This window comes from Macrotis lagotis, chromosome X (assembly GCF_037893015.1).
Source record: "Macrotis lagotis isolate mMagLag1 chromosome X, bilby.v1.9.chrom.fasta, whole genome shotgun sequence".
NCBI lineage: Eukaryota > Metazoa > Chordata > Mammalia > Peramelemorphia > Peramelidae > Macrotis > Macrotis lagotis.
The window spans coordinates 585772538-585877843 of NC_133666.1; the positions used below are offsets into that span (position 1 = coordinate 585772538).

Below are 105306 nucleotides of genomic sequence, written 5' to 3' on the forward strand. Positions count from 1 at the left end.
TATGGCATCTCAAAGCAGCTGTCATAAGCCATGTCCCTTAGTTTTAGTATAAACTCTATCCTTATGGACCACAAATTGCGCCTTTGGAGGAGGGGCAAAAGTGTTTCAAAAAAAGTTGGAAGCTGCATGAACTGATTCTGAGTGAGATGAGCAGAATCAGAAGAATATTGTACACCCTAACAGCAAAATGGGGGTGATGGTCAACCTTGATGGACTTGCTCATTCCAACAGTGAAACAATCAGACACAATTTGGGAGTATCTGCAATGGAGAATGCCATCTGTATCCAAAGAATTGTGGAGTTTGAACAAAGACCAAAGACTATTATCTTTAATTTTTGTTATCTTATTATGTAATTTTGCTGTATCACATATTTTATGTTTCTTCCTTAAGAATATGATTTCTCACTCATCACATTCAACTTAGATCAATGCATACCATGGAAACAATGTAAGGACTAACAGCCTGCCTTCTGGGGAGGGGAAGCAAGATTAAGGCAAAAGTTGTAAAATTCAAAATAAATAAAATTGTTCTAAAAAAAAGTTGAAATATCTTCTCCACCTCTTAGATTTATTTGCTAGTTTTGTGCACGTAGACAAATTACCTAATGTCTCTGTGCCTATTTCCTTTCTGCAAAGTGGGGGTTTTATAATAATGCCAGAAGGTGGTTTTAAAGATGCCATGAGTTGATATATGTATGGTGCGTTGGAAACAATAATTTGCTACATAAATGTCAATTCTTTTTTTAATGTTTTTTCTTTATTTTTTCCAATTACATGTAAAGATAGTTTTCAACATTCATCCTTTTGCAAGCTTTTGAGTTCCACTTTTTTCTACCACCCTCCATTCCCTCCATCCTCCCAATGACAGTGAGTAATCTGACATAAGGTTGTACATGTACAATTGTGTTTAATGTTAAATGACAATTTTTTTTATTGCAAAGACAATGACTATAGTTGTGTTTCTCTCAGCACCTAATACTGTGAGTGCTCTGATGACAACTTTTACTGTTGTTCAGTCCTGTCCAACTCTTCATGACCCCTTTTGAGATTTTCTTGGCAAAGATCCTGGAATGATTTGCCATTTCCTTTTCCAGCTCATTTTACAGACGAGAAAACTGAGGCAAACGGGGTTAAGTGACTTGTTCAAGGTTTCACAGCTTAAAAATATCTGAGGAAGATGTCTTCCTGATTCTAGGACTAGTACTCTATCCATTATAACACCCTGCTGCCCCCTGTCTGTTGTATTATTCCAGAGGTGTCAAATACTTTTGCCTTTAGTTGTATATTTGTTGGCCCACTACAATCCCCAAATAGGCCCAAACTAAATTAAAAGAAAGAAAAATAATAAGTGAAAATACAACAAAACATAGATGATATTACATTTTAAAATTAAATCAATTTGTGGCCCTCAGGGATCCTTAATTCAAATTGAGTTTTATACCACTGGATTACAGAAGAACTGAAACTCAGTCAGGAGAAAGAGGAGAAAACCAGATCCTATATAAAGCAGAGCATTAGAAATTCCTGGTTGAAAGTATCAGGGACTCTAAGCAACCTCATGGTTTATAGAGGCTTCCTGTGCAAGGAGCTAAGAGCTGGGTCTGTGCTGCTGATCTCTCTACCCTTTGGAGAACTGTAGCTGATTGGGAAGCCTGGGAACATGGAGCCTGTTCAATCCCAGCCCCATCTGTAGAGCCTTCACCTCTATGATCTCTCTCTACCTGGGATCTTCTGTGATGCCTATGCATATGTATATCATTCATTTTAGCATTTATCTTCTTGTGGATGAGAATAATCTTTATGCTTTCCTGTCAGACTTAACATTCAAACTTTTTCTTCAGTCGTTAGACTGTTCGACTGTTCTGTTTCTATTGGAAGCACTGATTCCTTCTGGTAGTACATGAACTGCAGCCTTCAGTTGTTTTAATGTATGTTTTATGAGAACACCTAGCCATGAATATTTATTTAACTGGCTAGCAGCACATTTCTTTGATTTCCTTTTTCCCTTTCTTAAACTCACACGGAAAAGAAGGAATCTATTCTGTCACATTTCACCTGCTTAGCTTCCCTCCCCTTTCAAGCTTGAAAAAAGTCAATTCTGTAGTAAATGTGAGAGCTTTGTCTGCTTTTTTATTCATTAGTAGTATTACAAATATTTCTTCTTATTTAAATAAATGCAAGTTTCCTTTACATGGTTGGCTTTCCGACATCAATTAGAATGCTTTTTACTCCCCTGAATGGGATCCCAATTCTGTTCCCTCTTTAAAGGCAGACACAAGTCCCAACCCCTCCATTTTTATGTCAGACTGAAGACAATACTGATAAGAGAAGATGCTATACGCTAGATTCAACAGAGACAAGGCTCAGTAGAATGAATGGATGTTTTGTCCTTCATTTTCGAAGAAGACCATGACATCAAGAAGGTGATGCCATGACAAGCACATGAATTAGGTTTGAGTGAGGGAAGGCTGTGCTCAGTCACCAGCCTCATTTTCTCTTCCAGAGTCATCTGGGTACAGTGGCCAGATACGAATCAGGACAACTGGAGATGGCCCTGGATGTGAGGCAGAGTTAAGTGACTTTCCCAAGGTCACACAGCTAGTAAGAGTCAAGTGTCTGAGGCTGAATTTGAGCTCCCATCCTTCTCACTCCAAGGTCAGTGCTCTAAAGAATTTATTAATGGAGTAGTTGAGGCTTACAAGAGGACATAAGACATATTTTTATCTCTCCTTTGGTACTTGGAGGAGTATCTATCATGTGACAAATACTGGATACAGTCCTGGATTTGGAGTCAGAAAGACCAGAATTCAAATCTAGCCTTAGATATTTACTAGTTGTGTAACCCTAGGTAAATCTTTTCACACACTTCATTCTCCTCATCTGTAAAATGAGTATAATAATAGATAGCACCTTCTCTCCCTCTCCCAGTTGCCCCCCCCACCAGGATTATTGTAGATCAGATGAGATTCTTTTTGTAAATATAAATATATTTATTTTGTAAATATAAAATATAATAAATGTAAAAATAAATATAAATGCTAGTAATTGTTATTATTATGAGTTAATGGATAGATGAAGGAAGTCAATTCAGAGAAGCCTGGAAAGACTTACATGAACTGATACTGAGTGAGATGAGCAGAACCAGAAGAACATTGTACACCCTAACAGCAACATGGGGTGATGATCATCCTTGATGGACTTGTTCATTTCAGCAGCACAATAATCAAAGACAATTCTAAAAGACTTGTGAAGGAAAATAACCATATCCAGAGAGGGAATTGTGGAGTTTAAATGCAGACCAAAGTTTACTATCTTCAGTTTTTAAAAGTTGTCATATATTATTTTTTCTCTCAAATGCTTTTTTCTTCCATTTGGATTTGATACTTCTTTCTCAACATGATTAATATGGATCTATGTTTAGCATAATTACACATGTAAAGCCTATATTAGATTGCTTTCTGTCAGGGGAAGGGGGAGGGAATGGAAGATGGGATAAAAATGTAAAACTCAAAACCTTGTAAAAAAAATGATGATTTGAGTCAAAGTTTTACTACAGTAAAAGGAAAGCATTAAAAGGAAAGCAAGCATTTACTTGCTATGGAATAACTATTATTTTCTCAACTTTTTTTTTTTTCTATTGCTTCTGAAAATTAAGCCCAGTGGCCTGATACCTTGGTAACTTACCCAGGCTACTTTGCAGAGGTTATAGGATCATAAATTTGTGCTAGAAACAAATGAGACATCTGGGTCCAATCCTTTCATTGTAAATAAGAGGAGGAGGCTAGCAATGAACTGTGAGGAAGCCTTGGATGATATGTCAGGGTGGCCTCATTTATAAAGCTTCAAAGAAAAGGAAAGGTGGGAATGCCAACCAAGCATTGGTAGATAATAATTATAACTTTTCCTATTATTCAAGCATTTTAAGTTTCAAAAAACATGACTCATTTCATCTTCATAATAATCCTGGGAGATAGGTGATATTTTAATCCCCATTTACAGATGAGAAAACTGAGACTGAGAACAGTTAAATGATTTGCCCAGAGTTACACAGGAAATATCTCAGGTTGGATTTGAATTTATGTCTTCCTAATTCCTGAACTAGAGCTCTGTACCATCTGGCTGCCTAGTGCCTGCCAAAACAATAAGATAGGGGATAGGGAGCTTGCAATGGGATGGAATAGCTATAAACTAGGATAAAGTCAGTCTGCATATTTGGGAAGAATGAGCAAAAATGGAGGAGAAATAAAGATCATCATACCGGGGCTCCTATGCTTGTTTCACCAAGCTATTGGGAGGGACCAAAGATCAATAATGCCTTTTTTTTTGCTGTCATAAAATACTTGTTCAGACCCATTTTGAAGGTCATGAAATATCTTGAATTATATCTATTATCTATGATAAAGATACTGGAGAGGTTTGCTATTTCCTTTGTAACAGAATTTTTGCTGAGCTGTTTCTTAACTGTCCTGGATGGGGATATGTGAGAGGAGCATTTGTGAAAATTCCTCCTAGGTAGAAGATTCTATCTAGTTCATATAAATTGAAGCTACTTGTTTTGGGGTCAAAGGTTATTTGAATTGGGTTTGAAAACATGAGTAGGAAAGGGAGAATATTTCTTTCTATTCAAAAGCCCCATATCTTTAAAACATTTTCTCCTGATTGGGAAAAAGCAGCATAGGATACAGGATGGACTGTTGGAGTAAGAGTCAGGAAGACTTGGATTCGAATTCTTTTTCACTTACTAGCTGTGTGATCATGGACGAGTTACTTAATATTCATTATCATGCAACTTTCAAAGACTTGCCCAGTAAGTTATAGATTGACAGAAAAGCTATCCCCATATATGATACATTTATTACCTTGAATGCTACTCTATAGGAACTGGGGAATTGAGTCAGATTTCGTTAAAACAGCAACACTTAATTTAATTTTAATATTTCTTGACACATGGAATCATTGCTGTTTATCCTATTCAAATTTTAAGGCATACATTTTTTTGATAAGGTTCTCTACTTTCTATTCTATTAGAATCATTCTTTCTTCCATAGCCTTCATTTCATTTCTTCCAGGTAGTCTTGCAATAAGAGACTCAAATCTAGCCTCATATACAGGCTACTCACTGTGTGACCCTGGGCAAGTCATTTAATTCCTCTTTGATTCAATTTTCTCAACTGTAAAATGAGATGAAGGAATCCAGTAACTCTGCCAGGAAAACCCCAAATGGAGTTACAAAGAGTAGGAAATGACTTAACAATGCCTACTAGTACTTGTGGCCAAGTTATTCTTTCTCTGAGGTGTTATTTCGACCTGTGGAGTTACTTTTTCTCCTAGGTTTCTAGAGCTACACTCAGTTCATAGTATTGCTTCTTTAAATTTATTTTCTTCCAACCTCAATTTTGGATTGGCTTAGTATTATCTTAGGAGTGGGTTGGTCATGGTTATTCTTGGATGTAGTGGCTAAGATCATCCCACCTTCTGCAGGAATTCATGGGTTTTAGCTAAATGAATTTTGAACTAAATGACTATAGTAATCTGCTGTTTGATGAACCCAAAGAATCCAGCTATTGGGGCTATTGGTTTGATTTAGGTTTTTGCTTCACCCCTTCTCCCATCTTCTTCTCCTAGCACATTCCTGACCCTAAATTTGGATAATCCCCTCGTCATGACTCTGACAGGCCCTAATCAGATGTTCATATTTGGGTTGGTAGCATGTTTCCTGAAAGACCCCAAGGGTTTTGCATCTCAGGGATTATAAGGCTTTTTAGATAGAAGCTTCCCAGATGCTGGTCTGCCCAGCTATTGGTGAGTTCCTGCCTGTTCATATCCTTTGATTATCAGTTGGGGAATGACATCTATTTTTATAAATTTGACTCAGTTCTATTTTTGAGAAATGAGGTCTTTTATCAGAAATATTTACTATAAAATTTCCCCCCCCAATTTTCTTCTGATTTTGATTGCATTTGTATTATTTGTGCAAAAACTTTAAAATTTTACATAATCAAAATTATCCATTTTATATTTTGTAATGCTTTCTATATTTAGTTTGGTCCTAAATTCTTTCCTTATCCATATCTCCTAATTTGATTATGGTATCATCCCCTATAAGTAATTCATGTAACCATTTTGACCTTATCTTGGTATACAATGTGAGATGTTGGTCTAGTCTGTTTTTCTTGAGTTGTGTCAAATGTCAAATGTCAAAATGTCAAATTTTCTATTCAGTTCTGGTCTTTTCATCAGAAATGCTTCAAAGTCCTCTATTTCATTAAATATCCATTTCCCCCCTAAGGATTATTCTCAGTTTTACTGGGTAGGTGATTCTTGGTTGTAATGCTAGTTCCTTTGCCTTCCGGAATATCATATTCTAAGTCCTCTACTCCTCTCCTATGAAAGCTGCTAAATCTTGTGCTAACTTTTTGAAAACAATTATAAAATACTTCTCACACAAATAAAATCATATTTAAATAACTAGACAAACATCAACTGCTCATGGATAGGCAGAGCTAATATAATACAAATTACAATTCTACCCAAACTAAATTACCTGTTTAGTGCCCTACCATCAAAATTCCAAAAAATTACTTTAATGATTTAGAAAAAGTTGCAAGTAAATTCATATGGAGAAATAAAAAGTCAAGAATTTCCAGAGATTCAATGAAAAAGAGTGCAAAAGAAGGTGGCTTAGCCTTACAAAATCTAAAATTATATTATTAAGTATCAGTCATCAAAACTGTCTGGTATTGGCTAAGAAATAGAGTGGTAGATCAGTGGAATAGATTAGGTACAATACCAGGAAATGATTATTGTAATCTGCTGTTTGATAAACCCAAAGAGTCCAGTTATTGGGATAAAAACTCTCCAATAAAAACTGTTGGGAAAATTGGAAGATAGTATGGAAGAAACTTAGATTAGACCAATGCCTCACACCCCATGACAAGATAAGATCAAAATGGACAGGATTTAGACATAAAAAACAATATTATAAGCACAGTAGGAAAACAAGGAATAGTTTACCTGACAGATCTATGGAAAGGGAAGCAGTTTATGACCAAGGAAGAGATGGAGAACATCACCAAAAACAAACTAGATAATTGTGATTACATTAAATTAAAAAGCTTTTGCATAGACAAAACCACTGTAACAAGATTAAAAAAAATGTAGTAAATTGGGAAACAATTTTTACAACTAGTGTTTCTGTCAAAGGACTCATTTCTAAAATATACAGAGAACTGAGTCAAATTTTCAAAAAAAAAGCCATTCCCCAATTGACAAATGATCAAAGGATATGCAAAGGCAATTTACAGATGAGGAAATCAAAGCGATCCATAATCATATGAAAAATTGCTCTAAATGATTACTTATTAGAGAAATGCAAATTAAAACATTTCTGAGATACTACCTCACACCTGTCAGACTCTGGTCAATATGACCAGAGAGGATAATGATCAATGTTGGAAGAGATGTGGGAAATCTTGGACATTAATGCATTGTTGGTAGAGCTGTGAACTCATCCAACCTTTCTAGAGAGAAATTTGTAATTACTCCCAAAGGGCAACAAAAATATGAATACCCTTTGATCCAGCAATACCACTACTGGCTCTATACCCTGAAGAGATGATGGGAAAAAGGTTAAAAAAAATTCACTTGTACAAAAATATTCACAGCAACCCTGTTTGTGGTGGCAAAGAATTGGAAATTAAGTAAATGTCTTTCAATTGGGGAATGGCTTAACAAACTGTGGTATATGTATGTCATGGAACACTGTTGTTCTATTAGAAACCAGGAGGGATGGGATTTCAGGGAAGCCTGGAGGGATTTGCATGAACTGATGCATATCCATGAAATGTGAAAGTTAGATTAAATAACCTTTAGGGTCTTTTTGCAATTTAGGAGTTAGTCAGCCCCAAACTTTGCTTCATTCCCTTTTCAGCCTTCTATGAAGGCTAACAACACAACTTATCATTTAACCTGTGGTTGCTCTTCCCTTGTTCTCTATTCCCTTCCCCACTGGATTCCCTCCAGGGAGATACTCTCCTTGGAAGTGAACTCTGGATTAAGGAATTGTGTGGGATAAGAATCCACCCAAAAAAAATAGAGACTACTTTGAGCAAAAAAGGAAAGTTTATTTTGGCTTTTCTTGAGAAGAGGGCACACTGCAAGTCTCACAAAGGTAGTGAAGATCAAGGAGTTGCCCTGAGGTGACAGTCAAGCAAGATTATATGGCCTAGCTGATTTCCCCCCTCCCTAGCCCCCTCTTTTTCAACCTGATTTGTTAGGGTTTTCACAGTTACAGTCATAATTTAAAAAATCTACCCAGCAACGAAGAGAAGAATAGAAGGTTTTCATAAAATATTACCTCACCATCCAGATAGCAAGGGTATCAGAAGATTTCTAATGACCTTCTGTTAAATGAATTGTCTGAATATGCAAGGTCTTCTTAGTTTAGCACTTATCAAACAAGAAAAGGCTACTGTCCTCACAGTCCATTATCAAACAGGTGGCTAACTAAGACTGCAAGGTCTCTTCTCTGGAAGTATTCCACTATTTCCTTCCCTAACAGAATCAATACGAGGTCTTTCTGCAAATAGTCCACTGTTTTCCTCCCTAACAGAATCGGGAGGGTGTCTGACTGGGAATGCAAGGCCTCTCTGCTTCTTCTAAGAATAGTCTAAGAGTAATAGTCTGTCTTTGTTTTAATGATTTTTAACCCTGAGAGGACTTCACTAAGAATATTAACTCTTAAGAGGGAATATTCCACTCAGAATGAATGAAAATTGAAACATACTATATCTGGCACAGCCCAGGTCATGGTTCCCTTCCTTCCACTCCTCCCCCAGGCTTTTGCCATCTGCCCCTGCCTCCATCTGCATAACTCCTCTCTCCACCCACCGTCACCTTCTTTGACACCTCTCATTTTCACTGGGAGAATCATCTGATCAATATGAGTTATTGGTGTCTAAACTTCCTGCCCTGAGCTCCCTGTTTTGAATCTGTTCCATGTCCCTTTTAGACCATAAGCTCCCAGAGAGAGCTTGTATTTGCATTGTTTTTTATCTGGTTGTTTGCAATAGACTGTGAAACTCTTGGAGATCACAGTGCCTGGAATACAGTATGGGATTAATGCATGATTGCTTATCCCCAAGGCCTGGAATACAGTAGGAGATTAATGCATGATTGTTTATCCCCAAGGCCTGGAATACAGTATGGGATTAATGCACGCTTCCTTATCCCCAACGCCTGGAATACAGTACGGGATTATGCATGATTGCTTATCCCCAAGGCCTGGAATACAGTACGGGATTATGCATGATTGCTTATCCCCAAGGCCTGGAATACAGTAGGAGATTATGCATGATTGCTTATCCCCAAGGCCTGGAATACAGTACAGGATTAATGCATGATTGCTTGTCCCCAAGGCCTGGAATACAGTAAGGGATTAATGCATGATTGCTTATCCCCAAGGCCTGGAATACAGTATGCGATTATGCATGATTGCTTATCCCCAAGGCCTGGAATACAGTATGGGATTAATGCACGCTTCCTTATCCCCAACGCCTGGAATACAGTAAGGGATTAATGCATGATTGCTTATCCCCAAGGCCTGGAATACAGTAGGAGATTATGCATGATTGCTTATCCCCAAGGCCTGGAATACAGTACAGGATTAATGCATGATTGCTTATCCCCAAGGCCTGGAACACAGTACGGGATTAATGCACGCTTCCTTATCCCCAAGGCCTGGAATACAGTAAGGGATTAATGCATGATTGCTTATCCCCAAGGCCTGGAATACAGTACAGGATTAATGCATGCTTCCTTATCCCCAAGGCCTGGAATACAGTAGGAGATTAATGCATGATTGTTTATCCCCAAGGCCTGGAATACAGTAGGAGATTATGCATGATTGCTTATCCCCAAGGCCTGGAATACAGTAGGAGATTATGCATGATTGCTTATCCCCAAGGCCTGGAACACAGTAGGAGATTATGCATGATTGCTTATCCCCAAGGCCTGGAATACAGTAGGAGATTATGCATGATTGCTTATCCCCAAGGCCTGGAACACAGTACGGGATTATGCATGATTGCTTATCCCCAAGGCCTGGAACACAGTACGGGATTATGCACGATTGCTTATCCCCAAGGCCTGGAATACAGTAGGAGATTAATGCATGATTGCTTATCCCCAAGGCCTGGAATACAGTAGGAGATTATGCATGATTGCTTATCCCCAAGGCCTGGAACACAGTACGGGATTAATGCATGATTGCTTATCCCCAAGGCCTGGAATACAGTAGGAGATTATGCATGATTGCTTATCCCCAAGGCCTGGAATATAGTAGGAGATTATGCATGATTGCTTATCCCCAAAGCCTGGAATACAGTAGGAGATTATGCATGATTGCTTATCCCCAAGGCCTGGAACACCGTACGGGATTATGCATGATTGCTTATCCCCAAGGCCTGGAACACAGTACGGGATTATGCATGATTGCTTATCCCCAAAGCCTGGAATACAGTACAGGATTAATGCATGATTGCTTATCCCCAAGGCCTGGAACACAGTACGGGATTAATGCATGCTTCCTTATCCCCAAGGCCTGGAATACAGTAAGGGATAAATGCATGATTGCTTATCCCCAAGGCCTGGAATACAGTACAGGATTAATGCACGCTTCCTTATCCCCAAGGCCTGGAATACAGTAGGAGATTAATGCATGATTGTTTATCCCCAAGGCCTGGAATACAGTATGCGATTATGCATGATTGCTTATCCCCAAGGCCTGGAATACAGTACGGGATTATGCATGATTGCTTATCCCCAAGGCCTGGAACACAGTACGGGATTATGCATGATTGCTTATCCCCAAGGCCTGGAATACAGTAGGAGATTATGCATGATTGCTTATCCCCAAGGCCTGGAATACAGTATGCGATTATGCATGATTGCTTATCCCCAAGGCCTGGAATACAGTAGGAGATTATGCATGATTGCTTATCCCCAAGGCCTGGAATACAGTACGGGATTATGCATGATTGCTTATCCCCAAGGCCTGGAATACAGTAGGAGATTATGCATGATTGCTTATCCCCAAGGCCTGGAACACAGTAGGAGATTATGCATGATTGCTTATCCCCAAAGCCTGGAATACAGTAGGAGATTATGCATGATTGCTTATCCCCAAGGCCTGGAACACAGTACGGGATTATGCATGATTGCTTATCCCCAAGGCCTGGAACACAGTACGGGATTATGCATGATTGCTTATCCCCAAGGCCTGGAATACAGTAGGAGATTAATGCATGATTGCTTATCCCCAAGGCCTGGAATACAGTAGGAGATTATGCATGATTGCTTATCCCCAAGGCCTGGAACACAGTACGGGATTAATGCATGATTGCTTATCCCCAAGGCCTGGAATACAGTAGGAGATTATGCATGATTGCTTATCCCCAAGGCCTGGAATACAGTAGGAGATTATGCATGATTGCTTATCCCCAAGGCCTGGAACACAGTAGGAGATTATGCATGATTGCTTATCCCCAAAGCCTGGAATACAGTAGGAGATTATGCATGATTGCTTATCCCCAAGGCCTGGAACACAGTACGGGATTATGCATGATTGCTTATCCCCAAGGCCTGGAACACAGTAGACAGTACGGGATTATGCATGATTGCTTATCCCCAAGGCCTGGAATACAGTAGGAGATTAATGCATGATTGCTTATCCCCAAGGCCTGGAATACAGTAGGAGATTATGCATGATTGCTTATCCCCAAGGCCTGGAATACAGTAGGAGATTATGCATGATTGCTTATCCCCAAGGCCTGGAATACAGTAGGAGATTATGCATGATTGCTTATCCCCAAGGCCTGGAATACAGTAGGAGATTATGCATGATTGCTTATCCCCAAGGCCTGGAATACAGTATGCGATTATGCATGATTGCTTATCCCCAAGGCCTGGAATACAGTATGCGATTATGCATGATTGCTTATCCCCAAGGCCTGGAACACAGTACGGGATTATGCATGATTGCTTATCCCCAAGGCCTGGAATACAGTAGGAGATTAATGCATGATTGCTTATCCCCAAGGCCTGGAATACAGTAGGAGATTATGCATGATTGCTTATCCCCAAGGCCTGGAACACAGTAGGAGATTATGCATGATTGCTTATCCCCAAGGCCTGGAATACAGTACGGGATTATGCATGATTGCTTATCCCCAAGGCCTGGAATACAGTAGGAGATTAATACCCGCTCCCTCATCCCAGGCTGGGCGGAGCCTGGTAACAAAAGCCGAGGGGGGGGCGCGTCCGGAAGGGGAGGTTGCCACGTGCGGGCACCACACTGTGCCCCCGGGGGGCGGGGCTCCGAGACCGCGAACGGGCCCTTCCAGCCCCGGATGTAAGTGTCTCTGAACCCGGAAGGCCTCTGCTAGCCTAAGAGCCTGAAGGCGCTAGCAAACTACCGTTCCCAGGAGTCTTAGCGTTCTCCCAAAACAATCCCGGGAAGGGGGCGGAGTCCGAGGAGTTCACAATCGGCCTGTTCCATTCTAGAAATCGAGAGGGGGAGGACGTTCGACTTCTGGGCCTCGGCAGTTGTGTGGAAAAGTCGGTTTGGGCCAATTAAAAATCAAGCCTCCGTCGTCTCATATCTATGGATCGGCGCCTCACGGTTCCGGAGCTGCAAGGGCCCGCGGCGACCGTGGAGCCCGGCCCTGAGAGGGCGCCCCCCCCGCATGTTGGTGCGGGCCGAGGCCAGGGCCGCGCGGACTGGAGCCTGGCGCAGCGCGGGCCGCGCGTGGTGGCGGTCGGGAGCAGCGCCGAGGGCGGTTGGCCAGCCGCAGCTCCCGCGCCCCCCGCAGCCCCGCAGGCCGCAGCGGCCGCCGCAGACGCCCCCGCCATGCAGCAATCCGACGTGGGCGCCCGCGAGTCCGGCAAGATCTGGCTCCGGAAGCCGTGCCCGGCGACGCGGGACGGGTAAAGGCGGCGGGGGGCGGCGAGGAGGCTGAGGGGGGCCCGCGGCCGGGCGGCAGGGGCGCGAGCTCCGGCCGGAGCCGGGGGCGGGGGGGGGGGCGGGGCGGCCCGGGGGGGCGGGGCGCTCGTTTACCCTGGGTGACCTCCGCCTCCTCGGATTGACAGCAGTTGTCTTTGGGGGGGGGGGGAAACCAGGGCCTCAGTTTCCCCTTTTGTAGCCCCCCAAAAGCAGGGGCTTGGATTGAACGGCGCCCGCGTCCCCCTGGGCCTCGGTGCCCTCCCGGGATTGAAGAGGGGGATCGGGTTGATGGCGTTCATCGGCCCTCAGCATCCTCCCTTTCCTCCGTCAAAAAGGCGGGCGGCCGGGTCTCCCTAGGTCGGACTAGAGAGCGCTGGCACCTTTTTTATTTTTCACGAATTTTTTTAATTAAAAATTTTATTTATTATGAGTTTTACAATTTCTCCTTAATCTTACCCCACCCCCACAGAAGACGCTTTGCCAGTCTTTATATTGTTTCCATGGTAGACACACTGATCCAAATTGAATGTGATGAGCGAGAAATCATGTCCTTAAGGAAGAAACATAAAGTATAAGAGATAACAAGATCAGACAATAAGATATTAGGGTTTTTCCCTAAATTAAAGGGAACAGACCTTGAACAAACTCCACGGTTCTTTATCTGGATACAGATGCACCTTCTTAAAATTTTTTTATTTGTTTTTTTCAACACGCAACAACAGTTTGCATTTATTTGACCTTGGTTTTGAGTTTTACATTTTTCTCTCTGCCTCCTCTCCCTTCCCTTCCCCTTTCCCCTGACAGAACGCTATCCTAAACATTGATTCATTCTAATCTTTTCGTGGAAGAAGAGAATCCAATCCAAATGGAAGGGCAAAAAAAAATTAGAAAAAAGAAGTAATACATAAGACAACTTTTAAAAATTGAAGGTGGTAAGCTTTGGTCTGCATTTAAATTCCACATTTTCCTCTCTGGATATAGTTGGCATTCTCCATCACAAGTCTTTTAGAATTGTCTTTGATTATTGTACTGCTGGAATGAACAAGTCCGTTGATAGTGAGTTGGTGTTGCTGTTAGCGGGTATTGATTCTTCCACTTGTGCACATTCCACTTCATGCAGCTACTTCAAGGCTTTTCTGAAATCTTGTTCCTCAAGATATCTTAATAAAACAAAAGTGTTCCATCACATTCACATACCAAAATTTGTTCAGCCATTCCCCAAATGATGGGCATTTCTTCAATTTCAAATTCTTTAAAGCAGCTCTACTTTCCATGGATAAACCATTGGCTTATATGCTGTCACATTTTACACACCTGTACCCATTTCACCCTAATCATAGTATAGGGTGTGAGATGTTGATCTATGCCTAGTTTCTGCCAGTTTTTCCAGCAGTTTTTATGGAAGAGTGATTCTTAACCCAGAAGCTGGAATCTTTGGGTTTAGCAAACAGCAGGTTACTTTATTTATTTACTGATTTCTTTTGCTCATCAGTTTCACTAATCCACTACTCTATAATATATTCTTTGGACAAGAACCAACCAGATCTAGTATGAGTAGACCTTTTTCCTTTGCATTTTTTGTCATTAATTGCCTTGATATTCTTGACCTTTTGTTCCTCCATATGATTTGTTCCTCCATATGAATTTAGTTACTATTTTTCCAAGTTCAAAAAAGTTATCTTTTGGAAGTTTGATTGGACAAGAATCAACCAGATCTAGTGTGAGTAGACCTTCTTCCATTGCATTTTTTTTCATTAATTGCCTTTATATTCTTGACCTTTTGTTCCTCCATATGAATTTAGTTACTATTTTTCCTAGCTCAAAAAAGTTATTTTGTGGAACTTTGATTGGTATGGCCCTGAATAAGTTATTTAATTTAGATAGAATTGTCATTTTTATATTAGCTTGGCCTACCCATGAGCAATTGACATTTGTCCAATTGTTTAGATCTATTTTATTTGTGTGAATAGTGTGTTATAGTTGTTTTCATATAATTTCTGAGTCTTCCTTGGCAGATGGACTTCCAAGTATTTTATGTTGTTTACTGTTACTTTGAATGGAATTTCTCTTTCTATCTATTGCTGCTGTTTGATTTCCTTCTTTATGATGGATTAGATAGCATCTGCAGTTCCTTCCAGTTCTAAGTTTAGGACCCTTAGTTTTATTTTAAAAATGGGGAAATTAATAGGTTTGAGTCAAGAATTGAACCCAGGTCCTCCAGCTAGCCCAATTTTCTTTTTAGGGAAACATCTCTTTTTCCAGTTCTGGTTTAGCTTTCCCAGGTTGGTGAACATTATTTCTTCCTCCTGTTGCATAAACACATGCATGCACACTCTTGTATGTTAATCTGTAAATATTTATTAAGGGGCAACTGTGATGGGAAGGAGGTTGTCTTCCTAACCATGTTTCTTCTATTCTATCTGTCCTTCAAAGTAGAGTTCCACATCCTCCTCTCTTGTGTCTTTGAGTAATGATGTGAGAGAAGAAAGAGTTATGAGCTAGTGACCCCAAGAGCAGACCCAGAAGAATGGAACTTAGAAATAGTCTTAGGAAGGTTGGGAACATAATTGTCCATTTTTGTATCCCCCCCCCCAAAAAAAACCTCCCCTCTTCGACATAGTAGCTGGCTATATAAGCATTTGTTCAGTGAATGGACAATTGTTGTTTAGTCCTGTCCAATTCTTCCTTGACCCTGTTCGGGATATTTTCTTGGCAAAGATACTGGAGTGGTTGGCCATTACCTTCTCCAGCTCATTTCAGATGAAAAAACTGAGGCAAAGTGACTTTCTCTGGGGCATATAATTTCTAATTTAAATGTCTGAGGCCATATTTGAACTCGAGGCGTCTTCCAGACTCCAGACCTGGCACTCTTAACTGAGTGTCAACTTAACTGCCCCAAATGGACAATTGACCATAGGGTTGGAAGTGGAAAAAAATAATAGTAATAATTGTAGGTATGACCAGGTGGCACAATGGACGGAGCACCAGCCTTGAAGCCATGAACATCCGAACTCACATCCAGCCCCGTACACCCAACAATCACCCAGCCGTGTGATATGCAAGCCACCCCAACCCCATTGCCCTGCAAAAACCAAAAAAAGAAAAAAAAAGACCCAAAATAAAATAAAATAGTAATAATAGTAGGGGTGGCTGGGTGGCAGACAGAGCATTGGCCCTTGAGCCAGGAGCACCTGGGTCCGATTCTGGCCTCAGACACCCAACGATCACCCTGCTATGTGGCCCCAGGCAGGCCACCCGACCCCATTTGCTCTCCACGCCCCCCAAAATAATAATAATTAAAAAATGTGCTTGAGTCTTTGTTCCAACACCAACAACTCTGTCACGGGTCAATCACATTTTTTATGATAAGGCCATCACAAAAGTTACTTCCATATTTTTCCACTGTTGCCATTGCTGATTGCAACTCCCTCCTTTCCTATTTCTCCACTACCATGTGCTATATTTTCTCTCTCCTTTCACTCTGACTCTGCTGTAGGGTCACTGAGTGGCACAGCAGACAGATCCCTGGTCCTGGGGCCAAGAGGCCCTGAGCCCCCATACCACCCCTTAGGCCCAGAATCTACCTGGCCCTGTGGTCCTGGACAGGCCATCCAATCCCAGCCCCTTGCAAGAAGTAAAAAGGAAAATGTGTTCTATCTGACCACTCTCCCCCCGTGGTCCATCTTCTCCTCCTTTATTCACATCCCCACCTCTTCCCCTGCCCCCCCTTCTTACTCCAGATGTCTATACCCCATTGAGTATATATGCTGTTTCCTCTCCTAGCCACCTCTGATGAGAACAAAGGTTCCCTCATTCCCCTTTGTCTTCCCCTCTTCCATATCATTGCAGTAGCTCATTGTAATAAAGAAAAAATCTTATTATATGACATATCTTGGCCTATTCCCCCCCTCTCCTTTTTCTTTCTCCCATTACATTTCCCTTTTTTTCTATTGACTCCATTTTTACACCATATTTTATCTTCAAATTCAGCTTCCTCCTGTGCTTCATCTATAAAAGCTCCCTCTACCTGCTCTATTAACTGAGAAGGTTCATATGAGTATTATCAGTGTCACTTTTCTATGCAGGAATACATGCAGTTCATCCTCATTAAGTCCCTCATATTTCCCCCCTCTCCTCCAATCTCTATGCTTCATCTGAGTCCTATATCTGAAGATCAAACCTTCTGTTAAGCTCTGGCCATTCCAACAGGAACATTTGAAATTCCCCTGGTTCATTGAAAGTCCATCTTTTTCCCTGGAAGAGGACATTCAGTTTTGCTGGGTAGTTGATTCTTGGTTGCATTCCAACCTCTTTTGCCTTCTGGTATATTCTATTCCAAGCCCTACAACATAGTTGCTGCTAAGTCCTGTGTGATTCTGACTGCAGCTCCACGATATTTGAACTGTGTCTTTCTGGCTGCTTGTAATATTTTCTCTTTGACTTGGGAATTCTGGAACTTGGCTATAATATTCCTAGTGGTTGGTTTTTTGGGATCTCTTTCTCACGGGTATTGGTGGATTCTCTCCATTTCTATTTTGCCCTCTGCTTCTAGGATATCAGGGCAATTTTCCTGTAGTAATTCTTTGAAAATGATGTCAAAGCTCTTTTCCTGATCATGACTTTAAGGTATTCCAATAATTTTTAAATTATCTTTCCTAAATCTATTTTCTATATCAGTTGTTTTTTCAATGAGATGTTTCACATTTTCTTCTAATTTTTCATTTTTTTGGTTTTGAAGTATTGAGTCCTGATTTCTTGTAAATTCATCAGTCTCCCTGAGTTCTATTCTTTGTCTGAAGGATTTGTTTTCCTCAGAGAGCTTTCTTATCTCTTTTTTCCATCTGGCCAATTCTGCTTTTAAAAGCATTCTTCTCCTCAATAACTTTTTGAACTGTTTTATCCATTTGACCTAAGCTGGTTTTTAGCATGCTATTTTCTTCAATGTTTTCTGGATTTCCTTGACTAGGCTGCTGACTTCATTTTCATGTTTTTCTGGCATCTTTCTCCTTTTCCCAGTTTTTCTTCTAACTCCCTCATTTGATTTTCAAAGTCTTTTTTGAGCTCTGTCATAGCCTGAGCCCAATTTCTGTTTTTCTTGGTGTCTTTAGATGCAGGAGCTTGTGCTTCCTCATCTTCAGACTGAATGTTTTGATCCTTCTTGGGTTCACATGCAAAATATTTCTCAATGGTGTTCCTCTTTTTTTCTCTGCTTGCTCATTTTCCCAGCTTAAGCCTGTTTTTGGGGTGCTTCCTGAGCTTTTGGGACACTCCCACAAAAGGATCTCAGTGTGTGAGGCTCTGTCCTCCCTCCTGGTCTGTGAATGACCATATGCGCCCTGCTCTGCCATGGGGCTGAGGTGGGGGGGGTATAGACTGAGATCAGGATCTGAATGTGGTCAGAGCCCCAGCATCCTGTTACAGGGGCAGGGTTCGGCAGTCTCTCTTCACTCCCCTCCCTAGGTTCAATGGGATAATGCCCTGGGGCCTGCTGCTTACCAGCTCTGCCTGCTTCTGGTTCTTGGATCTGGGTTGCCTTGGCCATGCTGCTGGCTGTGTGCCCTGAGGGCTGGGCTTCACAGGCTCCCTCTGGCAGAGGTCCCCCAGCTGTTGCCCCAATTTGTGCCCAGTGCTCCACAGGACGTAGGTCAGGAAACTCACCTGCTTTGAGCTGTGGCTCCCAGTGCCCTGGGACTGCCTCCGGGAGGCTGAAGTTCTTTTGCTCTGGCGGGCCATCCCTCCAACCCTGGGGAGCAGAGCCTTTCTGCCCTTTTACAGGTTACCTTGAGTAGGAGAACTGCCTCACTGGGTCCCTCTGTGGGTTCTGTCTCTCGAAAATTTAGTTAAGAGTCCTTAGTTTCAAAGATTTATGAGAGAGCACCTAAGACACCTATTGTCACCCTAGGTAATCTCTTAAGATTGCTTCTTTTCACAATAAGTTTTTGAACTCTTTATCACCTTGGAGTACTACTTGATCTCCTGCTGCCTGTCCATTGAATATTGCTGAGAAGATTCCATCAGTAGAATAAGGGGTGAAATTAAATTTCTTACTGAACAGAAAACAAATATAAACCAATGAAACTGACCAGCAGAAGTGTTGCTGATGTTCCCAGGTGCTTTCATTGATAGCACTTAAAATTTAAGTAAAGCAATACTAATATAGAACTCTTCAGATTATATAGAGAGTATAATACAAACACTTTCTGTAACTAAGGAACTTACTTGTTTGAGAAGAGAGGAATTTACCCAAATTTATTCCATTCCTAAAAATAATCTTTGATTAGAATGAAGCTGCCTTCTGAGGAGCAAAATATGCTATTCATAAAATTTTACAAATTGTAGTTATATCTTGACAGTCTCTAATGAGATTAATATAAAAATGGAAAGCCTTCAGTGATCAGCTGTGGAAAAGTATTTAAGTAAAGGGCATGTAAATTGATGACTTTTCTTTGGAAAAACTACTGCTGAAGTTCAAAATGATATTCTCTTGGTTCATGGCAGTGAACAATTGGTTATTGGTTTCCATTATGGATTTTGTGGGTGAAAAAACGTATTACCTTGATTTAGAACAGTACTGATGAACCTTTTGGTTGTCCTGGACCCCTTTTGCAGTATGGATATACCTGTGAACCACTTCTCAGTATAAGTTTTTAAATGCATAAAATAAAATTCAAGGTTAAAAAGAAAACCATTTCTTTTCATTTGTTTATTTATTGCAAGTCAATGGGGTTAAGTGGCTTGCCCAAGGCCACATGGTTAGGTAATTATTAAATGTCTTAGGACGTATTTGAACTCAGGTACTCCTGATTCCAGGGCCGGTGCTCTATCCATTGCACCACCCAGTCGCGCGCCCCCCCCCCCCCATTTATTTCTTAATGTTGATTCTGATGTTGTGAGGAATGTAGGTTATTTGGCTTCCACAAAATGTAAGAGGAGATCCTTTAAATTATATACATTATATATACAAAGATTGGGATCTGCCTATGACTGTTGAGCCTAAGTGCAACTAATGTCAGTGTAAGACAAAAGAATTGATTCCAACCTGATTGGACCTGAGATTGGATTAGACCTGCTCCATCTGGTCCTGAATTCACCTAGGGTTCTTGTCCTTTGTAAGTATTTTTTGCTCAATGAAGTTCATGCATATTACTGTTCACTACCCTATGCTCTTTAGTTTAATGACCAGGACAGGGAAAAGAGTGGTAGTATTGGGGTGGTGTGTGTGTGTATTGATTAGATTGTAACCCTAGCCAGTGACAGGCAGGAAGGGGAAGAGCAGGTCTTTCAAATTGCATATAAGACTGGCCATTGTCAGAATTCATTGTCATTTTCCACTAGGGAAATTGGTCCTTTTCTGCAGAAAAGTTATTAATAAAAAGCTATTTTAATCATTCTGGACTAAGTATTAATAATTAAAAGCCATTAATAACATAGTATGTCACATAACTGAAGGCAGCCCAAAGATGTACAATTCCTTATTTTTGAGTAAGCTGTCTGTTCATTTGAAGAAGGCACACAGCTTAGCCTTTTAAATAGTTAACTCCCTCATCCTGAATATGAAATTGTGCCTTCACTTAAAAGAATTAATATACCTCATTCCTCCTAAGATCTTAATTTAACTATTTCTGTAGTCCCCAAGACTGTTTAACCAGGCAAGCCAAAATCATATTGGTGATCGTGAAATGCCCAGAGGCAATGCTTATTCATTCCTCCAGCAAACATTTAAAGGATTTAGAGGATTATATACTAGTGTAGAAGAGAACATTTTGTGAAAAAAAGTTATATTAAGTTTGAGATAAATGTCACTACTAATAGAGGATCAAGAAAGGTATCATGAAAGGGGTGACCTTTGGGCCATAAAAACTTGGGGTAGGGGGTAGCTAGGTGGTGTATTGGATAAAGCACCTGCCCTGGAGTCAGGAGTAACTGGGTTCACATCCGGTCTCAGGCACTTAATAATTACCTAGCCGTGTGGCCTTGGGCAAGCCACTTAACCCCATTTGCCTTGCAAAAAAAAAAAACTGGGGTAGGAGTGGATAGAGCACCAGCCCTGGAGTCAGGAGTACCTGAGTTCAAATCTGGCCTCAGATACTTAATTACCTAGCTGTGTGGCCTTGGGCAAGCCACTTAACCCCATTGCCTAGCAAAAACCAAAAAAACAAAACAAAACACCAAACTGGTGTAGGAATTCATTAGGCAAAGAATGGTAGGAAGATAGTTCATCCTTAGAAAACCCCATATGAACCAAGACATGGAGAGTAGGATAGTTTGTCTGGACACTATGAAATGGGACTAGAAAGGTAAGATTATGGACACTTTTGAATTCTAGGCGAAGGAGTTTGACCAATAGGGAGTCTTAAAGATTTTTCAACTGAGTGATGTGCAGAAGGAAAATTATTCTGGCAGTACTATGGGAAAGTTGCAAAAAGGGGAAGTGGAAATAGTTTTAGGATATCACAATAGGTCAGGTAGATAGTAATGAACAATGGGGAAAGCTGATTCATTTAAAAGGCCCAAATGTAAAATCTTTATATTTGAGTTTTTTAAAGTCAACTTCATAAGCAGAAGACTTAGGAAAAAAATTAAATTTGAAAAAGATCCAGGGTTTTTTAGTGGATCACAAGCTCAATAGGCATTAATGGTGTGATAAGATAGCCAAGAAAAGTATAGCATCCAGGACTATGGGGTGTCCTTCTCTCTCCTGCTGTTAGACAGCGTCACTACTTTTTTAAAAAGAAATTTTAAATTTTAAATTTTTTTCTTTTTGCATCATTACTTGGCAGACTGGGAGCCCATCCAGAGAAAGGTGACAAGGATAGTGAAGGATCTCAAGATCATGCTATATCAAGGTCAGGTGAAAGAACTGGGTGTGTTTTGTTTAAAGAAGAGAAGACTGAGTAGGGCTATGATAGCACGTCTAAAACAAAACTCATTTCACCCTTTCTAAACCCTCCTGTTACTCTACTGATTACCTGGGTTGGTACCTCAGGATGATCTTTTGACTCCACATTCTTATTTAACTCTTGAAGCATAATATTGGCTGCCCTACTTTCCCAGCTACTTTCCACCAAAATTACTTTATATTTATCTTAAATATATTTTTATATATGTACTGAACATCTTGTTTCCCCCAATAGTATATTGTTCTGTAACTTCCAAGACTATTAAATGTTTGGTGCATTTTTTTTAATTCCCAGTTTTTAGCACTGTGCCTGGGATTAGTTCTTGATAAATGCTTATTAATTTACTGATTCAAAATTACTTTATATCCATATTTGTCTACAAGCTTCTTTTCTGAATTTAGCAGTGCCACGTCTTGGCAGACTAAAAATTGGTAGACATTAACAGACATAATCATTTTCTGTTCAAGAAAGTTTTTAAATGAAGCCATGTATCTCAATTATGTATAGTTTGGGGTTTCATGTTAAAAGTATATAATTTCAATTCTAATATTCAATTAATTCTGATACTTTTCTATTTTTGTCTTTTTCTGAACTTCTGCTCTGTTCCCTGTATTTTATCAGTGCTTTGTTAATGCTCTTTTTTAACATCACTATTACTATTTTCCCCACCCTAACCTTCCAACCCCCCCAAAACCCTCCCTTGTGATAAGTATAATCAGACAAAACAGATCTATGCTGTGTCAGATGTCAGAAAATGTTTATCATATTCTTTTTCCCCTAGTCTATTTACCCCTCTGTCAAGAGGTAAAAAGTATGATTCCTCATCTTTCAAAGTTGTTTTCCTCTCTGCACCAGTTTACATTAGTCTTCCCAAGTTTTGAATGAAATAATATTCCATTTCTTTCACATATCATCATTTGCTTAGCCATTCCCTAACTGAAGTATATCCCCTTTCTTTGTTATGATAAAAAGCACTACCATGGATTTTTTTTTTTCAACATTAGGCCTTTCTTTGATCTCTTGGGGTTGAAGCTCAATAGTGGCATTACAAAGTCAAAGGCATAATTTAGTGATTTTTGGAGTAGAGTACCAAATTGTTTTCCAGAATTGTTGAGTCACCGCATAGCTCTACCATGAGTTCATGAATATATATGCCTGTCCTTCCATAACTCCTCAACAATTGTCATTTTCTTTTATTTTTTAGTCTGCTAAAAACAAAACTGCTTTAATTTGCATTCTTCTTTCTTTCTTTAGAATTTTACAATTTTTCCCCATTCTCCTTTCCCTCCCCCCAGCCCCCCATGGAAGGAAGTCTGATAGTCTTTACATTGTTTCCATGCTATATATACATTGATCAAAATTGAGTGTATTGAGAAAGAAATCATATCCTTAAGGAAAAAAATAAAGTATAAGAGATAGCAAAATTATATAACTTTTTTTTTAAAATTAAAGGTAATAGTCTTTGGTCGTTTAAGCGCCACAATTCTTTCTTTGGATACAAGTGGTATTCTCCATCGCAGATTCCCTAAAATTTTCCCTGATTGCTGCACTGATAGATTGAGCAAGTCCATTAAGATTGATCGTCAATCCCATGTTGCTGTTATGGTGCATAATGTTCTGGTTCTGGTTCTGCTCATCTTGGTCAGCATCAGTTCAATTTGCATTCTTCTTATTAGTTATAATTATTGATAACTTACAGTTCTTTTGAGAAGTACCTGTTCATATTTGATCATTTATTCTTTGGAGAATGGATATTTTCTACTTAGATTTCTTAACTTCTTTCTCAGGGCTGTTTCCTGCTTCAAGGCTCTGAGCTCAAAACTAGTTACACCACTTACTATTTCAGTGAACTCAGGCAAATCATACAACTCCTGAGCCTAAGTTTTCTTATCTGCAAATGAGGCTGGCCTACCTGATATCTTTTTTATTTTTGTTATTTTTTTGTTTTTTTTTGCAAGGCAATGGGGTTAAGTAACTTACCCAGGGTCACACAACTAGGAAGTATCAAGCATCAGAGACTGAATTTAAGTACAAGTCCACCTTCCTCCAGGGCTGGTGCTTTATCCACTACCACTGAAACTGTCCTTGCCTACGTGTTATCTGAGGAACCTTCCAACTCCTATATCTGTGATCTGGTTTCCGATCCATATTTGACCTCAGATTTACTTGGCTGTGTATATACTTCATTCCCCACCCTCACCTTCATCCTTTGCTTTGGTGTTTGAAAAATTGTTGGATCGAATGATACACTGCATGTTGGAAACAGGAATGGAAAAGTTGGAACATGACCCTTTCCCATTGATCAGGATTTTCAGTTTAGGGATGGCAGAAGGTCAGAGGCAAGACAGTCTCTGGCTACATGGACACATTCTTTGCCACTTGATAACTACTTGATAAGCTCTTCAAGAGCTGTGGGACGGATACCTTTGTTCAAAATGTGGCTTCCTGGCTCTAACTGCTTGTTTCCCTAGTATTTCTCCAGTCTGCTTTTTTCCTTGAAGTTGTTTGGCTGTAGCATCAGTCTGTACCTCTTCCCAAATCTATTGACATCTCCATTCCATCTCATTGGTTTGAGGAAGTGCTTCACCTGATAAACTGCAGACCACCCTCTGGTTCTTTTCATATTTTTTGGCTACCAGTATGGCCCATCAGCTCTGTCTGTTACTCTTAGGGTAAGCTTCATGGCCTGGCTGATTCATTGTCCATCAGAATTGGTACCATGCTGTTGCCTTCTTACATTCACAATGAAGTTCCCTGTTAACTCTTTGGGTTTCCTGAAACTTTTTACATGGTATTTCATGATTCAAAGCCAATTTCTAGTATCACAGAGAGAATATTGGGGATTTTTTTCCTTTCTTTTTTTTAAACTGTCTTGGCATATTTATCATTTTTACTGTCATTTAGTATATATAGACTTTGTAAAGGGGTTTATCATTTTTGTCATCATAATCCAATGTGATCATAGGTAGCAGAGTGGCTCAGTGGATAGAATGCTGAACTTGGAGTCAGAAAGACCTGACTTCAAATCCAGCCTCAGACATTTATTAGTTGTGACTGTAAGTCACGTCACCTCTATTTGCCTCAGTTTCCTGTCTGTAAATTGATGATCATTATAGCACCTGCCTCCAAAGGTTTTTGTGAGAATGAAATGAGATTGTAATGGTAAAATAGCTGGCACATTGTGGGCGCTCTATAAATGTTGGTTATTATTATTATCATCAGTTCTGAGCTTTCTCATTGTTCATCTGGAGCAATATCACCTATTTCTTGAGCACCTGCTCCACAGAAGGGCAATGTAATGGACTTGTATATGCACTTTTTCTGTAGCTAGCGATAGTCAGCCTGACCCAACACCATCCCAAGCAGTACTCTTTGTCTAATTGTTGTGAAAACACATTTTCCTCCTGAGGTGTGATTGTGCCATCTGGGTATCATAGCCTTCTCCCCCCACCCCCTAGAATATAAAAAGTCGCTTTCTCATTTTAATACAGAATCTCAGAAAGTGGATTACACATGCAAAAGGAGGTGAATAGATTGCTTTGCTGTACCTAGAACCCAGAGTTTGTTCCTGACATCTACAATAGCTCTGAGTTTTCCACAGTCCCTTTGAAATTAACTATCTTATGTAGTAGGTGCTAATAGCAGGAATTGTATAGAGTGCTTACTCTTTTTTTTTTTAAGGTTGCAAGGCAATGGGGTTAAAGTGGCTTGCCCAAGGCCACACAGCTAGGTAATTATTAAGTGTCTGAGACTGGATTTGAACCCAGGTACTCCTGACTCTAGGGCCAGTGCTTTACCCACTGCGCCACCTAGACGCCCCTAAATGTCTGAGGCCAGATTTGAACTCAGGTGCTCCTGACGCCAAGGTCAGTGCTTTATCCACTGGGCCACCTAGCTGTCCCTGAGTGCTTACTCTTAATATAACCATCAAAAACAGATTTTTGATTAATTTATTTGCCATCCCAGGACCTTTGGCTTCAAGTTGTTTTTCTTCTCTTGGGAATCAATATTTATATGAATTTTGCTATTCCTCAAAGTGATCCTGAAAAACCTGATGTTTTTTGCTCTAACTGGATTTAATGTGCATTAGTGAAAAGATGATTTAGAAAGTTGTATGAAAAAACCCAATATAAGTTTCCAAAGCACTTTTCTCACTCTAAGGCTGAGATAAAAACTAACCCCATTTTTCAGATGAGGAAACTGGAGTTTAGAGAAGTTAAATGAACTTAGCTATGGTCATGCACAATAAGTGTCTAAGGCTGTAATCATTTCCAGACTTCCCGATTCCAAGTCCAGAATGCTTTCCTCTATGGCATATTTGCTACATCTCTAAATGGGAAGAGTATTGGATATGAAATCAAGAGAAGCTTAGACTTAACTTTTCTTCTTATATTTAATGTGTGTGACTCAGGGCTAATCTTTCTGAGTCTTCATTTCCTCAATGGAAAATGAGAGTTGATATCAACCACACTGATGGTTGTTAGGATCCAGCACTGTAATGAAAACCTTAAAGCTCTATAGAAATGTTAACTCCCCGGAGCTACTAGGTGGCAGTAGATAGAGCACTGGCCCCTGAAGCAGGAGTTCAAATTAGCCCTCCCCCTTAGACATTTAATAATTACCTAGCTGTGTGGCCTTGGGCAAGCCACTTAACCCTATTGCCTTACAAAAAAAAAAGAAAGAAATGTTAACTGTTATCATTAGATTTTCACCTATGATTTCCTAAGATTATAAGTGTAGAATTAAATGGGACTTTAGAGGCCAATCTAGTCTTATGAGGAAACTGAGAATCAGAAAGGTTAAGTGACCTGCCTAATAGTCAGTTAGAATTTGAACCCTGTTCCTTTCACAGTTAAAACCATTGTTCTTATGCCCAAAGGGCAACAAAAATGTACATACCCTTTGACCCAGCAATACCACTACTGGGTCTATACCCTGAAGAGATGAGGAAAAAGGGTAAAAACATTACTTGTACAAAAATATTTATAGCAGCCCTGTTTGTGGTGGCAAAGAATTGGAAATCCAATAAATGTCCTTCAATTGGGGAATGGCTTAGCAAACTGTGGTATATGTACATCATGGAACACTATTGTTCTATTAGAAACCAGGAGGGACGGGATTTCAGGGAAACCTGGAAGGATTTGCATGAACTGATGCTGAGTGAGATGAGCAGAACCAGAAAAACGCTGTACACCCTAACAGCAACATGGGAGTGATGTTCAACCTTGAAGGACTTGCTCATTCCATCAGTGCAACAGTTGGGAACAATTTTGGGTTGTCTGCAAAGGAGAGTGCCATCTGTATCCAGATAAGGAGCTGTGGGGTTTGAACAAAGTACAAGGACTATTCCCTTTAATTTAGAAAAAAAAACATAGCTTATTGTCTGATCTTGTTACCTCTTAGACTTCTCTTTAAGGATATGATTTCTCTCTCATCACACACAATTTGGATCAAGGTACAACATGGAAACAAAGTAAAGACTGACAGAGTGCATTCTGTGGGGGGGAGGGGGGAGGGAAGCAAGATTGGGGGGGAAATGTAAAACTCAAATAATATCTTTAATAAAACAAATTTAAATTAAAAAAAACATTGTTCTTTTAAACGTCTCTTTGCCTCTCTGTAGCCCTTCCCTAAGACCGATGGGGTTTTTTCGTTTAGCATTTTCAAGGATGAAGATCTCTTTTAACATAGCTATTATAAGATAATAGTAATTATGCTGATAATATCTGAGAAAATGGATGGTAAGAGAAAAAAACCTTACCTTGAGGTCAGTAATAGTTTCAAATGAATTGTGTGAAAAATAGCAAATACATGTGAGACACTAATTCAGACTGGAGAAGACTGAATCACACTGCTCGTTTTTTTTGGCACTAAATAAGGAACAAAAAGACAACTCTTTGCATTGTAGAATTTATGAATTCCTTACTGTCAGGCAGCACAGAACAGTTCTCAGGCCACAGGTTGGAACCAGTATGGTCAGTGCTGAGTCAGCCATTAAATTGTTCCCCTCATGCAGGCTTTTGAACGGATCTTTTGCAGTCCAGAGTTGTTGGAAATTTTAGTAAATAGTGTTTGTTATTCTTGACACAGGAGTAACCTTAGAAAAATATTTTTTAGATATTTGAAGGGTATAATAATATTTGACCTGTCATTGTTTACACTTAGATATTTCTAACCAGTTTATAATGAGAATGAGATAGTTAAATATCAGCTTGACTTTAAAAAATTTAAATAAAAATATGTTAATGATGAGTTTTAAGGGCCTTAAATGATATATCAGTGTCATATTTGATAGGGTAGCTATTAAGAGAAGTCTTTCATAGCTACTATACCTTACAGAATTTAATAACATATCTGTGGAACCTCATTTACCCATCTGAATTTCCATTTAACTGGTGGTTTTCATTCACTGATAATTTTTAATTAGAATCTAGACTTTTCATAAGTTGGTTATTTCTACCAAGTATCAGTATATGTAACTCAGCACTTTTCTCACTCTAAGTTTGAAATAAACAGTGCAAAATTATCCCCATTTTTCAGATGAGGAAACTGGTGTTTAGAGAAGTTAAATGACCTTGCCTATGGTCATGCACAATAAATATGCATTGGTTCCTTCTTTAACAGTGATTGATTGAATGCATGATTGGATAGGGAGCAGGTTTGGAGTCAGGAAGATCTGGGTTCAGGTTTGATCTTGAACTATCCTGGCTTATGACCCTGTGCTACCTCCTCATTGCCCTGGACAAGTTGCAGAAGAGGTCCTGACCTCCACTGATAATGGTAGTGTCTTAGACCTTCCCAAATCAGCAAAACCACAGCTCCAGACAAACACTTCACTTCCCCCAAGTAAACAATCCCTAACCTTATGTTTTTTCTCAGAAATTATTTTAAATTGTTTCTTGAGGTGTAGGGGAATATTGCATTTATTTTGAAAATACCATTTCTCTAGCACTAAAAAAGTGTACTGAAGTCATATTTTTTAATGTCCAGCAATTACTGACATGTACTTTAATTAAAGTTGTTTTTCTTTCAAAACAGACTCATAGTGAATATTGTTCACACTGCTGCAGAATATCAGCCAAAGTCCTTGAGGTTTTTGAACGTGGCTTTTGATTCTACAGGAGATGCCTTCATTGCTGGAGACCACCAAGGAAATATCTATGTTTTTGACCTGAGTGGAAACAGGTAAAGATTCTTCACTTGGCAGCATCAGCTACAAAGAGGTTGGGCATGGTGAGACATACCTGTCATCCTTGCTAAGGGGTAGGTTGCTGAGCTAAGGAGTTCTGAGCTCTTCAGTAAGTTAGGGCAGGGATCCACCAGCCTGCCTAAAGAGGGGCTAACTGTCCAGGTCAGAAACAGCAGGTCAAAACTTTCCTTATGATTAGTGGGTAGGTTCAGGCCTGGAAGTGATCACTATACTTGCAGACTGGGTAAGATAGGGAGACACCTGGGCTATAAAAAATATTCCAACGGGTAATCAACTTCATACTCTAGAGCAGAGATGTCAAAGTGTAGACTGTGATTTCAACCCAGATTAAAATGAAATTGGGGAATATTTAACAAAGTAAATTAAAATACCATAGAACAGAGACAGTGTTAATGTGTGGTTTTTTAAGTATGTGAACTATAGGGGATTTTTATGGTTGATTTTTGTGGCCCTGTTTCTATTTGAGTTTGATACCTTGTAGGATTCAAATATGATTAGGACATGATACCTGCCTGTGCTAAAGAAATTAATGATTGACTTGGAGGAGTTTCTACCTATAACTTAGTTTTCTTTTTAATTTGTGAGTTCTTTCTCTTCATTACCAGTTTCTCATTTACTGTCTGGTGGTTAAGATTAGATTAATTTAGTAAGAGAGTTAATTATCTCAGTGGACCAATGTATCTCAGTGGACCAGTTTTATTCATTATTTACTGTGCATCAGATCCAGGGACATGAGAGAATGAATCTTCTTTCACATAAGGCTGATTTATCTGGTACTTTATCTATTTTAAAAAAGCACTTGTTATATGAAGAAACAAAAAGTCAAGAATATCAAGGGATTTAATGGAAAAAGTGCAAAAGAAGGTGACTTAGCCTTCCCATATCTAAAATTATATTATAAAGCATCAGTCATCAAAACTGGTATTGGCTAAGAAGTAGAATAGTGGATCGATGGAATAGATTAGGTGCGAAAGAGACAGCAGGAAACAATTATAGTAATCTGCTGTTTGATAAACCCAAAGAGTCCAGCCTCTGGGATAAGAACTCTCTCTCTTTGATAAAAACTTTTGGGAAAATTGGAAGTTGGTATGGCAGAAACTTGGATTAGACCAACATCTCACACCCTATACCAAGATAAGATCAAAATGAGTACATGATTTAGATATAAAAGACAATATTATAAGCACACTAGGAAAAACAAGGAATAGTTTACCTGACAGATCTATGGAAAGGGAAGCAGTTTATGACCAAGGAAGAAATGGAGAACATCATAAAAAACAAACTGGATAATTTTGATAATATTAAATTTAAAAGCTTTTGCACAAACAAAACCACTCTAACCAAGATTAAAAGAAGTGTAGTAAATTGGGAAACAATTTTTACAATAGTATTTCTGATACTTGTTTCTAAAATATATAGAGAACAGAATCAAATTTACAAAAACTAAAAGCCATTCCTCAATTGCCAAATGGTCAAAGGATATGCAAAGTCAATTTACAGATGAGGAAATCAAAGCTATCTATAGTCATATGAAAAATTGCTCCAAATCATTACTGATTAGAGAAATGTAAATTAAAGCATCTCTGAGATAACACCTCACACCTCTCAGATTGGCCAATGCAACCAGAAAAGATAATGAGCAATGTTGGAAGGGATGTGGGAAATCTGGGACATTAATACACTGTTGGTGGAGTTTTGAACTCATCCAACCTTTCTGGAGAGCAATTTGGAATTCTACCCAAAGGGCAATAAAAATGTCTATATACCCTGAAGAGATCATGAAAAAGGGTAAAACCATCATTTGTACAAAAATATTCATAGCAGCCCTGTTTGTGGTGGCAAAGAATTAGAAACTGAGTGAAGGTCCATCAACTGGGAAAGGGCTGAACAAGTTGTGGCATGTGTATGTTATGGAACACTATTGTTCTATTAGAAACCAGGAGGAATGGGATTTCAGAGAAGCCTGGAAAGACTTGCATGAAGTGATGCTGAGTGAGATGAGCAGAACCAAAACAACATTGTACACCCTAACAGCAACATGGGGGTTATGATCAACCTTAATGGACTTGCGCATTCCATCAGTGCAATAATCAGGGACAGTTTTAGGTGATGTGACAGAAAGAACTGTGCAGTTTAAACAGATTACTTTTTTTTAAAGTTGTCTTATGTACTACATAATTTTGCTATCTCTAATATTTTTTTTTTGCCTCAAGGATATATGATTTGCCTCTGAACACAGTTCATTTTGATCAGTGTATAGCATGGAAACAATGTAAAGATTATCATAGTGCCTTTTGTGGGGGGAGTAGGGAGAGGGAAGGGAGGGTGGAGAAAAATGTGTAAAATTTAAAACCTTAACAAAAAATGGTAGGTAGAAATTACTATTGTATGTATTGGAAAACAAAAATATTTGCATAATTAAAAAAAACACATGACCAGCCCTTCAGTCCTTTTCAGTTCAGAGTTGATATGCAGAATAACTCTGAGGTCTAGGTGCTAGGTACCTCCTGATTGAGTGATTAAATGGTAAATGCTATTGTTTGTTATACTTTAAGTATATTTTGCTGGTATTCTAACTCCTTGAAAATTTTTCATCTGGCATTATAATCTGAGATGATGCCTTGCTTCATAAGAATATGTAGTCATCAAAAAGAAAGAATTTATCCCCCATCATATTGGCTAGTGGGTTGTTGAATGTTCAATAAGTGAAAATTCATTTTTTAAAAAAACTTTTATTGACATCCTTTCTGTATCACAATAATTCCCATTCCCTATTCCGTATTGAACTCTTCCTTATAAGAAAAGAAATTAAGCAATAATTTTGACTTTCATTGAGAATAAATATCTTCCATTTCTTTGCTGTAATAAAGAAGTATATTTCATTATCTCTTTGCTAGATCTACTTCATTGATCTTTCCATATTTCTTTAGCCCATTTTTTGAAGATAATCCTATTGGTTCTGATTATCTTTATGACTAATATGTATGAAGCCAGTATCCCTTTTTATACTTTAAAAATAAAATATAAGGTGTTTTGGTTCTAAACCACTTAGATTACTGCTTGAATAGCCAAGTTTGACTAAGGTAGGCTCCTTTTGTAGCCCCTTCAGTAGTCAGAGTGGGTGCATGGTGCTTCCTGAATAAGCTCCATAGAAATCCACACTGCTATTCAGCAGTGTCACTGCCTCTTAGGGAGCCAATTGAACAGGGTCCCAAGTCACTTTTGGATACAGGTTTTGAAGGAGTTTTTCCCAAGAAATGAAAATGACTGAGGCATTAGAAAAAATATTTCATTAGCTTCTAGGCTTATTAATTAACAATCATTGAACCTCAAGCATTTATTTGGAGTCCCTGGTATTGTTGAAGATAACAAAGACAACAATAAAACAGTACCTGCCTTCAAGGACTTGCCATTCTTAAAGTGTTGACAATGCTCATGTATAGGTTTATGCAAAATACATAGTGTCTATAAAGTAACCTGCAAGGGGGAGAGGAGAGTTCTGGCCTTTGGAGAGACCAGGAAAAGCTTCTCACTCAAGATGGTGGGTAAACTGGGTTTTAAAGGAAGGTATGGATTCTGAAAGGCATCAGGGAGAAAGGGAGAGCACCTCTTCTAGGAGGAGCTCCAGTTCATAGGCCATTGAGGAAAGGAGGATTGCTTTTTGTGAAGGACAACTTGAAGACCTGTCTGCTGAAACATGGAAAGCATGAAAGAAAGGGATGAATAATAGATTGGGAAGTTAAGATAGGTAGGTTCTGAAGTGCAAACCAAAAAGAAATGAATAGTCTCTTATACTAATTGAATAATTTTTTTTAAAAATAGGTTTACTCTTGTTCAACGAACAAATCAAGCTTCCACAGCTCTGGCCTTTAATCTTCACAGGAAATCTGAATTCCTTGTGGCTTTGGCAGATTATTCTATCAAGTGTTTTGATACAGGTAAAAATCCTTCCTGCTTGTCTTTCTATAATATAGTAAGATATAATTGATTATTCAAAGGCAAGACGTGCAAATACTCTCCTTTGTTCTGCTCTATAAGTTTAGAACTATGCCATACTTGGCAGGAGATTCTAGAGTCTTTCTGAGGTCCTAAACCACTTTTAGTCTTTATCAAAGTAGAAATAAAGGACACGTCTGCATATACTTTAAAAGGATGAAGTATGTAAATTCAGATTTATAAAAAAGATAAACTAAGACATATTTCCATTTACAGAAAATTTATAAGTATTTCTTTGAAGGTTAAACTCTCCTAATAAATTTAAATGCAGTTTGACTTAGTAAAATTTCTTAAACTTATACCATTTCACCAATAGACCCATTGTAAAAATGAAGTATACTAAGGAAATAGTATTCAGTAGACCAAGGCTTCCCTGTGTTTCTGTGAGACATTTAGTTTTTATTTTCTTGAACTGAAAAGATTCTTGAAGGGCCAGCAGACACCATACTTTTTTGGAATGGTCTTTATTTCCCCATCTTCACCAAAAGAAGGCTTGATGGCAGTTGTAGGCCCATGAATAATCAGTGAAGTTGATCATAAAGATGAATAGGGCAGTTGTAATTGACTCATTGAAATCCCCAGATTTCATGATTAGCTTGAAGATTTTTCTTTATGAGATTTAATTGATATTTTTTCTTGTTACATCACATTCATTGGCACTGCTGGCATTGTGGCTAGAATTGGTAATACTGAGATGGGTAGAGGATTAGCTACAGAGTCAGGAAGACCTCAGTTCAAGTCTGGCCTCCAATACTTCCCAGCTGTATGACTTTGGACAAGGCTGTTAGCTTCAGTGTCCTCAATTGTCAAATGAGGATAATGTATATACCTCCTGGGGTTGTTGTGAGGATCAAATGATATAATAATTTTAAAATAAAAGCTGATATATAAGTGCTTATTTCTTTTCTTCCTCTCTTCCACCTCCCCCCCCCCCCCCAGTTACTCAAAAATATTAAACAAGAAATAGGGGGGAAATAGCAGTTCAGCAAAACCAGCCAATATATCAGCTGTGACTAATGGTGTATATTCTACTCTGCACCTGTATCTGCCTACCTCTTCCAAAAGCAGAGAGGGCAGCATGTTTTCTTCACCCTTCTCCCAAGACTAAGCTTGCTCATTATAACCCATAAGCACCTAGCATCATTTTGTGGTCCCATTTCTATGGTGGCAATCATCATATGCATCATTCCCTGGTTCTTATTTCACTCCAGCCCTGGATGGAGTAGTAATTGTTTCAGTCTTGGTCTTTGTGTTACAAACACTGAAGACAGTACCTGATGTATAGTAGGTTTTCAATAAATACTGTTAATATTATTAATGTATCATATACAAAATTATTACTGTTTATTCTGGGATTGATAAATACTGTTAATATTATTAATGTATCATATACAAAATTATTACTGTTTATTCTGGGATTGTGGCTTATAAAAGATTCTTCTTCATCTGTGACATCCAGCTCACTGCTGGTTGAGCAAGTCATACAAAATTTGTACTTATTTCAAATGGCAGACCCAGTGACATTATCTTTAGTACACTTCATAATCAAAAACTGTAAAAATTTTAATTAAATAGATTAAGCAATCCTATATGAGATCAAAATTCTGAGACCACTCTGCATGTTTCATGATTTTTGTAATGTCCCCAGATTGGTCCCAGAACCATTGAGTTAGATGTTAAACTGAAAAAACAGTCCAACAATTTATCATCCCCCTCATCTATGCCATACCATATGTTTTTATTCAATCATCTCTGACTTTTTATGACCCCATTTGGGATTTTTATAACAAAATGGTTTGTCATTTCCTTCTCTAGTACATTCTAGAGATAAAGAAACTGAAGCAAAGAGAATTTTAAATGACTTGCTAGTAACTAGTGTCTGAGGCTGGATTTGAACTCAGAAAAATGAGTCTTCCTGTCTCCAGGCCCAGCACTCTTATCAACTACACCACATAGCTTCCTCATGATATGTGCTGATTTTTCAAATACAAAGATCTTATGTGGTGATCTCATGGATATAATTAAAGAATTTTAGCTCTTAGTATGAGCACTGTTAATCAGGCATTGATTTAGTGATCTAGAATATTGTTTTGGTTACTAAGGATATAAGGTCACTTTTTTGGTCACATTAAGAACACTAAGGATACTTTTTACTGGGCATCCAAGCATATACATGTGAAAAAGACTTACATACATGTTGGTTTGAATTAGAGCTGGCCCAGAAGTGAGGTGGAAGCTTGGTTCTGTGAAAGATGTCAGACTTGGGTGAGTTAAATGATCCTGGGAAATATAGACCTCATTTAGTATAATCACACATTGCCAGATACTGCAAAGTGACTGATGTAAGTGACCTGTTTTTATTCAATGTTGATATATTCTTTTGAGATTATGGATTGGATTGTTTTTCTTTGAAAGTAATTTCTCTTTCAGGAAGGGGAAGACAGCACAGGTCCATGAAATGAATTGAAAGTTACAAACCTACTCTGTCCTTCAGTACCTGTGTGATGAGCAAGTCACTTTTTCTGTACAGTTTCTGGTTTCTCATTTATAAAATGAGAAACTTGGAATCTTTGGACCTTTCAGGTTCCTTCCAGTTCTAAATTGATGATCTTTTAATTTAGATACAAAGTTTTATGGCATTTTATTTAAATTTATTTAATAAAGATACATCCACCTTCCTCACATCCAATTCACATGCTTGTCATGGCATCACCTCCCTGATGTGGTCATCTTCAAAAATGGATAAATATTATTAGCATTTATAAAGTGCTGTAAGATTTGCAAGGTACTTTACAAATATTATCTCATTTGATCCTTTCTACAATCCTAGGAGGTAGGTGCTATTATTATTCCCAATTTAAATTTGGAGATATTGAGGCAAAGGGGATTAAATGACTTGCCTAGAGTCACACAGTTTGTGAGTGTGATGACAGGATTTGAACTCGGGTCTTCCTGATTCCAGTCCTGATCCACTGAGCCACCTAGCTGCCACTGAGCTTTTTGGGGTGACCATTTAAGACTTCTTGGCCATGATTTGATTTAACAATGTATTCAATGAGTTATAATCTAATTTCTAAATTGATAGTTCATATCTAGTAAAACTCAACCCTTTCAAAACTTGTAAAAAAAGAAAGCAGGTTTTTGCCAATTGAAACAGATATTTGAGTCAAGAATAATTTTATTCTTTTCAGACTCAAGAAGGAAGTTTTTTTCTGTCTTTTAAAAAAATTCCCTTATGCATAACTACTGCTGGCATCAAACCTTTTATTTACAAGTAAAGCCAGATACTTGAACTATGTAGTGATTTGAATATTACAGAATAAACCTTTCATACAGTGTTCACAACAGTAGATTGAGAGATTGATCTCAAGACATTTATTTGAACTTTGAACTTCAGTCATCAAAGACAAGCAAAGAAGCAAATTATACAAGATGTCCATTTATGCAGAACTTAGAAATGATATGAAACATTTTTTCAAACTCAAAAACTTTCAACCATAGTTGTGGTTTTAACTTTTAAAAAAATCACATTTCTGCTTTAGCTAGGCTCAGTTTTCCTTTTTAACTGTTGATTCCACTAAGGGAATGAATTGTTCCAGAATCTTTATGCCTTAAGTGCACTCCTGCATTACAATTCTGAGTCTGTTGTAATGTTTCTTTATTATAAAACCTAACCTGATCTACTGAAGAGTCAACAAATTTCAAATAGAGCTGTTGCTGCAATACACTTCGTAAAAATTAAAATTTGTATTACAGTCACCAAGGAGCTAGTTAGTTGGATGAGTGGACATGAATCTTCAATATTTTCCATCTCCGTCCATGCATCAGGGAGGTATGCCATCACCACATCTTCTGATACGGCCCAACTCTGGGACCTGGATACTTTTCAGAGAAAAAGAAAACTGAATATCAGCCAGTCTGTGGGCATACAAAAGGTCAGTAAAGAAGAGGGAGTTCATGCTGAGAAATAATTTGCTTCAGTTCTAGATTTGTTTATGTAATATCTTTGTAATGTGATGAGTTTATGTAATTGTACTTTTTGAGTACAATTTGGTCAGTTTTAGGCTCCACCTTTGTTAAAACTGATTTTTGGCATTGTAGCATTGGATTATCCATTTTCTTCTTAGACAGCCAAGTAAAATAACCAGCAGAATTTCTTGGCCTCAGACTTTGTTTTTAGTGTGCATTTTCTTAATGAAACATTGAATTATAGTATTTTTCAAAGAGTAGCTTATGTATTTTTTTACATTTACCTAACAAAGACAAATTCATATGAGAAATTCATATCTGTACATGATATTATTTTTAACTTTTGTTATCTATGACTATTTCATGATAATCTCAAATTCATTTCAACAGAAATACCAAGGTCCTTTAGTTTTAATAAATAAATAGAGGCAAAAGTTGTAGCAAACTTATTCATTTGAAATTTGAACCAAATACCTAGTAGCATTTTCCTTCTCTAATTGCCTTAGCTTTTAAATTGAATTTTTAAATCCAGAAGAAACCATTCTTTATCTCCACTGGGACTTGATTCTGCCGCAGAACCCACATTATAAAACAAAGTCACAGAAACCAGCTGTTCTCCCTGCCACAGCATTGCCTTTAGTCTCCATGGTAAGGGCGCCAGGCTTATGCACATGTTGCCAGTCCTGGAGAGCTGCCAGTTCTAACCTTTGCGGACGTTTATTTAAATTATAAAAAGATGTGTGTGTCTTAGAACATTCTATATGCCAAGGCTCTGTGGCTTATGTATAAGAATTAGATACAAACACTTCAGGCACCTTTAGTGCTTTTAGTGAATTGGAATCAATATTTTTAAAGAAGCAGAGTTTTGTAAAATAATAATAATAAAATCTAGTGGAAAAAGAGGAAATTGCAATAACCCATCTTAAAATAAAAGTTTGATTCTTTTAAATTTCAGGCTGCTATTTCAAGTATTTTGGCTCTTAGTTGATACTTTGAGTATTACCTTCATGCTTTTTTGTTGGTGAGGATCTTTCTATTAGAGCTTCTCATGGTGACAGTATTCTTGGGGTCTCTTGTTCTGGGACCACTGTATAACAAAGTTTTGTAGTGAATTAATTTCTTCATTTCTCAGTTTCTTGTCTAGAAAATTTGGAGATTGTATTAGATGATTTTTATAGTCCTACTAGAATTGATTTTTATTGAAAACATTTTTATTAATAAGCAATTCTAAAATTGCCTTTGTTTCCAGATGAATCTTTCCTTCATCCTCTCTAGTGGTTTGTGATTTTTTTAAAGGAGTGGGGAAAGCCAGCAGTTCAACAGCATTAACCAACACCTCGCTTGAGTCTGATACTGTTCATTCACCGCCTCTGCCTTGTGTCCTCTCAGGCTTGTTACAGTGACTATGGGTTGACTTTGGTTTTATTGTTGCTCTTTCTCTTTGCATCGTTGTAGTCTCTGTCTATAGATAGTGTTTTCCTAGTTCTACTGACTTCCATTGCTTGGGCTTGGTTCCTCCAGTTTTCTGCACTTTGAATCAATGAGTTAACTTGTGCTGGGCTGTCTGCTGAGTCGGGGGGGTGTCCCAGAAAGAGGCACAAAACAGCCCCTGCTTAAATCTGACATGTCAATAAATCTATCCAGACAAGAGGTATACAGGATAACTAGAGAGGGCAGCTACTGGAACTCCAAGGCTTGTGGAAATCTTCCAGTACTAGATGGGATTTTAGTTAGGACTTAAGGGAAGCCAGAGAGGTCATTGGTCAGAGGAAAGAAGGAAGAGTATTTCAGGAATGAGGAAACCCAGAGAAAACACCAAGAGCCAATAGTCAGGAGGCCAGTCTGTGTTGGGGAATAAAGTGTAAGAAGACTGAAAGGATAGAAGGCCATGGACTCTGAATGCCAAACAGAGCATTTGGGGTTTGCTCCTAGAGGCAATAGGGATCCAACTACAGTCAGTCGAGTAGGGGAGTGACATGGTCAGACCTGTGTTTCAGGAAAATTATTTTGACAACTGAATGGAGGATGGATTGGAGTAGGGGGAGACTTGAGGTAGGCAGACCCACTGGTAGCTATGGCAGTAGTCTGTGAGGTGATGGGGCCTTCACCAGGGTGAAAGCAGTGTCAAAGCAGAGAAAGGATATATTCAAGAGATGTTATTGAAAGTAAAAACCAGGGCAGCTAGGTGGCTTAGTGAATAGAGCACCGGCCCTGGAGTTAGGAGGACCTGAGTTCAAATGGCCTCAGACACTTAATAATTACCTAGCTGTGTGGCCTTGGGCAAGCCACTTAACCTCATTGCCTTGCAAAAAAGCTAAAAAAAAAAAAGAAGAAAGTAAAAACCAACAGCTCTTGACAATAACTTAAATATGGAAGGTAAGAGAGTGAGGAGTCTAGGAGTCTTCATACCCTGGAGAATAAAGGGGTTCACTTTGATGTTTTGGTTCAGTTCTCTAATCTCTTTTATCAGTAATTCTCATATGTATTGAATTGGCTTGCTTTATGCAATTGCATGTTTTCCTGAAAAAATGGTTAGTTAGCTAAATCATCTTTCCTTTGAATTACATTATAATTTCAATAATAGCTTCACCAGGACAAATCCTTCACCAGTTCAAATCCCAGAATTGTCAGAGGTTATTGTGTCCAACAGCACTAGAGGCAGTGACTAACTTCTGTAGAGGCAGAGATTTCATTTTAACTCTGTCTCTTGGCAGTTTCAGTGAGAGCTTGATAAAAGGCAATGAGATATTGTGCAGAGATCAACAGAAGTACAGTTAAGAGTCTGAGTTCAAATCCTCCCTATTCACAAACTAATACAAACATGAAGAAGTCACTTAACCTGTCGCAGCCTTGCTTTCCTCCTCCTTAAAATGAGAATAATACCTCTTGCACTTGCCTCTCAGGAATTTGGTAAAGAATGAATGAGATAATGTATGTTAAGTACTTAGGAAACCAAGTGCCAGATAAATGTTTGTAGTTAGAGTTATTATTGTTACTCCAGCTAGTCTCTGTAGAGAGCAATTCTGGCGTTGCTATCTCTACTCTTCTAATGATTGAATCCCTAGGAAATCACTCTCATATTCTGAAAAGTATTGTAATGCATGTGAAAGAATATATTTCACCACAGGGATTCTGAAAGAAGTGCCACTATGCAGGTCTCTGCTCTTAGCAGGTGTTCAGTAAACAGTTCTTGAATTGAACAGATTCCCTTAACTTGCCAGTGTTAGCAATGGGAATTCCAGAGTCCTGAAAGAGCTAAGGCAAGGCCAACTTCCCCCAAAGACCAATCTGTTCTTCCCTTTCTATTGTTGTTTATAAAGAAGTTGTCACTCAGAAATGAACTTGATTGAGGATTCCTTAAGCTATTAAATCAAGTGCTAATGGTTTCCATTGACAATAATCTCTATTAAAATTTAATCCTACACTTAACCCCATCATTTGCCTTGCAAAAACCTAAAAAAAAAATTAATCCTAGTAGTGAACATTCATCTAGTACCTAATGTATCAAAGCTAACCCTGTACTATAGTTTCTGCTCATTTATTTAGAAGGCTTTGGTTCTATCAGAAGGAATAACTTAGATTGCTTTTCTAGAAAAATAATTTCCTTTTAAACAAAGATTCTCTTAGATTTCTTAAAACATGAACCCCTGGCTGATATGTTTTAAAACATTTTCCATCAGTTGATCCTATGACAGACCTTCATATTAAAAGTAATTATTATACAACTGACCAGTTTTATCAGAACCTGTCTTTGGAAAGGAGGGACCAAAAGAAAAGACAAAAAGGCAGGGAAGGGAGGGCCTTATTCTATTCTAATTCAACTACATCACTTTTGTAATTGAGTTAGTATTTCTACACATATAGATCATGCTTTAGTTAGTATTTTTAGTGTATCTTTATCATATGTAGCCTGTTAATAACATTGTGATCATAGAATCAATTGCCTCATTCAATGCCTTCCTTTTACAAATAAGGAACTTGAGCCCCAGAAAGGTTATATCACTGGTCCAGGGTCCTACAGATAAAGTGGAAGAGACAGGATTCAGACAAAAACGTCCTCTGTCTTCAAATCCAGTGCTCTTTGTAAGTGAGTACATTTAGTCAGGACTTTATCAGTATTGATAGAGTCTAGCACAGTGCCTGGTATATAGTGGGTGCTTAATTATTGATTATTGTTTACATAGTAAAAAATAGAAATTATATGGTTAGATTGTGACTTTTAGGTCACTGGTTTTGAGTCAACACTGGTTCATTTAGCCCTAGTTGCCCCTGTTGGCCCATTATTAAAATGGAGGAAGTAATTTTGTGAACCTTCCAGTAAGACCAGTGTAAGTGTATTGATGTTATATTATTAAGTTTATCTTATATTCTCATTTGTTCACATGGATAAGGAATGATTTTAGTAAAGTATAACAATTTATAGTTATTTTCAAATAGTAAATTTTTCATTTGAAAAATACTAATTAAGTTGGAAATTGAACCAGTTAGAATGGCAGCATTTTATGTTAACTTTGACTAACTTTAGAATTTTGGAAACTTTTTAGAGTAGATCTGGTACATGAAGAATACTGTTGAAAATATTTGCTTGTTTTTAATGATTAAGAAAAATTGACCCTGTCATACAAATTGTAGGTAAAGAATTTTTCTTAATGGGAAAAATATATGTGTTCTTTCCATTCAGGTATTCTTTCTTCCATTCAGCAATACCATCCTTAGCTGTTTTAAAGACAATTCCATCTTTGCCTGGGAATGTGATACACTTGTTTGTAAATATCAGTTGCCACCACCACCACCTGTTGGGTCTGACTTGAAGTATAAAGTTTTTGCTGTCACCAGGTATGTTGTGGTGCTGTGTTTTTATTTTTTTAAATAAATTTTATTGATACCTTTTTTATATCACCTACATTTCTCAGTGAACCATTCCTTAAAACAAAATTGGGTGTGAAATGAGGAAGTGCTTCTTAGCTCTCACTCTCTTACAGCACAGCCTATTCCTATTTTCTAATCATATGTATTCTTGAGTATATGTGTAGGTGGGGCTATTATAAATGTGTAAATATAAAATGCTACATTTGGACTTACAGTATTACATTTATAAACATGATTATTTTCTCTGAGTAGAAAACAGTTTTTCAAGGAATAATGCAAGAGTAACTTATGACAGTCATTGGAGGAGAAATTTTTATCCTGATTTAGCTGATAGAAAAAACTTCTAACCTCTGTTTTATATAGAGATGGTCGAACTTTGGCTACTGGGGGTAAATCGAACCATCTTCACTTGTGGTGTTTGGAGACTCAACAGCTATTTAGAATAATCCAGTTGCCTACAAAAATCAGATCTATTCGCCACATAGAATTTATTCCTGACAGTTTTGATGCTGGTTCTAATCAGGTTAGTTTTGTACCTTTTAAAGTCAAATATATGTTTTTTAAAAAGAGTACATGAGTTTTCTGAGCTATATAATAGTTTCTGAAGAGACTGTTTGAGTGCTGTAATTTTTAGGTCACATTATATACTATATGTTGGTGACTAGTTTATAGTTGGTTTTATTTGTGAGACATCATGGAGATAAGAATTGAGAGTGGGCCTCAAAGTCTGGAATACTTGGGTCCAAGTCTTGAATCTCATTTATACTGACTGTGATTCTGAGCAAGTCACTTTAACTTCTCAAGCCTCTAAACAACTCTCTCTCTCTCTCTCTCTCTCTCTCTCTCGCCTTTGAGGACTTGAGTTCAAATCCAGCCTCAGACACTTAATAATTACCTAGCTGTGTGACCTTGGGCAAGTCACTTAACCCCATTGCCTTGAAAAGGGCAACACAGAAACAAAAAGAACGTATGATAGTACCCATACTTAGGATTTTCCCAATAAAATGGTTTTAGATCTAACAGGTGTTAATCAGTCGAGAAATGTTTGAAGTCATATATTTCTGTATTTAGATATTGTCTCTGTTTTTAGATTCTCGGAGTGTTGGGTCAAGATGGCATTATGAGGTTTATCAGTATACAAAATTGTAAGCTTCTTTTCGATGTTGGTACCCTTGATGAAGGAATCAGCACAGCAATAATTAGTCCAAATGGGCGTTATATTACATCAATAATGGAAAATGGGAGCCTCAGTGTATATTCTATTCAGGTTTTAACCCAAGAAATAAACAAGGTAAGACATGAAGCATACTAAAGTATCAATTGTTAAAATATGTATCATTCAAAGTAAACTTCTTATATTTCTCTGTGTACTTGTGCATTTTGTCTTCTTTTCTATATGCCCCTTCTCTCACCTGTTTGACTAGCTTCTGCTCCCTCCTCTGGACTATTGACTTTCATATCTGTCTGTCTGTCTGTCTGTCTCTCTCTCTCTCTCTCTCTCTCTTTTATTGTAATCTTGTATTTTTAAATGATATCTCCATTCCTGAAACTTGGCATGTCTAAAAATGAACTCAATAGACTTCTAGAGCAAACACTTGGGAGTGTCCTTTGGGAATTGCTATGAGCTCACTAATAATTTAATACAGTATCTTAACCCAGGAGATTTCCAACCCTGGGACATTGAGGAGTTAAGGATCATATTTTCTCAATAAATAAGCTATCTTTTCCTCTGAACTGTTGGGCACACCATTTAGTTCTTAATTGTTCTCTAATAATTTCATAGACTTCTTTCTCCAGTCACATTATAAATTGAATTATGTACTTTTATATCACTTTTATATGTCCCACATTATATATCCCACATCTTAACTGATGCTAAGACCAGAGCAGGCACTCTGCATATAAGTATTAGATCAATTTAAATAGATTTTATTCTTTTAATTATAGTGAATAAAGTGCCAGGCTTCATATTAAGAAGATCTGAGTTTGACTCCATCTATTGAGATCCAGCACTAGTTATTTAACCTCTGATGGCCTCCATTTCCTTAGCTGTAAAATGAAAGGATTAGACTTTGTGATCTCTGAAATCCTGTATGATCTTTTATTACCTTATCATTTGAACATTTATCTCATAAATAGTTACATAGATATCTTTTTCATGTCATCAGGACATCAGTTCCCATTTTAGAAATGAGGAATTTGAGTCATAGTGTGACTACTGGAATACCATAAGTTTAAGTCTGGGATTCAAAATCTTATTTTCTGTTTATTTGCTCTGGTCAGAGGTACTGTGAGTATCAGCATGGAAGGTTAAATAACTGTGGCTTGCAGTACACAGGGAGGTGGTTTTTGAAGTCACTATCTTTAGTAAACTGAGCTTTCTATTGGTCTTTGATAGCTTCCCTTAGAAACATATGTTTAGACTTTATAATTTGAGATCTACCTTAAGTAGTCTAATTTTATAGGGGCATAACATAATTCCCATACAGGATAAAAGATGCAACCAGATTCAAGTGATGATGCCATGTGAACAGCCCTTTTCCTAAAGAGATTTTAATAGAGTTGGAAAAACAATCTTCCTCAAGAATCCAGAGAGCCTCAAAGCCAGAGTCAGGACTTTTCCATTGTGAAATAATTCTATACTTTTGTCAGAAATGGTTTGGTATCATATAATTTGAGGGGGGGAACAGAATCCTTTTTATTATAAAGGCAGATAAATCCATAAATATGATTTGAATCCAAGTTTAATGATAAAAACAAATTCATGACATCAGTAGGGAAGTCACTGCAACAGACAGAATTAAAACTCATTTAGTGAAGATGGCATTGGCATCTCAGCTTCCTAGTCTTCGTTACCTTTGTCTTCCCTTTGGATTCTTGCCCTGCCCACCTAATTGCTCTTTTTAATTAATCACTGTCCAGCCAGGTGACCTGTGACTCCTCATAGATCCTATTGTAGACCTGGAAACCTCAAGCTCTGGCCCAATAGCCAATGCTTCTGCCACTGCTGTTACTGGCCATTACTTCATTATTATCTAATTTAAGGTCCCTCCCTGAGATAATGAATTGCTGTTCATAGTATTGATAACTGTCATCTGATTCACATACCTTGTATATTGTAATGGCTCATCATCAAAAAGATATTTTGAAATGTTACTCAAAAAGAAAACGCTGGGGCCCTGGAGTCAGGAGGACTTGAGTTCAGATCTGGACTCAGACATTTGATATTTGCTAGCTTGTGACCCTGGGTAAGTCATTTAACTTCATTGCCCCACCAAAAAAAAAGAAAGAAAAGAAAAGACTGAGTATGGTAGCACATGCCTAAAAGCTCTGCTATCAGGGAGGCTGAGGAAGACAGATCTCTTGAGTTTGGGGCTTGTGAGCCACAGTGGATGAAGACAATCAGGTATCTGTACTACATTTGGCATTAAAATGTGAGCCAGTCTGCTTGGGAAAGATAGGGACACCCAGGCTTAAAAAAGGAAGGGAAGGAGGAAGGAAGGGAAAAAAGTTGCAGGGAAGAAAAAAAGGAAAATAAAGTTCATCCTATACAGTTCTTTTTTATTCAGAATTTTTTCATGATCTTTTGCCTAAATAATGACCATAGACAGTAAAACTGAATTAGCATAGCAATCTCATTTTCTCCAAGGTAACCACTAGATTACTTTTCTTTTAGCCACCTCCTCCTCTAGTAAAAGTAGTTGAAGACTTCTCTAAGAGGACAGGATCAGGTCAAATTAAAGTAAGAGTGGTAAGAGGAAAGATCCAGCGACCACAGAAAGCAAAGGATTACAAAACAACAGCCAGAATATTAAGAAACATGATGGACACTGACCTTGAAAATAAAGAGGTGAGATTTTAAACTTATTGCAGTAGTTTTGCCAAAGATATTCCTTAGAGATGATCCTGGAATCTAACTCAAACAAATAACTTTCTCTTGCCCAATATTTAATCAAAACTTTAATGTCATAAAAGTTCTAACAGAAACCTTCTTTTTTTAAATGCCAAAAATATTCTTAGAAATAGGTCAGTGAAACAAGTATTACTTGAAAGATATACAAGTTTATGCAAAAAAAAGAAAAGAAAGTCAAATTGTAAAAAAAAACTAGATCTTAGTATATAGATAATTAATCTTGAGGTTCTATCTTCTTTGTTTGTAGAATGACCTACCCAAGGGATTATGCAAAAAAAGCCTTCAAATGTTATTAAGAGGCTATGGAGAATATCCAACAAAATACAGGTATGAAGAAGAAAAAATTCCTTAATGTCATTCTTGGTTTATGGAAAGAAACTTTTTTGTAAAATTATGTCTTAATTTCAGGATGTTCATTTGGCGCTCTCTACTACAATTACCAGAAAATTATTCAGCATTTAATAGCCTCCTAGATAAGGGTACTCATTGTGCATTTCTCAACATTCATGAAAAATACCCCATCAAGAGTAGGAAATTACTGAGAATTTTACAGAGGTATGTAAAATATTTAGTATTCTGTAAAGACTGTAATGAACTCTTGTTGTTAAAAATCCATTGCTCTAATAAATGTTCATTGATTAATTGATAAAGTATGTTCTTAATAAGTCAGTTCTCAATTCTGTACTCCAGTGGGATGATATAGTCATAGTCTAGGAATAATTTATATCTGACTTATATCTTTTTTTTTTTTTTTAGTTTTTTGCAAGGCAGTGGGGTTAAGGGACTTGCTTAAGGTCACACAGCTAGGTAATTATTAAGTGTCTTAGGCTGGATTTGAATTCAGGGCCAGTACTTTACCCACTGTGCCACCTAAGCTGCCCCTTCATAATCATTTTTTAAACTGAATGTATCCAATGTTCCAGGTGCCCAGGATACTTCAAACAAACTAATAAGACCACTCTTAAGATGTAATTCAGGAGGAGCTAGAACCTTGTTTAGATGCCCCATGAAGGCTCCTTCTTACTTCTATTCTGTGCTTAAGAGAGCAGAATGCTAGGCTATATTATTCTGTGGGTTATCTCTGAATTTGTTGTCCTTACTTTGAATGAAAATGTTTTGGCTGAACAAAGTCTATATGTCAGATCTCATTGGAAGTAAAAGACCAAAATATAGAATTGTTTCCTCACATTTTTTAAACATACTTAAAGTTTCCTTGTTTTTTGTTAATAACTTAAAGTTATTTTTACATGGAATGCTAGTTTGAAGTTGTGGATAGAGAGTTGGCCTTGGAGCCCAGAAGACCTCTGTTCAAGCCCATCTCTGACACATTTTGACATTGTAGCTTTATACAGTCACTTAACCTCTCAGGGTAATGGGCAACTCTAGAAAATTTGAAATTGCAGAGAAGTTGCCAATCTGCATTAATAGAGTGAGTTTCCTCATCAGTGAAAACCATATATTCAGGCTCTATCCTTATCCCCATCTTTAAAACAATATAATATACAAAGCAGAATAAAATCTGTTCACTTCTCAGGGACCACATTAGTAGAGGGGAGAAGAGTTGCCAATGATCTAAAATAGTAACCTTTGAAGTACAGACTTAAACATACCCCCTGCTTCCAGCTTCCTTCTGAATCATGGCCTTGCAGAAGTGTTCCATTAGCAGTGTCCTAGATCCAATTGGTCAGTGGAAAGGAGGTAACATTGGCTCTTATGAATGATCTACTTCATAGTTGGGTAAACAAGTGGATTGTTGTAATAAGCACAAAATCATAGGCAAAAATTGATGTATAAAACAACATAGGAAAAGACCTATTTTACTATTCTTTCACCTTGTGCTTTTTGAAGCTTTATGAAACTTAATTTAAGTTTCTTATTTTAAATCAACGATCATCGATCCTGATCATTTCCTTTACGTAAATTCTATCCAAAATAGGGACAGAGACGCTAGAGTTGGAAGGGAACCTAAAAGATTGTCATCTCTTAGTCTCAGTTTCATACTTCTAATACTTCTGTGGAAAGATTAAATACTGAATTGCTATATTTTTTAGAAGCAATGAATTACTTGAACTTAGAATCCTGGGACTAAAGCTATTCTTGCAATTAAGATACTACTAGCGGTTCTTAAGACTTGATTATCATTAGATTATTCAGATGTGGCAGGATAGATCCATATCTTCCTAATTTGTAATTTGTAACAGTTTTTTTAATTTGTTAATCTTTATGCAGAACTCAGTAGCCTTTTGGAAAAATAACAAAACCTTAATTTTTTTCTATAGAAGTGCTAGGTCATTCATATGCCTGTGAACTTTAGATTATAATCATCACATAGTAAAATACTTCCAAACTAAATTTTTTCCATTAAAAAATATCTCTACTTCAGCCAATGTCATGCATGCTTTTTTTTAAACTCCTGTAAATATTTTCTAGCCTCTTGGGCATTATTTCATTCACAGGACCATGTCTGCATTAGCTCACTGGTCTGCTATCTTTGGTGACACTCCATATCTTCCTCTGTTAGCATTTCCATTCGTAAAATTATTCCAGAACAACCAACTCGTCTGTTTTGAAGTTATTGCCACTCTCATAAGTAAGTAAAAATTTTTCAATTAAACAATATTCATTTAGTGAGGGGTGCTTAACCTGGGGTCTAAAACTTTTTTTTTGTATTTAGATAACTGTCCATCTGATTGGGTTCCTTTGTAATCCTATATATTTTAAACATTTAAAAACATGATTTTGAGAAAGGAGCCATAGGCTTTATCAGTCAGACTGCCAAAACACACAAAAAAGGGTAAAGAATCCTTGATTCAAGTGGATTTTCCTTTCAAATTTAAATGTATTTTTTTAAAAGAGCTGACATGAAATATCTTCAGTAGCTCCTTGTCTTAGCAAGCATATTTTATATTCTATTTCAAAAACCCAAAGCATCACCCAAACCCCCTTTTCTAATTTGAAAAATGGAACAAGTTAGATTTTAAAGTCTGTGCCTACTTATTTGGTTATGTAGTTTTTAGAACTTACCTAAATTTATGTCCCTTTGTTTTCTCTTATGTTTTGGAGCATATATAAAATTTAGTAGGCCTGTTGATCAATCTACCAGGCCCATTTAGCATAGACTTTAAAACTAGAAACTATTTTAAATGAATCATCCTATACATAACAAAAGAAAAATAACTGAATTGAAGATAGTTTTGTGGTTTTTTATTAATCATTAGTAATATAATAGACCTAAAGGTTATGAGAAAATAAGTGGCTTTCAAAGCTGCCTATTTTCACTTAAAATTTAGACTTCTATCTTGAGATTATTGTGTTTGGTTCCAGCCACTAGATATTAGGATACAAACATGGTGTGTTGAGGGTGGGCCACTATCCAGGATGGTTTAAAGACTTCAGACCTTGTGAGAATTATGTGAAGAATTGGGAATATATACGTTGTAGAAGAAGGGGCTTAAGGTGATGTGAAAATTAGCTTGAAACTTTTATCATTCTTCCTTTCTCTATGCTAAATTATTCCTAAATATGTTCTTTGACTTCACTGTGACTTCCATTCCCTAGTGCAACTCTACCATCCTTTCCTCTTGATTCCGGAGCTCCCTAGTCCTGATCACACCTTGCCAACCCTTAACTCTGGACTATTTTCACCATCCCCTGAATGGAGCTGGAAGAAGTCATGCAACAGTGCTCATGTATAAATTTAATTATCTACACTCACCTAAGGCCTCACTGTCGCAAGTCAGCCCTTCCACTTGTCTCTAATTGGTTCTCTGCCCCACTCACCCCAAACTTTCTCTTCTCTCCTCAAGCCCTCTCCCCATTCTTTTTATTAGAGGACCATTCACATATATCACTGAAAATAATGAGGCCATTCATGGCAGCTCCCTCTTCTTTACTCCTCTCTTGCCCCCTTTAATTCCTTTCCCACTCTCCTCTACTTTTTTTTTTAAGGTTTATGCAAGGCAAATGGGGTTAAGTGGCTTGCCCAAGGCCACACAGCTAGATCATATTTAAGTGTCTGAGACTGGATTTGAACCTAGGTACTCCTGACTCCAAGGCTTGTACTTTATCCACTACGCCACCAAGCTGCCCCTCCTCTACTTTTTCTGATGAAATTATGTCCTTTTTCCCCTGCTAAGGCCAGCTCCTCTGTTTGTGCCTTTGATCTCAACCCATTTCATCTTCTCCAGTAAATTGTTTCTATCTCTTTTGCTGTTTCTCTCTCATCTTCAGTGTCTCCCTATCTGCCTTCTTTTCTTCCCTGTTGCCCAAAAAATCCTCTTCTACCCTTAGAAAACCCTCACTTGATCCTATTTTCCCATCTAGCTATCATCCTTCTTCCCTTATCTAGATCCCTTGACAAATCCATCTATACATGTTGCTTCTACTTCTCTCCTTGCTCTTCTAAACTCTCCATAATTTGCTTTTAGATCTTATTGTCCAAAGTAAACTATTGTCTTCAAAGTTTACAAGAAACTCTTCATTGCCAAATCCAGAGACATTTTCATAATTCTCATCCATTTTAACTTACTTACATCATTTAACATTGTTGATTGCCTCCTCCTGGATATTTTCTCCTTTCTGAGTTTTCATCTCATTGTTTTTTCAACCCTTTTTCTACCTGTCTTGACTACTTGACTTTTGCCCTGGGTCCTAATTTTTTCTTAATTATGTGTAACTCTCATTTGGGGATATCATCAGACCCACTTCCTTGGCTTCAGTTATCATCTATGCAGATAACACCCATATCTTAGTTCTCTTTGAACTCTAGACTCACATCACTAACTGCCATTGGACATTTTCAATGGTATGCCCATAGTCATCTCAAAACAACATATCCAAAATAGATTTCATAATACCCTCTGCCTCCACCCATACACATACACATGCAAAGCCATCATTACTGATTACAAACTTCCCTGTTACTGTCAGGAGTACCACCATCCTTTCAGACATCCAGGTTCAAAATCTTGATGTTCTCTTCAGCTCCTCCCTCTCATTTACCCCATCTCCAGTCATTTGCCAAAGCTTGTTATTTCTTTTCCCACAATATCCCATTTTTTTCTTTCCACTTGCTTAGTTACATCCTGGTTTCTCAACTTCTCTGCTGCACTATTGCAATAACCTCCTAATGGGTCTCCCTGCCTCTCCTTTTGTTTCCCTCACCCCTCCTCCCCAATTCTCCTCCACAGTTACCAAAGTGATTTTCTTAAAGTATGCACCTAAAACCACGCCACCCTCTCTCCTCAGTAAATTCCAGCACTTTTCTCTTTTTCTTTTAAGGTTTTCTTTGCAAGACAATGAGGTTAAGTGGCTTGCCCAAGGCCACACAGCTAGGTAATTATTAAGTGTCTGAGGCCACAATTGAACTCAGGTCCTCCTGACTCCAGGACCAGTGCTGTAGCAGCCAGCCCCAGCTCTTTCTCTTACCTCTCTTGTTCAGTGCTATCTGACTCTTGGTGACTCCTTGGACCATAGCCAGCCAGGCCTTTCAATCCTCCACCATCTCTTGACATCTGTCCAAAGGTCATGTTTGTGGTTTCTATGCTGTTTTCTCTGGCTCCTTCCTCTTGTCATCTTAATACACAAATGCCCTCTACACATGCTCGCATGTGTGTGCGCTCGCGCACACACACACACAGTCACTCGCTCACTCTTGCAATACAAGTCACTCAATCTCTTGTCCCTGTGCCTTTTCACTTTCTATCCCCCTCACCTTGAATGAACTCTCTCTTCACCTTTGCCTCCTAGAATCCCTGGCTTCTTTTAACACTCCCATTCAAATGCCACTTTCTGCAAAAGGCCTTTTCCAGAATGCCTAGCTACTAGCGCTTCCTACTCTAAGATGACTTTGTATCTACTACACACATGCCTGTTTATGTCATCTCCATTAGAATGTCAGCTCCTTAAGGGCAGCAAGTATTTAATTTTCATCTTTGTATCCTCAGCATTTAGCATAGTCCCTAAATATACAGTAAGTATTAATAAAGTTGAATGTTTGGGGTTTTTTTGTTTTTTGCTATGATAGGTTGTCATGTGCTAGAGAAATTTGATTCAGCTTGTTTGGGCTGAAAGACCAGTAGTAGGACTAGTGACTGGAAATTGCAGAGAGCCAGATTTGAGCTTAATATTTGGAGATTTTTTCCATACAATTAGATTTTGTCTTCCTTGTCCAGTAGAATTGCTCATCTTTGAGAGTCTTGAATTAGGGGCTAAATAACCATTTAACTAAGGATTTTGTAGATAGTGGAATTTTTGCTTCAGAGATATAGCTTGGACAAGACAATCTCTGAGGTGCCTTCCAGCTTTGAGATGCTATCTTAATTCAGGACTAAAGAACCCTTTTATTTATTTTAGGAGTTCAATTTATTTATTTGTTTATTTATTAATGTGGTATTTTCTCCACTGATACTGTTTGCCAATTCTCTCCCTTGGTGAGTGGTTCTTGAATGGCTGTATCCAAAAAATTCATCACTTTGCTACCAGACTGGTGATGAGCCTCTGAGAACTTTGCTAAACTGGTCCTTGAAAAGTCATATATGTCTAAATCAAGTGCCTTTCTTTCAGAGTGGGATCTGATCAATGGCATAGACTTTCAGAATCCATGCCCCCCCTGCCCCCCCCTTCTCTATCAGGGGAAGGCTTATAACTAGAGTACATGTGGGACTAATAGTGCCAGCATGAGGGCACAGTTTGTATATGTTATGGCCACATTATACAAGAACTTAATTTTTTTCCTTAGCAAAAAAGGGTTGTGGTTTTTGCTTAAGGTTATGAATATCATAACTATATAATATCATTTTTGCTCTTTTCTTACTCATTGCCTTACTCATTTAGAAGTTCAGGGAATTTGTAAAATTTTTGAAGAATGAGAAGCTGTTTAGACCATTATTCCAAATGCAGAAGTCTTTATCCTCTGCTTGCTGTACACATGAATAGTAGTACTTCAAATGGACATTAGCCAACTAGGATCACCCAGTACATGAAGGGTCTGTAATTTCATTGCTGTGATAAATGATTTTGTTTAATCTGGACCTTCTTGCCACCAGGCTGCCTCCTCTCTCCACTCACAAGAAACAGAGGGTGCTACCTGAATGTGATGATTATCCATTTCTTTCTTCATAGTTAATTGGTGTCAACATTGGTTTGAATATTTTCCTAATCCTCCTATCAACATCCTCAGTATGATAGAAAATCTTTTGGCCCATCATGACAAGGAACTCCTTCAGCACTATATGAACTGTGGAGTAACTGCCCAGGTAAGATACTCTCTGCTTCTAGGAACCAAAACCACCCTTTATAGTTGACCTTTGCTTAGACTTCAGTGAAAATTGTGATTCTCTTTCATAAAACATTTTGCAAACCTTACACAGATGTCACTTCATTCCTTCCCCCCCTTCTAGGACATCAAAAATTTTATCTGATTTCAAAACTAATAAAGGGTAAAAATTAGAGAAATTCTTTTAATGACTGTTTTGAATGATGATTTTGATGTCAAACCAGGATTACTCAGCATTACCAGTACATTCATTTGGAAAGGTACCTATCAAACTAATAAGCTTTCTCTTGTTTTAGTTATATGCATGGCCCCTTCTAGAAACAGTGTTCTCAGAGGTTCTCACAAGAGAAGAATGGCTTAGAGTTTTCGACAATGTCTTTTCTAACCATCCTTCATTCCTTCTTATGATCGTTGTGGCCTACAACATCTGCTGCAAGTCACCTTTACTCAACTGTAATCACAAAGATGACTTTGAGGTACAAATCTGTGGTTTTATAAACTGAAATTCGATGTTTGTGCATCACTTTTCAACAATAGTAACAATAACATTGGGTTTTTGTAATACTCGCTTTTTTACAATTGACTATCACTTATACTATTTATCCTACTAGAAACTCACTTGATCTCTTGATACATTTAGTGTATACAGTTAAAAGTGATTGCAGCCCAACTGAGCTTAATATTCACTGTATAAGACCTTAAAATTTTAAGATACGTCAGAGAAATTACTTCAAGAAATGTCACTATTTTCACTTTTTTAATATTCCTTTTTTAATTAATTTTTTCATGTAACAAGCATTTATTTTCTTGCTCTCTTGCTTCCCCCCCTTCCAAAGAAAAAAGAACACTTGTGATAAATACCCAATAGTCAAATAAAACAAATTTCCACATAGGCCATTTCCAAAAAACATTCTGGATCCATTGCCTCTTTATCAGAAAGTGGAGAATGTACTTTCTCTTCAGTTAGGTGGAATTGTGGGTGATCATTATATTGATCAATGCTTTTCTTTTAGAATTGTTCATTTTTATAGTGTACTTATGTAAATTGTTCTCCTAGTTCTGCTTAATTCACTCTGCCTGAAGAAAAGTCTTGAAAGCAGTTTCCTAAAGTTTCAGAGGTTCTTAGACTACCTGTTTGGGCATTTTATGTCAATCAGTCACACTTATGAAATTGAAGCAAAAGATTTTTTACTAGCAAAATGTGAAAAGAATTTTGAAACCATTAAAGAACTAAGTAAATATGCATCAAAGGCAATAGGTGCTTTTATGTGAGGTGGAAAAATTATCATTGCTTCAGTTTATTCATTCTCTGTGGATACAAGAAATTTTTTTCACTGTAATATTAAAAATTGTTTTCTTCAAGCCATGTTTTTGGTTAGGAATGGTCTTTCCTTATGAAAATATAGAATTATTTTGGGACCCATGTATATATTAAGAAAAGCATTGTCTTTCCTGGAAATTTTTCCTGTTGAAAATAAACTTATTATTTGAACTTTTAAAACAACAGTGTATATTGTACTCTATGACTGTGTTCACAAGAGAACCTTATTTTTAAAACAAATTTTTCTTACAGTATTTTTTCCACCATCGTAATAACCTGGATATATCTGTTGTAATTCAAGAAGCCTATCGCCTCATGCTTTGTACCCCAGCTGATATTCATCCAGAGACCATGCTTGATGACTTTGTCCCTCTAACAAAAAGTCAATATCCAGTCTTTAATAAGTATCCCAAATTCATTGTGGACTATCAGACTCAAGAACTAGAAAGGATAAGGAATGATGAACTGGAATACTTAAAAGAGAGGTAATTGAGGGATAATAACAGTTAAACATTTAGATAGCCCTTTTTTTTAAGACTTACAAAGTTATATGTTACATCATTTGTTGTAAAGGGAAAATAATAGTAACTTGTCTTTTGTAAATTAAATATATATGAATTTAAACAAGGGTTATTCATAAGAACAAATTTAGAAATGGAGCTTTTTGTAACCCTTATAAACCCTTTTTAAACCATTCACCAGAAATCTGGGGAAGGCCATCTTATTGCAAATCTGAATATCTTTCATTTAAGAATTACATTTGGAAAGAGTTTTATTTGTTCTTGTTGCACTTTAGATTTAAAGACTGCTTGCAATGAAAAAGATTTGAAATTTTTACTTCTGAATGCAGTAAATGCTTTTCTGAAGTGTTTTTAAATTTTTATTTTACCTCTAACAGTATCCACTAAATCAAGCCTCTTATGATAAATGAGTAAATTTTTACATTCATTATAAAATTTTTAAAAAGAAAAGAGTCTTTTGGTTGATCTTGATCTTTCGATTTCTGTTTTCATAACAGTAAATGGAATTGTTTTAACTCAGGCAGGTAGTTCATGAAATGGAAGCTGAAATAATGCGGCAAAAAGATGAAGACAAAATATGGTACCAGAAGCAGGAGCTGCTGCGTGAGGCTGAGAACAAGAGGAGGGATATTCTTCTGGAAGAGGAAAAGAAGCTTGTGGAACAAAGAGATAGGTACATAATATGATGCTGCTTCTTTTTATCTATACAAGAGCAGGTTTTATTATCTTTTACTGTTTTTACTCTTGAACTCTAGTCATTTAGCTTGGAGCATTCTGGTTAAGTATTACCCATTTACAGTTATTACCATCCAGAGTTTGGACAAGTGCCAAGTAAGTGGGATATAATAAAGCCCACTTTATACCAGAACTACTTTGAATATAAAAAAAATTTTCTTTGATTATATGAAAGGCAGTGCAGTTTTTTTGGTGGCCACAGAGCCATCCATCATCATGAACATCTGTGGCTTTATTGACAAATCACCAAAGTTTCGGTTAATAGAATTCTAGATAAACCAGCTTTAGCTGGTTTATTTCATTTAAATTCTGTGTAACACCATCTTGTTAGTTTTGTTTTATAATAGCACATGTGTCTTAAAAATTTTTTCTTGACTATGTAATCCCTTCCATTATTCTATTCAAAAGTTGTCTTTTGAAAACTGCCTCATTGTACACACAAATTTGTAATTCAAAATAATCTGTTAATTCAAATTGTTGAGAGTGGGTTAATTGGAGTTGTGAAGTATGCTTTTGATTCCTATTCAGTTAGGGGTGGCTTAAGAAGTTTATTTGCAATATGAATTTTTTTAAAAAAATAACCATTGAGTTGAGCCATTGGCTTCCTTTTAATAAATACTGAAAAAAAAAAAAAGACCTAAAGCTGCTGAAGCTAGCCTGCCACAAAAATGGCATATTCTTCTTTTGAACAATAGTTAGAAATGGGTTATTTGCTTAAAATAATTAGGGTAACAGACTTAACATACTTTTGAGTATGAAAGAAATGGCCAATGGCACAATGGGCGATTTTTCTAGTCATGGTGAATTCGGGTTTGTTTTCTTATTCTGAAGCTTTCATTACCCTGTTGTAAACACAGCTGTGGTACAGTTAGAACCCATTAAACAGAAAGTAGATGAGAATAGGTGAAGGCCAGCTGTTGTTGCAAAACTAAATATTTTTCAATTTAGCACTATATTGGGAAAGTTTTATTTGTTCTTATTGCATTTTGGGTTTAAAGATTAGTTGCAGTGAAAAGAGATCTGAAATTAAAAGAAATACAGCTCCTTAGTGCTTCGAGGAAGCGTTTTCTGCAGAATCAGCTGGACCAACGTGAAATGGAACTGAGAAGACTAGATGATGAAATTGAAAGAAAGGTTTGTTATTCTTATTTTCCTGAGCAATTGTGATGTGAATCAGATGATTGACATATTCTGTCAAGATTGTTGAAGTAAGAGAATAATTCCTTTTTTAAAATTATACATGGAAAATGTCCATCTCTACTAGGATACCTTCTACAGCCAACAGTAACCCTTATTTTCTGACTTCTTTTATCCTGACCTTTGATTTTTTTTTTGGCATTTCTAAGGTAATTACACTTCAATATCATTCATCTTAACACATATAAATAATAAAATAATTAGATTGATTATTCAAATTATTTTGTGAGTTTTAAAACTACTTTATTTCCCATTTCTTTGAAGTGTGGAATATTATGTCTCCTCTCTAATATTAATAACCTGAAGATTGAGAATTTAGGTCTATTTTTTTCTCAACCACAGATTGCTATTAGAGAGTTTATTTCTTTTCTTTCTGAAAATATTTTCATTTCCTATTTTGAGGAACATGTTGTACTTACCAACAGATTTCCAAATAGCCCTCTCATAGGAAACATTCAGCTATCCGGCTATAAACTACATAGAAAAGTAGTATCTTGTACTCTGTCCTTAAGGATATGGAGGATATAAAGCAATTCCACACTTTTGTTTTTTAGTTTTTTGGCAAGGCAAATGGGGTTAAGTGGCTTGCCCAAGGCCACACAGCTAGGTAATTATTAAGTGTCTGAGGCCGGATTTGAACTCAGGTACTCCTGACCCCAGGGCCAGTGCTCGATCCACTGCACTACCTAGCTGCCCCCATATAAAGCAATTCCAAAGGTACTAGTTGCATGGAATGTCCTCTCTTGCCTCTTCATTGTGCTTATATGGAGAACAATTAGAGGGATTAAATTCTTGATCTAATTTCAGAAATCTAGTGTGTGAACTAGTTCACCTGACCTCTCTCTTAATATCTCCCATCATCAAATGTTTTGTCGGGCACCTTGAATTTATAAACTGTCTATAAACCTTGTAAAACTTATAAAATGTAGACAATTAATTTCAATGAGTCCAATGAACTTATACTTCCTCCCCCAAGCCCTTCCATCTCCCTAGCATTCCTCTTACTGTTCTTACTCCTGCACCCCCACCCCCCAGTCTGTGGCCCAGCCTTGTCAGCTTCACCTTTAGACCGGCTCCAGTATCTTTCCCTTTCTCTTCTCAGAGGCTCCCACCACCTGGGTGGAGGCCCTCATCAGCTGCACCTGGATTAATGAACTAGTATGCTGGAAGGGCTTACCCTCTCTTACTCTCCATGCTCCGGAGATTCAGCTCTCAGATTGACCTTCCTCTTACAGGGACACTGGCTATGTTGCTGTTCCTCCTACAAGGCTCTCCCTCTCCTCATTTGGGATGGTTTGATTGGCTTTCCCATTTGCCTGGAACTCTCCTTCCTAATCTCTGCCATGCCTCTTCCCTGGCTTCCTTCTACAAGAAACCTGTCTTGATTCTCCTTAATGCTCTTGTTTGACCTCTGTGATCATCTGCATTTTTATCTTATATATCCCTTGTTGTACCTGATAATTTGTATATGTTCTCCCCATTACACTGTGAGTTCTTTGCCTTTCTTTGGATCCTCTGTGTTTATCACAGTGCCTGGCCCAATACAGACCCTTATTATTAGACTTGTTGGCTGACTGATAGGGAGGCTAGTGAGTACCCTCAAAAGTTGTAGGGCAGTTTTTAGCCTCAATTACTTCAGAATTACAAATGTTAGATGCTTACCAAACAAGTTTGAAAGAGTTACTATTTTAAATTTTAAAATATTAAAATTTTGAAATACTAAATATTGATGTTATTAAATTCAACATAATCACCATCTTTTTTATACATCACTCTAATCTGTTTTCAAACCTTATAAAAACTTATCATTTGCTGTGCCTCGACTGAAAAGATTGCATTTAAAAATCTTAGCTTTGGGGGCGGCTAGGTGGCACAGTGGATAAAGCACGAGCCCTGGAGTCAGGAGGACCTGGGTTCAAATCCGTTCTCAGACACTTAATAATGACCTAGCTGTGTGGCCTTGAGCAAGCCACTTAACCCCGTTTGCCTTGCAAAAAAAAACCTAAAAAAAAATCTTAGCTTTAACATCATTCCAAGAATAAGGTTTTGATACCCTACAGTATAGTACAGTTTGGATGTGATCCCACAAGAAAGAAGCTAGTAGACAGAGATCAGGTGACCATGGTGGCCATCCTGTACTGATCCAGTGGTCTCAAAAACTGCTGCACACACAATGAATAACAACTTGGGTACCCTGTCTTATTAAAATAAAACTTTATCTAAACAAAAATTAAATAATCAAACTTTCAAATGTTGGTAAGTGTGTAGCACTTCTGAAGTTATTAAAGCTTAAAACTATACTCAGACTTCTGAGATACCTTGTACAGGAGAAAACTGACATCTCTAGAAACATGAGCAATGCTGAGACCTTTGGGTTAGTTTGATAGACACACCATAAAATATTGGTGAAATGATCATGATTGAGTACAAGAATTCAGATTTGGAATTAATGGTGCCTAACACTAGGATGTATTGAGTTTCAAAGTTTCCATAGATAAGACCATTAAGTAAATGTTACATTTAATCATTAAGATTAGACAACTTAGGTCATAGCAGCTGGGCTTTTAAGTTGTTCCACTTGTCCCACTTATAATGATGGTTAGAAATGGTAGGAAGTACTGTCTGTTCTCATGAATCTCAGAGATAAACATATGGTAGTTGTGATTTTTCTTAATTTACGAGACCACTTTATTTTTTATTTATTTTTTTATTTATGTTTTTGTAGGGTAAGTCACAGTGACTTGCCCACACACAGCTAGGTATTAATCATTTTCTGAGGTCAGATTTGAACTCAGGTCCTCCTAACTCCAAGGCTGATATACCTAGCTGCCCCTGACAGCTTATTTTTAATAGTATTTTATTTTTCCCCAATTACATGTCAAGAAAAATGATAGTATTCACTTTTACAACATTTTGAATTCCAACTTTTTCTCTCTCTCTTTCCTTCCCTTCTTCCCTCCCTTCTGAAAATGGTAGGCAGTTTAATATATGTGCTATCATGTAAAACATATTTCCATATTAGTCTCCATATTAGTTGTAAAAGAAGAAACAGATCAAAGGGGGGGAAACCATGAGTAAGAATAAAGTGAAAAAATAAACTACAATCTGCATTCAGAGTTCATCAGTTCCTCATCTGGATATGGATAGCATTTCCCTTTGAGACCTTTATACTTGTCTTGGATCATTGTGTTGCTGAGAAAAGTTGAGTTATTCATAGTGGATCATCACAGTGTTGCTGATACTGTGTATATTTTACTGGTTCTGCTCATTTCACTTTGCAGTAGTTTGTACATGTCTTTACAGGGTTTCTGAAATCTGTGTGTTCACTTTTTTTTTCATTTTGCTCAGTGGCATTCCATCACAATCATATACCTCATCTTGTTCAGCCATTCCCCAATTGATGAGTATCCCTTCAATTTCCAATATTTTGCCACCATGGAAAAGGACTGTTAAAAATATTTTTTACACATACAGGTTCTTTTCTCTTTTTTATGATCTGAAACAACTTTAAATGGAAGGTTATTCACAATGAAATCTAGGAGTAATATTTTTGTTGTCTCCCTCAGACATCTATTTACCATTTTTGCACCCACTTTTATAGTATATTTATCAAATTTTTAAGAATATGTAGCCCTAAGATGAAAGTATTTTGCAAATTTGTTATTTAATACTGTGTTGTTCTGCTGTAGGTATCTTTGAGAGGTGAAGAAGTTGCTACTTCAGCTAAAGAAGTAGGATTACGAAGGTTGGAAATTGAAACCCAAAGACAACTCTTGGAACAGGTATAAATCATCTCTTGCAAAGATGATAGAAATCTAATTATGAGAAATAATTAGTTTAAAATCAGTTCACTATTGATTGCAACATATTATCTCCACACTGATCTTGATTTAGATTTTTAATTCTTATTGGGGTTCTGCAGTGATATACTTACATTTTTAATCCATTGATTTGGAATTCATGGAATTAATTCAAGTTTACCTTTATGCTGTCTATGAAAGAAGAGTATGTTATAAGAAAATCAACAGTATGATTATTGAAAGAATTCATTTTTTAAAGTAGTTTAACACATGAATTTCATACAAATGAAGCTGACAAAATAGGCTATTTATTGATCATTAATATAATAAAAACTAATTTATATTAATGGAGGGAAAGTAAGGATAGTCTGATGAATATTATTGGTTTTATTTTTGTTTTGTTGTATTTTCATTGCAAATTTTTTTATCATAAATTTAATGAATACTAGAAAAAGGGAACATTTGCATATAATAAGTAGCACAGAAAAAATGATTATCTGTGAAATCATGAATTTCCATCACATGCAGTTTTATTCTTTTTTTAAAGTATATTATAGGGGCAGCTAGGTGGCACAGTGGATAGAGCACCAGTCCTGGAGTCTGGAGGACCTGAGTTCAAATGCGGCCTCAGACACTTAATAATTATTTAGCTGTGTGGCCTTGGGCAAGCCACTTAACCCCATTTGCCTTGCAAAAAAACCTAAAAAAAAAAAGTATATTATAAATATAAAAGTATATTATAAATTCAACATGATATTTTCAAAACTGTCTGTCTTTGTTCTCTGAATTCATTTCGTTTTCTTCTGTTCATTTTTTTTGCAAGGGAATGGGGTTAAATAACTTGCCCAAGGCCACGCAGCTAAGTAAATATTAAGCATCTGGGGCTGGATTTGAAATCCAGTCCTCCTAACTCCAGGGTCAGTGCTTTATCTCCACTTCACTACTAGCTACCCCCCTCTTCTGTCCATTTTTAAAGATATTTGTCATCCCTTTATATATAATCCTCTTTTGTTTTTTTACAGTAGCATTAACACTAGTTCCCTCTGCCTTCTCCCAAATAATAGGGATTATTCATATACCAAATAAGCATAATCAAGCAAAATATATATTGCATTCTTCATGTCCAAAAATGTTTTTGTGTCATTCCATCTCCTCTTTGACAAGAGTTAAGTAGCATGCTTTTATAAATTCTATTGTTTTCTTTGTCTTCAAAGGTCTAAATAGCTTTACCTGAATTTTTGCTTTTTAAAAAAACCATTTTTGCTTCTAAATATTTCAAGACAAAAATGAGTCTTCTGTCTGAGGACCAAATCTAGCTATGTACTGAATCTTATCCCCAGTAAATTGACAGTGAGATAATGAATTTATTTTGTTCATAACTACCCACAAAACAAAGAAAAATAAAAACTGACTTTTGTTTCTGTGTGACCTCTTTCTACTTCCACACAGATGGTGGTAAAATGGTGGAAAGGGTACAAAAGCTCATAAAGTTTTTAGTGGTCTGTAAATACTGTTGAACTGTTGGTATTCAGGTGTAAGAGCTTTGCCCTATGATCAACAAATTGTCATAATTGTTAGAAGAACTGAATGATAATAAATGATTTTTTTTCTTGAGGTAAATTCTAAAGAGAAAAGGAAATTGCAGCTAAATAGAAAGATGTTTCCAGAAAATTAGGTAGAGCTGTTTTGGGCCTATTATTTCATGAGACACTTAGTGTTTTCATCTTGTATAAACAAAAAAGCCTCCATGAAGATAGCTGCAGTTTAAATATGCCAGCCTCTGTCACAAAGGATAAAGGGTTCAAGAAATTCTGAAAAGTACTTGAGATCTTTCAAATCAATTTAACATAGACTTTGATACTCAATGGCTATATTGAGAGTGGACATAGGGGAGGATGCTGAAAAGCGTGTAGAAATTATAACTCAGGAATGAAAAAGGAAAGAGGTCAAAGGCTTCATTCAGATTGATGATTCGGAAGCTTCCCAGCTGCATATCCCAAATATTTTTTTTTCCTAAAGAATATGAGAAGGTCCTGGAACCAGCAAAACACCAAAGAATAAAACATTGCTGCCTTAACTGTCCATGTAGTCTTACTATGAACAGGGAGAGGCAAAATCAGGGTACAGCAAGAGTAAGGGGAGAAGATAACCATGCATTTTGTTACAACAGCTTCAGTCCTCACTGAAGGGTCATTGATGCTGAGAAAATGGGAAATGAAAAACAAGACAAAGACATTGACCTTGGTTGTCACTGTTTGCTGCAAAAACGTAACCATCATGAAACAGTTATGACTAAGGTTAAAAAAAAAAGCTCTCAGAGCTGCCAAGTGTTCTCTGAGCCAGTTAGAGACAGACGGTACTCTGAGTTTCGTTTTCCTCTGCATCCAAAAAACACTGGAAGGAAGATGGCAAGAACATTATGATCAGAATTCTGCAGAAATCTTGGCATGAGAGTGAGGGTCTCATGCAGTCCCTGCACATGGTGAGCCCTCAGTGCTCACTGGATTGAATTGAACTGAGCCACGTCATCCCAAAAAAATGCCAAGGTTAAACTGGCAGAGAAAATGGAAAAAGTATGTTAACATTTCCACAATCTGTTTTGTTTTGTTTTTTTTGCAAGGCATTGGGGTTTAAGTGGCTTGCCCATGGCCACACAGCTAGGTAATTATTAAGTGTCTGAGAGTGGATTTGAACCCAGGTACTCCTGACTTCAGGGCCGGTGCTTTATCCACTGTGCCACCTAGCCACCCCAGTCAGTCTGTTTTACTTAGGACATTTGGACCTTGTACCTCAATCCCTGAAGGTGCTGAAGAGACCAGGCCAGACTCGGGACACTTGGAGAAGATTGTCCTGGAAACAGTCAGATCTTGAAAAAATCGAGGAATAGCTGTCTAAACCAGCTCAGGGGTGGGGTGGGGGAGAGAAACCAAAAGACTGGAAAGGTCTGATTTTAAGAACCAGAAAAGGCACCTAAAAAACATCTCCTTGTTCACTGAGGTGCTTGTGTTCTTATTTTTATAAAATCTCAGAGAACAATTCAGGTGTATTAAAGGTATTCTGAGAGTCCAGAAAGAAAGAGCCAAGTGGTCAACAAGCATCTCTGAGATACCTCCTGTGTGCTGGGGTCTGTTCCAGGAATTAGCCCTGGCTCTGGGAGCAGAGAGGAGCAGTGCAGGGGGATTGTACAGAGGACAGTTGTAGGAGGGGTTCAGAGTCAGCAGTGCAGCCAGGAGAGAAATGAAGCATTGTTGGCCTGGGCACCGCCTCCTGGATTTGTGGAGAGAATCAGCCCCCCAGAAGGCAGAGGCTTACAAGGTGTGAGGAGTCAAGGGGAAGCACTTTTCCTGGCATGTAGACAGTCTTAGAGGGTTGGCTCAGTAGGGCAACCTGCATCATTTTCTGCCGCAGACCACAATTGCATAGACATTGTTGACTAAAAGAGTGAAGAATAGACGTTCCCTAGGACTTTATTATTCTGTTGATTACAAAGCTACATTTTTACTTGGAGCTCCTCTAACAAGGAGCTTCTTGTATATATGTTCATACAAAGTTCATACAAGTTCATACAAAATTACTTGGGAAACATCACAGAAATAACTGTTCAGTGGCTTTCCAATCATCAACTTCAAATGAGGCATAAGACGGAGGTGTATGCTCAGTAAAAGTGAGGAAGGAAGGACATCCTAGACAAGGGTTCAAATGGTGGAGAGGAAGTATTCCCTATCAGGGTTGCAATTCTGCGATTATCCTTGTCACAGATACTACTGTGCTCATTGCATCATCTCAGAAGGAGGCCTGCCTGTTGAGAGTGATCATTAATATTCAAGAAGTTGCATTAACAGTTATTTAATCAAGAAAAACTAAATGAATGAAAAGTTGCTTTCATCTGTATGAATGAAGTGACTTTGATATTCAGTTACATGACTTTTCCATTGAATAATAGTCCATGAACATTAAGCACTTATTGTATGAGAGGTACTATGTAGTGTGTCATTACATTTATCCTGTACAGGGACTCTGGATGGGTAGGAGTAAGGAATCACAGGTCCTGCATTGCATTTGGGAAATTGTGCAGGACTTTCAACAACCCTGGTCCATTCACAAGCCCCTGGAGCACCTGGACCACAGGAGGCAGCTAATAGATGTTTATAGACAAATTGACCTTCATATTCCAGGCTTTAATCTAAGCACATATATTCCCTAGACATAAAATTCATCTTAACACATTCTTCCTGTAATGTAATACATTTGCCCGACTTGGAATACCACAGACTCCAAAGTCATTGTTATTGTAGGTGACCCAAAAGGCAATGGAAAGGTACATCGAAGCATTTTTCTAGCTTACCCCCCAAGAAGTGGCAAAACTTCCAGTGCAGAGAACCACTTGAACTATATTAAAATGTAATTGGGAAATATTTAGCAAAATTTTTTAAATTGTAGTACAATGTTGAATATGTTAATTTGAGGTTTTTTAAATTCATTATAAGGCCAGCAGGAATCCAGTTTGAGTTTGGTACCACTGAGACCTTGTCAGCAATCAGATTAGATAAGGAGGTGGGTAAATCTTGTAGCTATTTCAAGGGACAACACATGGATTAACCCTGGTATTCTCCAACGGAAAAAGATTTAGGGGAAGTCTCTTGTCACATTGGGTAGAATCTCAGTAGAGAATCTTTGAGAGAACATGAGCAAGAATTGCATAGGATGAGAAACCAAGGGTAACATGTGACATCCCAGATGGAAAGAACTAGCCACATCACTCAGCCCAAAGATCCACCTAAGGGTCATATTTTTAATTCTTCGGAGTATGTTAAAAATCTTATCACTACTATAAAAGTCATGTATGCGAATTTATTACCAAATAAATTTTTGAAAGATTGATTATTCTCTTTGCAGCAACTTGCTAAAAATGAGAACATTTCTACACAAGAAATGAAAGAAGATCTCAATAACTACAGAAGAAAGGTTGACTTGGAAGAGCAAAGGTTTCATAAAGCTGTAGAAAAGGATGAGTGTCACAGACTGAAAACACACAAGGTAATAATGTGCAGTAACTGGTGTGAGTTGATGTGCTGGGTGCTGGACTTAAAAAGATAGAAAACAGAAGCAGGCCTTGCCATAGATAAAGTGATCTGTGAGGAAGGCAGGATGAAAAGCTTCATGTTGAAAGTGACACCTGAGCAAGATGGTAAGGAGGGAGGGTATTACAGGCCCGGCTAATGCAAATCACAGAGAGGGTTGATGAACTGTCTTCTCATTTTCCCCACAATCTTAAGATTGAATGAATGGGTAAATTATCATTTATTAAGTGCTTACTAAGGCAGCCATATGGTACAGAGTGCTGGGCTTGGAGTAAGGAAGACCTGAGTTCAAATCTGGCCTCAGACATCTAGTAGCTGAGTGACTCAGGGAAAGTCACTTTACCCCATTTGTCTCAGTTTCCTTAGCAGTAAAATGATCAGGACAAGGAAATGGCAAATCACTCCAGAATCTTTGCCAAAAAAGCCTCAAAATGAGATCACAGAGAATTTCTGAAACAATTCAATGACATCAATCATGTGCCAGGAGTTACAGTCAATATCAGACCTAGCAACATCCAAGTGAGACAGTCTTTGCTTCAAGGGGTTTATGCCCTTGTGGAGGGGACCAGGGGCTGGGCAAGAGAGCCTTTGTCCGGTCAGTCACAGGTCTGAGGAGTCTATCCAGGGATCAGTTGAAGTGCCTTTTCCAGAAGCAGTAGTTATATTGATGTGATTACTATGCCCAGGCTAAGAGGGAAAAAGTGGAGGGAGGAGCACATGTGCAATGGGAAAGCCAATGATGAGATGGCGGCATCCAGCCCTGGCTGTGGACAGTCCTGACCCCTTGGTAGGCCTGCCCAGGTAGCCAGCAGTCATGAGTCCCCTCCTCTTCTGATAGAGTTGTTTGTCATTTCTTCAAGATACAGTAAACATTGTTTAAGCATTTTCTGGGCCAGACTCTGTGCTGAGCACTGAGACTACCAGTAGGAAAAAGAAGAAAGCTGGTCTGGTGGGGCAGGTAGGACCCAATGCTGGGGTGGAATGGCCTGAGCACCAGGGGGGTCCTGAGGACTTCAGTGGAGGGTGACATGGAGACCAAGCAGAGCCACTGGGGACAATGAAGAGATGGCCCTTCAGATCCATTTCCAACTGCTAGAAGGGGGAAAAGGGACAGTCACAGAATTTCAGAATAAGAATGGACTTCGTTCATCATCTTGAGCAACCTAGACTTGAACAAGATTCCCTATTATGACATAGCTCACAAACAGTCATCTATCCCTTGCTTAAAGACCTCATCTGGTAGAGAATCACTCCCTCTGGAGGAAGCTAAAGGCCCTTTCCACTTGACCTCGCTCTGGCTGTAAAGAAGGTTTCCCTTGGGTTAACCCTCAGTTTGTCTCTTTGCAGATACTCGTTTTGTTCTCTAAAACCAAATATAACAAATCCAATACCTTTATCCTTTGGATCTGTGAAGACAACTGTCATATGCTCCTCCTCCAAAATATTCTCTTCTTTTCCTTCTCCTGTTCACCTTCTTTTGAAGGTCATCATTGCTCTTCCTAAAACAACCTCTGAAGAACCACACAAAATCCTAACAGTTGTTTTGAACAGGAGAGCACATGGCCCAACCCTCACCTCCCTAGAGCAGTGTCTGTTTTCTTATTTAGCCTAAGATCCTAACAGTGTTCTTAACATCTTTCAAGACATCAGGTGGTCCAGTGGATAAAGTGCTCAGCCTGGGGTCTGAAAGACTTGAGTTAAAATCCAACCTCAGATGCTTAATACTATGAGACCCTGAGCAAGTCACTTAACCTCTACCTGCCTCGGTCTTCTCAAGCATAAAATGAGAATGATAATAAGTTCTGTTATTAGCACTTACCTCCCAGGGCTGATGGAGGAGCAAAGGAGATAGTAATATTTGTAAAGTGCTTTGCAAACTTTAAAGCTATTGTTAGTTGCCATATCACGTGCTTTTGACTTAGTGACTCCTGGTTCACTAAAGCTTCTAGGTCTCTTAGACAGTCTGCTCACGAGGCATCTCTCCCTCTTCTTAAACTCTTTAAGAACCTGATTTGGAGAAGAAACACATAAGCATCACCATCCTGCCCAAGGGGTCCATGACACAAAGATAGGTCAAGAACCTGGGCATTCATTTACTCTTGTTTTTAAAAAAAAAATGTAGTCCCAGTTACATGTAAACAAAAAATCTTTAAATTTTGAGTTCCGCATTCTCTCCCTTTCCCCTGAGAAGGCATTTGTTATAAATTATAATTGTGCAGTAATGCAAATTCCATATTAACTATGTTGCAAAAGAACACAGGTCAAAAATAAAAGAGTAATAAAGTAACTATGCTTCCACCTGCATTCAGATTCCATCAATTTTTCTTTGGAGTTGAATAGTATTTTTTTATCTTGGAATATCTTTGGAATTGGCTTGGATCTTTGTATTGCTCAGAAAAGCTAAGTCATTCATAGTTGTCATCTTTACAATATCGCTGTTCCTACCTGCAGTGTTCCACTGGTTCTGCTCATTTCACTCTGCTTCATTTTATGAAAGTTATCCCAAGTTTTTCTGAAACCCTCTTGGTTGTCCTTTCTTTATAGCACTGAGGTATTCCATCACTATCATATCCCACAGTCTATTGAGTCATTCCCAAATTGCTCCCTAATTTCCCATTATTTGCCACCACAAAAAGAATCCTTGTTAAATTTTTATCCTATTTGGCCCCATGTTATATCTTGTCATGATCATTTTGAATGCAGACTCCCCTCCTACAAACTTGATCTGTATCCTCTATGCCTTTATCCCACAAAATAGAAATATATTTAACAGCACAGAACTAAAGACAAATACTGGGATATTTTTCTAAACTGTTCTTTGGGTAAACTGTTGAACCACTTCAGAATCCATCTATGTATACTGTTGTCTGACCCATATCTTTCTTTTCTTTTTCAAAAACTATTTATTTGTAGAGATAATTTTCAACATTAATTTTTGTAAAGATCTCTTCCTCTCTCCCTTCCCTGCCCTTACCCTAGATAGCAAGTAATCTGATATGGGTTATACATGTACAATTGTCTTTTCATATGAATAAGAAACTGAGGTCTTAAAATGGCTGCCGGATCACCAGAGCTGGTCAAAAAAGATGTGGAGAGGATTGTTACCCCCTGGAATGAATGAAAGTGATACTGAGTTGAGTTCTGAGGATGAGACCACATTGAAAATATCAGAACTTAGTTCAAAGGAAGATAAGGGAGATGGTGTGACTGAAAAAGTTGGCTTTTCTAATTTCCATACTGATGGGCCTAAAAATGGGGCAGAGACAAATGCAGAGGCAAAAAATGCTGATGAAGAATATCCATCTGGAGTTCCTCAAAATATGTGGAATAAGTTTTAAGAGTTACATAAAAAGCATTCTGAACTGAAAACTTCACTTAGCTGTTTCTTCAAGAAAGAGGAATAAAAGAAAACATCCCTGAAAAGGTAAATTGAAGAATAAAGAAGAGTCTGACAGTCAACAATCTTCAAATGAAGCCCAATGGAAGGAACTTACTCAATATTTTGGAATAAATGATAAATTTGTACCCCTTATAAGTAATAGAGCTCTTCTGAAGTCAGGCCTTTGAAGTGAGCATTGACAAAGCTGTCACTGAAGGGGATATTGAAAAGGCAGAAGAACTCAGTAATAGCTTAGCTATTCGGGAGCTTGGGGTAAAAACTGCCAAAGCTGTTGCTTGCTGCAACTTTGTAAAAGCTAAAAAAGATGATGAAACTTAACAGGAGGCTTGAAAAAAGAAACTTACATGGGGGTTGGGGGTTTGAAGTAAAGAAGAGGTGGGAATATATGTGTGTGTGTGTGTGTGTGTGTGTGTGTGTGTGTGTGTGTGTGTGTATGTATATATATAGGTTCACATTGAAACTCCTCTGTATATAAAAACCAGTATTTTTTTTTTTATTTAAAAAAAGAAATTCTTATTGAGATGCTTTGCTAAGATCCAGGTAATCTGAATTTTCAGCATTTCATCGATCTCTCTGTGTGGGGTAACCTTATTTAAAAGGCATTGGGATTCATCTGGCACAGAGAGATGAGATAAGGCAGGCTCTCAATGATCTCTTATTCTCTAGATGTTCATTCATCAACTCTTAAATGAATATGTTCTAGAATTTTGCCATGTGTCAAAGCCAAGTACTTGGGCCTATAGTGTACAGATCCCAACCTCTTTCCTTTTTCTGAAAACCAGAACACTATTTTCCTTTCTTTAATCCTCTGTCATTCTTTACACTCTCTCAGGGATCTCCAACAGTGGCTGGGCAGTCACATCTGACAGTTGTCTTAGTACCTGACTGTGTAGCCCATCCGGGTCTACATCTGGGACACGGGTTTTATAATGCAAACTCTCTAAAGTATAAAGGAAACCAAACTTTCTTTGCTGGTATTTATCTTTTTTATACCTCTGTGCTATAGTTAACACATTCAGAACCAAGTTTAGAAATGTACTTTGGAAAGACTGATTGTGCTATTTCATTGCCTAATAAAGAAGCCAACCACATCTTTCTAGTATTATTTCAATTAACAAAACCATTTGCTCTATTTAAATGCCTTTAATTTAAAACATTTTTAATTTGGAAAGTCTCATTTTTATTTTTAAGTAAGAAACTATCTAGAAATGGACAAGATCTTTAGATCAGATGGCTCTGTGTTATATATATGGTTTGTAGTATATCTCTGGTTAGCATGGTCTTTAATATTCAGACAATATCCTTTGAAATATATAGGGGAAGTCATTAAGTAGATTATTTTTTTTATTTTTCATAGATATACCTTTGAGGTATACATGACTTATAAATTCAAACATAAAATAAGATTATTTACATGTGTGCATGTGTGTTTTCTGAAATAACAAAATTGTAAAGAAATGATGAGCAGCTTAATTTTAGAAAAACATGGAAAGACATGAAATAATGAAGAGTAAACTAAGCAAGATGAAGAGAAAATCATATATAGTAACAGCATTATTGTTTAAAGAATAACTGAGTCACCAAGTTATTCTAAGTATTATAAATACTCAGGTCAACTACAGAAAAACCTTTTGTATGTTATATGATGTTATAGGTGTTATTTATGTCCAGAGATAGATAGAAATAGATAGAAATAAGTATAGTATATATAGTATGAGTGATATATGTATGTGCATGTGTGTTTTGTACATATATACATACAAACATATATACACAAATTCATATATAATTATATATACATATAAAATAAATACTATATATGTGTGGTATGATACATATACATCTGTACGTTTGTGTATGTGTGTCTGTATCCATGTCAAATGGTGACCTTCCCTAGTGCAGGGAGACAGAGGAACTGAAAATGTAAAATAAATTTTTTTTTAAGAAATTATAAAATTGATGACAACTTTATAATTGTTTCTGAAATAACTTTGTGACTAATTACAAGTAACCATGAGTTGGCTTTTTCAACTGTGAAAATGGTAATAATTACTATTATTTATCTTGGTTGATATGAGGAACATCACACTTTGTAAACCTTAAAACACGACATAAGGGGCAGCTAGATAGCTCAGTAGATAGAACACCTGCCCTGGAGTCAGGAGGATCTAAGTTCAAATCCAGCCTCAGACACTGAATAATTACTTAACTGTGTAACCTTGGGCAAGTCACCCCACTGCCTCGCAAAAACAAAAAAAACAACATAATAACTTTTATATAATGCCTTAAATTCTATTAAACACTTCACATAATTCTCTTTGTATATTGATGTAAGTTATTTATAAAATATCTTGAAAATAGCCTAACTTGGTTGTGGCCTCCTCTCACGTTAAGGAATTCTGCTTAGTTCAAAACATTGACTGTTTCTGTAATTCTTTGTTTTAGTTGATTGAAGAAACTTTGGCAAATGCTGAACAGGCTTGCATTGATACTGACTGGAAAATCCAGGTTTTACTTAAACGAAAATTTGATGAGGCAGAACGCAAAGAACATTATGAGGAGACAGCCAGACTTCTTCGGAATAACAGAGCTAGAGAATTAGATGTATTAAATGCATTGAAGGGTTTGGGAATAAAAAAGGTGAGGACTTGATTTGTTGGATATTGTCAATTGAAATGGTGCTTAAGAATTCTGTGGTCTTCCTTGTTTATTTTGTTTTTCTCATTAGCTTTAGAATATCCAGGCTCCCTGGTGACCTCATGGTCATATAAAAGACCATGGGACTCACCTGTGATTTTGGGAATGAAACGAGTAGAGGCCCATTGAAACAATGGGCAGGAATCACCCTGGCTTACATCCCACCTGGCACTGCCTCCCTCTCTAAGCTGTTGGTAGAACACATTGCTTGTGAGCTCCCTTTCAGCTCTGTGATGTCAGAGAAACACAGGGTCTTCACATCAGCAGGGACCTCAGTGGCCATAGTCCAACCCAGACCCCAACAGTTCTCTACTGTAGGATGACTTAACAGGGGGTTGTGCAACCTTTGCTTAAGGGATCTGCACAACCATCTGTGGTAACCCATTCCCCTTCTGAATAAGCTGTCATTAATAAGAAACTTCCCTGACAACAAAGCTAAATTTCCACCCACTGTCCCTTCTTCTGCCCCTTAGAATTAGATGAAATACGTCTCATCCCTTTTTCAGATGGCAGCCCATTGAGTCTTTTGCCAACTAAACATCCTCATTTTCTTTGATCACTTCTCAGTTGACCTGGACTAAAGGCTCTTTGTTGTCCTGGCTGACTTCTCCATACTTTTCTAAACTGTTGTACCCAGGCAATCAGAAAGCCTTTATTAAAGCCTGGTTTGGTGAAAAGCCAACTGGAGTTTGAAATCTGACATCATGGATTTGAACGTGTTTTGACATTGAACAGATCATCTTACCTCTCCAGGCTTAAGGTTCTTCATTTGTAATGTGAAGTCTTTAGAAGAGATAGGTCTTTTCCAGATTAAAATTCTATGGTTCTGTGATCCTTAGTAAATAAAAATAAGTATAATTTTAATTTGGGCTGGAGGTCAGGAATGAAGCTCCTATAGAAGTGGAGGCGGGGAGATCAGAAAAAAAACTGACCAAGTCCTGCCAGTTCTTAATCTGCAATGTCTTATTTATCCTTTTCTCTACAGTTTTTTCAGCTTGGTCCACTTGTCTAGGTGATTTTTAAAAGAATACTCTTGCCTCCAATTTATAATGACATTTCACAGTTCTTTGCTGCTTTTGAAGCAGTGCTTTAGTGTTTCACAATAGAAGCAGTTGGTAGTTCATATAAGAGGTGATTCTTGAGGCAAGGAAGGAGTGCATTCTAAACAGCTGTGCAGTTTTGTTGTTCAATTGCTTTTCAGTAGTGTCCAACTCTTGATGACATTTTGGGGAGATTTTCTTAACAAAGGTACTAAAGCTAATTGCCTTTTCTTTCTCTAGCTAATTTTACAGGTGGAGAAACTGAGGCAAACAGGATTAAGTGACTTGCCCAGGGTCACACAGCTAGTGAGTATCTGAGATTGGATTTAACTCAGGAAAATGAGTCTTCTGATTCCATTGCATCACTTAACTGCCCCCAGCCTAGACAAGGATAATGTTAATGTTGTTTGTGCAGAACAACAAGAATATGTGTTGGGGGCAGCTAGGTGGCACAGTGGAAAGAGCACCAGCTCTGAAGTCAGGAATACCTGAATTCAAATCCGGCCTCAGACACTTAATAATTATAATTACCCAGCTATTGGCCTTGGGCAAGCCACTTAACCCCATTGCCTTGCAAAAACCTTAAAAAAAAATATGTGTTGGGCTGGTCTGTAAAGTATAAGAGAGTAAAATGTAATAAGATTGAAAAGGTAGGTTGGAGCCAAGTCACAAAGGATAGGAGTTTGCAGTTTGTTCTTAAAGGTCATAGGAAGCCACTGGAGTTAGAGTAGAGAATGAGAGGATGGTGACTTGGTCAAACCTGTGCTTTAGGAATATAATTTTAGAATATTATATTTAGGAATATAATGTAATGTAGGAGGTAAAGAAGAAAAGAAAGACTATTTAGAGAGACTAATTCATAATTGTTGCAATAGTCTATGACCTTCTAAGGGCCTGACCTAGGCTAGGATCTTTGTGAGTGGAGAAAAGAGAACACATGTGGGAGACGTGGAAGAAAATAACAGTAAGATTTGGCAACTACTTTGAGATATGGGTTGGACCTGAATGACTAGAAGGATGGGAAGGTAGGAAGTTGAGAAGAGGGGTGGGAAGTGTGGTGAGTTCTGTTTTAGTCTTGTTGAATTTGAGATGCCAATGGAGTATTCAGTGTGAAATGTCTAGTAAGTTGTTATCAGTGTTGGATTGTAGCTCAAGAGCCAGACAGGAGATAGGTACATTGAAACATGGGAGCCAGTGAGGACATCAAGAAAAGAGAAGGCTCAGACAGACTCATGGGGTAGCCCCACTCTTAGTTATAGTCTTTCAGATATCATTGACTCAGCAAATACACCTGCTAATTCTTTGAGAATTTGAGGATATCATTCATCTGAGCTTAATAACTTGGATTCATCAAGGGGGCCTAGATGATAGCTTGCTTACTTGCCTTGTGGATTGACTATTAGCCATTTTGTTTTACCTTTCCTATGCTAAGACCATTCTCCTTGTCAAAAAAAAAAAAGACTAACAACAAAAAACTAGAAGCAAAGTAAAAGGAGATTCCCTCAACTTTCTCTGAGATCTCATCCACAATTAGATCCCTTTCTACTTGGAGCACACTCCCCTTTGATTCTTCTCTCTCTCCCAGTATACATTTGAAAAAAAATCTTTTTATAAATGGTCAAAGGATATGAACAACCTTCAGAAGATTTCTGAATCACAAATCAAGAAGACATAGAAATTAAATCAACTCTGAAGTTTAACTTTACATCATTTAATTTGGCATAGATGACATAAAATGAGACCTGCCAGTGATGGAGAAGCTGTGGGCAGGTACCCTGATGCTCTGTTGGAAAACCTTAGGGGTTTTTTTCCTTTGTATTTAAATGAGAGAAGTAATTCAGTCAGTTATACCCTTTGACTTAGTGATTCCACTCCTGGACCCATAGCACAGGGAAATCAGAGACCACAAAGGATCATATATATTAAATTATCCCTAGCATTCTTTGTGGTAGCAAATAACTAGAAGCAAAATGGATGCCCATCAGTACAAAAAAGAGCTGAGAAAAAATGTGGATGTAATGAAATAGTATTGTACAATAAGAAGTGTTGGACATGATTAATTAAGAGCAAAAGGCAAACTTGCAGGGGCAGATTTTGACTTGTGACAAAAAAATTTTGATGATTAAAGCTGTCCTGATCCAAAATTTGAATAAGCTGCTACATATGGCAGCAGCCTTCATATTAGAGATCTTCTAGTGGAGGTTGGAGGATCTTTTAAGGTCTTTTGAAATGGGGATTTCCATTCAAATTTGGGTGAGATTAGATACCATCTGAGGCCCCTTCCAACTCAGCGAGCCTATAATGCATATTATTTTATTTGTTATGATAAAACTGTTTTTCGTGGTGTTCCTGGGTTATCTGGGCTTCGGAGGAGGCAAGGGAGATCTATTTTTAATAGTGCCCCCTCCTATAAACTATAATTCCTTGAGTTAGGTGTAAGGCATTTGTATATCCATTTTGTTGATGAGAAAACAAATCCAGAGTTGATTTAGTGAATTGCCCAAGACCTCTGGGATTCAGATTTAGGTTTATCTCTCCTGGGTTCTATGCTTTTCCAAACATATTCTAGTTCTTAATGAAATTCAATCTAGGTTATCTCTCTTTACTGAAAGTTAGAAATTTATTTCCTGAGTTTGCCTTTGGGGCTGCTCACATATGAGAGAATTAATTCTTATTCCTGCATTTTGTACTTGGTTTTACTCTGTAAGTGATTTTATTTGGTAAACATATTCCTCTTCCCTGCTTCCATTGACTAAGTTTATGTGTGCTAAAGTTCAACCTCCCCCTCTCTGAAACACCACAATTGGTGGCCAGTTCTTTAACCTTTAATATGATTTTTGACTTTAAAAATAAGTTTCATTTTCAGTTTTCATTCTTCTGACCAGAGACAATACTCATCTTGAATATAACTTCAGTTTACCTTTTTTTGATTTCCTCAGTAAACTTTTTGTTAATTACTTCATTTTACCTTTTCATTAAATTTCACTCGCAACCATGCTTTTTTACATCTGACCCTCCTATATGATTCCTATTTTTTGATTGGGAAGCTTCTGGGGGAAAGTATAGTTTATATATTAGCCCCATTTCATAACTGTTTTTGCATATTGATTAAATTAATTTACTTTATGTACAATAATCTCAAATTATAACTAACAACTCTAATCCCAGGACAGATAATTTCCGTTTTGTCCATGACAGTAAAATATGTTGAAAGTATAGCATAATAGAGATTTATTAAGTGCCCAAGATACTTATTAAAGAGAAATTTCTTCTTAAAAACCCTGATTCAAATGTTAGGTAGAATAGCCTGTCTAGAGGCAATGTGGGTCATGGGTAGAGTTGATCTTGGAGACTGAAGGATTCAAGTCCCACCTGTGTCAGATTCTGGTACCCTGTGACTAAGGGCAAGTCCCTTAACTTTTCAGGCTCCAACCAATTCTCCCAAACTGGAAGTTGCTAAAAAGTTGATGAACTGTATTGGAAGAGGGAATTTTCTCATCTTAGAATTCATTGAAATATCGATGAAATCAGAGACCTGTCCCTGAGTATTATAGAATTTCTATACTATATATTTTTATATTTATACATACATGCATACATATATATATGTATATGCATTAACATATATATGCCTTCCCATCATTTCAGTGCTCAGATTTTTAGTTTCTTTATCTAAAAATTGAAGAAACTGGAAAAGAGGCCCCTTCCAGTTCTAAAATCCTAAACCATTTCTAGAATGTTCCTAGATTGCAGGGTTATAAGACTTATTATAGGAGCAAATATTATTAGTTTATTTTAAACTCATTTGAATGCCAACCCATGGCTTTGTCTCACCCAGTGCTCTACTTGGTTCCATCATTTATCTTTAGGGGAAAGAAGATGAAGAATATCCTTTGCATTCATCTGATTCAATTGATGCTTTATGTAATCGCATCAGAAGGAAATATCATTTTGGCACAGATGATTGCCAGCCAAGCCAGGATGACCACTTTGGTGAGCGCACCCCTCCCCGTTCTCTCCTGGACCCTCACTGCTGCTCCCTAGTCAGACAGAGGGGCTCAACCCCTCACTAGCCTGCTATCCCAGTGTCCTTTCAGATTGCAGTCAGTTCCCAGCAGCAACCAAACAGCCTTTACTTGTTTTTGCTGTCATTTTATTAGTAAATGAAACAAAAACAGCAAAGACTCTGGCAATTTCTATCAGTGGAATTTAAAAGTTCTTTGCTTCTATGAAGCAGCAATTCCATAACTTGTATTAGATAGAGGTGCCCCTGCCATGCTCACCTATTCCTGCCCCTTCTCTCTCAGGGACTCCTTTCAATACTTCCCTCAGAGGAGGAAGAAAGCTCAGGACATGTGGAGACTGGGCTCAGCTGGGGGGAAAAGGAAAAAAACCAAAGTATAGAAACCCGGAACACAGGGGAGTCAGCAGGGCAAAACCTCCACCAGCTTGTTCAGTTCTGCTTCTCAGACTCCTCAGGAGCTTTCCTAGTTCAATTTTTACTAGCATTAAAACAATGCCTGGAGCAAGGACCCCATCTCTGCCTGGGTCCTAGACTCATGAGGAGGGTGAAAGAGAGAGCTTTTTTTGGTCACAGCCCTTACAAAATCCACCCTGGAGCTGGTCAGTTCTGCCTATCCTGCAGACAATGAATGACTCTTAAACTCTGGGACTTGTGCTGTTTTTTGTCAGATTTAAACAAGTGGCTGGTGTTCTTTACAAATGCACCAATCTAGGGGGTGGCTAGGTGGTGCAGTGGATAGAGCACCGGCCTTGGAGTCAGGAGTACCTGGGTTCAGATCCGACCTCAGACACTTAATAATTACCTAGCCTTGGGCAAGCCACTTAACCCCATTGCCTTGAAAAATCTAAAAAAAAGAAAAGAAAAAGAAAATCCCATTCACTATCCTGGGCCATCTTTCAAGAGTAAGTCTGCATAGGATGGTTTTACATTTCTGGGTTCACTGATTACTGGCTATTTTTGTCAAGGTGTATTCCTCTAGGGAGATTGTCCAGGTATGGTCTTGTTTCTGGCCTGACCTTATTCTTCTCTTTTCCCCATATGTCCCCTTTTCTACTTCTCTTCCCTTCTTGTTCCTCTTCTTGTTCCACCTCAAAGGGAATTTGGGGATAATGAGAAAGTTAATTTAATTCATGTTGCCCTTTGAGGCACTGAAGAGGCCTAACTTCTTTTTTTCCCCTAATTTGTTTTATTCTGTACTTAACAAATAAAACGAGCATAAAACAGGAAAAGAGGCTTGAGAACCAGCAAACCTCTACTGCATAGTTTGTTTTTTCAAGTATGTAATAAATTCAACATGTTATTTTCAGTACTGTGGTCTAATATTTCAGAGTAGAAATGCTTCAGTGGGCAGCAAAAGGGCCCTACAGACCTGCAGCAGGAGTTATCATCTGTATCTAAGAGATACAGAAGAGACCAGCTGTCTCTAGGAAGCACTCCACTCAGGTCTGTGAAGCTTTGCAGGCCAGTCTGGGACACCAATTGCAATTGATAGCAGTGGAACTCAGTCCATATTTTCACAATAGAGCAAACAACTTCTAAAATAGAAGTTTGCAACTTAATCGTGTGGGCCATAAGTTCAAAGGGCTTGAAGTCTGTCCCAGCAGCCAGGAACCAAACCCAGTGGAGCTGGACCTCACAGGTGTATTTCCTCCAGAAGCTGCGAGATGTCATCCTTCTCCTTGGAAGCCATAAGATGGTGTTTGTGACTCTTGTGATCTATTCGATTTGTTCCCCCACAAACACATACACCCTGTTTTTTTTCTCTCTCCTTTTTGTAACAGAAAAGCTTCAGGAGCTAAAGACCACAAGTCTACTGAAGCCCGTCTCTTCCACAGTCCTGCCAGAAGGCCATCTCAGTCACATTCCTGGAATTGATCCTGAAACACATTGTAAGTTGGAGCATTCTTTTTTATAAGTTTTAATTTTGTAGCACTAGGACTAAGTCGCATTGGTTGGTTCAACTGCAGGTTTGAAGGGCAGAAGCCTTAAAATGGAGAGGGCGGTGTTCTCTGAAATGTCCAGACAGAAGATGGGTGGAACATCATTTGCCAAATACTAATTACGTTATTCCCCAGCCTCTGGCCATCCAGTCCTTAGTCTACCTATTGTCAGAGGTTAATGAAAGCATTTTGACCCTTGATGGAAAAGCATTTGTTATTGATGTCTCCGTTCTTTAGTTTGTTTTCTCAAACTATCCATCTGCACCGGGCATCTCCAGCCCCTGTTTGTTTCCCCTGAGATCTCCAATAGACTACAGGGACAGCAAAGACTAGTGCCTGAGGTTATTTTTGAACTCAGATCCTGACTCTACTGCACCATCTAGAATTAGAGAGAATGCGTGGGCACAGTGCTGTGAGGGAGGGGAGGAGACCCTGCCCACAACAGTAGGTGCTCACACTATCTTTTAGAGAATGACCAAAGTTTGAAATCAGATCTCCTGATTCCAAATCGACCGTTGTCCCCACTGCATCATGCCGGCTCCCCAAGTAAAAGTTGCCCTTCCATTGGATCCACTGAGAAGCAGAAACAGGTAGTGAGAAATTGTCCTGTGCCATCTGAAGGCTCTGATCATGTGAGAGGCTTTGAGGGGACTCCTTTGGAAGGATTCTCTGCTACTCCAGTATCTTTGTATATTTGTGTTCTTCCTCCCCCTGTTACTTTAAATTTTTAAAAGTACCATCACAAAAATAAACAGAGCTGGCCAGCAAAGCATTTGTAAGTGTTCATCGAGAGAGAGAGAGAGAGAGAGAGAGAGAGAGAGAGAGAGAGAGAGAGTGAGTTCTTGCAGATTGAAGGTCCAGATTCAAGGAATCCAATTAATTTTTGCAAAGTTTTGGGTTGGGGGTGGTGAGAGGAAGGCTATCTAATTTGGCATCCTTGTTGGTAATGGTAGAAGTAGTCTGTGGTGAAGAGAGAAGGCAGACTGCAGAATAGTGAGGATGGAAGGTACACTCTTTTCTACAAGTTAAACTTTGAAGGAGAAAAGAAAAATGGCAGATGGAGCAAGAAACAGGAGGTGGTTCCAATTGGAGGATCTTGAGAACAATTAGAGCCAGAGGGGAAGGAATAAAAAAAAATTATACAATTATTATGTATCTAACATTGTGTGCAAAAGTCTTAGAACATAACAAGAAAGTAAAACAGTGCCTTTCTCAAGGAATTCACACCCCAGGGGAGATAATACAGAGAAAAAGGTTTCAGCCCTTCAGGAGGTGGGAGTGGGGAGGGGGTACACTGGATGAGAAGGCCCAGGGACCCCAGGGGTCTGAAATGCATCAAGGCAGGACAGAAAGGAAGGCCTGATGGACCTTCACTGGTAGGATTGTAACCACCAATTCATCCAAGTTGATGTGGGTAGCCTTGTAGCTTTTCCTGCCCAGCAGCCCAATGGGGTTTGGAGATAGGGGAAAAAGTAAGGGTGCCATGGCAATTTTTCCCACCATTCTAACCTTCATGGGGTTATCAGCCATGGTAAGAAAAAAAGACTACTTCATCCTCTTTAACCAGAGGCTAAAGGGTCCTTTTTTCAACACATTAACCTGTGAAAATAAAGGCATCCATATTGTTTGTATATATATAAATCATCCTGATGTTTTATTTTAAACTTCTTTTGCAAGTTTCTTTGAATCGAAAACGAGAAGAGCTGGAAAGGAAAGAACTTGAATTAATGTCAGAAATAAGAAACATCCGATACAAGTATGCCCAGCAGGCTCGTCAGAGATATTACACACCACCTCTGCACCGACACTATGATGCTGATCTTCTGATTACCTGAAACAGACTGAAGTACCTGCTATTTTGCAATCAAAGAAACTGATTTTAGATCATTTTAAATTCTGCCTAAATTAACTTTTTTGTATATAGAAATATGGTGTCTTATATAGAAATATGGTGTCAAAGAAAAATAATGTATGCTTTGTGTAAGCTCTGTCAGTTTATTTATAGTTGTGCTTTTTGAAATAAAATCGTCTTTTTTATTTTGAAACCATTTAAGTTGCATTTGGTTTAAATTATTTTACTTTTCCTCAAAAATCTCTAATAAAAGAAATTCAGTCTTTCTAGCAGAATGACTTAAGATCTCCAATCAAAAGTTGGAAGGATCTTTTTTGACCTCTAACCAAACCCTTCTATAGAGGAAATGGAACCCAGTGAGGTAATGGGACTTGCTTGAGGTATCAAAGGTCACACATATCTAATAGCTTTTGTCAGAGGCAGGAAAGAAAACCAGGTTCCTACCTCCAGAACTAGTATCTTTCCCATGCTGTCGCATACCTCCCCACCTGGATTTTCTTTAGATGAACTAAAATTTGGCTTTATTAATAAGTTCTTGGTTTTTTTAATTTACTTTTTTAATTGTTCTCACAGGGCCTGGTCTGATGGTGAGACAGGGAGGTCAAACTCATTTTGAAAGCAAGATGCTCTCCCCTTGTAAGGGCAGTAAATTTTTGTAAGGTACCAAATTAGCAACATAAACAAAGGAGGACCTCATTATTATTCTACTGCATTGTAAGAGTGCATTTTTGTTTTTGCAAGGCAAATGGGGTTAAGTGGCTTGCCCAAGGCCACACAGCTAGGTAATTATTAAGTGTCTGAGGTTGAATTTGAACTCAGGTCCTCCTGACTCCAGGGCCCTGCTTTGTCCACTGCTCCACCTAGCCTCCCCAAGAGTGAATTTCTTAATGATAAAGCTAATTAACCTATTTGTTGAGAATGTTTGCTCTTTGTGATTCTTTGCAGGTTAGGGCCCAAATTTCTAGAACCAGTTTTTCCTCCAGTAAGTGTTTCAATCTGTTTTGCCCTGGAAAGCCAATTCAAATTATAGGACCTTTTGGGGGGTGGATCAGCATAGCATCTTCTTTGTACAGGAATGGCAGCACTTTTTTTGGTAACAATGAAAGTTTGCACACCTGCTTCATAAAAATCTAAAGGCTAGAATACATGTGAAGAGATCTAGTCTAGGACCCTCTCTCCAGCATTATCATCATCAAACATTTCAAATCTTGAATTCTAGAGATAAGGAGTCTAATACGGTATTAACTTCCTGCTAGTGAAAGGGAATTTTCTTCCCATGTAATATGTTCCTTTGGAGGGCAGAGACAAGACAGCATAGTAGAAGGAAGCAATGCATCCAAGTTCCAGTCCACAGCTCCACTGAACATCCATAACATGCACCAGATCAAATCCTAATAGAAGAATTCAGAAAAGAGTGAGATGGTTTGCACATACATTGGGGTAGTGTCAGGGCAGGAGCAGATGGGACACAGCCCTCCAGCACCTAGGGAGAAGTCACACACACAAGCAGAAATAAACCTATCCTGGGATGCCCCCAGACTCATATTGGTATGTTGACACTGGAGCAGGTGCCAATTGTCAGCTTTGCCACCCACTCTCCGGTCCCAGATCCTGGGGAGACCTGTTAGCAGTGCCATTTCTGGGTAGGGAGGCCTTAGGCTATAAGGGAGAAAGTTCACACCTCAGAAGAAACAAGGCCTAATTTTCAGCATCTAACCCAGGCTACAGAGAGTAATCCAGGCAGGAATCCCAAACTAAAAGGGAGTCTGGAGTTCTTGCTCCTAGAAACAACAGTTTTCCAGGTGGTTAATAGGGTCAGAGTCCAGGATCAGGCTACTCTTGCCCAAACTGAGGTCAGATGAGGCAGGCAACAATCCTATTTTAATCTATCAGACCACTCAGAGCCATGAAAATATTCAGGTCCAGAGTCTATCCTGAGATCCTGGAATATACCACTTGTAATACCCCAAGAAGGCAGTGATAGAAACAGCACCATACCTTCCCTCTGGAAGTGTGGCAAAGCCCAGCCTTGATATCAAACCTGAGGTCAGGAGCAGGCTGGAAGAATGGGTGAAGCAAAAAGAACCCCATCATAAAAAACTGATGGGATGGTCAACACAGACACTGACCAGATTAAGTCCAGAACATGCCCAAAGCAAGCTTCAGAAAAGAGCAAAGCTTGGAAACAAACTCAGCTAGAATTCCTAGAAAAGATAAAAGGGGTTAAGGAGATTTTTTTTTTTTGCAAGTGGAATAAGAACACTTGAGGGGGAAAAAATGGAAAAAAATAGGAAAGTGAATTAATGGACAGAGATGCAAATCCTTGCCCAACTCCCTTGAAAATTGGAACCTTGTGACTTCATGAAGATACAAAAAATACCAAAACAAAGTCAAAAGGCAGAAAATTTGGAAGAAATGTAAAGTCCTTTATAGAAAAATCAAGTGACCTAAAAAATCAAGGAGAACAATTTTAAGAATCACTAGGCTAGGGGCGGCTAGGTGGCGTAGTGGACAAAGCACCAGCCCTGGAGTCAGGAGTACCTGGGTTCAAATCCGGTCTCAGACACTTAATAATTACCCAGCTGTGTGGCCTTGGGCAAGCCACTTAACCCCATTTACCTTGCAAAATCCTAAAAAAAAAAAAAAAAATCACTAGGCTAATGGTATATTTGACAAATGTTCAATCCTGTATTCAGTTTCTATCCACTTGCAATGCCTCGTGCAATGAAATCAGTTCTCATAAGGATCACCCTTTCTTAGATCACTTTCCTCATAATACCTCTGAAAAGTAGGCAGAATAAGTATAATCATTCATGTTGTTAACACTGCCAGGTGCCCCAAGGATAGACATCTCAATCTAGAGTCAGAAAGACTTGAGTTCAAATTCAACAATACAGATACTAGTTATTATTGTTGACAGTGAAGAAAGCTCTATCTTCTTATGGTACTGATTGTGGATTAATGAAGAAACTAAGAGCACAGGCAATGTTTTAATTTCTATCTATAATCAAAGAAAGGAGCTTCTGAAAAGAAAGGCAGTTTGGTGAAATTCTTAATATGAAAGCATAGTTGTTGCTGGTGAGTGGTTTCTGACTCTTCTTGACTCTATTTGAGGTTTTCTTGGTGAAAATACTGGTTTGTCATTTCCTCCTCCAGCTCATTTTACAAATGAGGAAACCAAGGCAAACAGGTTTAGGTGACTTGCCCAGGTTCATAAAGCTAGTAAGTGTCTGAGGTCAGATTTTAACTGTCTTCTTGCCGCCAAGCACTTAAATGTATTTGACTGACTTACTGTGCCTGGGTTTACTGCTTAAATATAGGGACCGTGGGATCTTGGCCAGCACCTAAGAGCTGATTTAAAAAAAATAAAAGTATCAGCCTGGAGTCTTGCAAATTTAATTTAAAAGGTTTTTAAATGGAAAATGAAGACATACACAGAAAACTGCTTATGTGTGCATTGTTACCTCAGCAGATGCCATAAAAATATTCAGAAGGTAGGAAAAGCTGTAGAGGTCCCTGAAAAAAAACACTGGAGGTAAAAAAGAATCCAAGACCTCAGCAGTGAGACTGGTAGGTTCAGATCTCTTTATCCAAAGGAACCACCTAAGGGTAGCAAGCATGATGAATCAGACATCCTAATGGAATGAAGAGAATTTGTATTCCAATTCTTTGTCACCACAAAAAAAGCTCCTATCAATGTTTTTGTACAAACAGGTCCTTTTTCCTTTTTCTAATGAGCACTTTGGGATTACAGACATAGTCATGGTATTTCTGGGTTAGAGAGAATGGACTGTTTTATAGCCCTGGGGACATAGTTCCAAATTGTTCTCCAGTTGAATCATTTCTCCATAAAAAGGTTTACTCTTTGAAGAAAACATAGGCACTTGAGGAGAGGAGGATGGTGGAGACCAGTTGAGTGAAAAGTATATGAATGTTAAAAATTGTCTTTAACATGTAATTAGAAAAAAATAAAATAGTATTCAGAAAAGAAAGGTTAGGGAGCAGCTAGGTGGCGCAGTAGATAGAGCACCATGTCCAGAGTCAGGAGGACCTGAGTTCAAATACAGCCTCAGACACTTGATAATTACCTGGCTGTGTGATCTTGGGCAAGCCACTTAGCCCCACTGCCATATATATATATATATGTATGTATGTATGTATATATGCATATATATATATATGGTTGGTTTAGGTAAGAGGCAGGGAAGAAAAGCGCTGGATATTGAGAAGATACTCTTTCCCCCCATATATTCTTATCTCATTTTCTCTAATTACATAGAAAACCAATTTTTATCATTCCTTTTTTTCCTGAAAGGAAATCGATGTGCAGCTCATCGGGTCCGGCCGCCCGTTTCCCAGAGGAAGGAGCCAGGCCCGCGGAGGTGAGGAGCGCCTCTGCATGCCCACGGCGGCCGGGCAGAACGCCGTGGGCACGGCCGCGACTGCCCCTAGGGCATCTCATTGCCAAAGCAGTCACCGTTCCATTATATATTTAAAAAGATACATGTATGAAACATTGTATTTGGAAGGGGCTCAACGTAGTTTCTAGAAAAAAACGATTGGTGCGTTTTGTTTTTGCATTACCTCAGCCCCGGATGACCCCGCCTTCTGACGGGTTACTGTAACAAAGTAAAGCAGTTATGCAAAACTCATAATTAATTAGCAGGGGGTCCCGGCTGTGTCCTCCGGGGCGGCCGGCCCGGGCCCGGGGTGCGGTGCCGCTGCCCCCTACCCGGGGGTGCCCATCGCTCCATTCTTGCTTCTAAAAGGCGCAATTCTCTTCCATCGTCAACGTGGGTTCTTTTTCTCCATGAACCCCGCTGGGCCCCTCGGAATGCCCTCTCGCGGGTCGCCGGGGGCCCAAAAGCCGCTCCCCGCGGAGCTCAAAAGTATCGTGCCCCGTGTGAGGATCGAACTCACGACCTTCAGATTATGAGACTGACGCGCTACCTACTGCGCTAACGAGGCACCTGGTGGCTCCTTCCGGCTTGGGGCTGTTGAAGGGCGCGCGGCGGCTCCGGCGCATGCGCGGGGCCGGGACGCGGAAGCCCGGGCCGGAGCAGCACGAGCGCCCGCCGCGCCGCGCGCCATCTTTGCCGCTTCGAGGCTCCGAGCCCAGCGCCGCCGGGAAAGGGAGACCCTCCCCCGGGCGCAGGACCGGCCACGGGCGACCCCGGGCAGGGACGACCACCGCGGGCCGTGCGGAGGGCGATGAAGGACGGGGCGGGCACGACCCCCCAAGAAGGCGGGGCGGCGGGGCGCGGAGGCCCGGCCGAGGACGTGCCTAGTCGGGCACCGGGGAGCAGTTATTTAATCTCGGCGGAGGCAGCTGATGACGGCGAAGACGCTGTCGGGGCGGGCGGTAGGAAATCCCTCCCTCCTAAGTCCCCGTCACCCCGGGAGGGCCGCGCGCCACTCAGCGCCGCCCCTCCCCCTCCCGCGGCCCGCGCATGCGCCGCACTCCCCGGGCGGCTTCTCTGAGGCCCCGGAAAGCTCCGTCAGCCACGTGACGCTCACTCCGCCGGCGGGGGATGACGTCACGGAAGTCACGGGACCGGAGTCAGAGGCCAGGGGCCCGGGCTCCAGCACCATGGACAAGGCCCCGGGACTCCGGGCCTCCCCGGAAAATCCAAGTCATTCACTTCAACGGAGCCATTGAGCTGCCACTGTGTGCCATGCTGTGGGGGGGAGGGGAAAAGAGAAAATGTGTTTACTACGTGGGTGCTAGGCCCTAAGCTCTCCATAAATATTATCCCGTTAGATCTCGGGCATTGGCAGACAAAACTGAAACAGCCGGTTCCCTTATGCGAGCTTCCATTCTCCTGGGGCCTTGAATATCACTCTCCAGACTACATATCACTTTAACATTTCCAAACAACCCCAGTTCTCTTGTCACTTTGCCAGCTCTGTCTCCTTCACCTCCGACCTCTGCCTGCTCTCCCATCCCACCCATAGCTCACTTGCCACTGTACATATTTGCACATATTAAAACCAGATTTTTTTGATGTTCAAAACTAGGCCAGTGTGAGTAGGTCCCATCTGATCTGGCTACAATATGCAACCCCGGCTGTTTCTAACAGCAGTGCTCTCCAATCACCTCTCCAAATGGAAAAGAGAACGGGAGGGACCGAGCCTATTAACATTCCTTTCCAGGACAGTTTGGAAATTTGTTTCTTTCTGGAAGGAAATTGAATGATTGTTTTCTCCTGCCTTCTAAGGAAATTTCAAATTAACATCAGCATGGGATCTAAGAGCAAAAAGAGACCTCAAAGGTTTTTTCAAATGCAGAAACTGAGGCCAGGGCAATTTCCACAAGGTCACAAATAATAAGCTTCATGGGTAGATTTGAATTCAGATCTTTTAGTGCCAGTCTTTGCTTTCTTTCTAGGTAACTACCCAAGATTTCCTTAGTGGGGAGAACACATTCCTGTTAGGTAATTTTTTAACCTTTTTTTTGTGTGTCATGGAATTTTTACACTCTGGTGAACCTTATGGATTCCTAAGAATAATTTTTTTTAAATTCAAAGAAAAAGGAAATGCTAAACTTCATTAAAATGTTAATGAAAACAAATATTTTTCTCATCTAAGTTCATGCACCCCTTAAAATCTATCCATGGGTAGAATAAGGGAGAAAATTGGAGGCAGTGCAATCTCAGTTCTGTCATTAAATTGCTGTGTAGCCTTGGGAAGTCACTTTGCTAGTTTCTGGGTATCTGTGTCCTCTGTAAAATAAGGACTGAGACTAGGACTAGATGACCTGCTTCTTTTTCTATCCAGTGAGGGGCATTAAAGTAGCCCCACCCTCAAGGTCTCTTCCCTAGTTACTTGGAAAATGAGAAAAATGACTCAAAAAACTCATACTTGAGGGGCAGCTAGGTGGCACAGTGGATAGAGCACCAGCCCTGGAGTTCAAATCCAGCCTCAGACACTTAATAATTACCTAGCTGTGTGGCCCTGGGCAAGCCACTTAACCCCATTGCCTTGGAAAAAAACAGAAAAAAAAACCCCTCATGCTTCCAAAGATTACCTCAAAGCCTGAACTGCCGTATTTTTCTAGTGAGAGAGGAGATACATTTTTGTCACAAGATTGAGAGCTCAAAGAAGCCTTTGAAATGCTCTAGTCTGGTTTTTTTAGGGGAGAAATGTATGGTCTTAAGAGGACATGATTTTCCCAAGGTCACCCAATGGTAAATAGGTAGCATAGCTGGGATTGAACCCAGATCCACTAATTGCTAATTCCAGTATTTTTTCCACTTCATCACATTATCTGTCAAGCAGATTTTTCCCATTTCATGAATAAATATGTACAAACATCAGCATTTTTACCAGTCCTTGGTCTCAGAGAGGGTAGGAGGGGCCAAGGTGTCAAATGTCATTATTTCTGCTGTGAGAAGCCAGGGAAGCAAAGCATTCACAATTTAGTTTTGGCATCATTCTTTTAGAAATATGCTTCCTGTCCATTTCCCAGATCCTTGGGGGATACAGGGTACCATTCTCCACTGAATCCTGGGGGCCAAGACATTTGTTTGCTAGGATGTCCCATTTCTCCCTGGCTCCTGACCCCTGCAAAACACCTGTGGTGAGAGAGACACACAAGACCCCAAGAACCACCCTCCTCTTTCTGATTTCTGACTCAGCAGGACTTGCATGGCCCTGAGTCAAATTATTGTTCTTGGACTTAGCAAAGAATCCTTTGTGAGCAGTTGGCAAAGAGAGGAAGATAGAGACAAATAACATTTTAACTCTTCAATGACCTACCCTTTCTGCACTCAAATAGAAAAAAAATGGAATCTTCCACTTTTCTGGTTCAGCTGTCATGAAATCTGACCTCCCCCCCTCCAATTACAAATAGGAGGAACCTGACCCCTAGAGATAGGAAGAGTCTTGTACAGAATTATACAGTGAATTAGCAAGAGAATCCAAGCCAGGATGAATGCTGCTAAGGCATAAAGGAAAGAGGGCCAGGGTTCAATTCTGCTCCTCTTTCTATCTGACTCATTTGCTTGGTTTCCTCCTTGGACCTTTATTTCTCTTTGTAAAAAAAGATCTGGGTTGAGTGAGTTCTGTGGTCCTTCTATCTCTGATGTTCTATGATCCTGAGTTGGTTCTGAGTAGTTGTGAGCAAAGAGTTTTATAAATAAGAGCTATTCTTACTGACCATGAACCTCAGCACTCCTGACACCCAGTCAGTGCTTGACAGGAATGGTCTTGATTTCTTTCAGTATCTTTTGGGGATATAGACCTTGCTCCTATTTCACACACCCCAAACCATTCCTTTGGTTCCTTTTTCCTACTCTCATTTTTCCCAATACACACAAATACACTCACAGCTACACACACACAAATACACTCACAGCTACATAAACACACATACACAGACAGAGAGGCAGGTCTCCACTAGCTCAAAGGAAGTTGCATATCAAACGTTTTTAGCTGATTCATCAATCCCTCAGAACAGCTGGGCCACTGTAACCAAAGTAGGATGTTGACCTCAATTGAGCAAAGCCTAGTTGTTCTCTTCCCTTTAGTACCTGCTGGGTTGGAGGGAAGCATCCCACATCTCCCAGGCAGACTGTGCACGAGTGCCTGGTCCTCTCTTCCCCACTCTCAAGCTACACAGTTGCTCTACCCACCTCCCCTTCTGTCAACTCATAAGCATCAGCTCAATGCTGCTATTGCTCATTGGAGTGGGGGCAACTGGAATGTGAACCAACCAGCCACACCTACCTACCTACCCACCCAAGGCTTGGATGGAGACCAGGAAGAGAGTTTAGCTTTTGAACTCTCTTCATTTTTCACATAAGGAAATGGCCAGTTTCTACCTCCACTCCCAGTTCAATCTTGGAGAAAATTTTCCTAGAATTCATAGTGAGAATCTTTCTCTAGGTTTCACAAGTTAGAATGGAGTCTCAGTATCAAAGAATACTATAGGAGGAAGGCTTAACCTCCCATCCTATGAAGTAATCTCCACAACATTTTTGACAGATGGTCACCCAGACTTATCTTGAATGACAGGGAACTCACCACCACATAAGGTAGCTCTTCTTATTTCTGGATAGTTCTGTGAGGAACTTCCTTCCCTTATATTTCATCATTTGGTCCTAATTTTTGTCAACTAGAGTCACATATAACTAATCTCTCTCTACTCTGGCTCTCCATTCACACTTCGTTCTAATACCTTCATTCTATTAATTATTTCCTGTTTATTCTGATCATAGCTTGTTTGTACATATTTGTTTGCCTGTTATCTTCCCTATTAGACTGGGAGCTTCTTGAACAGCAGGTACTGTCTTTTACTTCTTTTTGTGTCCACAGTACTTTATAAACATTTATTAACTGACTGCCACTAGCCACCAGTTTAGCTCAATGTCTGATCACTTCTTCCTTGGACTATTGTAATAACCTCTTACTTGACTTCACTGCCTGTACACTCTCCCTTCTCCGATTCATCAATACATCTCAGAGATAAGGACAATTGGACAGCTCACAATCAATCTGTCTACAGCTTCCCATCAGTCTCTGCCCTCTCCATATCCTTCTATAAATTCTCAAAGAGCTTCTACCCGGAGCTGGAGAAACCTCTCTCTAGCTCTCTCAACCTTGTATGGATACCAATGGGGCATGCAAACTTTTAATGAATTAGTCCTTGCTCTTTTTACATGATCAGCCTCTCTCCTTTTCAAGGTATAAATTTTTCTATGGCATCTTTTGCCTACCACATCATTGCCATTTGGGTGACCTTTGAATTACTGCTTCAAAGACTGATAATTTGTAGTTATATAACCTCCCTGTAAGAATAATGGACCTTGGGGGCAACTAGGTGGCAGTGGATAAAGCACTGGCCCTGGAGTCAGGAGTAGTACTTGGGTTCAAATCTGGTCTCAGACACTTAGCTGTGTGGCCTTGGGCAAGTCACTTAACCCCATTTGCCTTGCAAAAACCTAAAACTAATAATAAATAAATAAAGAATAATGGACCTTTATTTCAGTCATTAGAACTCATTAGAAACTTTGTTCAGCTTCCCCTGATGTATTCCATCCCACTCTCCTCTGTATATCCAAAAAACATTCAAACAAATAAATATTCCTAAAGTGCAAGTCTAGCCATATAACTGCACTAAAAAATCTTCAGTGACTCTATTGCCTCCTGGATAAAATCTAAGCTCTTTAACTTGGCTTTTAAGAAACTCCCAAATTCAACTCTGACCTAATTTTCCAATCTCATTTCTCCTCTCTTTTCATGGACTCAGTATTCCACTCAAATTGGATGATTCACTGAGCTTAACAGGTCTCTCCATTTACACAATCCACCGACCCCCACCCAGAATTCACTCTGTCCTGGTGTTGTGTACTTGGGTTTAGGAAAAAAAGAAGAGGGCAAGAAAAATGAATGGGGTAGGGTGTCCCCTACCCCAACTTCTATTCATTTCTCTCACATCAATATCCCTAGCCCCTGTAACTAGGGAACCCTGCAGAAATGGAGAGCTCATTTCAGAGATTCTTTAAAGCTTTCAAAAGATGCTCCATGAGGTGCCTTACCCTAACTTTTTCATCTCACTACTCCATCAAGAAGGAACCAGAGGAAGCAGTTTCTACCTGTCAGAGCTGAGTAGATTTTATGTAAAATGGATTTATTGAGGTTGACAGGGAGCTATTTACCTGTCTAATTAATTATGTCAATGAATTTTCAACTTAATTGCACCTAGCAGATTGCTGGATAATTAATTTGTGCTTCTTTTGATTCCTCAACGGGAGGAAAAATTCATCTATAAAGGTCATTGAACTCAGATCTGAGGAAGGCCTTTGGAGGTCATCAAGACCAGGGATTCTGAACTTTTTTTGTATTATTTACCCTTTGTCACCCTCATGAAGCCTATGAACCACTTCTTAGAAGAATTTTTTCTAAATGCATAATAGAAAATATCAGAATTAGAAAGGAAATTAATTAAGGTGAAATACAGCTTGTTATTGTTGTCTTTTCTAAGTCTTAGTGACTCCATTTGGGGGAGCTTTTGGGGGCAAAGATCCTGAAGTGGTTTAGCCATTTCCTACTCTAGTCCATTTTTTCAGATAAGGAAACTGAGGCAAACAAGATTAGGAGATTTTCCCAGGGTCACACAGCTAATAAGTTTCTGAGATGAGATTTGAACGGAGATCTTCCTGACTTCAGGCCCAGCACTCTATCTACTTCACTACCTAGTTACCCTGCTATCAAAATGTTAAAAGAATAAGTTGATGGATCCAGTTAAGATCTAAGTCAACCCTCTCATTTTACAAAAAGGGAAACAAAGGCCCTTGGAGAGAAAATGACTTGTTCACAATCACACAGGTAGGTTCTGGAAGACAAAGCAGCCCAAGGAATTAGGACCCCTGAGCATGGATTTCCCACTTTGTTCACATTGTTCTTGGAACAGATCCAAATAGGATGCTATTAGAACCATAGCCTGAGAGCATCTCAGAGCAGAGAGAGACCTCTGAGCTCACTGGCTTTAATTTATCCCTGAACAGGAGTCTCCTCACCATATTTTATTTTTTCCAATTACATGTAAAAACCAGTTTTTAACATTTTGTTTTAATTTTGCGTTCCAAATTCTTTCCTTCCCTCCACCCCCTCCTCTGTCTCTGAGGAAATAAGCAATTTGATATAGATTTTACTTGTGCAGTCATATAAAACATTTCCATATTAGTGATGTTGCAAAAAAAAATTTAAAAATAAAGCGAAAAAAGTATGCTTTGATCCGCATTCAGATTCCATTAGTTCTTTCTCTGGAGACGGATAGCATTTTTCACCATAAGCCCTTCAGAATTGTTTTGGATCATTGTATTGCTGAGAAGAGCCAAGTCATTCACAGTAGATCATTGTACAATAGTGCTGTTACTGTGTACAATATTCTGGTTCTACTCATTTTGTTTTGCATCAATTCATGTAAGTCTTTGCAGGTTTTACTGAAATCATCCTGCTCATCATTTCTTTATTTTATTTTTTATTTTTATTTATTTATTTTTAGGTTTTTGCAAGGCAAACGGGTTAAGTGGCTTGCCCAAGGCCACACAGCTAGGTAACTATTAAGTGTCTGAGACTGAATTTGAACCCAAGTACTCCTGACTCCAGGGCTGGTTCTTTATCCACTACACCACCTAGCCGCCCCTGCTCATCACAATAGCATTCTATTACAATCACATTCTAGGACTTGTTCAGTCATTCCACAACTGATAAGTATCCCCTCAATTTTTAGTTCTTTGAATGGCAACATTCTTGTCTGGATTATCACCCTAACCTAAGTGGTCTTCCTGCTTCTAGTCTCTCTTGGCTCTCCTATCATTATGCTGCTAAGAGCATTATCTTATAGCACAGGTCTGATTACATCTTGATCTGCCCAGAATTTACTGGGTTCCTAGTAATATCAAGGGGGGAGGGGAAAATGCAGTCTCAATTATGACATATAAAGTCTTTCACAATGGGGTTTCATTGTACCTTTCAAGACTTATTTCACATTACTGACCTTTACTCACTCTGTGTTCAGCTAAATTGGCAAACTTGTTATACTCCAACCTTGACTTTTCCACTCTCAGCCCTCGTGTCTTTGCTTAGACAATTCCCTGTGCCAGAAAAACAATTCTTCCTTAGCCTCTTCTACAGCTCAGCTCAAGTGCCACCTCCCTTGGTGCTAATCATCAGAACCCTAATCAAAGGACTCTTGAATCAAATTTTCTTTGTGGTTGGTCTTGTATGATTTTAACAATTGGCATGAGAGATGCCTTATTAGGGGAAAGATTCTAAGGTTGAATTTTGCCTTACTGATGCAACAACTTCACTCATTGATTCTGTCCTCACGGTGATTAAATTCTCATTGAGGAGAGTGTTGCACATATCCAGGTGTTTACCAGTTATATACACTAAGTAGCTGGAATGTGACCTTCCAGGGGGAGACCCTAATGACTAAGTGTGTCCTGGGACAGGGAAGTGGTTAAGGTCTCCAGAAGAAGATGGCAGTCTTGCAATCTCTGCACCTTTTCACCTTTCATTTACAATTGTATGACAGTGAAGATGTCATCTATTGTAAAAAGATTATTTTTGAAAATATTTTCACATTTGACAAAGGACAAATGAATTGATTATTCTCCTAAATACTTTATAGAAATGAGAAAATATGTAGAGGGGACAAGGAGTTAGATTATCTCAAATCTAATGAGATAAATTGCCAAATGTCAAGTCTTTCGCCTGAGGAAAAAATGGATCAATTCACAAGGACAAGATGAAGGAGTAGGTGGTTAGAGAGCAATTTGTCTGGAAAGGATCTGGGTGAGGGAGGGGGTGGTAAATGGACTATGCTAAAAAAGTTAATGTGACCTTGGATTGAATGAAGAGAGTCACAACTTTTAGAATGAGGAGTTGATAGTAAATAGAGCTTGTTACTATGTAACAAGAATTGTGCTACATACTAGGGATATAAAATAATAATGATGATAACTGGCATTTATTATTTTACAAATTACAAATATTTACAAATTAAGTACAAATTGTAAATATTATTTCATTTTCTCCTTACAACAACTCTGGGAGGGAGTTGTAGAATTATTCACATTCTACAAATGAGGAAACTGAGACACAGGTTTAGGATGTAGGATCATGCCTAGGATTTACCTAGGATCATACAACTGGTAAATGTCTAAGGTCTTATTTGAACTCAAATCTTTCTGATTCTGAGTATCTCTTCAATCTAATTTGCAAAATGTATAACAGTAGGATCCTACTGAATAAGTCAATTTAATTACCTTACCTAAAGTAAGTGATAAAATGTCTTGCTCTGGTACCTTAGCCAGCACTTCAATGAATAAAATCATTGGGAAGGCATTCTAACTAAATGTGAAAAGACTCCATCAATTTAGATGTCTCTGATGAGCCACTGGATGAATTGGATAGATGTTAACAAGAAAAGTGTTTGGATTGGCTGAAGCACTTTAGTCATGCTCTGTGCTTATCTATAAAATAGAAGAACATTGTGAAACAGAGATTTGGAAAAAGCATTCTAGCCAAGCCCTGTGAAAGGCAGTAATTTGGAGGGAGGAAAGCAAATCAGTTTTGGCCTTAGTCTCCTTCACCCCTCTCACTCCCTGCACAGAGGAAGACCTTGCAAGCTTCAAAGGGTTCCAGGGATTCTGGATATTCCATCAGCATCCAAAGTATTGTTCTTCATTCCCCTTCTCCACAAAGGGAGAGAAGGGCTCTCATCAATTAGGTTATGACAGTTTTCCCCTTTGCCACAAATGCTTCTAACTTGAGCCCACTTTCCCTTCTATTCTGTGATGTGCTGGTGAGAGGATGTCACAGACTTTGAGGTGATGCTTTGTAGCAATTTTATACCTTGCTAAATATCCCCTTCTAAAAAATTAATTGTTATGTGACTAAATTATTCAAAAAATCAATCAATCAATAAACATTTATTAAGTACCTTCTGTCTGCCAGGTACCATCAACTAAATGATAACCAGCCTATAATCCCAGAAAGCACAGCAATGGGGGCTCATAATTTTCTAGGACTACAGAAGGCACCCTTGAAATCCTGAAAGGGTTATATCTCTTGAGACATGAGAGGAGTTAATAGCCATTCTCTTGGAATCTCACTACTCAGTCACAGTGAGCAGGACATCAAGAATTAATAATAGCTATCATTTAGGTGGCAAAACATGTTAAGTAGTTTATCTCATCAGATTCTCAGCACAATGCTGAGGGATAAATGTAGGAGTGTGGGAGATCCAACTTGAACTGGTTGATTGTTAAATTTTCAGTGTGAACATTTATACTTTAAAGTTTTTGCTACAAACCAGGTGTAATGAAGAAAATGTTAAGAATGAAGATAACATTTACAAGTGTGACTTGTAAAACTACCCTCACACTCACCTATGTCCTCTAGCAGTTGTTGAAAATTTTCTCCAAGAGGTCAGTTATTTTCTAAAGTTGAGGAAATCAGGGCAGACAGAAGTTAAGTGAATTGCTCAGGATCATATTAGTGTGTGTCTGTGACAGGATTTGAATGCAGCTCTCCCAGATTCCAAGTTCACAGATCTTTTTGTTCCACCACCTAACTGCCAAATGTCTTATGAAATAATATTTCTTATTACTTCAGGGACAGGATAAGATCAATTCTGCCAACTTTGACTCCCCAAGGAGAAATTGTGAGCCATTCTTCCATTTGGCTACAACTTTCTCATGCCTTTTAGATTCATTTATAAAGAGGATTTCCAAACTTGTGATGGAAAATGCCATCTGCATCCAGAAAAAAAAAAACAACTATGGAATATGAATACAAATTAAAGCATACTATTTTCACTTTTTAACATTTGTTTTATGTTTTTTCTTTCTCACATTTTTCCCTTTTGTTTTGATTTCTTCTTTCACAATATGATTAATATGGAAATATATTCAATATTATTATACATGTATAACTACATCAGATTGCTTGCTGTCATGAGATGGGGAGGGGAGGTAGGTATAAAAGTGGGGAACTCAATCTTACAAAAAAATGAATGTTGAAAACTATTTTTACATGTAATTGGAAAAAATAAAATTTAAAAATAAAGAAGATTTCCATGTTGATATGATTTAGTTTCTCCAGCAGTACTTTAATTTGTTGGTCACTGGAGAAAGATCTTACATTCAGAGAATCGATAATTGAGTTAATGTCTGCAAATAACAAAAACCATGTGGTTCTTTTGATCATCTGCTGCCCTGTCCACTTGGGATCCTTACAGAAGAAAAGGGAAGAGGTCATACTGAACTGCAGGCCGTTTTACTTTTTTCTGTATTTTATGGCATGCTCTGGGCAATGAATTCATCACTTAATGGTCAATGATTGAAAGAGCATGAGTTCCCTGCATCAGACAGTGGGTTCAAATCTTTCTTACTCATAACCAATAGGACCTTGGGCAAATCATACACACCCCCAGACTTCAGTTTCCTCACTATTCTCATTTTCTTAAAACAAAAAAGTTTGGAATAGATGACAACTGAGGTCTCTTCCAGCTCCAGATGTGGGATCTTATATTCTTGAAGCACTGAGTTATTCTGACCTTCAGACAGGACTCCAGGCTCAAATTTGTGGTCTTTCCAGTGGGAAAGCCTACCAGACCTTGTGCTCTAATGGTATAAACCTGGGAAGCACAGTTCAGGGTGCATGACCTCACAATTACACATCAGCAGAATTATTTTATGGTGGTTTTTTTCCCCATATTGTTACCCTTTGAAGATAAAGATCAGATACCTCTATGTCATATGATGAAATGTCTGTAGATTTTTTTAAGTGTTTTATTTTTTTTTACATTTTTAACAATTTTTAACAACCTCTCCTCCCATACTAATCCCTTCTTTGTGAGAGTGAAATAATTTTCCCTCCCTCCCTCTTTTATGAGGAACAAAGACTTATTGATGGAGAGCTGGAAGAGACCCTTTAGGTCTGCTAGCTCCACTCCACCATTGTACAGATTTGGAAACTGAAGCTAAGATAATTGTGACTTGCCCAGAGACACACAGCTAGTTAAGTTTTGGAGGTAGAATTTGAACCTAACTCTTCCAGAATCTTGGGCCAGCCTTATATGCCATGTTACCTCTCAGTGGGACTTTGAAAAAATGGAGGTAAGAACTAAGAAAAGTAGAGAAAGGCTAGGGAGAAAGAGATGAAGAACAAGGATAGGCTTGTTGCTTGCTGAGGATGGTTGTCTCCTCATCCTGCTCCTGGGTGAAATAACTGAGACGAGAAGTGATCCAAAGAATAGCATCCCATGGGGTAACCTATAATACAAAGATCTGCCTTGTATAATCTGGGCAAAGATTCATATTGACGACAAACATCTAATAGATTAAGTATAAGAAGCATGGGGGAAGGGTGGAGGAAGAGTAGAGAAAGGTGGGGAAGTTTGGTAGCCTGGACTTTAGACCATGCTGGATGCATACAGCTGTGTAGATGGAAGAGACTCACTGCTGTGGAGGTTTTGTCTTTAGTGACAAAATAAATGCCCTTTCTGTCTCCCCACTGGGAGCAAACGGAACTGAACTTCCATGCTTCTGGCTTACCTGGACCTAGGGAAGAGTTTTGAGAGTACTGAAGGAAATTTTCACTCATTTTCTATGAAACTTAGGAGTGGGGTCATTAAAAAAAATTTTTTAATTAAATTTTATTTTTTCCAAATCATAAAATTATTTTTTCTTTCTCTCCCACTTAACCTAATCTGTGGAGGAAAAAAAAAAAGACAAAATCCTTTCACTATCCTTTTTTGTAGAGTCAAGAAAAACAAATTTCACCCTTGACCATATCCAAGCAATATAGGTCTTCTGGGGACTGATATTTAACTTACTTTGATTGATTTCTAATATTCTGACTAAAGTCTATTTGTGAATATCTCCTGGAAAGAGCCAATAGTTCTTCTTTTTAGATTTTATTTTATTTTATTTTTAAAAATTAATAAATATCTATTTTTTCTCTCTCAATTCTCCCTCACCACTTAAAAAAGAGATAGCAAGCTATCTTATAAATAAAGAACTGAACCTAGAGGCAGGAAAATCCAAATTCAAATCCAGCCACAGAAACTCACAGTATGACCCTGGGCAAGTCATTTAACCTCAATTTCTTCATCAATACAAATGAGGATAACAAAAGCACCTAATTCACAAGGCTATTGTGAGGGTCAAATGAGAAAATATTTGTTAAGTCCTTTGCAAACCTTAAAATGCTAAATAAATGCTAGTTTATTTTTCTTTCTAAAGAAAAACAGCCCTTGTAATAAATATGCATAGTCAAGGAAAACAAATTCCTGCAGGGTTCCCATGGTCCTCCAGCTTGTTTTGCTCAATCCACAGTCCTTTGTTGGAGGAAACACAACTAATTGCACGTTTTAAGTTGTCAACACTAAGAGAACTGGCTGCTCTTAGTGAAGGTCAGGGGTTGCTGAACAAACACTCCCCAGTCAACTCTCAGAGCAGCTCACAGCAAGAACAGGATTTACAAGGCCCATACTTCTGGCCCCACCCTCAATGGCATGGGGTTTTATTTAGTCCATTGTCTAGATATGAGGCAGTCTTCTTCCTTCTAACCTTCATGGTTAAGGTAGAGACTTAGGTCAGAAAGACTGAGTCCAAATTGGACATTTCCTAGCAGGGTGACCCTGAGCAAGTCACTTCACCAGGTTTGCCTCAGTTTCCTCATTTGTAAAGTGAATAGAGAAGGAAATAAAAAATCATTCCAGTAACTTTGTCAAAAAAAACCTCAACTAGGGGTTACAAGGCAAGACTGAATAACAACAACAACAGAGAGAGAGTAATGATAGCACCTATCTCCCAGGGTTGTTATGAGGATCAATTGAGATAACATTCATAAAAAAGCTCTTAGCATAATGTCTGTCAGTAAGTTATTAGCTAATATTATTAGTAATATGCTAGTTATTATCATTATCATTATTACTCTCCCTTTGGAGAGTCTAAACAAGACAAGCATTTATTGTGTTCTTACTGATGAAGGAGAACTATTAGGGAAATATTTGCCTAGCCTTTACACTAATATTAGGAAATCTGTGCTTGTTGGACATTTTCTAGGGGTCTCTGACTTCCTCCCCATTGTTCAATCTAACCCTCTTCTGAAATGTAAATTCACTAAGATAATAGGAAGCAATTTCAGCCCCTACCAGCTACCCTTTCTCCACCGTCTGGCAGGTAGCCTTTCAACGTGTATGCCTAAGTCCAGTCACATCCAGATGGGTCACTCCTTGATTTCTACCCCTGCCTCTTCCCAGAAAAGAATGAAGTTAGGACTGGTGGTCTGGCTCCTTCTGGTGCCCTGAATGTTCCCATAATGACACTTTTTTTGTGAGTTTTTTGGTCATGTGTAATGGATTACACTGGATTCTGTGCCTTCTTGTGCGAATGTAACTAGTCTTACAACCAAGTCCAGATGTATTTTGTATGTTGTATTGCATATGGAAGGAGTCATGATTACATATTGGCAAAAAAATGTATAATACAGGGCTACATACCTGTGTAAGGTAATAGCACTGATGCTAATACTTCTTTAGGAAGACACAAAATCACAGGTGGTTCTAAAAACTCATTAAATGGAGTAGACTTGTAAAGCAAGCTGGTTCTTCCAACATACTCCCAATTTCCTTCTTGTTTCCCTATAGACTCCTAAAATGGATTCCCTGAGTAAGATTGTTTTGAGCTGAGAAGTTCTCTCACTATCAGCTAAAAGACCTTGCTTTTTGAGCATTTTCTAGTACATTTTAATCTATATAACTTCTCTAATTTCTGTTTGCTGCAGACTTGGATAAATGGATTTATGCTTTATTCACCATTTGTGATAGTCTTTTGTGTAACTTGCTTGTAAGGAGCTAAGCTGGCAAGTATAAGCTAAGGGCTACTCTTCTCCCTTAAGAGTGACCAGTGAAGTGGCTTTTGTTTGAAAACTTTCATATTTCTAGACCATCAATAGTGGGAGCGGGGAGAAGCAAATAGATATAATTCTCTTAGATTCCACCTCTTGGAGATAGGTGAGGAAAGGGAAGGAAAGAGAAAGGAAGAGAAGAAATGGGAAGAAAAGGAAGGGAAGGGAAGGGAAAGGAAGAAAAGGGAAGTGAAAGGGGAAAGGAGAGGGGGAGGGGAAGGAAAGCAGATATTCTCTTCAAGGAAAAAATCCTCGGAGAGGGGTGAGCCAGATTCCAGAGACACATCCATACCACCTAAAAGCCAATTCTACATATTTAAACAACCCATGTTGACCCACCTTACATGTTGACAAACATATCTGACATAAAGAAAGAGGAACATAGAGAAGGCCTAGGAGGTGGCTTCCCAAAGGAAACAGAAGACAAGACAGCTGGGATCTACCCTGTAGCACTTTAGATCAAGGACCACAATTTCAGGGGAGAAGCAAGGGATCCAGGTAGTGATGGAGAAGCATGGCTCCTCCTATCTCCTTAGCCCAGCTTGGTAAGATTCTATTGCCGCCACTATTGCTCTGCCTTTTTACCTCAGAAGTTGCAGGTACCAGTGGTTTGTATGCTAAGCTCATTATATATGCATACATACATGCATATATATCTGTGTCTATAGAGGGAGAGGCACCAAGCAAGATCACAAGGAGAAAAAGCTAACCAATGCAGACAAAAAAAAAAAAAATGAAATAAATATATGAGCCAGAGGATTTCTGAAGTCTAGAACAGGAGACACTACTACTCAGAAAAGAAACCATCAGTCCTTCCTTTATTTGTGGGAGTTTGGTGTCAGATAGAGTTTGACATTTGAGACACGGACATGAGACATTCTGCTAGTTATTGTACTCACATTCCTTCAGGAGGCAGGGGTTGGGGTGACTTGTCAGAGGTATACAACTCCAAGTCCTCTTCTCAAGATGAGTATTCAAACTCCATATATCCTCTCCTCCAGTTTCTTCCCAGAAATCTCAGTGAACCAATCCCTGTGCTGCACACTCATGGATAAGCAGCCTGTGAAGTCTTTCCCCCAAAACATCTAGGGTTGTGCATTCTGGGACTCTGAACTTTCAAAAGTTCCTCCAGGAACTCTAGAATTCTGGAATTCTCAAATTCAAGAGAATCCAAAAGATAACTGATGCAAAGTGAAGGGAGCAGAACTAAGAGAACATTGTACACTATATTGTACAGTAATATCAGAAGGATGATAAACTGTGAAAGACTTGGCTATTCTTAGCATTACAATGATCCAAGATAAATCTGAAGGACTCCTGTTAAAAAATGTTACATTCACTTTTAGAGAAAGAACTGATGGAGTATGAATGCAGATCAAAGCGTACTCTTTTTTACTATTTTGTGGGTTTTGGATGTTTTCTTTCAAAATATAACTGATATGGAATTATGTTTTGCATGATTGCACATGTATAGCCTCTAATCAAATTGTTTATGAGGAAGGTGGGGAAGGAGGGAGAGTATTTGTAGATAAAATCTTTAAAAAAAGCTAAATGTTACAAACTTTACATGTTAAAATTTTTTTAAAAAAGAGAATTCAGAAGATAATAGTCCAGAAGTGTAAATATCTTTTCAAAAGAACCCTAATTTCTGACCTAATTTCAGAAAAGAAGACAGCTAGGAATTCAAAATTCATAAATTCTCTTTTCCAGACATCTGGACAAAGACTATCATTTGCTTCTCCTTCTTGGTCACCTATCCTTCTTGTGAGTGGTAACTTCCTCACATTCCCCTTGCTGCATTCCATCCTGGAAGTCTAAGGGAAAGAACATAAGCAAAAAAGAGCTTACAATCCCTATTTTGCAGAAAAAATTGAGGCTCCTAGAGGTCATGGGCAGCCATGGGCCAGGCCTAGTATCAGGAAGACTCATCTTCCAGAGTTCAAATCTGACCTCATGCACTTATTAGTTGTGTGACCCTGTTTTCCTCAGTTTCCTTGTCTGCAAAATGAGCAGGAGAAGGAAATAGCAAAACCACTGCCAAGAAAAACCCCAAATAGAGTCAGGAAGAGTTGAAAGTGACTGAAATGACTGAACCACAAGAACAAAAAAAGTCATACAGCTAGCTATTGGCTCAGAATCTGGATTTGAAGTCAATTCTTTCCTAACTCCAAGTACCAGTACTCTATCCACTGTGCCATGGCTTAGATAAATGAAATCTTGAGAAAGTAAAAAATTCCATTTTACTCATTTCATTTTTAACACTTTAAAAAAAATCATTAGCTCATCTTAAACCTAAAAGGCAATCTAATGATCCCTAGGTCCACTTAGAGCATTTGTATAACACAATGTGACAGACATTCTACTAATAGACTCTTTCCAAATATCTCATTTGGTCCTCAAAACCATCATACAAGCTAGATGCTATTATTCATAGCGCTCAGGTTTCTTCCCAGGCTTTCCTGAACAAGAAGTGCAAGCCCAGCTGGGATTGCAGATCACTTAATCTTTGTCTCAGTTTCCTCAATTATAAAATGGGGATTATAGCATCAACCTTGCTATATGGGAAATTTATAAAGACCAAATGGGAAATTTATAAAGAGCTTAATACAGTGTCTGATAGAAAGAAAAATGCCCCAACTTGACCTAGATCAATGAGGCCTATGAACAAGATCAATGAGCCTTGCGGGTCTGCAGCCAGGACTAAGGATGCAGATGGTTGGAGAGAAGGGTCCAAACCTGTGGGAATCCTTAGAGGAACCGGAAGAGAGAGAGAAGGGGAAGAGGGCTATCTTCCTTGATATTCAAGGACTGCCCAGACCATCTACCTGGGAGATGGAGGAGGGGAATGACTTATCATTCTATTATTTCTTTAGCTCTGTGGTCTCTGCCCAGTTGTGAACTCCTCTGGGTCTCTGCAAACACAATCTGTTCCTTAATTTTTCTTACAATGGGAGCCACATATTTTGTGCATAGTATATATGAGTCAGTGGAGAATTCTACTCCCAGGAAGTTCATTCTGTGGACAGGAAAAGCTATGCAGCAGCACTAGACTCAAAACTGGGAAGGTCTGACTTCACATCTGCTTTCAGTCACTCATAAGGTGGGTGACTCAAGGCAAGTCACTGTAACCCCAGGCAATTCTCAATCATCTCAGACTTACAAGGCATAGAGCACAGACACACAGACACACACACACACACACACACACACACAGACACACACACACACACACACACACACACACACACACACACACACACACAAATCCTGTTTCAGCCCCTATCAGAAGACAGTGATCTCTAATTCCGCTAGGTGCAAAGTGGAGAGAGTGCCAGGCCCAGGGTCCAGGAAACTCATCTTCCTAAATTCAAATCCAGTGTCTCAGGAAGGGAACTTGCCCGATTCCAGGCCTGGACACTCTATTTACTGTGTAATCCAACTGTCTCAAGCTATGTGACCTTAGATAAGTTATTTAACCTCTCTTCTTTAACTCATCTATAAAATGAGGAAGTGGGACTAAAGTCAGGAGTTCTTAACCTTTTTTTATGTATTGGATATCTTTGGCAGTTTGGTGAAATTTCTTCTCAGAGTAGGTTTTTTTAATGCATAAAATAAAATACATAGGAATACAAAGGAAACTAATTATGTTCAAGTGTAGTTAATCATCTGTTTATCTAATTGTTTAAAGTTCATGGACCCCAAATTAAGAGCCCTGTCACTAAATTATATCAAAGATCCCCTCTGTTGTTATTTAGTTGTTTCAATTGTGTCTGACTCTTTGTGACCCTATTTGGGGTTTTCTTCTTCAAAGAGCTTGGAATGGTTTGCCACTTCCTTCTGCAGTTCATTTTACAGATGAGGCAACTGAGGCAAATGGTGACTTGGAGTATTATGGAGCTAGTGACTGTCTGAGGGCAGATTTGCATTGAAGTCTCTCTCCACTGTGCCAACCAGCTGCCCAATGACCCTTTCAGCTGGTGACACTGTGGGACTTGGCAACTGTCTATCCCTGCCTTAAATTCTGTAGGAAACACAAGACATGATAGGATCCCTGTCTTTAATCACTTTGCTCTCTGATTCAGGAACATCATCAAACATTGGAAACAATACAAGAGAGTAGGGAACTACAAGCTAAATCACATTCATGTAGAGAAGAGATTAGGTGGGCCAGAATGTCTGAGAAGATCTCATGGATGGAGCAAGAGAGGTTGGAACTTAGAGGGCGTGGGAAAGTGAAAATAGCTCTAGGCTAACAGACAGACAGACAGAAGACATGGATTCATGAAGTCTTGACTCATGAGTGAATTGGATTTAAGGGAGGCTGAGTTGCATAAAGTCATGAACCTCATTTTTTGCTTCCAGAGTCATCAAAGTCCAGTGGCAGGAAAAGAATTAGGATGACTTACAATGACTTGGGATGCATTGAATGACCTTGGCATTTTTGATGTCTGACCAAGCTCTAAGCACTCCACAGCACCTGCTTCAGGCACCTTCATGGACACTGGAACAAATTATTCTTTTTTTTTTTTAAGGTTTTTGCAAGGCAAATGGGGTTAAGTGGCTTGCCCAAGGCCACACAGATAGGTAATTATTATTAAGTGTCTGAGGTCACATTTGAACCCAGGGACTCCTGACTCCAAGGCCAGTGCTCTATCTACTGCGCCACCTAGCCGCCCCTGGAACAAAGTATTCTTGTCCACCCATTCTGCCAGGAAAGTCTTCACACACTTGGGGTAGAGCCTGCGGTTTACCCTTAACTAGTTTGAGCTCATCTGTGGAGACAGGATGTGGCTACTACATATAATTCATCTTGGAGCTACAGATGAGAGTGGACACAATGTGGATGAGCAGCGCTGAAAAGGACTCAGCAAACCCTTCTATCAGAGGTGCTACTTCTCCCAGGACAATCCATATACCTCCTATATGAAGATAAAACTATAGCCCCAAATAAGTGACTATTATGTCATGAGTTTTAGTCTAATGTGTGTTATAACTGCAAATGAGCTTATCCCTAGATAGGAAATTTCAAGTAAAGACAGAAATATTATTATACTATTGAATAGATAAAAGTGAAAAGAACTGATCTTGGGCAAAAGATTCAACTTCTCTTATTCTCAGGTTCCTCTTAATGAGATG

General features: G+C 38.6%; 1 protein-coding gene, 1 non-coding gene and 1 pseudogene across 4 annotated transcripts; 2 read left to right on the top strand and 1 right to left on the bottom strand.

Annotated features, from left to right (window-relative positions):
• Positions 1-12806: 12806 nt before the first annotated feature.
• Positions 12807-80938, top strand: TBC1D31 (TBC1 domain family member 31). 3 transcript variants are annotated; one of them, XM_074201565.1, is made up of 22 exons: positions 12807-12985; positions 28940-29086; positions 32934-33049; positions 36864-37042; positions 41758-41912; positions 42309-42468; positions 43036-43236; positions 45622-45795; positions 46106-46185; positions 46267-46413; positions 48315-48448; positions 52981-53114; positions 53431-53610; positions 54708-54940; positions 55497-55649; positions 56710-56845; positions 60598-60690; positions 65605-65745; positions 71635-71829; positions 76796-76919; positions 78732-78839; positions 80568-80938. In XM_074201565.1, exons 1-22 carry the CDS (start codon positions 12909-12911, stop codon positions 80723-80725), a joined length of 3225 nt encoding a protein of 1074 aa, XP_074057666.1. In that variant the 5' UTR covers positions 12807-12908; the 3' UTR covers positions 80726-80938. The 3 variants fall into 3 exon arrangements, with proteins under 3 accessions (XP_074057666.1, XP_074057668.1, XP_074057667.1); XM_074201567.1 differs by lacking the exon at positions 71635-71829; XM_074201566.1 differs by lacking the exon at positions 45622-45795.
• On the top strand, positions 65752-71628 carry LOC141498416 (protein FAM204A pseudogene; annotated as a pseudogene).
• Positions 80939-85637: 4699 nt separating the features above from the next.
• TRNAM-CAU (transfer RNA methionine (anticodon CAU)) lies at positions 85638-85710 on the bottom strand. The gene has a single exon. It is a non-coding gene; the product is annotated as a tRNA-Met (tRNA).
• Between the last annotated feature and the right edge of the window lie 19596 nt (positions 85711-105306).

Excerpts from the sequence above, each read along its gene's own strand:
- TBC1D31 (XM_074201565.1), top strand. The coding sequence starts at position 12,909 with ATGCAGCAATCCGACGTGGGCGCCCGCGAGTCCGGCAAGATCTGGCTC. Across the intron at positions 37,043-41,757 it reads AGTCTGTGGGCATACAAAAG|GTATTCTTTCTTCCATTCAG; the intron begins GTCAGTAAAGAA and ends CTTTCCATTCAG. Across the intron at positions 46,414-48,314 it reads TTACTGAGAATTTTACAGAG|GACCATGTCTGCATTAGCTC; the intron begins GTATGTAAAATA and ends TTTCATTCACAG.